Source organism: Cynocephalus volans, chromosome 2 (genome assembly GCF_027409185.1).
Source record: "Cynocephalus volans isolate mCynVol1 chromosome 2, mCynVol1.pri, whole genome shotgun sequence".
Taxonomy (NCBI): Eukaryota; Metazoa; Chordata; class Mammalia; order Dermoptera; family Cynocephalidae; genus Cynocephalus; species Cynocephalus volans.
This window is the reverse complement of record NC_084461.1, coordinates 160204128-160348306: the sequence shown is the minus strand read 5'-3', so window position 1 is coordinate 160348306 and position 144179 is coordinate 160204128. Positions and strand designations below refer to the sequence as shown.

Here is a 144179-nt window from a genome sequence, read left to right as displayed (position 1 = left end):
CAGGGACCCAGGCCACCAGGACATTCCTGCCTGTGGGGGGCTTCTGGGGCTTCAGGTTGGGGGGTCTGAGAGCAGGGTAAAGGCTCTGGTGTCAGCACTTCTGCCCTCTGCCTTGGGAAAGTAGCATGGCCACCGGACAGAGACAGGCCTGGGCTCAGCCAGACCTGGGCTCCTGCACAATCACTGGGCCACCTGCTGCTGTGTGGCCTTGAAGCCTCAGTTTCCTCATTTATTGACTGGACTCATGATCCTCCCTCCCTCCCTCCCAGGCTGTTGTGAGGATCAAATAAGGCAGTGACGGCCAGGCCAGCTGCCCACTGCCCGGCCTGTGGACAGCACCTAACCTACAGGACTTCCCTCCCCACCCCTCCCATCCCTCGCCGAAGGGTGCTGGCACTGCCCCAGGGGAGTCTGCAAGACCCCCATGTGCTGCTCCAACAGTCCACCTTGCCAGTGGCTGACACCATTATCCCCATGCCCCAAGGCCAGAGGGTGTCTGGGGCTGCTGACAGCACAGAAGAGGAGGTGTGCACTCTGGCCTCACTGACCTCGGCCCAGCGCCTGCCCCAAGCGCTGTGCTGCAGGCTGGGGGGCCAGGGCCATGCCGGCCAGGGGAAGGAAAAAGCCAGTTCCTGGACCAGGAACAGGAAGGCAGGGGGAGCGCAGCAGAGGCCAGAATGACAGCGCTTCCTGCTGCGGGAAGGGAAGGACAGCAGAGACAGACAACAGCCGGGCAGGAAGGATGCACCTTCTTCAGGGCTGCAGGTGGGGGCTGGGCAGTCATGCAACCTGTGGACGTGGCAGCCTTCAGTCCTGAATCCGCCCAACTGCTGAGCAGTCTGGGATTCACAGTCACTGGGGAGCTTCTCCTTTTTTAAAAGTAGAAGCATCTTTTCAAAAGGAACGAAAGGATCTGACACAGTTCCAACCCAAAGGAAGACCCAGCGGTTTCATCCATCCATCCATCCATTCATCCATCCATCCATCCGTTTATCCATCCTTCCATTCATCCATTCACCCACCCATCCATCCATCCATTTATCTATCCTTCCATCCATCTGCCAATCCATCCAACTATTCTTCCATCCATCCACCCATTCGTCCATTCATTCATCCTTCCTTCTGCCCATCTGTCTGTTTACCCATCCTACCTTCCATCTGTCCTCCCATCCAACCATCCTTCCATTCACCCATCCATTTATTTATTCAACAAGTATTTATTGAGTCTTAACTCCCAAGTGCTGAGCTGGGCATGAAGTGGGAACTATCTTGGTCCTCGCCCCATTGAAACTTTTGGATAAACATTCATACATACATACATAAAAATAATTACAGATGTGACAAGAAGAATGAAGTAAGAAACCAGGAGGCCAAGATGCAGCATAAAGGAGGACTAGGTTTTGTAAGGGATGAGATGATCATGTCTAGGCTGAGGCCTGAAGGTGAGAAGCAGCCATGCAGAACATAGGAAAGAAGCATATCAGGAAGAGAGGTGTCTGCAAAGGCCCAGGGTAGGAAGGAGCGTGGCATGTTGCGGAACAGTCTGGAGGCTGTGGTGGCCGAAGAATGTGAACAAGAGGTGAGAGTGGACCGAGAGGGTGTGGAGAGATGGGCAGGGGCTGGGGCTGGGCCTGGTTTAAGAGTCTGGATTTTCCTGGAAGTGCAGTGGGAAGTCATTGATGGGATTTAAGCATGAGCGTGACATGGCCTCTTTGTGTTTTTAAAATGTCACTAACAACTACAAGGACGAGACCTGGAGGAGGGCAGATGCAGGTCCAAGAGACTACTTTGGGGCATGTGCAGCTGTGCAGGCCCCCAGCAGGAGAACAGGCTGCCTCTGAGATGCATCCACCTGGCAGGTTTCGGTCTTGGATGGATGGGCTGGGGAGGGAGAAGCAGCCGTCCACAGCCACTCCCATCTGGGGAGATAGGAGCTATCAAGAGAGGAGCTTTTGGCAGGGCTGGAGGAGATGTGAGTCTGGAGTCTAGCATTGGAAACAGAGAACTTGGAGTGTCTGTGGGGTGTCCAAGTCCAGTGGGAAGTTGGATACTTCAGGCTGAAGTTGGTAGGAATGCTCTGGGCTGGAGACAGAGACTTTGGAGGCATCTGAACACTTACTAGAGAGAACGATGGAGGAGAGAGAGAGGAGCAGCAGCATTTAGTGTTGGGCAGAGGGAAAGGAGGAAGATGAGGGTGAGAGGCAAGGACAGCTGTGCTCCCAGCCCTGGAGTGCCCATGGGGTCTGTAGTGTGGAGATCATGGGAGGCCTAGCCAGTCCTGACTCCATGAAGTGGGGCTGCACCCCAGTGGGTGAACAAGTGTATACGGGGAGGAGGGCAGTGAGTGGAGCTTTGCCTATGAAGGCAGATAGGAAAAGGGGCAGGGGCTGGAAGGGGGACCAAGGAATTGTTTTGTTTTGTTTTGTCTCAAAGATGGGAGATGATTCCACAGGGAAAGATTGGTGATCAGAAGAGATAGAAATTATCTGCAGGAATCAGGTCTGGGTGGGTTGGGATCCTGGGCACAATGGAGGGCTGGATCAGAAGGCTTCTAAGGTGGGTGTGGAGTTTGGATGTGGGAAGATGAGGTGTCTCCATCTGAGGGCCTTGCTTTGTGAGTGCTGAGAGAGAGGGCTGAGGAGTGCTCTGCACAGCGTTCATGAGGGCCCATGGAAAGTCTGCAGACAGGAGACTAACAGAACACAGCCAGTAGGGGGGCTTTGTGCTGTACTGTTGAGCTGCTTGGGACGTGGTGGTGGTGCAGGGTTGGAATAGAGGGCAAGGGAGCAACAGAGCGATGGGCCGTGGACTCCCCTGCACCAGGACAGGGCAGCAGCAGGGGGACGTTGATGGATGGGGAGGAAGCAGCGGGGGCTTTTGATGAGGCTGAAGGATTTAGCAGTGGTGGAACAAGAACATCTGAGCAAGGAGAGGAGGAGGGGAAGAGAGAAACGCAAGAAGACAGGCATTGAGTGATGGTGCAGCTTCTGGTGATGACCAGGTCCAGGGCGTGCTCACAGAAGTGAGTGGCTGATGGGGAGAGGAGGGGAGCCTAGCCTCAAAGTCTAGGGAGCTGGTGAGTCATCTGGGTGGATGTTGAAGTCATGGAGAATGGCAGGAGTTGGGGTGGGCAGGGGAGCGGGGAGCCAGGAGCTATGATCAGCAGAGAATGAGGGGAAGTGACCAGGAGACTAGCTGATGACAGCTTTAGTGGGGGAGAGTATGGTGCCATCAAAGAGTTTGAGCCTCAAGGGGGTTGCTGTGGGGAGGGGAGGTGGCCACAAGGACTTCTTCCCTCAGGAATGTGGGGTGGGATGTGGGGTTCCACTGACCTCCCAGGAACAGTGGTGTCTTCTCAAAGCCAAGTTTCAGATAGAGTAAGAGGGAACATTCAGAGGAGACATTGAGGTCTGCAGACAAGTTTGCTGATCACGCAGGGCCTAGAGGAAGGATAGCGAAAGGAGAGGGATAGTGGGGTAAGTCAGGGCATGTGGTGACAAAGGAGAGCTTGCACAGTTGGGTAAAAGGGGTTGGCAAGAACAACGTCTAGTTCTGTTTAGCACAATGATTCAGATGCCTCTTTTAGTGGTATGCTGCCTCTAGTGAGGAAGCTCCTACAGGCTGCATTGCCCCATTCATCCACCCACCCACTCACCCATCCATCCATCTATCCATCCATCCATCTACCCACCCACTCACTCACCCATCCATTCACCTCCCTACCCACCCCATCCAGCAAGCCACCCACCCACCACCCAGTCATCCCTCATTTGTCCACCCATCCACATCCACCCACCCTCCCAACCTCCCACCCATCCACTTATTCATTTGATGATCCGTCATTCAGCTATCCTTTTTCCATTCATCATCCATCCAAACATTCTTATATCCATCCCCTGAATCTTTGTTGCACATCTCCTCTGTTCTGTGCTTAGGAAGATGAATAAAATACAGCCTCTGTTCAGGTGTGACCAGAAAACCACAATTCAGTCTGATAAGCATTCTAACAGCAAGAGCCCGGAGGAGGACAAGGCCGTTGCTGCCTGAGTAATAATGACTGCTCCACAGAGAAGGGACATGTGAAGTAGACCCTAAAGAGGGAGTTCCGTGGAAGGGAGAGAAGTAGGGATGTTCCAGGCAAATGGACAAGTAAAACAAAGGCTTCATGTTGTGAAAAAACCTGGCACTTTGGGACAACGGTGACATGCCTGTCCGAAGTTGAAGCTGGAGAGACAGGGAGCAGTCAGAAGGTGGAAGCCCTGAGTGCCCTGCTTTATCTTGAAAGCAAAAGGGAGCCACCAAAGGAAGGTGGCCTGACAACCGCCACAGCTCCATAGCTGGCAATTGGCAGGGGTGTGCCTTGGATGTGCACTCCAGAGTACGGGAGGCACGCATTCCCCAGGACCCCAGTGCAATACCCCAGACCTCACTGTGGGGCTGTTCTGTCTACAACAGCAAGTGTAGGCATGGGGCTGGGGCAGGTGGGTGCTGGCCATGCAGCTTTTCTCTTCTGCCCACACACCAGCCTCAGGCCTGATCTCAACTGGGTCCCTCAGGAATGCACAGTTCTTTCAGCCCCACAAGTCCAGACCCACACTCATCATCTCCCCGTCTTCTGTAGCTCAGAGGACAGACCACCATCCACTCAGTTGTGCACTCATCTGCCCAGCTGTCTGCCAGGCATTGGCCTTATTTGCTTTTCACTGCCACTTCTCCGTCAAAGCCCAGCTCAAAGGTGCCGTCCCAGGGATTCCTTCCTGGCCCTTCACTGCCCTGAGGGGAGCCTCCTCTCTGGGGAGCTCCTCCAGCCCCTGGCCCTCTCCCTAGCAGCCTAAGGGCTGCAGGATAGGGGGGTGCTGAGTGCCAAGGCCTTGCTGATGTGCACAAGAGAGCTGGATACCTGCCTCAGGGGAGGAGGCTGAAGAGCCCAGGGCCACCTCTCACCTCAGGGCCCAGAGCAGGGCCAACCCCAGACAGGCAGCTGGCCTGTGTGCAAGGAGGAGGCCTCTGGGTTCAGAATCAAGGACTTCACAGCAGTCACAGCAGCCAGCCAGGTGAGGGACTGACTTCTGATGGCAACAGCACAGTCTGGCTGAAGGGCCTCAGTTTCCCTGTCTATACAAAGGGACTAGAAGCGTGGTAAGAGCCTTCTAGCTCTGACCCATGGTACAGTGATGCCTAGAAGGGGTTGGCCAGGAGGGAGGGAGGAATAGAAAAGGGAGAGGCCAGTGGGCGATGACTGCTGTCTGTGTCGTCCGCATGATGCTGAAATGAGACTTTTGCGTGTGGAGCGTGCCATCCTGGTGCTGCTTCCTAGGGTGACTTGGGGTCAGGGTGGTATAGATCCAACGACGGTGGGGGGCCCCCACCTCCATTAGCTGCAGGGTGGGGCCCCGGAACTTAGGGAGCTGGGTGGGGAGAGTAGAGGAGCCAGACTTCTGCTGCCTCAAACCCTGCAGGCCTGTGGGACTGGAAGGGCTGCGGGTTAGAGAGTGGGCCGTGCCCCCCCAGGAGGACAGGGACTTGCAGGGAGGGACAGGACGCAGTGTTGGGCTTCTGGCCACACAGTCCTCCCTTCCTGTTGTCTCAGGATGATCCTGGCAGGATGCATCTGCCAAAGTTCCAGACCCAGACCTCCCCTGAGGCCTGCTCCTACCCCCACCGGGATCCCAACACACACACACATGCATGCACATGCTAACATGTCAGGGATGCACAAACATACATGCTTGCACACACAAATCCACACATGCCACTCAGACATAGACCCACATAGACTCACACACAAATGCACACAGACTCATACACCTAGGCTCACAGATACAGATAGACACAGACCCACACCTGTCAACACGCACATGCACACATACACAGACTTGCATGCACGCACACGCACACACCCCATCCCTCTGGGAAGAGGGTGGTGGGCAAGGAGCTGTGTGGCAGCAGGCTGGGGTCCTACAGGGCAGAGGGTCCCGGCCCCAATCAGCCTACAGTCATTTAGGGCCAAGGATGGGTTTTCGACTGGGGAGGCAGGTTTACTTACGTGCCTAAGGAAGAGCCCTGTGGGAAGAACGAGGGTGGGGGGAGGCCAGGCAGGGAGAGCCCAGAAGAGGCTGGGGTAGCCAGTGGGGCCTGTGGGGGTGGAGAGAAGCTTATGGAGCTGAAGGACGCTTGCAAGGTAGACTCCACAGACCTGAGAGAGGGCAAGGTCACGGGCAGAAAGCAGGCAGGGAGGCCAGGCCTGAGTGTGTCTGGGATGTGCAGGACCCCCTCCAACAGGTATAGGTCTGGAGTTTAGGAGGGTGGGGGTCTTTAGGCAGAGCTTTGGGGGTCACAGTGCCAATGGGCAATGAGCCTGTGGTCTCCCCCTTCATGCCAGTAGTTCAGCTCATTCAGGGCCAGAGGTTGGAGTTCAGTCCCGGCTGCAATCAGGGCTCACTTGGGGCAGGGCTCTGTCAGGGATAGGTGACCCAGGGGCAGAGGCAGGAGTCAGCCTGTGATGGAAGTTACCAGTTGTCTTGGAGCCTTTGGGTTGGTGCTGCTCAGGACACTCATGGTGAGACCAAGCCGTGCCATGCCAGCTGAGAGCCTGACTGCCCTACCCTGGGCCAGGGTCTGCTCCCAGAGGCAGAGAAGGCCTGACAGCACCTGATCAACGTGGTCCTGTGAACTTTTGGCCTCACTAACCCTGTCTCCCACCTCAGGTCTGGCCAGCAGCTACTCCATGACTCCCCCAACCCTGAATATCACAGAGGAGGCGTATGTCATTGATACCCGTGACAGCCTGTCCATCTCCTGCAGGTACTGGGCCCCTCCCACATGGCAGGCCAAGAAGGCTACAGAAAGCTGAGGAGGCAGGAGGTGGTCGCTGAGGACCCCAAAGGCAGTCCCTTCCCAGAGGAGTGGCCTCAAGACTCAGTGGGGCTCCCAGGGTATGGGTGCCTGGAGGCCCTGCAGATGTAGGCACCCTGCACTCACCTGACCTCACCCGTACCTACCCCTCATCATTTTACATGGAACACGGATCACCCTGCACCCTGCCCTCTCACCCCACACTGACCCCAGGTCACCCCACACTTACTCCAGGCCACCTCACATTCACCTCCAGGTCACCCTGCAAGGATCTCCGGTCACCTGCACCCACTTCCAGCCACCCTTCACTAGCCCCAAGCCCACCCACTCAGGCCCCAGAGATGGTATGGTCTCTGCAACCCAGCTATGATCTCTGCTGGCCAGCATCCCCCAGAGCCAGGCAGAGGCCCCAGGCGTGCTCAACGAGTGCCCTGCCCCGGTCTGCATCTATGGTGTGTGCCCTAACCCTGGGCTGTCCTGTCCCCCAGTGAGACAAGTGATGGGTAAGGCTCAGCCTTGAGGGAGGCTTCTCAGGGACTGTCCCCTTGGGCCCCTCCTGACTCTTGCATCCTCTGCCAGGGGGCAGCACCCCCTTGAGTGGGCCTGGCCAGGGGCCCAGGAGGTACCAGCCACGGGGGAGAAGGATGGTGAGGACACAGGGGTTGTGCGAGACTGCGAGGGCACAGACGCCAGGCCCTACTGCAAGGTGCTGCTGCTGCACGAGGCTTATGCCAACAACACAGGCAACTACCGCTGCTACTACAAGTACATCAAGGCCCGCATCGAGGGCACCACAGCCGCCAGCACCTACGTGTTCGTGAGAGGTGCGGCTGCTGGGCCAAGTGGGGCAGGACAGGCTTGGGCAGGGTCCTAGAGGGGGCAGCTTGCACCTGCACTCCCACCCCCAGCCTGCTGTTGTTGGGCTGGCAGGAGAAGAGAAGGGGACCTCACCCCATTCTAGTGGAACAGCGCCACCCAGCCCCACGGGGCTGCCCCGCCACCCCCACCTGAGGCAGAGACTTGCTGAGTCCCAGTTCCCCCCTGCAATGCTTGCCCCCTCTCCTCAGACTTCGAGCAGCCATTCATCAACAAGCCTGACACACTCCTAGTCAACAGGAAGGACTCTATGTGGGTGCCCTGCTTGGTGTCCATCCCTGGCCTCAATGTCACACTGCGCTCGGTACGACCCCCACCCCCAACCCTAGAATCCGGCCCTCCTGTCCCATCCCTGGATCTGACTGGGAGAAAGGTGGCATCCAGGCACTGATGGTCATCATATTCCCACAGCAAAGCTTGGTGCTGTGGCCCGACGGGCAGGAGGTGGTGTGGGATGACCAGCGGGGCATGCGGGTGCCCACGCCGCTGCTGCGTGATGCCCTGTATCTGCAGTGTGAGACCACCTGGGGCGGCCAGGACTTCCTTTCCAACCCCTTCGTTGTGCACATCACAGGTATGGACCATCCCTGGCCCCTCTCTCAGTAACCACTCCCTGTGTGCCAGGAGGAGGACAGAGAAAACCCCCCTCCCCAATTCCCAATGATGGTGCTGTTAGTGCAGTGGCTGGTCTCAGTGGGCGTCCTGTGCCCTGCACTCTGTGTGCAGTGTGTCCCTGTGTGCATTGTCCTGTGAGGGGCATGAGATTCACTGTGCATTTCTCACCAGGCAATGAGCTCTATGACATCCAGCTGTTCCCCAAGAAGTCACTGGAGCTGTTGGTCGGGGAGAAGCTGGTCCTGAACTGCACCGTGTGGGCCGAGTTCAACTCAGGGGTCACCTTTGACTGGGACTATCCAGGGAAGCAGGTGAGATCAGCAGCCCCACCAGAGTACCTTTGTCTTGCCATGCCTGCCCTGTCCCCAGCAGCCCCTCTTACTGCCCACACCCACCTGTGCTCAGCACAGAGCCAGCCCTGCCCCAGGAGCCCTGATGTGATGGAGAAATTTTCCACCCCAAGGAATACTCTGGGTCTGGGTCCAAGGCTTCCAGAGCCACCACTGGCTGAGCTGGGGTGTGTGCCTTCCTTCAGTGGGTCAGTTCTACCAGAGCCCACCTGCTGACCCTGGGCTTCCCCTGGGTGCGGGCAGGCAGAGCGGGGTAAGTGGGTGCCCGAGCGGCGCTCCCAGCAGACTCACACAGAGCTCTCCAGCATCCTGACCATCCACAACGTCAGCCAGCAAGACCTGGGCCCATATGAGTGCGAGGCCAACAATGGTGTCCAGCGATTCCGGGAGAGCACCGAGGTCATTGTGCACGGTATGGCCTAGGGTCAGGGTCATTGTGCCCAGCATGGCCTGGGGTGGGTCAGGCATCATCAAGCCTGGGGAGCAAGGGTCCTTGTGCAGTGTAGGTGCAGGGTCAGAGATCATGGTGCACCTGAGCAGTAGGGAGTCCAGCCAGATGGAAGAGAGGACCATGAGCAGAAGGTCTGCCCAGCTTCTGCACCCTGGATGGCATGGCGAGCCCCAGTCTGCAGGCATCTGGCTGCTGGGGCTGCAGAGGCCATGGCTGGGAATCCCTGATCAGTGATGGGTCAGCCCTGGATTTACACTGATGCCTCTCATCTGGCAGAAAAGCCCTTCATCAGTGTCGAGTGGCTCAAGGGACCCGTCCTAGAGGCCACAGCAGGAGATGAACTGGTGAAGCTGCCCGTGAAGCTGGCAGCCTACCCACCGCCGGAGTTCCAATGGTAATAGCCCTGGCCCTCCTCCCCTTGCAATCCTGCCAGACCCAGCTCCAGGACGGACCAAGGGGCCAGAAGGGCAGTGTCCTTCCCCATCAGGACCTGCACCCTGAGGCCTGGGTGGCACTCTCTCTGAGGAGACCCCCCTAAGGGGCATGCATATAATGTAATATTTCAGCTAGAAGGAAGGCTGGCCTGAGTCTTGGCCAAACCGTGAAAGGTTTAAATAGCAGCCTTCTGTTATGGTGAGTGTGGTGGGCACAGCGTGGGGCTTTATCTGACTGCTTCCTGCATCCCCACAACATCTCTGAGGCCCTGCCAGCTCTGAGTAAACTCCAGGGCCTGCCCCACAGCAAGGGTTTCAGATTCCCTAGGCCTCTTTCCAACTAGGTTGCCTCTCCCAGGAACCTCATATCCAGAAATTTGGCGATGCCACAGGGGTTTGACAAATTGTTATGGAGCCCAGCCCTGGCCTGGTTTCTGAGCTGAGAGGGTGAGGCTTCCCCTGTAGGGTATGCCAGGTGTCAGTGAGGAGACCTCCTCAGTGGTGGCTCCACCTTCACTCAGTGCTCCCTGCAGAGGGAGAACATAGCACCTCCCCCCATGTACCCCTGGGCCATCTGGGCCATTCACGTGGCCCCACCATGGTAGGTTACACTCTGGCCTGAGCCCCAGTTCTACAGTTGAGACCATAGAAGCTGAAAAAGGGGAAGAGAATTCCTATTTGAGCCCCAAGCCTCCTGGGGACAGGGAATCCCTGCTCTGTCCTTTCCCATCTAACCAGAGGAGCCTCACCCTTCCCAGCCTGGAGCCCCTCTCTCCTTACAAGGTTACTTTTTCCGGTGCTGGACAAGGCGAAGCCTCGGGTGTCCTCAGGCACAATCTCGCTGCACTGGCCACAGGCTGGAAGCAACCTTCTCCTGGGAGAGCCCAAGGGTGCCCTTGGCCTGGGCCTGGTGTGACCCTCCCTCTGAGGTCACAGGTTTTGGGGTCCATCGGGGGCACCTTGCCCAGTATCGGGGCCCATGGGGCAGGGTCCTGAGGGCACTGGTGCAGCCTGGAGCCTCACTCACAGTGTGGCTCCTGGAGACCCCCAGGAGCCCATGCTTTGCCCTCCAAGGCCAGCAGGACTGAGCCTGCTATAGGCAGGTGGCCAGCTCTGCTGCAGCCGAGGTCCAGCCTGATTCTCAGGCAGCTGGCTGCCTCTCAGCACTACATTCCCACCAGATCTGCCCCTTCTCTTCTCTTTTGGCCAACACCTGCCTCCAAGGAGTACTCAGCTGGCCTACTGTCCACCTGAGACAGCCACCCCAGGGTACTAGTGGTCAGCACAGCCCCACAGGTGCCCAATCTTCATGTGGCATCATCATGTGAGGACTGTGAGTCAGTGAGTGGATGGAAGTTCTGTGGACAGACAGACAGAAAAACATACTGGTCCTCGGCTCTTGAAGCGCCCACAGCATGACCAGCATGGCGCTGATACCATCACAGTTAGACCTCACACCTCCTGCAAGGTGCATTTCATTTCCCCAGTTTTCAGATGAGGACACTGAGGTTTGGGGTGGTGAAGGGGTTTGCTAGGGTCACAGGTCTGTCAAGTGGCAGACTCAGGATTCTAGCCCTCTGCACAGGGCCAGGAAGACAGTATGGGCTTGGTTCTGCCCCTGCTCTGCCTCGCCTTATGACCCCAGCCCAGCCACATCCCTCTCTGAGTCCCTGCTGTGGTGTCACAGTTGAGAGCGGTGCCCCTGTATCCCCCTCACTATTGGTCTCTGCCTGAGGGATGTGCCTCTATCAGGCCACACTGCAGCATCTCTTTGGCTTAGCACACCCTTCTCGGCGGCAGGGGGGCTGGGGGGACACTGGCATCTGCCTGAGGAAGGACTGTCATGGGAGCTCAGTCCCATGAGCTGTATGCCCAGACCTGTGAAGCGAGGAGGGAGCCATGCAGATTCCCATCTACAGGACTGATCATCCAAGCAAGGGGGGGCAGAGAGTGCCAGGCCCAAGGAAGGGGGGAACAGCAAGAAGGCAACAGGTCTGGAGAGCTCAAGGAAAGGCAGAGCCAAGGGTCAGAGAGTGAGCCCCACATGGTCAGGAGCTGGACTGCACCTGCACTGCTTCACAGGCCTGTGAGAAAGAGGACAGGCCCACTGAGGCACTGCAGCTGTCTCAGAAGCCCAAGCCCCGCTGGGGTGGAGGAGCTGGAGGAGACTAAGAAGGTGGGCAGGACCTTCCTGGGCTGGGCCAGGTGAGCCTGGCTGTGGAAGACTGGCCACAGCCACAAGCAGGGTGGAGGGAAAGCAGGTGCCCCAAGCAGTAACATGGTCTCCTCACTGCCTGTGGGAAGAACTCGGAGGTGCTGCCACAGACATCAGCCTGACAGGGTTGTAAGAGCTGGCAGATGGGGTGTGGAGACATCTCCAGAGCCTTTGGGCCATCTGCTCCCCAGACCAGAGTCTGCTGCTCCACCCCACACTTCTGCCAGCCCTTCCCAGTCTGGTCCAGGAAGCCCGTTAGGACATAGTACCGGCCTCTCTTCCCGCCTCCCAACATATATTCTGGTTGGAGGGAATGGGAGTGCCAGGACAGGGTCTACATGGCCCCTGAACTCCCTTCCTGGACCAGGTACAAGGACAGAAAGGCAGTGTCTGGGCGCCACAGTCCACACGCCCTGGTGCTCAAAGATGTGACGGAGGCCAGTGCAGGCACCTACACCCTGGCCCTGTGGAACTCTGCGGCCGGACTAAGGCACAACATCAGCCTGGAGCTGGTGGTGAACGGTAGGGAATGGGAGAATGGGTGGGATGGAAGAGGGGTCAGATGGGCGTGGCATTTGGGGTTCGGCTGACCAGTGGTCTGCCCCTGCCCCCAGTGCCCCCCCACATCCATGAGAAGGAGGCTTCCTCCCCCAGCATCTACTCCCGCCACAGTCACCAGGCCCTCACCTGCACGGCCTATGGGGTGCCCCCGCCTCTCCGTGTTCAGTGGCACTGGCGGCCCTGGACGCCCTGCAAGACATTTGCCCAGCGCAGCCTGTGAGTGTTGCTCCTCTACTCCACAGCCCCATCCCCACCTCCACCTTTGATGGATCCATTCCCAGTCCCACTGGCCACCTGGGCCTCACCGGTACCCCTCCCCTGATCCCTGCTCTAAATTAGAACCCTCTAACCATTTCACCTGTAGCCAATCTCTGGCCTCACCTTGCCTGAGCAAGGCTCAGACCCTTTCCCCCCTCCCACCCAACCCCCACCTCCGCCCCTTGGATGCAAAGCCCCCTGGACACCTAATTGCATCATCTGGAGAGGACCAAAGGAGGTGCCGGACCTGGGTAGTGCTTACACAGCTCAGCTCATCTGTACAGCACTCACAGTCACTCCCTGAGAGATGAGGCAAAAGGGTCAGAGAAGGGAGGCAACTTTCCCGAGGTCACAGCTGTAAGCAACAGAGCCTGCCCAACTGCTGAGCTATGCTCCCCTACACTGAGCTGAACGTCACCAAGACAGACAGGCTGACAGAACACTCAGGACAGAGACAACTAGACAAGACGGGAGAGGAGGGTGCTGAGGTGGGCAGGGATCTTGATGGCACTAAGGAGCCAGTGAAGGGCATTGAGGAGAGAAGTGACAGGTCAGGTTTGCCATTTAGCAAGAGATCCTTGTGTCATAGGTTGGGGAGGGACAGAAGCAGGGAACCCAGGCAGGAGACCAAGGCAGCCCCACCAGCCAAGGGGTTGCAGCCCCAGCATGGTCAGTGGGGAAGGCTCAGGTGGCCTGTGGGCTTGAACCAGTCCAAAATGTCCAGGGCTCATAAGGGAGTTTTCTAGACCACATGGCCTGCAGCTCACTGCCAGCACCTCCAGATGGAGCCCTGGGGGCCCCTTTCTACTCCTCTGCTAGGGGCAGACAAGAGCCTCTCTTTGGGCCCTGAGATCCCCCATCCCAGAGGGAGGCCAAAGTGCCGGGGGTGCATACCCTGCCTAGAGGGAGGCTGCATCTTCTAAAAGGGGAAGAGAGGGAGGGAGGCAGGGCAGAGAGGGCTTCCTGGGGCAGAGTGGTGACCTGGGCAAGCTGGGTGGGCAGATCCAAAGTGGACTTTGCAAGAAGGGGCACAGCAGAAGGGGAGGGGGATACAGTATTGCCTGTGTGAGCATAGGAAGGCCGTGTCTGGCAGCCTGCGAAGTATGGGTTGCAGGAGCTCTGAGCATAAAGAATGTTCCAGAAACAAAGCCTCCATCCCCTTTGCTTTCCTGTGCCAGCCTTACCCACCATGATGTGAAATGATTCTGAGGATGACAAAGGCTTGACCCCTACCCCCCAGTGTGGGCCCTCCCTGCCCATATCCATGATCTGCCCTTGACCCTCCTGGTCTCTGGCAGCCGGCGGCAGCAGCGAGACCGCATGCCACAGTGTCAGGACTGGAGGGAGGTGACCATGCAGGATGCCGTGAACCCCATTGAAAGCCTGGACACCTGGACCGAGTTCGTGGAGGGGAAGAATAAGGTACAGACCAGCTGTACCCCTCAGGGGGGAGGGAGAGGAAGGGAAGTGGAGAGGCCCTCTCCTGCCTTCTCCCAGTTTCCAGGTTTCCACAAGGCCTGCAGAGCTTAGGGGACAGCAGCTGAGAGCCAGATGACCTTTCTGCCATCACTGGGCCTCAGTCCTTTGATGCATGTAGATGGAGGGCCTCCCCTCCAGCTGTTTCCAAGATGTGGAAGCTGAAATCCAAGGCCATGGGCCCCAGGGCTGGGAGGGGACGGGTCTAGGAGCTGACCAGGTCTCCACAGAAGGCTGCTGAGCCACTGGACCAGCCTGGGGGCAATGCCAAGAAGAGGCCAGGCGGGGGAGGGGGCCTGAACAAAGGCACCCACTTCCTACAGTCACTTCCTGTTTTCCTACACACCTCCAGAGCCTCTTCCTGTTCCAGGCCTGGCCAGGAAGTGCCCGGCTTGGGGTGGGGGTGGGGGTCTTCAGATGGTAGGCAGGGCCTAAGGCCCTCTCTCCTCCCCTGCTTCTCAAGCTTCCTACTCCCAAAGTCCAGAGTTCTTCTGAAATCCTGGGACCCACCCCCTTCCCTGAGACTACCCTGGACACTGGGAGGAGTGTTGTGGACAGCCCTGGGGCTAATGCAGGCACATCACAGGATCTCACACAATGGCCAGCTACTGGCCTTGGGCCACAGCCTGACCCCACTCCAGAAGTAGCTGGCCCCTTGATGTGACCGTAGCCTGAATCCTAACTCTAGCTTGGACTGACCCAGTTGCCAGGCTGGCTCCCGGCCTCACCTCAACATGGCTACAGAAAGCCCAGTCACAGCTAGAGGTCTCTCTGGTCCTACCAAATGCCACCCTCTGACCTCAGCCACATCCTAGGCCAGTTGTCCATACGCTGTTTCTTGACTTTTCTGGGGAGCCACCTCTGCTACCCAAGGGCCTCTCCTCATCCCTGCCTCACCATTGCTGGTCCTGTTTCTGACCTTTGGTCATCTCCAGCCCAAAGCCTCAATTTACCCCCTACAGAAAGGGAGGGTTCAAGTTGGGAGAACTCGGGCAGGGAATGGACCCTCATGCCTATGCTCTAAACAGACGGTGAGCAAGCTGGTGATCCAGGACGCCAATGTGTCTGCCATGTACAAGTGCGTGGTCTTCAACAAGGTGGGCCAGGATGAGCGGCTCATCTACTTCTATGTGACCAGTGAGTGACCAGACCACCAACCAGGGCAGACCACTTCCCTAGGGCAGGCTTGCATGCAGGGTCAGGAAGCAAGATTGGGCTCATTGAGTTTCTGGTGACCATGGGGTACTCAAGAGAAAGATCCAGGGCCCTCTGGGCCCCTGGGCCAGGGTGGGAGGGACAGATTGGGGGTCATCAGCATGTGGACTGGGTGCTGATGCGATGGGATGGAATGGCACCCTCTGCCCTGGAGGCACCTTTCCCAGGGACTCCCCCATGCTCCTGGCAGCTCCACCTAGCGCTACCTCCCTCCCACCCCCTTCCCATGCCCCAGAGCCCTGCAGCTCATGTGTGCATTTTGCCCTGGGAGAAAGTCCATAATTTACTCAGATTTTCAAATATGTTTGTGACCTCGGGAAAGTTAAGAAGCCCAGGAGTGAGCAGTCGCTGGGCCTAGGGGTGTAGGTGAGGGCACCTTCAGGGAGATGAAGCCAGAGACAACACCTGGGTAGGGGGGAGAAGGAGCCCACAAGAGCCTTACAAGAAGTGTCTGGAGAGACAAGGAGATCAAGAGCACGGTGCTGGCAAAAGCGAATGAAGAAATTGTTTCAAGGACAAGGAGAAGAGAGTTGTGGGGGCGTGGTCAGCAGTGAGAGGGAATGAGGACTCAGGTCCACACTGAGTCTAGTGACAAGGAACTCATTAGTGATCTGAGCTCCTGAGAGAGGTGAAGGCAGCAACCCAGTTAGGGCTTGTCCAGGACAGAGGGACAGAGGAAGGCAAGGCAGGAGGAGATCCTGTGAGGCTGACTTCAGAGAGCTGGCCCCGTTGGTCAGTGAGGCAGAAAAAAAGGGGAGGAAGAGGGCTCTGGGATGGTGTCCCCAGCCCCTGTACAGTGATGCACACTCTTGATTGACACCTAAGTGAGTTTAAAGGCCGATGGGGTAGCCAGCACGGTGGATAGGTGGGCAGACACCAGGGCCAGTGTCACAGGATTCCTCCTCCCTCCCCAGCCATCCCCCTCGGCTTCAGCATCGAATCGGAGCCATCCGAAGAGCCCCTGGAAGGCCAGGCCGTGCGCCTGAGCTGCAAAGCGGACAACTACACATACGAGCATCTGCGTTGGTATCGCCTCAACCTGTCTACGCTGCACGATGCACACGGGAACCCCCTGCTGCTCGACTGCAAGAACGTGCACCTATTCGCCACGCCGCTGGCTGCCAGCCTGGAGGAGGCAGCGCCCGGGGCACGCCACGCCACACTCAGCCTAAGCATCCCCCGCGTGGCGCCCGAGCACGAGGGCGACTACGTGTGTGAGGTACAGGACCGGCGCAGCCACGACAAGCACTGCCACAAGAAGTACTTGTCAGTGCAAGGTGAGGCGGGTCGGACTGTGGGGGAGGGCGGGGCCGCGCTTCCCATCTAGCGGTCACTGCTTCTGCCTTCACTCCCAGCCTTGCAAGCGCCTGGGTGGTCCAGTCACAAGCCCAGGCCTGCATGAGCGTCCCCTCCCCAACACCACCACGAAGGTGTGCAGCCCTCCTACCCCGCGCTCAAACTCAGAACCTTTCTTCAGCTTCCAGCAGTCCTCCTCCCTCTGCTCCTAGTCCGGGGGGACCCACCCCGAGGTGCACCCCTGTTTACCTCCCTCTTGACCCCCGCCCCCAGCCCTGGAAGCCCCTCGGCTCACGCAGAACTTGACCGATCTCCTGGTGAATGTGAGCGACTCTCTGGAGATGCGGTGCCCAGTGGCCGGGACACACGTGCCCAGCATCGTGTGGTACAAAGACGAAAGGCTGCTGGAGGAAGAGTCTGGTAGGGAGCGCAGTCCCGGGCGAAGGGCGAGATCCAGAGGCCCGCGAGGCCAGCGCTCCCAGACCCACCTGAACTCAGAACCCCTGTCCACCCCTGCAGGAATTGACTTGGCAGACTCGAACCAGAAGCTGAGCATCCAGCGGGTGCGCGAGGAGGACGCGGGCCGCTATCTGTGCAGCGTGTGCAACGCCAAGGGCTGCGTCAACTCCTCCGCCAGCGTGGCCGTGGAAGGTCCAGCCTCCGCCTTGCCCCCTCGACCCAGTTCCCGGCCCCAATCGATGCCTTCTTATGGCCACCTTACGCAAGTCGTGCCCACCAGAAGGGGCACTTCCCGCAGGGTGCACCCTCTACCCACCCCGTCCCCCGCCACACACACACACTAGCTCCTTTCTGCCCACTCAGGCTCAGAGAATAAAGGCAGCATGGAGATCGCCATCCTCATCGGCACCGGGGTCATCGCAGTCTTCTTCTGGGTCCTCCTCCTCCTCATCTTCTGTAACATGAGAAGGGTGAGGGCTCCTCCCCCTGCTGAGCCAATCCTCAGCTCCTAATGGGGTCTCTCTTGCGTCCTCCCCCACCTTGTTCCCACCCTGGCCTTAAAATAAAGAGTAAGATCCCCATCCTGGTTCACCTGGCAGCCTTCCCTTCTGGGAAACTTGCCCATCCCTCTAGGCTGGGTTATAATGCGAGCAGAGGTTGTCTATTAGTCTCTCCCCTCCTTGACTGAGAACCCCAAGGAAAATGCCATCTGTCGTGAAGAAAGTTTCTTTAAAGGATCTTAACCCTTGACTCGGTGTTGTCAGCACCACACTCTCCCAAGTGAGCTAACCGGCCATCCCTATATAGGGATCCGAACCCTTGACTTGATGTTATCAGCACCAAGTGAGCCATGGGCCGGCCCATGTGGACAAAGTTTTGCCAAGCCACAGTGATTGGCCACATCAATGAGCTGTCCCCACCCCCATCCCCAGCCGGCCCACGCAGACATCAAGACGGGCTACCTGTCCATCATCATGGACCCCGGGGAGGTGCCTCTGGAGGAGCAGTGTGAATACCTGTCCTATGACGCCAGCCAGTGGGAGTTCCCCCGGGAACGGCTGCAGCTCGGTGAGGCCAGCACCCAGCCTGCCCCACCCACCACCCCTGCCTAGCAGAAGCAGCTTCAGCTGCTGCAGAGTTGGGCAGAATGGAGTGCCAGCAATCCCTCCAGTCTCAGAACTTATGCCAGGCAGGCCTGCCTGGCTCCCACCTGGCCTGACCTGTCCATCTGGGTGGGCGGGTGTCCCCAGAACTGTGGCCAGGGCTACCAGTTCCCAGGCCCCCAGTGTCACTTTCTGCTGCTCTGAGCAGGGTGGGCCTATCACACCTGCCAGGAGAGGATGCGATGTCTTCCTGTTGCTGCTCCTTTCCCTCTTCCCGCTCCTGCTCCGCATGCTCTTCCTGTTTGGCAGAGAGGCTCCCCTTGTTCCTCTTGCTCCGAAGACTGGCTTCCTGGGCCTTAGGACAGGTCACCCCTGCTGCCCACCCATCTCCACCCTAACCCCCATACAGCTCACTTGGAACGGGCTCTCTGCCTCCACAGGAAGAGTCCTCGGCCACGGAGCCTTTGGGAAGGTGGTGGAAGCGTCAGCTTTTGGCATCAACAAGGGCAGCAGCTGTGACACTGTGGCTGTGAAAATGCTGAAAGGTGGGGGCTCAGTGGGTGGAAGGGGCAGCTGAGCTGGTGAGGAGCAGCAGCTCTGGGTGGGACGGTGGGGCTGCGGTACAGGAAAAGAAACAGGCTTAGAGCCAGAGTCTCCCCCAGGGTTCTTCAGGGAGGTTGTGGGAGCCAGAGCCAGGCTCTCATTTGAACCTTCTGCCTCAGTGGGGCCAGCGGAATGAGCAGGGGACCCTCCATCCCCTGACCCCTGACCCACAAGACCGCTGACTGTGCCTTAGTGAAACCAGTGACGGAGGAGGAGAGACAGGCAGGGATTCGGGCAGTGTCCAGGGCAGGTCGGACATCATGTGAGGTCCCTGTATCCCTTCCAGAGGGCGCCACAGCCAGTGAGCACCGCGCCCTGATGTCAGAGCTCAAGATCCTAATCCACATCGGTAACCACCTCAACGTGGTCAACCTTCTGGGGGCATGCACCAAGCCCAACGGTACCGAGCTGGGGCACCATGGGGAAAGGGCCAAGCCTTGGGGGTTGCACTGGTGTTTCAGGTGGGAGGAGCCTACCAGACTTGGAATGGATGGGATCAGGGCGGTGCGGAGACTGGGTGCGGGGCAGGGCGCAGGAGGGATGGGGGCAGTGGCAGGTGCCAGGCAGGGGCATTGCTGCAGACCTGGCCCTCCAGCGCGCCCTTGGTCACTAAGTGCCTCGCTCCTGCCCTGCCCTGCCCCAGGCCCCCTCATGGTGATTGTGGAATTCTGCAAGTACGGAAATCTCTCCAACTTCTTGCGCGCCAAGCGGGAGACCTTCAGCCCCTATGCGGTAAGTGGGCACCCCAGCCAGGGGCTCGGAGGTCTGCTGGTGAACCGACGGAGCACCAAGGTGGGTGGAGGGCAGGAGTCGGAGGCTCCTCTGCAGTGGGTGACCAGGCCTCCCTCAGACCCGCTTTGTGCATCTGCAGGAGAAGTCTCTGGAACAGCGAAGGCGCTTCTGCGCCATGGTGGAGGGAGCCAAGGCTGATCGAAGAAGGCCAGGGAGCAACGACAGAGCCCTCCTCACATGGCTCCTGATGGGCAAGGGTGGGGCGAGGCGGGCGTCTCCAGTCCAAGAAGGTAAGAGACTGGCTTCCCCTTGCCCAGTGTCTGGCTGGCACAGTGATAGCTCATGATCAGGCACCCTAGGATAAGCCAGCCTGGGACCGTTGGTGGAGGGGATTCCATGGGAAAGAATGTAATGGCTCTGCCTTAGGAAGGAAAGACACCTCAGGGGCAGGTTTCACAGAGGTGTTTCAGGCATCAAGGATGAGCAGCACAGGTTAAATCCTGGGCATCACAGAATAAATAGGAATTTGCCTTGCAGACAGGGTGGGGGAGCAGTCCAGGGCCAAGTAGGAGGTGCAATGGTATTTACTGTTCTGGGAGTAGTAAGTGGTGTCCCAGAGAGAGTGGAGGCTGAGGGGCAGGAGAGGGCTGACATGCTTGTTAGCTAGTGCCAGGGGCCTCAGGGCCCTGGCCAGGAGGGATGCAGTCAAGGTTGGTGAAACAAAACTCCCTTTGGGGGCTGGGTGGAAGATGGAAGTCAGGGAGGAGCCTTCTGCTAAGCTCACCTCAATCCTTTGTGCAGCCGAGGACCTGTGGCTGAGCCCACTGACCATGGAAGATCTTGTCTGCTACAGCTTCCAGGTGGCCCGAGGGATGGAGTTCCTGGCCTCCCGCAAGGTGAGCTCACCCTTGGCAGTCCCTTCAGAGGGAGATGGGCATAAACCCACCAGTGTACTAAGGTGTGCCCAGTCCTAATTTCAACCCACAATGGCCTTGTGGTCAGTTAGCATCTGTCCCATTCTGCAGAGGAAGAAACTGAGCCCAAAGCATGGAAATGACTTCCCAATGTGTCTTGGCTCATCACTGGCAGAACTGGATGTGGAATCAGAGTCTGTCTGATTCTAAAACTTTCTCTGCTTTTCCCACAATTCCATGAACTCTTTGTGATGAGTCCTGAGGCACACAGAAATCTTTCCCTTGAAAGAGCAGGGCTCAGGCAGGGCCCCACTGCCTGGGGCACCCTGGAACTCCAGGCATGGGTGTCACCCCAGAGGTCTACACTGACGACCCCCCCCACCTCCCTGCACCCCCAGTGCATCCACAGAGACCTGGCTGCCCGGAATATCTTGCTGTCAGAAAGTGACGTGGTAAAGATCTGTGACTTTGGCCTTGCCCGAGACATCTACAAAGACCCTGACTATGTCCGCAAAGGCAGTGTGAGTGCAGGCTATTGAGAGGAGGGGAGATGGGGGCCAGATAGTTGTGGGGGGCCATGGACCGACCTCCTGTCCAGGAGTGGGGGGAGGGGTGCTGGCACAGGGTGACATGGACTTCTTGGCATGCCAGGCCACCAGCTGCCAGGGGACTCACTGCCCCCTAGACCCCACCAAGGTCTGAGGGCCTTACTAACTCCACCCACTGAGGCAACCTGGGACAAGGGAGTTTAGAGACAGAAGTTGACAAGGAGCGCTCCAACTGGAGCTTGTGTTTTGCCCAGTGCCTTGGTCCTTTTGGTGGACACTGACACCCGACACCTGCCCTGAGGGGGCCTGGGTGTATAGAGGCATCCACATGGTGTCTGTCATGGAAATGGGCCGGCCTGATGTAGGAGACATCACAGAAAAGTACATCTGTGTTCAGGCATTCGTGGTGCCCAAATGAGCATCCAAAGCTGATGAGGGGTTTGCCCCGGGGAGAGGAGAGAAGAGGGCTGGAGGGAGGGAATCAAGCAGGGTGGATCTGGGGTATGGTGGGATAGGGCTCCCAGGGAGAGGCCACGAGAGGGAGAGAGACAGACGATGGGCAAGGGGAGGGGTTCTCAGGGATGGCCTAGCTTCTAGTGTGGGACAAAGTGGGTGGATGGAGCGTGTGTGTCCAGGGAGATGGTGAGCATGTGCAGGGACATGTTTCCTCAGGAGGCTGGGCCCAGGGTCTGGAGCTGGAGGAGGGCACGCAAGCACTCCCCAAGAGAGCTCAGGGGAAGAAAGGGGCCCCCACAGACCCAGGAGAATGGCAGCAGGAAGAAGCCTTCTGTCTAGGCAGAAAGGACCCGCTGGTGTCTGGCCTCAGCCCTCTCTTCTCTCCCTCTATGGGATTCTTCCCTCCGCCTCCCCCAGGCCCGGCTGCCCCTGAAGTGGATGGCCCCTGAGAGCATCTTTGACAAGGTGTACACCACACAGAGTGACGTGTGGTCCTTTGGGGTGCTGCTCTGGGAGATCTTCTCTCTGGGTGAGTGCAGGGCGGGTGCCTGGCTGGGGGGCGCGGAGGAATTACCAGGCTCCAGGTCGCACTGCCAGCCCCTCCAGTGCAAGGGGCTTGGTGGCCCAGAGGTGTGCCCTAAGTCATTCTGAGGCAGGTGACTGTGGGCCATCAGGAGTCCCACACCTCTCCTGGGCATGGCCCAGTCTTGGGGAGGACTTTGCCTCCAATGTCGGCAATGTTGGCACCACCTCTGGAGGGCGGCAGCCCTCAGCTCACCACAAGTCCCGGAGGAAGAGGCCACCTGCGTCCCCCCAGGTCTTCCCCTCTGTAGCTGAGCCCCTCCCTCACCTGCCACTGAGGATGCTTCTGCTTTCATGGGGCTGGGGAGAGGCCTGGAGGAGACGTGGGCCTCATGCATCGAACACACCTACTTATGCAAGTCCTACTTTGAACACGATGAAGTCCCCACGCTAGGGTGGGGAGAGACCATGGACAAATGAAAAAGTTCAAATATCATCAAATGGCAATGATGATCAATGCTATTACTGAAAATAAAAGTGCAGGAAGAGAATAGGAAGCACGGGGCTGCTGTGTGCCATACAGGTGCCCAGAAAGGGCCCCAGCTGTGTGAAGGTTGGGGCTGAGGCAGGTGGGCCTGGGAGGACAGCAGTTCCAGGTGAGGCGGCAGCCACACAGCCTTCCCTGTGTGTTGGAGGTGGTCAGGATACAGGCAGGGCGGGATGTCAGGAGGCGCAGTGAGAGGTAGGAGAGGCTCTGTTGAAATGCTCTACACAGCTCCCCCCGCCTCTGGTGATCTCAGGAACTATGTTTTCGCTAATGTATCTTAAATTCATTGCGGCTCATGGCACCCCTAGCAAACAAGTGGTATCATCCGCTTTCAACAGTTGAAGAATTAGAGCTGGAGCAGGCCAGCAACTTGCCCAGGCCCCCTGATGGACGGCAGCAGGGGAGGAAGAGCTGGGGGAGGGTACAGGATGGGTGATTTTGGGGGCCGATCTGAGCTGCGAGTGGTCTGCTCCCCACCCACCCCTGACATTCCCACTGTCAGGGGCCTCCCCGTACCCTGGAGTGCAGATCAACGAAGAGTTCTGCCAGCGGCTGAAGGACGGCACCCGGATGAGGGCCCCAGAACTGGCCACTCCTGCCATGTGAGTCTCCATGCTGGCCATGCAGGTGCTGGGGGCAGGAGGTGACACATGGAGAGGGGCATGTTACCACAGGAATGGGGCATGTAGGCACAAGCAGGGGCACACTCCACTCCTGCTGTGTGCTGACCCCAGGGAGGCCAGAGCCCATAGAATAGGCCTGGCCTCTGCCCTCCTGGGTACACACACAGATGATCATATAACCATAACTATGATGGGCAAGAGCAGAGCTGGCCTGGGCACTGAGAACACCCACAGGAGCCAGAGTCATGCTGTTCAGGGAAAGTGAGAGGCAGCTGGAGAAGGGTAGGGGAAGGGCTGGTGGAGGAGGGGCACAGTCCAGGCCATAGTCCAGCAGCCTGCTTTATGCCACAGACGCCGTATCATGCTGAGCTGCTGGTCTGGAGACCCCAAAGCGAGGCCTGCATTCTCGGAGCTGGTGGAGATCTTGGGGGACCTGCTCCAGGGAAGGGACCAGCAGGTGAGCTCTCTCTCTGCCCTGTCCTGCTGCACCATCTGGCCCCTGCCCTGGGTCCCTGCCCTGGCTGCCCCTCTAAGCTCTGCCCACTTCTCAGCTACTAGGCAAGGGTTGTGCATGCTCCTAGGCCTGCCCTCCCGTGCCCGCTGCCCACTTCTCAGCTACTAGGCAAGGGTTGTGCATGCTCCTAGGCCTGCCCTCCCGTGCCCACTGCCCACATCCCTGTCTCCACACCCTGGCCACTTGAGGTGGACACACAGGCATCTTTCTATTGAGTATACATCCATTGTTGCCTGCTCCAGCCTCCATGATGATGGTCTGAGTCTGTCCCTGACCATGGGGAGCCCAGGTTTATCCTCACTGGGCCTGCAAGGCAGCTCCATCTCCCAGCATAGCAGTGATGCATTCCTTCACCTCATGCCCCCTCTGCCCCTTGCACCCACCAAGCACACGGGCATTGGCTTGTGTGTCCTGGCATCTCTCCCTCCCCATGCTGCCGGGGGGTGGGGAACAGAGCCAGTTCAGGACTTAGCTCAGGGCAGTCACATCATGCTCAGGGACCCAGAGGAGTGATGGGGGAGCGGCCTGCTGCCTGAGCCTTAGGGGCTGGGACAGGAGCTTTGGGTCTGATTCTGCCTCAAGAAGAAGGTGGGAAATGCTCACACTGGTTCCGAGGATGCAGGAGCAGCCAGGGGCCTGGAGTGAGGGCACTCGCCCACCCCACCTGCCTCATCTGTAAATGGAGCATCTGGGAGGGCTGTTGGGAGATTACAGCAAGGCTGGCATGGCAAACGGTCAACCACTTTGACACCTCTCCTGCCCCAAGAGCTGAAGTGTGCCGGTCACAAACTCATTTAATCCTCAGAGCACTTGCTCGCTTGCTTGTATGATCCCATTTCAGGACTCAGGCACCCGAGCAGTCCTGAGAGCAGGGATGGGGCAGAGGGAGAAAACACAGTGTAGTCTCTGACCCTGGCACCTCCTTCATTCCTGCCAGGAGGAGGAAGAGGACTGCATGGCCCCATGTAGCTCTCAGAGCTCAGATGAGGGCAGCTTTTTGCAGGCGTCCACCACGGCGCTGCACGTTGCCGAGACCAACGCCGAGGGCAGCCCACCAAGCTTGCAGCGCCACAGCCTGGCTGCCAGGTCAGCCGCCCTCCTGGGTACAAGAATGGGGGGTCCGTTTGGACTGGGTATATTTTATCCTCACGAATCATACAGGAAAAGCAAGGTACAGTGACTTGAGAGGCTGTTGTACACTAACTGAAAGAGCAGAGTGATTTTATTTTATTTTATTATTATTTTTTCTTTCTAAAGGGATGCCATTTGTCTGGCAGGCTCAGTATGCCACTTTAAATTTAATTGGGCAGATTAACAGGTTTTTAGATCTCTGAATGACATAATGGAAGTGGTCGTTTGTGGTGATAAGGACAAGCACAGTATTGGAGACCTGGTGTTGTCAGCACCACGCTCTCCCAAGTGAGCTAACCGGCCATCCCTATATAGGGATCTGAACCCATGGCCTTGGTGTTATCAGCACCACACTCTCCCAAGTGAGCCACGGGCCGGCCCCCAGAGCAGAGTGATTTTAAATGGCAGCGCTGGGGTTGGTGATGCCCTGGTGGGCCTGGTCAGCCATGGGGGCCCCTCCAAGGCATGTGGTCTGGTGGCTGTGCTTTTCTCTGTGCCTTCTCAGTCCTTTTCTTTGCTTGCCGGTGTCCTCCTCTTCTCTGCACTCCTGGCGCCCAGGAGTCCCTCACTGCAGTTTTGATGGAGCATCTATCTTGAGCACATTTTCTTAAAGGAAGAGAAAGTGCAGTGGGCTGGGTTTGGGCCAAGAATCCTCCCAGGGTCTAATCATTTACTAGTCTGGGGGTAAGTTCCAGGGGCCACTGGCAGGGACCCTGGGAGCAGGGGAGGCCACTGACTAACTCATATTCAGGAGTTAGAACTTAGCCTAAGTCCCCAAAATTCTGGATCAGAGGTCTCTTATCCATGGCAGTTTGCACCCCAGGGAGGTTGTACTGTCCACATTTCCACCAGCATTGCTGAGATACATACAGGCTTTGAGAGTCCTGCCCCATCTGCCCCAGCATAGGGCAGGGCCAGGCCTGGGGGATAAGAACAGTAAGCTGGTTCTTGCCAGGCTCCTTCCACTACCCCCTGGCCGCCAGACTCACACACGCATACACACACATAACACGTGCGCACCACAGGTGGGCCAGTCAGTGGCTTGCAGCACCAGTACTGCCTGCCTTGCATAGGGTGGCTCATCCTGGGGAGAAAGCTGCACCCTACACTCACCAGTTTCATGGCACACCTGGACTGGGTCCAGCAGTGGACCTGGGAGGTTTTATCCCTCTTGTATAGGAGATGGGAACAGCTCAGGTGGGGGAGGGACATGCCTAGGGCTGCTTGGCTGGGTCTGCATGCTGGACATCTGAGGCGGGGCCCAGGGAGGAGCCTGGACCCAGGCCCCATCCATACTCATGCCCCAGGCTTGGGGACCTTCCGGGGAGGAAAGAGGGTGGAAGGAGAGGTGGAGAGAGCTTTCAGGAGGGTTGCTGGGATGCGTTTCTTCAGCAGTTTCTGTCTTCTCCCCACAGATATTACAACTGTGTGTCCTTTCCCGGGTGCCTGGCAAGAGGGACTCAGACCCTGGGTTCCTCCAGGATGAAGACATTTGAGGAATTCCCCATGACCCCGACGACCTACAAAGCCTCCGTGGTAGGTGAAGGCAGGGGGGATGCTGTGCGCCTCAGATCAGGGCAAAAGTAACCTCAGGGGGAGACAGGTCTCAGGAACTCTTGGGGCAAGTGGCAGAAACCAACTTAGATGTTTTTAAACAGAAAAGATTGTCCCTTGAAAATGTCAGGTCCAGAGCCTCAGGCATGTTTGTGTCTGGGCCTCCATGTGATGTCACCACTTCTCAGCTGCTCTCTTTCCCCTGTGTCCTCATCACTGTCACACAGGGCCTCCCTCCCCAGCAGCACAGAAATCCCAATGGAAAGACAGCTCCTCCTCCGGGTGGACTGTGTTGGATCCTCCTGAGTCACAGGCCCCGTCTTTGGTGGTGGTCAGCACCTCCAAGCCACATGGCCTGAGACTTGGGGATGGTGTCACTAGAAGAGGAAGATGGGATATGGGGCACAGAGAAACCACAGGTGTCCACTCAGGTGGTGACACCTGTGTCCTCAGAGGCATGTCAAGCATAGTCGAACACAAACAGCTCTAAGAGGCTGGAGCTTTGAGAACACTGAGCCCCTAGACCTGAGTTCTGGTGGCACACAGCCAGGCGTCAAGCCCAGGCCTTGCAGTCCCAGCCCTGGTCCAGATGGGGGGGCAGTGGTCCTGGGCCCGGGGAGCCCAGGCAGCAGCGGCGGCAGGGGAGCCCTCAGCCAGACCACACAGACCCTGGCCCATGTCTCCAGGGCCAGATGAAGACCTTGGGGGTCCCAAGCTCTGAAAAGAGTGCAGTCCCCGTCCCGTGTGATTTGAAATGGAAACTACGCCACACCACAGCTGAAGGGTAACAAAGCCCTGCTCACCGCAGGATGTGGCTCCATGATGATCATCTTTTTAGACTATGAGCTGCCAGATCTCTTTGAATGCTCTGTCCACTTCTCCTGGTGCCTATGCCCTACCTGCACCTGGAGCACCAGGCACGGCCCCCCAGACCTCAGATTCTCCTGTGATAGGGACATGTGACCCCCACCTGCACACTCTGGTGATGGAACAATGCCCTGTGTCTGGTTCAGTTCCACGGGATGGATGTTAGCTCAGCAGCGGCGCAGATTCATGCCGGCCCATCCTGGTTGGGGGAGGAGGGGAGTGGCTGCCTGCAGGGGGCCTCAGGTGTGGCCCACAGCCATGGCTTGTTCTCTCCACACAGGATAACCAGACAGACAGTGGGATGGTGCTGGCCTCGGAGGAGTTTGAGCAGATAGAGAGCACGCATAGACAAGAAGGCAGGGTCAGGTAAGGGCTTCTGGAGCCTCCTCCCCTGCAAGGGTGAGCATTGCTCTCCTTGGGGGCTTCAGCAGGGGCCCACTGAGGGAGGCTGGGGCCCAGAGGTGCCTTGTTACTCCCACCTCAAGCCTTTCATGGTTTCCTATTACCATTTTGTGTGTTCAAGGCAAGCTGCTCTGAGACTCAAAGTCTTTGGCCACCCAGTCCCCTGCCCCCATCACCATCCTGACCCAGCAGCAACTGAGTACTGGTCCCGACATCTCTCTTCCATTTGACAGACGCTGCATCTTTGTGAAACCGTGTGTGATCCACCATGCTCAGTGCACATACACACCCCTCCCCCATCCCTGAACCCCCAGCATTTAGCCTAATGGCCACAGAAGCCAGGTTACCTGAACTGACTGGTGTCATATTTTGATAACAGAGAAATAGTCATGTATGCCTGTACAGAGGGTGACCTGGATAGAAAGTGATCTCCATGTGCCCGACCAGATAGCCAGGAGAAAAATTTTGGCCAACATGAATATTTAAACTTTTAGTAATATAGATAAAAGAGTTAAATGTCTACTTAAAATATTCACTTCTTTAGTCTACTTACCCATACCTGTTTAAATGACAGGACCTACAATATTTTATAAAACATTGGTCTTTCCCACTTTCTTCAGACCATTTTATCCAGATCATTCATTTACACCTTTGGTGTCAGTGTTTTTGTCAAGAACCCCTTTTTGGGTTGTCTGACACCAGTCACCAGAGCAAATCCTTCACTTCTTCCTATGCTGTTTTTGAATCAATATATGATATTATCACTGAATATTTTACCCTAAACTGCAAGTATGTGTTTGTATAACATTAGTATAATTGATGTCATTTTTAATCCTTCTTTTAGGTATATTTACGAACTATAACTTAACCAACCACTTGGTTATTTTTTTTCCACCAGCCTGCAAAGGTCACGTTTACAGCACTACTAACGGACAGTTGTGGGTCATGCTCAGGAATAATTACTGCATCTGAATTGTGCATCTTTGTCTTTTTTTAATTATTAATTCTATCAGCTGACATGTGTTAGAAACCTGGTTTTGGAAAACTTATGATAGTCGCATTTACAGAAATAGTTTTTGGCTAATGTTTCTTTACCAAACAGCACTTTGTCATTCAAAACAAGTAATTAAGTCAAAGGGTAAGCCAGAGGGTGATCATCATTTAAATTCAAATCTCCACACGTCTTCCTAAAAACAACACAGTTCCTGAAAGAGATCAGATAAGGCCACTCAGCCCATGCCTGTGACATAACCAGGAGAGAGTCCTGATGGACATGAGTCAGCCCTGATGGACCGACAGAGCCAGCCTGAGCTACAGCTGAAGGAGAGTCAGATGGGGACTGTCCTGTGAGAGGAGTGTGTGACAAGGTCCTTTGGATGGTGGCCCCACTGGGAGAGAATGGAGGAGAGCAGAGCTCCTGGCACGAGTCTGAGGCACCAGGCGCAGCCGTTGTGGGAGGCCGCTGCTCCTGAAAGGGCAGGGAGCAGGAAGGGAGCGCTGCACCCCAGACACTTGGTGGTGAAAGTTCCAGAAGATAACAGTCCTCTGGAAGCAGAGAGTATCCAGAGTTCAGAAGACAGACACACACAAGGAATGCATTCATTACGGAAACTGCACCTTACCCTAGTGGCAGCAGAGGGCACTGTTTGTCTTGGAATCACGTCATGATGCGCCATGAAGAGATGCAGCAGATCACTGGGCAGGTGCACTCACTTGGCATTTGAACATTCTCTGAACAGGTACAAGGACAGAATGTGCCTTGGTGGGGTCTATGGGGAGAAGAAAGGGGGAATTTACCTGCCTAGGTCTTTCCTGTCTCCTGTTAACCCTTGGTCAGCACTCACCCATGAGGTATCACTTTTCCTCACTTCCAGATTTCATCACTGGGCCTTTCAGTGGCCACTAAGGATGCCAGATCCCATGTCCTGCAGCATGGCATTTCATCCAAGTCTACAGGAGAAAGGAGATCTGGAAATTCTGGGCTTGTGCCGCAAGGCAGCAGCCATGAGAGGGCCCAGCACTCCCTGGGTGGGTGACCATTTGGCCCCTGGTGGCACTATGATGAGAAGGAAAGAAGGATGCCTCAAAGGAATTCAAGGTTCTACCAGAGATGTGGGTCTGATACAGCACTTCTGGATGAAGAAACCTAGCCCCTTCCACAGGATAACCTGCTATCTCTGGCGTAGGAAATTCCAACATAAATAAACATGAACAGAAAAAATAAGCACTATCCATACTAAGTTATTATAAGAATAAAACAGAAAACTAGAATTAAAACTTTTCAGTAGAAATTTTTTAAAAAATGAAACAGAGGAAAACTGCAACACAACACTCCAACATGAGTTAAATATATAATTGTCTGAAGATGGACTAAAGGCAAAATGCCCACCAAACTGAGAAGGTATCTTGAGACCAAAATCAAAATAGGCAATTCCATGTGGTAAAGCAAAGAATTTTATTAGGATAACTGACATACACAATGATGGATCTGGTGGGCAGCGACCCAGAGGTGTATGCAAGGTTTTTCCATCCCACTTCCTGGTCAAGCCCAAGTTTATATAGACAGTTCACACAAAGCAGTGGGAAAAACCAAGAAGCAACTACTAGGTAAGAAACAAGCTAACCTCACAAACTCCAAATGTCTTATGACAGTGATTACTCTCTTTGGTGGTCTTGTGAGGCAAGTAACCAGACCAGCTGTTTCTACCTATTGTTTTAACTATCTTACTGCTAGTTTTGGATAACTTTTGTGGGCAGGGTTCACACAAAAGACATAGCAAGTGGTAAGGGTGTCAAAATAGAGTAAGTTATGCTAACTGTCCTTACAATAGTGAAACAAGCATTTGCAGCATTAATCAGAAATTCAAAATTTTAGAATAGAAATAGGCAAATGATGTGAAGATGTAAAAAGAGAGTTGATTAAACTCAAGAAAGAAAGTGAAGTAAAAGATAAATTCTCTCAAAAATGAGAACCAGAGAACCAAGGGACAATATATATGACCAAACTTACAGGGGATAACATAGAGGACAGACATGAATAGAGTCAAGAAAATAAAACTGAAATAAATGAAGAGGTAAACAAGATCTAAAAGTGACAGAGAAGATAAGTAGAAAAGATACAGTACATGTAAAAGTGGACTTCCTGAGTAAGGAAATGCAAACAGTGGAATAAAACTAATATTTTTACTTTATAACTCAAGATCACTTTCTTAAATAAATAAAAGAAGACCTGAGTCTATATATTGAAGGGTACTTGGGGAAATTGGCCCAGAATTGTAAACTCTGAGCCATAACCTAGTAGAATTATTTGACTTTAAAGATAAACATTCTGGGGTCTGGCCAGTTAGCTCAGTTGGTTAGAGCATGGGATTATAACACCAAAGTCAAGGGTTCGGATCCCCATGCTGGCCAGCCACCAAAAAAAAAAAAAAATAGATAAACATTCTGGGACTTCAGACAAAAAGACCAAGTCATTTACAGAGGAAAAAAAAGAGATTGACATCAGGCTTTTCAATAACACCATGCAAAGCAAAACGACAGTCAATGATCATTTTCAAAAAACTCAAAATGAGAGCTAAGAATAGGAGCAGGATGCGGAGGTCAGAGAGGCAGGCAGGGGCTGGAACTGCAAGGCCTCCTGGGCCATGGTGAGAAGCTTGGATTTCATTCTAAGAGCAATGGGAAGCCATTGAGGTTCTGTTGGGAGGAGAAGGACACATCTATCTTAAAGAATCTCTCTGAAGATTGGACCACAGGGAGGCAAGAGTGGAAGCAGAGAGCTCTGCCAGGAGGATATCGCAGAGCCGCAGCGATGGCAGCTTGCTCTAAAGTAGGGACAGGGGGTGGAGAGATGGGCATGGGTGCATTTTGAAGGTAGAATGGACAGAACTTCTGGATGGATTAGATGTGAGGGATGAGAAAAAGGGAAGAAACAAGGACCACACCAGGTGCGTGGCTTGAGTGACTGAGTGAGCACTGGTGCCATTTACCAAGATGGGCGAGGCGGGGAGGGAAGCAGGTTTAGGGGGTGGAGTCGGCATTTTCTGTGGTCTCCTGTCCAGGCTTGGGACACAGAAGTTTCCGGTGAGTGTTTGCCAGATCATATTGGTCTGGTTTGCTATTAAAGTCCAATCTGTGTGTGCTTCCCATAGTCTTTGAGCTTGCTTAGTGCTCCAGTTATGTCTTTGGTGATCCCAATCAGGCCCTGACCTGGGTCCAGTTCCCTCTCTCTCCTTTTCTTACTTACACCACCTTCCCTGTCTTGGCAGCTATAAAGGACCTGGCCGGAATGTGGATGCGACCAGGGCACACCCAGATCCCCACGGGAGGCAACAGCGGCCTGACCAGGGAGCACAAGGAGGCCAGGTGTTTTATAACAGCGAGTATGGGGATCTGTCGCAGCCATGCGAGGAAAGCCGCTGCTCCCCGACTGCTTGTGTGCCCTTCATCACAGACAGTAGCTTCGAAGGCCCCTGCCCTTACTGACCCTGGGCTCCAACAGTTGTGGGGTGGCGGAGGCGGGGGGCATATTGGGTGGGCAAGCCGAGGGCTGGAGGCCCAGGTTGGAAACTCATCTTGTTTAGCTCTGACCCAATAGGAATTTCCTCTTCCTCCTCTATAGCCTCCCTAGCTAGGAAGAGCAAAACTCCAAGCTCAAGGGCTCCTCTGAAGTCTGTCATCATGTCTGTCCAAGCCACCCTTCAGCCACCCTGGCCCCTTCTCCCCCTCAGATTCAGATGCCATTTGGCTCAGCATCACAGGTGCTGGCCCCTGGGCTAGGCACTCCTGTGGAGAATGACTCTTTGATTGCCTCTTTTCATCACAGTGGTTGGGTGGCATGATCCCCATTTTCTGATGAGGTATATGTGGATCTGAGAGTCACACAGGGATTGAGGTAGAGTTAGGCTCGAGCCGCAGCCTGCCAGGCCCTGTCCAAAACACGTCCCGTCCACACGCAGCCTTCCCTTCAGTGGGGAATGGCTTTCTTCACCTTCCTCTCAAAGGCTGAAGAGAGGGTGCCATGTGTCCATCTCAAAGCCATGAATGAGGAATTTGGGGAGTCCTCTCCTGATCCCAGCTGAACAGCTCACTATCTCGTGGGGCAGCCGTGTGCTCATGATGAACCAGTGACAGAGGAAAGCAGTACCCGACCTTGAATGTTGAGAACTATTCAACAGATTTTTTTTTCATTACTTCAGAGACTGTTTTAGCTGCTGTGAAGAGTTCACTTTTCAAAACTTCCATCTGAAGGAAGCCCCGGGACAGTCTTATTGAATTTAGATGATTCTGGCTTCTGACCCCAATTCAGGGTTGTCACAGCAGATACTGCAGTCACCACATCTCTCTCTCGAAGGCCCCCAGTCCCATCCGCCTGGCCCAGCATCTGGAGAACCAACTGATGGTGGTCTAGAGCTGCCCGATCTGGTTCTTCCCTTCGGGGCCTGGATCTGCCACCCGGTGGGCCTCCCAAGCCGTGAAGGTCCTTGTGAGAGACGAACACCATGGGTTCCACTGAGGAAGGCTTTGGGACTGGCCCAGAGGACCCACCCAGCATTTCCCTGTGCCACTCAGCAACCAGTGGATGTTCCTGTGGCCCTGGGAGGACCCTGCCTTCTGCCTTCCCTTGCCTGTGCCTGGTGTCACCATGCTGGCAGGGCAAGCCTCTGCCATCACAGGGGAGCAGCCAAGAGACCCCTGAAGGCCTGGAGCCATGCTGCCCAGGATCCCATCTCAGCTCACACTTCCCAACAACCCCCACTCTATCAGGAGAAAGACCCTCCTTCTAGCTAGTACCCTGGAGACCGACCCCCACCCCCAGCCCCATCCCACTAAGACGCTTGCAGGACAGGCGGCCATGCTGCGAGCAGGGGCTTGCTCGGCAGACCCTCCCCAGAGTGTATTGTTACTTTATGATAAGTTGAATGCATGTATGACTGTAATCCTCGTCGTCCCCTGTGGACCTCCTTCCACCTTCCTCTGCACATCACCTGACTGTGGGACTTGCATCCGAGGCTTACCCAGTGAAAGTCAGAGGCTATTCTCTCTGAGGACCGAAACATGCGATTCGGGTACAGAGGTCCCGAGCCCCTCCCCATGTACGTACCACCTGTTTGTGTCACCTCTCCACATGTCACATAACTGCGCACACAAAAATGTACTGGGGAAGAAAACCTACTACGCCTTTGTAGACAAGCGTTCTCGGAAAAGATCCAAAATATTTAACAAAAGATAATAATAAATTTGATGCCAGTCTTTGAGTTACTATGAATGGATTCTAAGTTAAAATTTTGATTTTAACATTCCTCGCCGGCAAAGAGGCGTGGTTTCCCTCGAGTGGGCCGCTGAGCCAGGATCCCGGGCTCCCCCCAAGTCGGCTGTGGAGTCCCCCGGGTCACCAGCAGAGGGCGCCGGGGAGGCAGCAGGACGCCCCTCTGTTCCCAGCTGCCGGCATCAGGGGCGCTCGCCCAGCCTGGCTTCCCGAGCTTGGTACACACGCATCCCCCTAATACCTCCCTTATCTGTAAAGTAAAAGGGCACTTTGTCCCCGCCTGCTAGAGCTACATGCTGCCCCAAGCCTTGAGCACCGGTGGTCTGTGAGCCTGAGGATCGCCAACTCCCCATGTCTCACTCCGAGCTGGCCGCCCCTGCGCAGATGCCTGCGACCACCCCCATGTGCACACAGTGAATCAGGCTGGAGGGGTGGAGGACGCTTCCAAGGCCACCCCGCTGGCTTAGTGCTCGTCTGCACTCTGAGGTCAGGGAGGCTGCTCTGGGACCCAGCTGCAGTAGCCGCCATGGTCGGTGAGCTCCCGCCAGGGCTGTGCAGGGCTTAGCGAGCGGCTCGGCCCTCTAGGGCCCTGCCGCAACGTTTGTGAGGCTGCCCGTCACAACTGAGTGGCTGTTACAGTGGTGGCAGCAGAGTGGGCATGACACTGGCCATCTGGACATGGCCTCTGCAGGCTTTCCGGGACGGGCTGACCCAGCAGCAGCCTCAGGGGCTCGGGAGGCAAAGTCAGCAGTGACCACTGGGCGGCAGCAGCCCTGCCATGCCAGCTGGAGCTGGCTGCAGCTGAACCCAGGCATGTATGGGCCAGGCAAGGATGCCAGCACAGTACGATGGGGCCCCTCACCCAGGAGAGCAGAAGAGACCCCAGCAAAGGGCAGGAGCCAGGGTTCATTGCCCCAGTGGGCAGGCTGAGCTCCCAGGCCAGCTACCGGCTGGAGCTGCCCAGCCTGGCTTCTTCCCACTCCCCTGGGCGTGGGGCCAGCCTGCCTGCTCCATTCCTACTATAGTGACACCTGCTGTCTTCACCTCTCTGGCGGGAAGAGCCCCGTCCCACAGAAGCAACTGTTGGTGGTGGGTTATTTTTGTCTTTGTTGTGGTTTTTGCTTCTATTATAAATCTAAATCAGAATGCAGAAAAGACCCCACATTGGGTTTGGACATTTTAACTTTTCAATTAAATTGCTTGAATTTAACCACTGACCCTGGACGAATGCCTCAACCCAGGTGTCAGACAACAAAATGTCCCCATATGCCCAGGCCTGGTCTGGTCACCAAGCCCAAAGTGCATTCATATATGGTGGGAACTGGCCGCCTTCTCTGCTCAGGTTTCCAGATGGGGCTGCACTCACATTTCTGAGCTCCTCTGAGCCTGCCTGGGCTGGACTCAAGTGTCCCCCCAGGTCCCAGCCCTGCCTTCACTCCCTGGAGCACCATAGACTCCAGGCTGCATGTTGGGACTCGGCTGGCAAGGTGAACAGTATCGGGGAGACATACCAAGCAACAGTGTGCTCCCAGCTGGAAGGTCCCTCGGCCCCTCCCACCTCTGAAGAACCTTCTCATCTTCGCTCAGCCCCAGCCCTCCACTAGGTGCCCACTGCCCCACTTGTCCTTCCACCGTCTCCTCCCCAGCCCCTCATTCCTATTCATTTCTACCAGAGAGCCCTTAGTCACCTCTTTTTGGAGAGGCATGGGGCCCTAGGCATGCTGAGTGTCCCTCAATGCCATCGATTTGTCCTGCTTCACCACTGCCCCTTTGGCATGGGACACTGCTTGGGCAAAGGGGTCCACACCTGGGGGTCAGTGTTCCTAGTCCCTGTTCTGAGCCACACATCATCCTAGGCCCTAAGACACGGAGCTCACAGGCCAGAGCCCTGATATGAGGAGTGTCAGCTAAGCAGAAGAACAGGGGGGAAGGCTGGTGGCCAAGGTCCTGGGATCAGAGGAAGGATGGGGCGAGAGGGGACGGCAGGAGGTGAGACAGAGAGGCTGGCAGGGGACAATCTCACAGAGCCTGGAATCCCAAAGTCAAGAGTCTGTTTCTTATTTTAAGGCTAGAAGGGAGTTCTGAGAACAGGATGATGTTTTCTGACTGACATTTATGCTCTAGAAGAAGGGATCTTGAAGAAGCCTGGAGAGGAGGCGGGGCGAGGTCTGGCGGTGAGAGCCTGAGCTGCACCCAGCCGGCTCTGAGGGTGGCGCGAGGATGGTGTCGGAAGACACGCGGAAAGAGAAGCTCCACTGTTAGTTGGGTCCTTGGCTCCTGAACCCATTGCAGAATCCTACAGATATCCAGGTTGGATATGTGGAAAAAAATCCTTTTCCTAAGTGGTCTTCTACAACAGCAGGCCTTAGGACCTGCTCCACACACATTACCTGAGGCTCTGGGTGTTCTCAGCTGACGAGGGTTGAGCCAAAGTGCCAGGGCCAGGCTGAGAGGAAGGACAAGTGCGGGATGGGGACAGAGAGCCTGACTCACAGCTGGGGGTCCTTTTCTTCTCAGGCCTGGGAAGGTGCCAAAGTCATGATGGGAGAAGGTAGAGTCTAAAAAGAGAGGGGAAAGTGCACATGAGAAGCAGCCAGCTGCAGGGTGGGGCAGGAGTGCTTGTGTCTTAGGGAATCAGAGGGACCCGCAGAGGCGGAAGGACAGGACTTGAGGCCATCAGCACCCTCAGACCTACCCTGCCCTTGATGCTCTTGCCCCTGATGCTCACTGTGTGCAGGAGGAGGGAAATCAGGAAGCAAGTCCCAGCACAAACACTGCTCCCCCTCCCTCCATGCCCTCACGCCCAGTCCACTCCCCACCAGCAGGCCCAGGTGGACTCTTAAAGCTAGTCCTCAGCCCACATCATCAGCCACGGTGTCCAAGGTGCTGACTCATGCCCAAGACCCTGAGACTGCCCTGTCAGATCTCTGCATGCAGATTCAGGTAGGGGACCACAGCATCACTGAGAAGGGGGCCTGCCATCGGGGCCACTGAGTGAGACCTGGGTCTCCTAGCCACTGGGCAGAGAGCCTGGGACAGGCTAGGCTCTGGGGCTATACGGGGCTGAGTGGAGGAGATGGGTGACCAGATGTGGCACCCTGAGGCCAGTGACCCTGAGCCCCTTAGTTCACCACAAGCCTCAGTTTCTCATCTGTGACTTGCCACCTTGCAGATAACAGTGGCACTGGGAAGGACCACACCCAGGAGGAAGCCCCTGCTTCCACCAAGTCACGTCAGCAGTGGCATCTGACCTCCCCCATTGACTCGCCCACTCTTGCACCGGCTAACACATGCTCCACCGTCCCCCAGATACCCATCTGCAGTGGACTGAATATGCATGTAGCAGACTGAATTATGTCCCCCCAAAACTCACTGAAGCTTGAATTGTATCCCCCACGTTTTATGTATTAGAAACCTAGCCCACCACTGTGACAGTTAAGAGGGTGGGAAATCCTGTTATGGTAATTGAAAGGTGGGGCCTTGCAGAGGTGATTGGATTGTAGGACCATGCAGTAGTGAATGGATTAATAATGGTGGTCAGGAGCGTGGTTCTGAGGGCTTTAAAAGAAGAGGAGAGTCTGTCTTTCTCTCTCTCTGCTCTCTCTGCTTCCACCATCTTGCAATGTGAGACCCCTGGATCACTGTCACCACCACCAGATGGACTTTGGACTTCTCAGCCTCAGAAACTGTAAGCAATAAATTTCGTTTTTCTTTATAAATCACCCAGTTCCATGTATTCTGTTATAAGCAACACAAACAGACTAATACAGTGCATATCCCCCCAAAATTCACATGTTGAAACCCTAGTCCTAAGGTGATGGTATTATGTGCTGAGGCCTTTGGGAGGTGATTAGGTCACAAGGGCGGAGTCCTCATGAATGGCATTAGTGCCCTTATAAGAAGAGGCCACACAACACCCTCACCTTCTTTCTGACATTTGGGAATACAATGAGAAACCAGACATCAGACCTGCCAGTGCTTTGAGCTTGAACTTCCCAGCATCCAGGACTGTGAGAAATAAATGCATGGTGTTTAAGCCACCTGGTCTATGGTAATTTGTTATAGCAGCTCAAATTAACTTTCACAGGGATTAGGCTCCAACATGAGCTTGGAGGCACATTCAGACCATAGCGTGTCTGAGGTCATAAGCATCCTCCGTGGTTCTGCTCTGCAGTCATTTAGGAGTAACTGGCTGCAGCCACCACTGCAGGGAGAGTGAATCATTTCCCTGTTCTAGGCCAAATGGGATACACCACTTTCCCTTCAGATCCACATTCACAGAGAGAGGTGGAAACCCCTTAGCCAGGGTGGCAATGTTGGCCATAAACCAGGTGGTGGGGACAGTATATTGAAGTGGGGACTAAACTGAGGCTTTGGGAGGAACTCAGAAAGACTATGGGCAGAGACAATTAAGGGATCTGGAACATATCTGGGACCAGTATCCCTGACAGCCTTGGCCATCCCTTTGTGGGAAAAGGGGTCAGTTAGCCAGGTAGGTCTGGCTCCCAGGGGACCTGTCTCTGGGCTGCCCTCGGCGCTGCAGGAAGCCCCATCAGAGCTGATGTGTGTGCAGCTGAGCAGTCAGGTATGGCCCTCCCCTAGAAGGAGGCAGCCCCCCCTTCCCAAGAAGGGGAGGACCTGGACTCCCTTGGAGACAACCAGGTAGCTGGAATTCATGCATCCAATACCCTCCGTGTCCTCTGAGAGATGGGAGTAACAGAAGGGACTGCTAGTAAGCTCCTGGGCTTTAAGCTGTTGAATCAGCTTAGAAGGGGTCTTGCTTCAGGATGGCAGTGAGGACATCTCTAATGTGGGTGGGACCCTGGTCTGGAGCGTTGGCTGGGATCTCCCTCGGGGTCTGACCCACAAATTCATACACCATGTCTGGCAGGTGTCTGCTCCTAGCCCCCATGCTTGGAAGCAGCACAGGGTGCTGGTCAATGGGGGACCTTCCAGTTCTGTGGGGGTACTAGGCATGGGAAGAGTGTGGCCTGGGCACTGTGCAGACCCACCTCTGTCCAGGGGACCTCAGGCAGGTCACTGATGTTCTCTGAGTGATGTTTCTTCTGAATCATGAGGCCAATAAAGTCCACCCTACCTCTCCCTACCCCCAATACCATACCATTAGGGAACCACTGTGGCCCCACCTTCAGTCCATGGACTTGGTGGGGCTCCACCCTGGCCCAGGCTGAAACAGGTAAACTGGACCTAATTATATACCCTGTTTCTTTTGCCAAGACTACGGGGGTCAGCACAGCCTCTTAGAGCAGTGGAAAACTAATAAAACCTCATGGGAGGACCCTGGGGACAGCAGCAGGACTTGTACCCCTGAACCTGAATCAATGTCTTAGCCTTGCCACTGTTGGCTGCTGGCTTGTCACCCCAGGCAAGACAACTATCAAAAACCAGAGCCAAGAGATGGCAGAGCCAAGAACAAGGTCCCGGTGATATCATGTTAGCCTGGATCAAGCTTTGCCTGAAGGCAGACTCACCCCTGGAATTTCAGTCATTGCTTAAGCCACATCGGTCAGATTTTCTGTCACTTTCACCAATGCCCTGAGCCCACGCACCAAGAACACTGTCGATGGCATCTGCCCACTCTCCCCACTACAGAGCCCTATGGGAGGGGAGCTTTGGACAGGGAAGGGACAAAGGAAGTGCTTGAGAGAGCCAGATCAACACTGACCCGAGTGAAGGCACCCGCAGGGGCCGGAACAGGATGTGTTCGTGACACTGCTCAGCACGCCAGGGCCCAGATGACCAAGCTATGAGGAAGAAGGAAGGAGGTTGAGGAGGGAGTGCTGGCAGGGATTCATGGGGTGACCCCTAGGCAGGATATCGCACCTCTGTGTGCCTGGCAAGTGAACCAGCCCAGCAGCCCTCCCTGCTCTTGCCCTGCCCATGGCCTGGCTTCACCAGACCCCTGCCTGCTCCTCTTCCAGACACCTCCAACTGGTGCAAGAGAAAGACCGGAGGCCCTGCTGGGAAGGCCTCATCTCAGCTCCCAGCAGAGCCCCAACATGCCCACCTGTCCCTGTGGTGGCTACGCAGGACAGGAAATAGGGAGGGATCTGTCTGTTGGCTGGGGCAGTGGTCCTGGCCCAGAAGGAGTTCTTCAGGAGGGAACAGGGTGGCCATGCTGGGTGGAGAGCTTCTGAGACCAGGCTATGGCAGAGAGCCTCAGTGGGACATCAGGGGAGGGACCCCACAGGGTGCTGGCTGGGACCCCACAGGGTTGCCCCTCCATTCCCATTTTCCGGTGGGAAAGGAACTCGGAAGGAATGAGGAAGGGCCCCACGGGGCCTGCTTTCAGCTTGGGCATACATTGGCATGAGAGAGAGAAATAGGAGCGGTTTATATTTGAACAGCATCACAGACACATCCTAAAGCACAAAACCATTACACCACTTAGGGATAACCTAAGTAGCCCCAAACTCAAGTGGCAACAGTGACACTACACGACAGTGAGCTATCATAGAAAAAGCAGAAGGATGAGGACCCTGCAAGACAACTCCGATGATGAACAGTAACCAACATGCCTGGTTCGCGGGGCGGGAAAGCTGAGCCCACTTGCCAGGGGGCCGTACTCCTCATGGGGAGATGTGGTTGGTGTCCACAGTATGCTCCAGGGTGCTTAGTCATTTATGTAGCCCAGGTATCAGAGAGGGGATCAGAGGGTCCTGGGTCACAAGTCCCCAAAACGGAGATGTTGATATGACAAAAAGGAAAGGAGAAAAGAATAAGGGGGAGCTCCTGGGACCCCCAGGGTGTTAGGGGTGCTGTGCAGGGTGGCCCCAGCAGGCATGTCTAAGCTCCATCTCCACATGCCCACAGCAGCCACACTTTGGGCCCAGGGTGAGCACACCATGGTGGAGGAGACCTGGGATGGGTCACATGGGCCCTGGCTACATGCTAGGGACCAGGAGCAAGGGCAGGAATCTGAGCACGGCCTGGAGGCTGATGGGATCTGAGTGGGCATCTGCACATAGGGAGGCCGGGTGGTGGGTCCACTGTGGTTGACCAAGGCCGTGTCTGGCCTCTGCGTGGTAGCGTGTGCCTCTGTGACAGGAGTGCCTGCTGGCTTTGCTGCCTGTGTCACAACACACAGAACACTCAGGCCTGGACAGCCTGCCACAGGTGTCCGTCGAAGCCACTAGCCATGATGGAGGCCTGGATGGAGGCAGCTGGCACATTCCCCTCAGCTCTCTGGCAGAAGCATCCATGGGCTGAGTGCCTGGGTCCAAGGCCCTTGTGGTTCTAAATTGGGTATTTGGCCCCAGTCCCAGGGCCATCAAGGTCTTTTTTATCCTCCAGCACTTCCTGAATTCTCAGAGTAGCAGGTGAGGTGTGAATGTTTGTTTTGGCTCAAAGGATGTCCTGCAAACATTGCCCAGGACAGGCCAACCATGTCATCTGCAGAAGGTGCCCAGCATTTCCTGGGTGGCATGCCAGCCCTCTGCCAGCAGTAGGCAGGTATGCAGAAGTCAGGTCAGGGAGGCTCAGGCTGGGTGCTGACAGCGCTGCCCATCCCTGCACCCTCTCCCCAGGCCAGACAAACCCTGACTCACACTCTGGAGCCCCTCAACTGGCCTAGAGCTCAGAGGGTGTTGTGGGCCCACAAAATTGTCCAACTCCTAATTCCTGAAACCTTCAAATGTTACTTTCTATGAAAAAAGCGTCTTGGTAGTGTGATATTAATTATTTTGTGATGAGAAGATTGTCCTGGATTAATGAGGTGAGCCCTAAATGCTGTGACATGTAATCTTATAAAAGGGAGGCAGAGAGATTTCACACACACACACACACACACACACACACACACACACACACACACACACACACACACACACACACACACACACACACACACACACACACACACACACACACAAGGCAATGCGACCACAGAGGCAGAGATTGGAGTTGCAGCCACAAGCCGGGGAAGGTCGCCAGCCAGAAGAAGCTGGAAGAGGTGTATATCTTATAAAAGGGTGTATATCTTATAAAAGGGAGGCAGAGAGATTTCACACACACACACACACACACACACACACACACACACACACACACAAGGCAATGCGACCACAGAGGCAGAGATTGGAGTTGCAGCCACAAGCCGGGGAAGGTCGCCAGCCAGAAGAAGCTGGAAGAGGTGTATATCTTATAAAAGGGTGTATATCTTATAAAAGGGAGGCAGAGAGATTTCACACACACACACACACACACACACACACACACACACACACACACACACACACACACACACACACACACACACACACAAGGCAATGCGACCACAGAGGCAGAGATTGGAGTTGCAGCCACAAGCCGGGGAAGGTCGCCAGCCAGAAGAAGCTGGAAGAGGTGAGGAAGGGTTAATCCATAGAGTGTGGAAGGAGTGACGCACTGTCAACACCTTGCTTCAGCCCAGGTGATATTGGACTTCTGGCCTCCAGAACTGTTAAGCGAATAAATATGTGTTGTTTTCAGCCACCAAGTATGTGTGATTTGTTACAGCAGCCTTAGGAAACTAATACAGAGGCATCCCCTAGCCCAGCCCCACAGGCATCCCCGCTGCCCACCGCTGCAGGTGGTTCTCGAGGGGCAGCCAGTGTGGGGTGAAGGGCTGGATCTCCTGCAGTAAGTCCCAGCCTTGACTGTTACAACTCGGGGGACTGGGGCAAGTGCCTGGGCCTCCCCAGTGGTGAAATGAAGACACAGTTACACACTGCTGGGGAGCTGTGGGGATATATGTTTGGAATTAAAAATCTTGGGGTGCCTGTGAACGAGGCCTGTTGTCACTCTGCAGGCTCACAGAAAGCCAGGAATAGATCTACTCAAACCACCACAAGCCAGAAAGGTGGCAGGAGGTTATTTTAAAGATAAAGAATGCCAGGAAGGGGACGCAAGGAGGCCACTGGTGTGACACCAAGAGCCTGGTGCTGTTGGGAAACAACAGGTTGCGGCCTCCACCTCCTCTTGGCCTCCCCCATCTTTCCCTGCAGTGGAGTCTCTCTGGTCTTCAGCCTGTGTGGTGGAAGCTCATCTCCAGGTCAGCTCCCAAGATCTATGCACTCTGATCACCTGTGCCAAGGCCACCAGAATCCTGCTGGAGGAGAATAGTCAGTGCAGGTGAGCTTGTAGAGAAATTGGAACCCTTGTGCACTGCTGGTGGGAAAGCAAAAAGGTGCAGCTGCTGTGGAAAATAACGTGGCATTCCTCAAAAATTATAGATAGTATTACCATATGATCCAGCAATTCCACTTTGGGGTATATATACAGAAAAATTAAAAGCAGAGTCTCAAAGAGATATTTGCACACCTGTGTTCATAGCAGCATTATTCACAACAGCCAAGAGGCTGAAGCAACCCAGGTATCCATCAAGGGATAAATGGATAAATGAAATGTGGTATGTCTATACAATGGAAAATTATCCAGCCTGAAAAAGGAAAGAAATTCTGACACATGCTACAACATGGATGAACCCTGAGTGTATTATGCTAAGTGAGATAAGCCAGGTGCAGAAGGACAAACACCATATGATTCCACTTATATGAGGTACCTAGTGTGGTCAAATTCATAGAGACAAAGAGTGGTTGCCAGGGCCTGGGGAGGGAGAATGGAGAGTTGGTGTTTAATGTGTACAGAGTTTCAGTTTTGCAAGATGAAAAGAGTTCTGGAGATGGATGATGGTGATGGTTGCACAACATTATGAACCGTACACTTGCAAATGTAAATGGTAAATTTTATATTATGTGTATTTCGTCACAATAAAGAAATGGACAAAAAAAAAAAAAAAAAAAGAACCCTGCTGGATGGAGGGGTCCTCATCTGGGTCAGGGCTAATTCCCTCTATTCAAATGGGGCAGGCTTGGTCACCTTGTAGGGATGCGTAGCTGCCTCTGTAAGGATGTGGACTTGAGGCAGGGAGGCAGACAAAGGGCAGGACCTCCCCTCTTCTGGGCAGGACCCCCTCTCTATGAGACAGTGGGCCAGCCTTGATAAAAATCCTGAAACCTTGATTGGGCGTCAGTTGCAGGGCTGGGCTTTGAATCCCCCCCACCTCCCACTTCATGCTAAGCACAGAGGCCGGGTGACCTGGCCGCATGTGCTCAGCGGTGCCCGGCGGGCAGGTGGGATGCTGAGAGGAGCAGGTCATCATCCCCAGACACACAGTCCTAGCCCCAGTCCAGGTTTGGAAGTTTTCCTGTCTCATTTTTGACAGTGGCACCAGAAAGAGGGCTCACAGCTTCTGTGACAACGCACTAGATCGCCGCAGTTCCTCGCTCTCAGGACTGTCTTCTCCATCAAGTCACAGAGGCCTGGGACCCAGGGCTGGTGATACGCTTAACATTCATGAAAGATTTTCTTTTTATTTTCTCATCAAGTCAAAAGAAAAATTAGTGTAATAGCAATGAATATATTATAACGGATCCAGCCTGGATCATATTCATCTTTATGCCAATGCGGTCATAAAATACGTTTTTCATAATTTTTTATGAAGGAAGACACCCACCCAAAAAGGCGAAAGTGACCAGGGCCCAGAAATGTCACAATACAGGCCTGCTTTCTCTTATGAATAACTGTCATGACCATTCTCATAATGCATTTTTGTTTGTATGTCTGGTTATATCCATAGAACTAATTTCTAGAATTAGATTTGCACAGAGGGAGACTAATGAGACTGGAAGTTGAGTTCAAGCCAAAAAGGATTTCTGTTGTCTATAGATCTTGTGAACGCTGGCGGGTTTTCCCCCAAAGTCTTCTCTAGTCTTCTATCAATAAATAACAGAAAAAATACAAAACAATTTTAGCAATTACTTGTTTGGGAAAATATGGGGCTTGCTTTCTTTGTGTTTGACTTGACAATAATCATTAGAAGTTTAACATTTGCTCCCATCAGTGAGAGAATAAGAGAGTAAAGCTGGTAGGAAGACACCAAAGACCTTTTGAAATTGGGTCTTGTGATTTCCCATTAAACATAGTAAATTTGACACATGTATTTACTGTCTCCCAAATTTCTACTAAAAGTGGAATTTAGTGATAATTTTTTTATTGTGAACCCACAAGGACAAAGAAAACTGGAGAGGAAACAACAGTGACAAAACATGGCAACAAATTTTTTTTTTTTTTTTTAAAAGATGACCAGTAAGGGGATCTTAACCCTTGGCTTGGTGTTGTCAGCACCACGCTCAGCCAGTGAGCTAACCGGCCATCCCTATATGGGATCCGAACCCAGGACCTTGGTGTTATCAGCACCGCACTCTCCCGAGTGAGCCACGGGCTGGCCCCATGGCAACAAATTTTTGAAAGATGAAACATGGATGGAAGTCTCATCAACAAATGATGCTGGAACAATTTTGGATATTCATGTGTTAAGAAATGAAGGTAGAGCCCTACCTCACACCACACACAAAAACTACCTCAAAATCAATCGACAACCTAAATATGGGGGAAACTATAAAAGTCTTAGGAAAAAAAAGGTGAATCTTCATGACCTTGAGTTTGATGACAGATCCTTAGATATGACACCAAAAGCACAAGCAACAAAAGAAAAAAATAGATAAACTGGAATTTATCAAAATGAAAAGCTTTTATATATCAAAGGAAGCTATCAAGAAAGTGAAAAGACATCCTACAGAATGGGAGAAAATATTTGCAAACCATATATCTGATAAGGGTCTGGTATCCAGAATATATATAAAGAACTCTTACAACACACAACAAAAGGACAAACAACCTACTTTAAAAATGGGTAAGGGTCTTCATTTCGCCAAAGAAGATATACAAATAGACAATAAACACTTGATAGAGTGACCAATGTCACTAGTCATTAGGTAAATGCAAAAACCACAATAAGGTACCACTTCACATCTACTAGGATGGCCGTAATAATAACAATAATAATAATAAAAAAAACCCAGAAAATAGCAAGAGTTAGTGAGGATGTAAAAAATTAGAACCCTCACACATTGCTGGTGGGAATGAATGTAAAATGATGCGGCCACCATGGAAAATAATTTTGTGGTTCCTCAATAAGTTAAACATAGAATTACCTATGACCCAGCCATTCCACTTTTAGGTATATACACAAAAGAAGTGAAAACAGGTATTCAAACACAGACAGGTACATACAAGTTCAAAGCAGCACTAGTCACAATAGCTGAAAAGAGGTAAGAGCCCAAATGTTCGTCAGTGGATGAATGGATAAACAAGTTGTGGTACATACATGTCATATGACATTATTCAGCCATAAAAAGAAAGTAGTGAAACATGCTACAACATGGATGAACTTTGAAAATATTATGCTGAGTGAAAGAGGCCAGACACAAAAGGTGACATATTGTATAATTCCGTTTGTATGAAATATCTGGAATCGGCAAATCCATAGAGACATAACACAGACTCCCAGGGGCTGCAGGGGGAGACAGGAATGGGGAAGCACAGCTTAAGGGGTACAGGGTCTCCTTTTGGAGTGATGGAAATGTTTTGGAGCTAGGTATAGGCGGTAGTTGGACAACATTGTAATTGTACTAAACGCCACTTAATTGTTTTGAAATGGTTAATTTTATGTTGTATTAATCTCAACTCAACAATAAATTGTTAAAACTTTATTAGATAAACCAAAAAAAATCATTTCCAAGGGAGGGGTAGGGGAAGGGATGGAGGGATTGGCAGAGCTGAGAAAGCAGAATCCCAGAAAACAGCCAGTGCTAGCCCCTCACAGGGCTGGGGTGCAGAGGACAGGAGGGCCTGGCATGGGACAAAAACTGACTACAGGGTGGGAGTCCTATGAGAAGGAGCAGTGAAACCCAGGTCCTCTTCAATCTCACACAGCCAGGTTTGCCCCTGTCCTACCCCATTCTAACTGGAACCTGAGGTACACCCTCTGTGCATGTGAGAAAATGGGACACACTCAAGCCAACAGGAGCCCAAGGGGAATCCCAGGTTGGGGCAGCCACTAGGCCTCCCTTGCCAAAAATTGGAGCAGAAGACTTGATAAGGGTGTCTCCCTAAAAATCCACACCCTATAGATGCTCCCTGTTGGGGAGTTTGGGAAGAATCTGCAAATAGCAGCAGGCAAAACTTACCACTTGTGTTTAATATCAGAAAAAAACAGCTTACAAACCAGAAAATAATTTTAAAAGCTTAATTTCATTAAATACTGCTTATTGTTTGCTCTTATCTCAAATGTAACCAAAATGTGTGGGGATGTTTAGCCTGGCCATCAGAAGCAAAGTTGAGAGCCAAGTTGGGGACACAGTGACAGTGGTCTGGATCTGGCAGGGAAGGTCATGGACATTCGGATCCCAATGCACCCTGGCTCTGTAATGACAGATCAGCCCTTTTAACCATCTCCTCTGGTTGTGTCCTGGCCCTCACTGAATGCATTTGATTAAGGTCAGAAAAAGCACTAGGGAAAGCAATCTGCCCCTATTAGAGCTGATGTTGGGATTAGGGTGCCCACCATTAGATAGATTTTTGCCAAGATGCCAGGGATGCCCAAGGAATTGTGCCTGGATTCACCCATCCCTTTCGGACCTCAATGGCCAAGAACAGCAAAAGATCACAGTATTTTGTGCCCCAAATCCATCGAGATCTGACACATTGGACTGGAGCCCAGAGTCTCAGTTATAGGAAGCCCTGAGGGGCGGCTTCTCTGGCGCAGTACTGGAGGGAGAGGGAAGAGCCAACGGGAGAAGACCAGCTCTGGACTGAACGACAGCCAGAGGTGGCCTGTCACTGCAGCCACTTGGACAAAAGAGGAAGAGCAAGTGTACCTGCCTGTGAGCAAGACCCACCCTTTAACCATCCACGGCTTGTAACTGGCCAGCAGGAGCAATCCCAGCTGGGGTGGGGGGCGAGCAGAGAGGCCTGGAATTCCTCCCCTCTTGGGGTGCCTTGCTTCCATCCTTTTCTTTCTTCTGTAAACACAGTCTGTTTAACAGCTCTTATAGTTTCAGAGGCTAGGAAGTCCAAAGTCCAGGGAATGCATCTGGTGAGGGTCTTTCTTGGTGGCAGCTTCAGCAACACGGGGTATCACATTGCAAGACGGCAGAAGCAGAGAGAGAGAGACTAACCATCTCATTCACTCTCTTTTCTTTTTTTTTTCAAGAGATGACCGGTAAGGGGATCTTAACCCTTGACTTGGTGTTGTCAGCACCACACTCACCCAGTGAGCTAACCGGCCATCCCTATATGGGATCCAAACCTGCGGCCTTGGTGTTATCGCCACACTCTCCCGAGTGAACCACGGGCTGGCCCCTCATTCTCTTTAAAGCCATCAGAACTATCCTCAATATTCTCAGAATGGATCAATCCACTCACAAGAGTGCAGTTCTCACAATCCAATCCCCTCTCCAAAGCCCCACCTTCAACTAATACAATAGGATTTCTCACCCTCTTAACAATGTCACAGTGGGGACCAAGCCTTCAATACATTAAAGTTTTGGGGGGACACAATTCAATTCATAACAACAGCTAAGAATGTGGTCAAGAGAGCATGGGGTATGTCAGGGACTCCTGGCCCTGCCATCTGTGACAGAGCTGTGGTTCTTTTCACAGCCACCCAAGGAATGCTCCTGAGTTGCTGCCCCAGAACCGTGAAATGGGTCAGTTATTAAGACAACTCTAAGGACACACCCATCAAGAGTCCTGCCCTGTTCCAGCTCACATTGGAAAGATGCTCAGTTGTGTTGTCCACAGTAGCAGGGCTGCTCTCTGGCTACTACCTGACAATGGGGTGGGGGGAGGTTTCGGGTGAACCCAACACCACAAAAACGTGCAATATTTGAACAATAGGACTGAACGCAGAATGTGGTATCAGCGACAATTAAGAATAGTAAATTAAGTCCCCACAGAAAAAATGCAGTCAGTCTTTAACCCTCATCTGTCTTCTTATTTGGCTCCACCTCAACTACAGAGAGAATCCCCCCTGCCCACCACCTGCAAGCCCGAGAGGTGTCCAGGGTCCTGCAGCTGCTGCTGTACCTGAGCAGTCCGGCCTGTGCACTGCTAAGTCCGGCGTCCCCATCTCTAAGCCCTGCTCTTGTGAGAACATGTCCCCAAGCCTCAAATGAACAGGAGCGCATGTGAGAACACTCCAGCACCAGCGCGCGTGCGCGCACACACACACACACACACACACACACACACACACACACACACACACACACACACACACACACTTAGAAAACTTTACTAGACAATTCTCAGTGCCTACTGCAGCTTTTCATCAATGCACATCCCCATCCCAAGCAGATGCTGTGTTCCCAGTACATGTGAGACCCACAGCCCTGGGGTCTGCCTGAAAAAACCTCAGAAACTCAGTGGGCATGAGGAAGCAGAGTGTACAGGGGAAAGGGAAGAGAGAAAGGAACAAAATCTCCTTGTTTTTTTTTTTAAATTAATGAATAAAAATTGTATATAGTTATAGGGTACAATGTGATGTTTTTATATACGTATGCACTGTGGAATGATTAAATCAAGCTAATTAACATATCCATCACCTCACATACTTATTTTTTTGTGGTGAGCACATTTAAAATTTACTCTTAGCGGGCCAGCCCCGTGGCGCACTCGGGAGAGTGCAGCGCTTGGGAGCGCAGCGGCGCTCCCACCGCAGGTTCAGATCCTATATAGGACTTGCCATTGCGCTCACTGGCTGAGCGCGGTGCTGGCGACACCAAGCCAAGGGTTGCAATCCCCTTACTGGTCACAAAAAGACAAAAAAATAAAATAAAATAAAATTTACTCTTAGTGATTTTGAAATATGCATTACATAATTATTAACTATACATATCATGCTGGGTAATAGATCTCAAAAACTTATTCCTGAGATGGTAGGATTGGAGACATGTTGCTCAAAGGATACAAAGTTTCAGTTAGGAGGAATAAGTCCAGGAGATCTCTTGTATATCGTGGTGACTATAATTAACCATGTATTGTATACTTGAAAATCACTGAGAGTAGATTTTAAGTGTTCTCACCACACACAAAAAATGCTAAGTATGTGAGGTAATGCATATGCTAATTAGCTCAATTTGGACACTCCACAATGTATCCATATTTCAAAACATCATATTGAATTGGGAGGAGGGTTCTGGTCAAGATGGCAGAATAGACAGTCCACAGCGTCACTCTCTCCCACAAATCAACCAAATTTACAACTATAAAAATGTAACATCAGCCAAGCTGGGGCCGCTGGAGCTCAGGGGAAGAAAAGGAGAGACCTACGGAGTTCATGAAGGTGGGAGAAACTACGATGAGAGAAAGAAAAAGCTGCTCTGAGCATTTCGGGCTGTGGCTGCTTTAAGGCTGGAGCTGCTGAGCACATGGAGCAGGAACCAGCAGAAGCTGCAGCTGTGCCCTTCAGATGGAGTTACTTGGAGGTGGCAGGAGAGAAGAGTACTTTGGTGGCCCCCAGGACAGCAAGACCACTGATAGGGTTCCCATGGACCCACGCAGGAGCAAAGAGCCAGAACAACTGAAAAAAGGGAGCCATTCAGAGGCTGGTGAGCACAGGGCCCGTCCCATGGGAAGTGTTTGGAGTGTGGACGGTGGGTGAGATGGGAACACCGGGAGAACACTGGAGCACAGCAAGGACAGCTGACCTGCCCCCCAATCAGCACAGGACCACTCAGAGGAGACTGATCAGGAATACAGAATTGCATGGGGTGCAGTTTGATGAAAAAACTCAGACCCAGATCAGAGATTCCACAGAACACAGACCCACCGGGTCTCTGGAGAGCCAGAAGTACCTATTAAGGTCAACCATTAAACCCTGAGCTGCACAAAAAGCCTTCCCTAGGGAAACAGCCGCAAAGTAGCAATTTAAACAACTACACATTCAAGTACTGGTTCCACAGGAAGTTCCCCCATGTTAGAAGCAAAGGACAAAAAATTAGTTCCGGGCCAGGCACACCACTAGTGCCTTGGGGCCTGCCTGGGAACTGGAGGCTTGAATCTGGGGACCGGACCCTACTCCCACTTCCAGGCAAACTGTGCCAGCGCCTCGGGGCCAGCACGGGGACCCGAGGAAAGGAGAAGGGGACTGGACCTTTCTCCCACAACCAGGCACACCATGCCAGCACCTTGGAGCCCACCCAGGGACCCAAGGCATGGAGAAGGGGACCGGACCTCTCTCCCACAACCAGGCACACCAAGCCAGCTCCTTAGGTCTCACCTGGTGATCGAGGCATAGAGAAGGGGACTGGACACATCTCCCACAACCTGGCACATGGCACCAGCGACTTGGGGCCTGCCCAGGGACCAGAGACATGGAGAAGGGGACCAGACACACCCCACAACCAGGCATACCACCAGTGCCAAGGAGCATACCAGAAACAGCACCTCCATGTAGGTGGCCCACTGTAGCCTCCATAATAACCATGGCTGCTGCAAAAGCGACTAGACACCACAAGCACCATGCAGATGGTCCGCCAACCACTGGAGTGCGTTCACACAAGGAGAGTCACCAGCAGAAGCAAAGAAAAGAAGAGGATGTCTCTTTCCGCAAAGCCCATTTCAGACTGACAGAAGCAGCATCTGTTCTATGATAATATTGGGGGACCCGATCACATCTCTCAGCATTGGACGGATCATCTAGGCAACAATTAACAGAGTAACCATGATTCTTTCAGAAGGAGAGAAGAAATCTAGGGTAATTGGGGAGGAGGGGGGAGGGAATGGGGGAAGGGGAGAGATTGGACAAGGGGCATAAAGAATAATTATGATTTGTAACAATACATATGCTAGTAATATTGATTTGATCAACATATCTCAATGTTCAACCCCCAAAATATGTATAATCGATTTTGATTCAATAAATAAAATAAATTTTAAAAAAATCATATTGTACACCTAAATACATACAATTTTTGTCAATTAAAAACAATAAACATTACAAAATAAAAATAAAGATAAATAATATTCTCCTTGTCTGACTGAAACTTTGTACCCTTTGACCAACATCTCCCAGTCTCCCTTCTCCCAGCCCAGTAACCACCACTCTACTCTATGCTTCTAGGAGTTTGACTTTTTCAGATTCCACACATTAGTGAGATCATGCAGTATTTGTCTTCTGTGCCTGGCTCACCTCATTGGTTTTATATATTTATTTATTTGTTTATTTTTAATTTTTATTTTTTAAAAGATGACTGGTAAGGGGATCTTAACCCTTGACATGGTGTTGTCAGCACCACACTCTCCCAAGTGAGCCATGGGCTGGCCTCACCTCATTGGTTTTAAACTGGGAGAAATTTCTCCACTCTGTCCACAGTTTCCTTCTGACCTTCCTTCTGGCCCTCTCTCAAAAAATGGCCTCCATTCTGGGGAGACCTCAGGCTTCGTGTGGTCATAGAAAGCCCACCCTGCTCTTGCCACCCTCTCCAAAGCTCTCTGTCTATGGCCTGGCCGGAGGTGGTCATTGGACCTGCTGGCCCAGCCTTTCCAGTAGAGTGGCTGGCCATTTGGTAAATGATCCCTTGAGAGGACGAGGCTCGGGCACGCTGGTTGTAGCCACAGGGACTGCTGTGTCCATAGTAACACAGATGGCCTTGCCTCCTCAGCAGCATTCCTTCCAGAAAATCCCTTGGAAGGTGGAGAATGTTCACAAGTTGAAAATGTAATTCCTATTGAAATTGCTTCCACAATGACCAACAAAAACATACATTACCAAACTCCAGGTTTATAATACAAAAATTTCCCAAACAAAAGTCAAAGAAAAGTATAAGAAACGAGCAGAAACCATGTGAATGTGTGCACACCAGTCACAACTTTTAACAAGCCACAAGGGCTGCAGGCGGGATTTGGTCACAGCGTGGGTCTTCAGTTATGGCCATGGCAGCTTGAGGGGGCTGGAGACCCTCCCAGGCCACAAAGTTCAAGCCATGCTTGCCAGTCATGGTAGAGGAATTCCAAGTCTGGCCCTCCTTTCAACGCGCCTGTTTCAGTGGTATAAATATGTTTTCCTCTTCATCTGTCATACTCGTGTAAACTCAGGAATATGCCAGGGCCGTCCACCAGCATGGAGAGTGATTTCAAAGACAGAAAAATGTCCCAGGTCCTTCTGTTCTCATTAGTGCTTGCCTGTGGTCCAACCAGGGAAGGGGCCAGGAGTAAGACCTGATCACTCCGGGGGACTACATGGAGTTTCCTCTCTCTGTTACCTCAACCAACCTGGCTTCCCCAGGACTGGAAGAAGCCAGGAGGACCCCCATTGAGTGACATTTCCATGGTCTGAGGTTGGGGACCCCCACCTCAATCTGGGGTCACAGACATGCTGATTCATAGCTGGCTCTGCAGTCTCCAGTCCTGGGACCTGCGCACATCACCTAGCCCCTCCTAGTATATTGTAATAACCCATGTGGGGAGCCTCTTCCTGACTTGGGCCTGCGTCCCAGACCTGCTGGCTCACCAGCCCACTGCACTGCTGAGAGGGCCAGCAGGGGTCAGACCGCAAAGCAAAGGTACAGGCCTGGGTGGGCCTCGTGGGGACAAAGCACAGCCTCTGTTCCCACTCTCAGGAGAAGGGCTCAGCTCTCTGGCCCAGGAGACCCTGCCAAGAGGAAGTCCCCAAGATCTGAGCAGGGTAAGGGGGCACGGGCTTCCCAGGGCCCACTGTCCAGAGCAGGAAGTTGGCTGGGGCTCTGCCTATTAGCTGAGCAAACAATACAGTTCTCAGGAAGATGGACTGTGGCCCCAGCCCTGGAGAGGGGTGAGGACAGGGTATATGAAGCCCTTGGGGCTGGGCTCTGGGAAGGTTGGTTTGGATCTCAGGAGTGTCCCCTTAGCCCCACTCCACCATGAAGCTCGCTGCCGCCCTCCTGGTGCTCTGCGTGGTCCTGCTCAGTGACTCGAGTGAGTGCCCTGGGGGCCTCGGCTCCCAGCCCCTGCATTGTGGGAAACTGGAGAGTCAGCACCTGTTCTTCCCAGGCCCCTACTCCAGCCAGTCCCAATCCTGCTGCCTCCACCTCCTGGGTGCCAGTCTGGTCCTTCCAGGCTCGTCTCTGGTGGTCCCCTGCTTACCACATCACAGGGCTCTCTGGCCTTCACCATCCTGTGGTCCTTGAGGTCGTTTGGGGTCTGCCCCACCTGAGCCCTATAGCCACCTCTCATGCCCCCACCCACATCGGGTTTCTCTTCCTCACCTGCCGACATCAGGCTAGTGCAAGTGCTGGCCCTGGTCTGGGGACACCCCTCTGTTCTCTGCCTCTGACATTCTGGTGAATGTCCCCTCATCCTTTGAGGCACAGTGCAAGTGTCCCCTCCTCTGGAAAGCCTGCCTCAGAGGCTACACAGAGTTCATCTGTCCTTCCTCCACCCTCAGGTCACCTCCAGTGTCCCTCTCTGCAGCGATCTCCTCACTGGGCCATGGCTGTCTGTTTACATGGCCGCTTCTCCCAACCAGCTGGGAGTGCTGCAGAGCTGGGGCTGGGCAGACTCATCTTTGTGTCCCCTGGGGTCGGCACAGGGCAGCCATCAGCCAGGAATGAGCGGCGGTCAGAGATGTTGGGCGGGATGCAGAGGTTCCCTTGGGAACCTCCTGGAGCAGACAGGTCCTCAGCAGTCCTCTTGGGGACCACCCACTCCAGGTGAGTGATTCTTCCCTGCTATGTGTTTGCAGCTGCTGCTTTCCTGGTGGACTCAGTGGCCAAGCCTGTGGCCCAACCTGCAGCTGCACTGGAGTCTGCCGTGGGGGCCATGGCCAACCCCCTTTTCAACCAGCTCAATCCCCTGAAGTTCATGCTGACTAGCCTGGGGATCCCCGTAGAGCACCTCATAGAGGGCTCCAGGAAGTGTGTGACTGATCTGGGCCCTGAGGCCATGGGGGCCATGAAGAGTCTCCTGGTAACACAGGCACCCTGGGCACCCTCCCTCCCGAACTAGGCATCCTGGCCCCATATCAGGGAAACCTTGCTCCCATCTTGCTCCACCAAGATCTGCCCCTGGGAGAAGCTCGGAGTCCTGGGGTGTGGAACCAGTTGACCATATCTGAACTGTGGGGGGGCTGCAGAGGGCCCAAGGGGTCACCTCTCATGGGGAGGCTGCCAGTGGGCTGTGGCATTTTGTTCCAGCGCCCACTCCCAATCCACCACATGGGAACCCTCCCCAGAGCCAACAGCTGCACCTTCCTTCCCACCTGAGCTCCATTGGGTGTCCAGGGCCTGGCCTCAGCTCTCCTCAGTGGCAGAGTGGAGGCACACGCTCAAGCTTGGCTTTTCCTTTCCAGGAGGCCCTGACACTCTTTGGCTGAGCTAAGGTTGGAGTAGCCTTACCTGAGGACAAGAGGCTGCCCACCCACAGGGGCTGGAAACCCTGCTGCCCAGTCCTGAACGTCCATTCTTTTCCCCATCTCTCTCAATAAATGTGATTAAAAGCACATTTGGGGTTGATGTTTACTGACTGACTGCTAATCACCATAGGAGTCCGAGAGCACCGTGCCCCAGGTTATGTGAGGAGTGTGGGAGAGAGAAAGAGAGAGAGAGAGAGGCTGTTGACATTTGGCAGGTGGCATAGAGCCAACAATTAAAGGTGACAAAGATCAGCAAGTATCAGCATTAAAATGAATTTGGAAACTGAATTGGGAATTTCCCTGTTATGCTCTGTAATTGCTTATGAAGTATGGAAATTATCTAAATCCTTGAAGATTGGCGAGAACGCACCAAAGAAACAAAGCCATTTGTGGCTAATATTTGAAAGTTTTTATTTTTTCTCCCTTGACACATAGATCTCTTCCTTGAAATGGGACAGGGTTGAGGGCTACAGAGAATCTGCTGATGTGTTTGCTCTCCCTGAGCTTTCTGGTGGTTTTATTCAAATAACCTAGAGGCTTTGATTCCTTCTGTTCTACCACAGGGACCTCCATTTCTGGACACGTCCCCAATATTGGTGGGAAAGTGCCCATAGAACCCAGACATTGATGCCCATTCAGGGGAAGCTTTGTCAAAGCATGTATAACTCTGCTTCATGCTGCCTGGGAAAGGTTTCTCCCTGCATTGATCATCCACACGTTATGAACAAACTGAATCCATTTTCACCTACTTTACATTAAAACATGGGTCTGGCCTTTTTTGTTCCTATTTTGACAAGAACATTCAGAGATTTAAACTTCTTTAGAGGAGGAGGCATTTTGATGAGTTCACAGTTGAACTAAAACAGGAAGCCACCTGGATCCAGATTAAATTTAAATCTCATTATCAACACATTGCCCTCAAGATTGTCAAGGTTATGCATCTTCGTGGAAGGCTCTGGTTTGGACAATAATGAACCAATAATGAGATGAATCATTATGCATCTCTGGTCAGGAAGGTAGCAGGGACACAGACCTTGATGTGGTCCCAGGCCAACCTCTTTCAAAATTACATGTCCAGGCTCTTTTCAGGTTGTTTGGTAACAATTCCTTAATTAATTAACTGGATTAAATTAACCAAGTAAATTGCTGGGGAACACTGTTACAGAAGCATGTTGGAACTGATGGTAGGTGGGATTGTGGTGCTAGGACCCCGTCCTGAGATGGCTCTGCTACCCTGCACCTGTGGAATCTCCCTAGGAAAACAATGGAGGAGGAATCAAAATGCTTAGTAGAAGAGGGAGACCATGAGTATCTTTTGAAGTTTCACACCAGCTGCAATGGCTAGGTTCCTTCCTCCTGTAGAGTCCTGGGGAAAGAGACCAAAATCATCCTGGAGAAGCTGGTACTCAAACATATTATATGAAAAAAGTGGAAATAAACAGTGCAAAGTGGTGGACTGTAGTGGATGAAATAGCAAACTGTCCTATTTCCCCTTCAGGAGCAGGCACGTACTCTCACCACTCTTGGGATTGTTAGTAGCTGATAGCAATAAGCTGAGTTGCTTTCTGGGAATTACCCTCAAAGAAGTCCACCTTGCCCAAGGTCCCACTCCCAGCCCAGAGGCACTCTGCCTCTAATGAGCCGTTGGTGTAGTTTATAAAGGCCTGGCCTCCTTGCCTCAAGGTGAGACAAATCTAAGGGCCTTTACAGCACCAGAGCTCCCCATGGGATCATCTTAGATCTCTATGACTGCATCACTGTCCAACCTCTCCCTTTGCCCGATATTCCTTCATTTCTCCACACTGTTATGTAGTGACTTTTGATTTAGGGTTTGTAATGTGTGCTGGAGGATGGCTCCCTATTTGCACAGGGTATTGTTCCCAAGCCAGTGCCTCAGTTGCATCTTTAAGAGGTTACTCCATTGCTCTATCTTCTTCGATAAAATTCCTGCTCACAAATCTGTCTCAGAGAATGCTTCCAGGCAACCCAGTTTAAGATAGTAGTACATTACTGTTCAGAGGTCTGTGTGTGTGTAAAAAACAATGGTAGGATAAAATGTTTAAAAATGGTTACTTATTGGGGAGAGAGGGAATAGGGTGGAAAGCTAGAGTTCTTTATCTTATTTTGCCAATTTGACTTCATACCATGTGTTTTATGTTACTATTAAAGATCAAATAATTTTTTTTTTTAAAAAGCAACCTCTAAAAATTGAAATAAAAATAAATAAATAAACTTAACTTTGTTTCTAGTGGTGGCATAACCACCAGAGAGGAACAATTCCAAGGAACTTGAAAAATAATAATTTAACTTTACATCCTGGCGGGTTAGGGGGATATACCCCAAGGACAAGAACAACTGCAAAAATAGTTTTAAACTTTTTTCGTTGGTGATGTTGCTATACCGAGGCCATTCTCTGCATATTCTGTGGTAAGTCAAATGAATAATTATGTTAGTCTCATTGAAACCAGAGATTTCTGGCAAAGTTAAAAGGAGATGCTGATATAAGATCATTAAGGTTAAGTAAAAACCTAAGGGCTGAAGATTAGAATTGGAAGTATAAATGCCCGATGTGTCTTATCTTTAGGGGAAAAAAATCTCTTATCTCTCTCCCCTGAAATTACCTAGAAACTGACTCACCCAGTAGCAGTAAGAAAGAATCCTTGCATCCAGATAGTGGTCTCTAGATACCATTTCCTAGTAAGGAAACCAGGGATCTTTGGAGAAATGGCTGATTCCGGATATGGAGCAGGAACAAAAGATGAGCCTGGAACATCTTTTCATACCAGAATAGAAGGAAGCTACCAAAGACTATCAGGGTTATGCCAAGAAGACAAAGGGGCCAATTTGAATAAAGTTCCTATGAGCCAAAGATGAGGTAATTTTGAACATCAGTAATGGTAATAGCTCCATACTTGATATGAAACTTACCAAGGTATGTTTAAATCCATACATTCTTGACACAAGGGGAAAATAGCCTGTTTAGTAACCCTTGGAGGACATAAGGAAAGTAACTTATAATTTTGAAAACTGGTAAGGAAATAATCAAGAATGTATCCTGCCTTTTCTATAAAATCTGTACCATAGAGTAACCAAGAGTTGATGGAGATGTCTTTGCAAAAGGTAAGCAAAGGAATGATAGAATTAGGTTGCCATCATTTTGCAACCTGTAATGAAAGAATGGATGTAGGAATGTTGATCGATGGCTGCTACTATCACAAAAAGACAATCAGACAACATACACCTAATGGAAGCATATAATACCACCTTTGAAGCAGTTTTGTCTTCCACCCTTAAAATCAAACTTGAATTTAACCAAGATTCTAGATCCACTAATCAAATGATAGGAAATATGGAGAATAGTGGAGCATGTTAAATATCACAATGAGGATGAAACCAACAAAATTCAAACTTAGGTAAACCGTATAGGGCAAGCAACTCAATTTCTTTAACCAAAAAGAGAGTGTTAAAAAACTTTTCAATGAATCGCAATATATGAATTTGAATTGGATCTTGGTTCAGACATAATGTAAATTTATAAAAAGACAACAGGAATTGTGAACACTGAGTTGGTATTTGATGATGTGTGTATTTTAGGTGGGATAATAGTATCATGCTTTTATTTATTTATTTATTTTTTAAAGATGACCGGTAAGGGGATCTTAACCCTTGACTTGGTGTTGTCAGCACCACGCTCACCCAGTGAGCAAACCGGCCATCCCTATATGGGATCCGAACCCGTGGCCTTGGTGTTATCAGCACCGCACTCTCCCAAGTGAGCCACAGGCCGGCCCCAATGCTTTTATTTCTTTTAAAAAATGCTTTTCACTTTGAAATGGATAGTGAAATATTTACAGATAAAATGATATGATGTTTAGACTTTGCCTCAAAACAACCCAGGATGTGCATGATAGGTGGGGGTTTAGTCAAAACAAGATTGGCCATGCAATGAATATTGAAGCTTGGAGATGGGTGGCTAGAGGTGATTAAGTATATGTTAGAAACATTTCAAAATACAAAGGTAAAAAATAGATTGAGACAACTGAAAGAATATATGCAACACACGTGACTGATAAAGGATAACTACCCTGCATATTTAAAGAACTATGAATCAAGAAAAGGACAAAATCCCCAATACACATAATATCATAAAAGGAACCTAAAATAGCAAAGAGTATGCCTGTTATTAACAGGGAAAAAATAAATTGAAACCACAGTGAAATACACTTTCATATTCACCATGTTGTTAAACATTAAAAGTCTGTCAAAAACAAGCATTAGCAAAGTTGTGAAATAATGAAAAAAAAAAAAAAGGTTCATAAACTGCTGGTGGAAGAAGAAAAAAACATTTTGGAAAGGATTTAGGACTTCTAGTAAAGTCAAACATGTGTATGCTCTACAACCTAGCAATTCCAACCCTGTGGTTTATACTCCAGAGAAGATCTTACATACCTGCATCTACCAGAATGTTCAGAGAAGAATGTTTTCTGAGTGTTGGAGGGAGGGGGAAGGGGAATAGAAACAACTCAAAGATACTTCAGAGAAAAGTAGATTCATATTTTGAGATATTCATACAATGCATTTTATCACAGTATAGTGAAAATTAGTAAACTACAGGTATTACAGCTACACACATTAACATGAACAAAATCTCAAAAATATATTAGGCAAATAAAATAAGTCCCAGAAGATATCATACAAAATGATTTCATTTACATTTTTGATATCATATACCCTAAAATTTACCCTTTTAAAGTGTACAATTCAGAGGTTTTCAGTATATTCACAGCATTGTACAATCATCCCTACTAATTTCAGAACATTTTCATCACCCCTAAAAGAAATCTCATACCTATTATCAGTCATTCTTCTTTGGAGAAATATCTACTTCAAATCCTTTGCCCATTTTTAAAATGGGGTTGTTATTCATTGTCGACTTGGAGGAATTCCTTATATATTCTGGAGACTAGACTCATCAGATACATGATTTGCAAATATTTTGTACCACTCTATGGGTTGTCATTTTACTTTCTTTTCCTTTGAAGGACCAACACTTTAAGTTTGGATTAAGTCCAATTTATCTATTTTTTTCGTTGGTTGCTTGGGCTTTAAGGTGTCATATCTAAGAAACTATTGCCTAATCCAGGGCCACAAAGATTCATTATCTATATTTTTTCCTGAAGATTTTACAGTTTTTCGTTCTTACTTTTTATTATTACTAATTTTGAGTTAACTTTTGTATATGGTGTGAGGTAAAGGTCCAACTTTTTTTTTCTTGTGAATATTCAGTTGTCCCAGCACCATTTGTTGAAGAGACTGTTCTTCCCCCGATTCAGGTGTTTTGGAACCCTGTCACAAACTGATTGACCATAAATATAAGGGTTTATTTCTGGCTTCTTAATTCCATTGATCTGTATATGCTATCCTTATGATAGTACCACACTCTAGAATACTGTAGCTTTGTAATAAGTTTTAAAATCAGGAAGTTTGAATCCTCCAACTTTGATCTTTTTCCAGATTGTTTGGCTACTGTGAGTCCTTTGGATTCCCACATGAATTTTAAAATCAGCTTGTCAACTTCTGCAAAAAACAAAAAGCCAAATGGGATGTTGATAGGGATTGCATTGAATCTGTAGATCAATTTGGGGAGTATTGTCATCTTAAATCTTTCAACCCATGAACATGAAATATCTTTCCATTAATTTAGGTCTTCTTTCATTTCTTTCAATGATGTTTTGTAGTTTTCAGTGTGCAAGTCTTAAGTTTCTTTCATAAAATTTATTCCCAAGTATTGTTTGATACTATTATAAATGAAATTTTCTTAATTTCATTTTTTGATTATTCATTGCCAGCGAGTAGAAATTCAATTGATTTTTGTATAAGGATGTTGTATACTACAACCTTTCTGAACTCATTTATTAGCTCTCATGTTTTTTGTCTTTTGGTGTGGATCACTTAGAATTTTCTATGTATAAGATCATGTCATCTGCAAATATAGTTTTACTTCTTCCTCTCCAATCCGGATGTCTTTTAGCTCATTTTCTTGTCTAATTTCCTTGGCTTGAACTTCCAGGACAATGTTGAATACAAGTCACAAGAGTAGACATCTTGTCTTTTTTCTAGTCTTAGGGGTAAAGCTGTCAGTCTTTTACCGTTAAGTATGTTAACTGTGGGTTCTTCATAAATGCCCTTAATCAGATTGAAGTTCTCTTCCATTCCTTTTTATTTTTTATAAAGGGACATAAAATTTTGTCAAATGATTCTGTGTTTTTGTCCTTTATTCTACTGATATAATGTATTACACTAATTGGAGATATTAAACCAACCTTGGATTCCTGGGATAAATCTTACTTGATCATGGTATATAGTCCTTTCTTTTCTTTTCTTTTTTTTTTTTCTTATTCTCTTTTTATCATCAAACCAAATAGCACTTATCCCTAGAAACATTGTGCTCTAAACCAAAACCACTGACAATCCCTCATCCCAGCCCCTGAGTTGCAGATTTTCCTGAAAACTAGTTTCTAGGCCATTTAGGTCTTGATGAAATTGTCCCTTCACAACTCAGCTCCCATCCCCCTCCTGGTCAGTCCTAGTAGAACCAGACTTTTCTCCTCCCTCAAGGAAGGCACTCCAGGAAGATGGGGAATTCCCAGCGCCTGCCCAGCAAATTCTGTCCTACTCACTGAACTTTGCTCAGCATGAACTAGTCACTCTGGCTAAGTTCCCCGAAACTCTCTCTCTACTTGTGTCTTTAAGATAAACCAACTTCACTGGGTAAGGCTCTCTATTTATAATGAATTATTTTAATTATTCTTACCATTCAAAAGAAACTTCTGCATCAAAGCCTACTCCTGCCCAGCCATCAGCCCTGAAATGCTGAGAGGGTGGGGATGAGGGCAAAACCCAATTAACATCAGGGATTCTGGTCACTGGGGTCGCACTTGAGCATGACTTTCATGCCCAATCCCTTTTGGGATGTTTCAAAACCCTCCAGAGCTTTCTCCAGAGGAAACCTATGGGTGACTAAGGGCTTTACGTTCACAGACTTGGATGCAAGCATTGAAACTGCCACCGGCCACGTGTTGCAGTATTGAAACACATCCTTGATATCTACCTCCCAGATGGCTGTGTGCACTAGGGGTACTGTGGTCATCTCAGAGCCCAGCCCCACAAGCACCAGGGTCCCACCACAGTGAGTGGCGTAGAAGCCAGCATGGATGGCAGCCTCTGCCCCCGTGCACTCAATGGTGACTTCAGGCTTGCACCCCAGCAGACCTTCCACTTTACTGGCAATTTCCTGAGGGCTCTCCTTGGAGATCTGGAGGACGAAATCAGCCCCAATTTCCTTGGCTTTGGACAACCGGGAGGCAGACAGATCAGTCACCACTACTTGAGGGGCTCCCATTGCCTTGGCCACAAGCAAACTGACCAACCCGATTGGCCCAGCTCCACACACAACGACCCTGTTCCCCAGGGTGACCCCACCTCGCTGTCAGGCATGGATAACCACAGAGAGTGGCTCAATCAGGGCTCCTTCCTCAAAGGCGACACTGTCAGGAAGCTTGTAGCAGAAATTTGCGTTGTGCTTATAGAACCGACAGAGATTCCCGTCGTCGGGTGGTGTGGCACAGAAGAAGATGGACGGCGACAGGTTGTATTGGCCAATCTTGCAGAATTCATCGGTTTCTCGGGGAGCACCAGGCTCAATGGCAACACGATCACCTGGTTTTAGGTTCTTTACCAGTGATCCCACTTTTACGACTGTTCCTGAAGCTTCATGCCCCAGCACCATTGGCTTTTTCACAATAAAATCACCAATTCGACCATGCTGCCAGTAGTGGACATCTGAGCCACAGATTCCAACAGAATGCATTTTCAGCAGCACCTTATTTGGGCCTGGTTCAGGCACAGGATAGTTCTCCAGGCGCAGGTCCCCGGGGCCGTGCACCACCAGAGAGAGGTTCTCAGGCTTGGCGGTGGCTGCCATGTCGCTCCCTCGCTCCCGGGTGGAAACTGGAGTCCGCAGGACGTGTGGTCGCTCTATAGTCCTTTCTTATACATTGCTAGATTCGATTTTGCTAGTATGTTTTCAGGATTTTTGAATTTATGTCCATAAGTAATATTGGTACAGAGCTTTCCTTGAGATATCTTTGGTTTTGATATCAGGTAATATTGGCCTCATAGAATGAGTTAAGAAGTGTTCCCTCTTCTATTTTTTGAACTTAGTGAACAGAATTGATATCAATTCTTACATATCTGGTGAAATTCACCAGTAAGGACATCCAGGCCTGGGCTTTTCTTCTCATATAGGTTTTTGTTTTGTTTTGTCACTTTTCTCTCACTACTAATTCAATCTCTTTGTTATACATCTATTCAGATTTTTTATTTCTTGAGTCAGTTTTAGTAGTCTGTGTCTTTCTAGGAATTTGTCCATTTCACCTACATTATGTAATTCATTGGCATACAATTGTCCATAGTATTCCATAACAGTCCTTTTTATTGTTTAAGGTTGGTAGTAATATCCTTTTTATATCTGATTTTAATAATTTGAGTGTTCTTTTTCTGTTCAGTCCACTTAATTTTTTTTTTTTTTTTTTTTTTAATTTTATTTTGTCGATATACATTGTGGTTGATTGTTGCCCCTTACCAAAACCTCCCTCCCTCCTCCCACTCCTCCCTCCCCCACAACAATGTCCTTTCTGTTTGCTTGTCTTATCAACTTCCCCCGTTTTTTTGTGTGTGTGTCTGTGTGTGCGAATTTATATATTAATTTTTAGCTCCCACCAATAAGTGAGAACATGTGGTATTTCTCTTTCTCTGCCTGACTCGTTTCACTTAATATAATTCTCTCAAGGTCCATCCATGTTGTTGCAAATGGCAGTATTTCATTCGTTTTTATAGCTGAGTAGTATTCCATTGTGTAGATGTACCACATTTTCCGTATCCACTCATCTGATGATGGACATTTGGGCTGGTTCCAACTCTTGGCTATTGTAAAGAGTGCTGCGATGAACATTGGGGAACAGGTACACCTTTGACTTGATGATTTCCATTCCTCTGGGTATATCCCAGCAGTGGGATAGCTGGGTCATATGGTAGATCTATCTGCAGTTGTTTGAGGAACCTCCATACCATTTTCCATAGAGGCTGCACCATTTTGCAGTCCCACCAACAATGTATGAGAGTTCCTTTTTCTCCGCAACCTCACCAGCATTTATTGTTCAGAGTCTTTTGGATTTTAGCCATCCTAACTGGGGTTAGGTGGTACCTCAGTGTGGTTTTGATTTGCATTTCCCGGATGCTGAGTGATGTTGAGCATTTTTTCATATGTCTGTTGGCCATTTGTATATCTTCCTTAGAGAAATGCCTACTTAGCTCTTTTGCCCATTTTTTAATTGCGTTGCTTGTTTTTTTGTTGTAAAGTTGTTTGAGTTCCTTATATATTCTGGATATTAATCCTTTGTCAGATGTATATTTTGCAAATATTTTCTCCCACTCTGTTGGTTGTCTTTTAACTCTGTTAATTGTTTCTTTTGCTGTGCAGAAGCTTTTTAGTTTGATATAATCCCATTTGTTTATTTTTCCTTTGGTTGCCCATGCTTTTGGGGTCGTATTCATGAAATCTGTGTCCAGTCCTATTTCCTGAAGTGTTTCTATGTTTTCTTTAAGAAGTTTTATTGTTTCAGGGTGTATATTTAAATCCTTAATCCATTTTGAGTTGATTTTAGTATATGGTGAAAGGTACGGGTCTAATTTCATTGTCCTGCATATGGATATCCAGTTATCCCAGCACCATTTGCTGAAGAGGCAGTCCCTTCCCCAGTGAATAGGCTTGGTGCCTTTGTCAAAGATCAGATGGCAGTAAGTGTGTGGGTTGATTTCTGGATTCTCTATTCTATTCCATTGATCGGTGTGTCTGTTTTTATGCCAGTACCATACTGTTTTGGTTATTATAGCTTTGCAGTATAGCTTAAAGTCGGGTACTGTTATGCCTCCAGCTTTATTTTTTTTGCTCAGCATTGCTTTGGCTACGTGTGGCCTTTTATTATTCCATATAAATGTCTGGATAGTTCTTTCCATTTCTGAGAAAAACGTCTTTGGAATTTTGATGGGGATTGCACTGAATTTGTATATCACTTTGGGTAGTATGGACATTTTCACTATGTTGATTCTTCCAATCCAAGAGCATGGGATATCTTTCCATCTTCTTGTATCCTCTCTAATTTCTCTCAGCAGTGGTTTGTAGTTCTCATAATAGAGATTTTTCACATCCTTGGTTAACTCAATTCCTAAGTATTTTATTTTTTTGGTGGCTACTGTTAATGGGCAGGCTTTCTTGATTTCTTGTTCTGCATGTTCACTTTTGGAGAAAAGAAATGCTACTAATTTTTGTGTGTTGATTTTGTATCCTGCTACTGTGCTGAAATCATTTATCAATTCCAACAGTTTTTTTGTAGAGGTTTTAGGCTGTTCGATATATAGGATCATGTCATCTGCAAACAGGGACAGTTTAACTTCATCTTTTCCAATCTGGATGCCCTTTATTTCCTTCTCTTCTCTGATTGCTCTGGCTAGTACTTCCAACACTATGTTGAATAGGAGTGGTGAGAGTGGGCATCCTTGTCTAGTTCCTGTTCTTAAAGGAAAAGCTTTCAGCTTTTCCCCATTCAGGATGATATCAGCAGTGGGTTTGTCATATATGGCTTTATGTTGAGATACTTTCCCTCTATACCTAACTTATAGAGGTCTTTGTCATGAATGAGTGCTTAACTTTATCAAATGCTTTTTCAGCATCTATAGAGATGATCATATGGTCCTTGTGTTTGAGTTTATTAATATGGTGTTTCACATTTATTGATTTGCGTATGTTGAACCAACCTTGCATCCCTGGGATGAATCCCACTTGATCGTGATGAATAATTTTACATATGTGTTGCTGTATTCTGTTTGCTAGTATTTTAGTGAGGATTTTTGCATCTATATTCATCAAGGATATCGGCCTGTAGTTTTCTTTTTTGGTTATATCTTTACCTAGTTTTGGTATCAGGATGATGTTTGCTTCATAGAATGAGTTTGGGATATTTGCGTCCGTTTCAATCTTTTGGAATAGTTTGTAAAGAATCGGTGTCAATTCCTCTTTGAATGTTTGGTAAAATTCTGCTGTGAATCCATCTGGTCCTGGGCTTTTCTTTGTTGGGAGCCTTCTGATAACAGCTTCAATCTCCTTTATTGTTATTGGTCTGTTCAAATTTTCTATGTTTTCATGGTTCAGTTTTGGGAGCTTGTGTGTGTCCAGAAATTCATCCATTTCCTCCAGATTTTCAAATTTGTTGGAGTATAGTTGTTTATAGTAGCCTCGAATGATTCCTTGTATTTCAGATGAATCAGTTGTAATATCACCTTTTTCATTTCTAATTTTTATTTGAGTCTTCTCTCTTCTTTTTTTTTGTTAGCCATGTTAATGGTTTGTCAATTTTATTTATCTTTTCAAAAAACCAACTTATTGATTCATTGATCTTTTGTATTGTTTTTTGGGTTTCAATTTCATTCAGGTCTGCAGTCCACTTAAAATCTCATAAACTTTGCTGATCTTTCCAAAGGACTTTTGGTTTTGATTTTTTTCTACTGGTTTTCTACTCTACAAGTACATTTCATGATTTTCTGCTCTAATCCTTATTATTTCCTTCCTTCCTTCTGCTTGCTTTTCTGTTTTCCAGTGTGTTAAGGTGGAAGGTTAGGTTATTGATTTGAAATCCTTTTTCTTTTTTAATATGTTTAGAACTACAAATTACCCCTTAAGCATTGCTTTCACTGTGTCCCATGTTTTGGCAAGTTGACTTTTCATTTACTTCAAACTATTTTTTAACTTGTTTTGATTTTTCTTTGACCCATTAGTTATTTAGGAGCATGTTGTTTAGCTTCCACAACCCCCCCCCCCAAAAAGCAATGGCACTTTTAATAAGAAACCTTTGTGATAACAGAATAAAGATATGTTCAAATGTACACATAGCACTTTGAACAGGACTGGAGTCTACTCTCTTATATCCTACAACCTTAAGATTTTTTTTAAATCTTCACTCTATAGAAATGCTTGCCAACATACAACAGATTCCACATAATCCTGAATTTCCCAACTCTATTTTTTTCTTTTTCGTGACCGGTAAGAGGATCGCAACCCTTGGCTTGGTGTCATCTGAACCGCGCTCAGCCAGGGAGCGCACCGGCCATTCCTATATAGGATCCAAACCCGCAGCAGGAGCATCGCTGCGCTCCCAGCGCCACACTCTCCCAAGTGCACCATGGGGTCGGCCCCCAACTCTATTTTTAATTTCACTTCATTGACTAGAGAATATACTTTGTATGCTTTCAATCCTTTTAAACTTATTGAGGCTTGTTTTATTGTGTAGCATATGATCTATCTTGCAGAATATTCCATGTACACTTGAGAAAAATGTGTATCCTGGTATTGTTAGCTGGAGCCTTGGTGGTAGCCATAGATGTTGAGTCAGAGGTAAGCAATGAGTGACTGAACAAAACTCCTTTACCTATCTTTTCACCTACACGTGAGGCAGGAATTGAGGTTCTTATTAATTCTAAAATTCCCCTCCCTTTCTATTCTTACTGCTCTGCAAGCCTTCCTCAACTTATTATCTCTCAACTAGAGCACACCAAAAGCCAGCTAAGTAGTCTGACACCAATTCATCTTATTCTTTTCATGCATCCTCCACAGTACTGCTACTCCCATTTAAAAGCCTTGTATAGATTTTACACCACCTACAGGATGAAGTTCAAACTTTAGCAGGTGGTTCAAGTTCCAAAGGCATCAACTTCACCCTTCACATTCCAGACACTCCAGTAGCACACTCCCCACTCACAGACCCACATCATGTTCTAAATCCATTCTGTTCATAGCTACGTGTTTCATATAGGTTTTTAATATAGTTCCTGTTCTTCCTCATAGAAAGAAGTTCTTGCTGTTTCAAAATCCAGCTCAAAAGTCATCTCTGAAAGATTTTATAGACCCATGTAGACAGAGTTGCTCCCTCCACATCTGGTATATCTTTAGCACTTACTGCACTAGATTATAATGATCAAAAAGCAACTTGAAGTCAGAGATCATGCCTATAAATCTCTACTAAGAATAGCACCTGACAATTCTGAATGTCTTATTTCTAATTGAGTATTAATCAGTATGGTGACAAAGAAAAGTGGTTTAACAACTATAAATAATTCACCAAAATGGACTGAGGCACCCACACTTACCCAGCTATGTCCAGCCCAGCTATGGCCATTAGACATCCATGCTGTGCCACGCTATGCTGTAACCAAGACCCCCACCCAGATGTCACGCAGCCCCACCTTCTCTCACCCTGTGGTTACCACAGACTGCTAAAACAGAATTTTTCAGCATGTACTTTTCCGTCCTGAGACAGAGTCATAACCACATAAGATTATAAGATCACTGCTCTTGCTCAGTTACAAAACCCCAGAAATGCTTTGATATAAAAATAACTGCCCCCCTGCAATGGGGTGCTCAAAATTTTGGACATGAGCCCTTTTGAGCCAAATGCCGGCATTTCAATAAACTCTGCTTTCCTGTTTTAACCCTCAGTGTTTCCTGCCTCTCCCTGCAAGTTCACAGTAACCCACTGCAACAGGACCAACTACATGTAGTCCTTCTACCCATCAGGTCTATTCAAAAGCTTAGACAGCTTACTAGTGGTAACTTTATAAGCCTGGCAGCATAGACTCATTTTGCTAGTAAGCCTGCAAAATATTCATCAACAAGAGATCTTGAAGCCCACCTCAGGCCATTCTGACAGAGTAAGCAAAATTTCTCTTGAGAGGCCCAAAATTATTTTATAGCTATTGGGTAGATTAGAGTGAGTTTAAGTTTACAGTTCAAAGAAAATGAGGAAACTGACATCTTATTCATTTGATTTAAAATGTTATATGTGTTAAAAAGAAACTATAGATACTGGTTTTCAAGCTACCTGGTATTTCCCAATTCCTAGCTATAGACTAGTTGGTTAGACTCATTTGAGGAAATTTACTCATGTAAGTATTTCTCAAATTCTCCTAAAATTCTAGTAAAAATATTTCTTCTATGAGATTCTTCTAATATATAACTTATTATCTTAAAGTTGTCTTTATAATATTTGTAAAAACTTATAATCAATTTAAATTTTAATACCTAAATAACAGTCCAAAAAGGGAATTCCCAGTATATATAACATTGGTACCTAAAAGCTAAAAACTTTATTCTAAATATACTGCAGTTCATGTTTCTCTAGGAAAGTTCTTCTAAAGGACAGTAACTAGAATTTACAAAGTAACACGGCATACATTATTAACTTTTTTTTTTTTTGGCAGCTGGTCAGTACAGGGCTCGAATCCTGGACTTCAGTGCTATCAGCAACACGCTCTAACTAACTTCATTAACTTTTTTTACATTTATTTTGTGACAATTATATGGAGAACAAGACTTATTATAGGTAGAGGTAAAATTATATATTAAAGATTAGATAGAACATGCCTACTTTAAAAACTGGACATGTCAGCAAACATTCATCTGATCTAAATTATCTTCTGCTTTTTCTTTCCAGTATCTACATAAAATTTTACATTTGTTTATTACATTAGTAGTTTCTAAAAAGTAAATGAAATTTAATGTTTTTTTCTCAAGTGTAAGTCAACATCTGAAGACTTGGGAAGTTACACATCTTCAAAGTTTATATATTCAACAAAATATACACGTAACAAATAAAACATTTAATGAATTAGTAGAACCCCAACACAATGTTTGCTACTGTATTTAAAAGCATTTATTTAAAATGTCAGCCCCTTCCAAAAGACGGAAGACACATGAGCCCATTTCTTTTATTATGAGGTATATGGTAACAAAAACAACAAAAATCCTAAATGCAAAAGGACCATCAGTGGCCTAAAGATAAAACTGACCTTTGGCAAAGATATGAGTGTTATAGAGAATAACACAGCCATTAAGGAAATACATTAGTTTACATCATTTCCCATATTATGGCCCTGTACCCATTCACTCTTCCTTTTGAAAGGGCGAGTTATAACCCTGTCCAAGATGACTCGGAATTTTAAACATGTGATCTGCGGATTAACATTTATTTTTCTCAAACCTCGGTACTACAACTATACAAATTACACTTTTAAAATATTTGAAACAGATACTGAATTTATTGGTTGGCTATGAGTAGGAAAATACATCGGTAAAGAAAAGAGACCCTGTATATAAATATAATACTAGCTAGTTACAATTTGACCAAGAAGTTTCCACTGAAAAGAACAGTAAAAGCCCTTGTTACCACCAGTCCATACGGTATATAGTCGGTTTCCCATTACCTTTATCAAAGAGCTGCCGAGGCAAATGTGACATTCTTTGAGCTTAGTGCAGATAACGTGCTGGGTTTTGTTACATGAATGGTAAACAAGAGTTAGTCCAGTGCATTACACAACATAATGTACTGTGAATAAAGACTAGGTAATATTTTAGACAACTACTTCAAAATATCAGTTACTAAAATTTATGTAATCAAAAAGAAGAGCAAAGTGAACATCTTAAAATACTGTTTATGAGTGGAGGAGAAACACTTGCTAAAAGGTGTTCTTTGAGTTATCGGCAACAATTATACTGGATATTTTGATTAGTTCATTTAAAGAACAAACTGCTGTAACTGTTTTGCCTAAGTTAGCTTTTGTCCTTATATGACATAACCCTAAAACCTTAAAAGTCACTATGGAAAAATTCCATAAATTTAAATAGTAAAAAGTGAAACTGAAACTTGAATGTTATTACTGAAAACCTGAATCACTGAAGAGCTTTGAAATTTTAATTTCAACATTTAGAAGTGCATTCCATCCAATTTAATGATGTCCTTAGGTTTCAAAGTGCTAATCTAAAATAAGTTTTCCTGGTTCTCACCAAATTAAATAAAAATAAAAAAAACACACATGCCTTGGAGATATTCTTCACCTGTCTTCGGGGATTATTAAAGTTGCAATCAACAATTTATTTCTACAACTTTAGTCTTAATTATGCCATAAATAAATTTTGATGAACATTATTTAAATTCTCAAAGCATAAATACTCACCACTAATATGGTAAATTGCATTTCAAGAGATTTACAACAAGAAACTGAGTGCCTCCAAATTTCTGACCTTTAAAACATACCCCCAATTTTCTGTAAAACATTCCTAAAATGGATTTATCCAACAAGAATACTGAAATTACAATATGGCAACAAATTAAATATTTTTGTTACAGAACTTCTGAAAAATAACCTACACTGTGAAAACACTAGTTTTTATTGCATTTAGGGAGTATGAATTATTAGAAATTATTGAGGACACAGAAAATATTCAAAACACAAAAGTTTGCTTAACAAAAGCATCATAGTCTATTTTGGTGTGACCATTTATTCCCTACAGACCCAAAATATTCCTTTCTCTTTTGAAGGTTACAGTTGTGAATCTACACTCTTGGTTCAATTTATTACTATCTAAATACGATGGAGAAGCTGTTCAAACTGACCCACAGAATGCAGTATGCCTGGAAGAGGCAAAAACAAGTTATTTTCAAGACATAACAGGCGATTATATCTTAGTATACTGCTGCCCCCCAATCAAAATATATTGTAGACAACAACAAATACAGATGAAAACATTTTGTGTAAAGCTCAAACCTTTAGCATCTAACAAGTGCACTCTAGTTCCAGCATCTATGAAAAAAATACATCCTCCATTGACAAATTCAAAATGAGTAAGTGCTCTCCCTTCCATAAAGCTCTCTGGATCTGTGATTACATGTGATTACATAATGCAGATCCTAGGAAAAGCGGCTTCCTCGCTCTCATCAGTCCAACCAGCTCCAGCTCACCCTGACTGGAAATTGTCATGATGAATGTTACCAACACAGTGTTTAGGAAAAATGAGTAGACACACCTTTTATTCACACCTTACAAAAAAACAAAAACAAAACTCAAAAACCCCATAAAAAGTTATGCACTGGTTCTACATCAATAATACCAGCTTTCCAATGTACTGGACATGTTTGGTGTCAGCACAACTTAAACAAAAAGTGGAAAAAAAAAAAAAATCACACAAAATCTTTTTAAAAACCTCAAAGGAAAAACCAGGTCCAAGACAAAGATTCAAGATCAAAACTTTTGAAGAATTTTTTAAAAAGAAAAATAAAATCATTTATTTAAACAGTATGTAATTTCATTTTCTCTTAAAAACAGAATAAGCACACTTAAGTGCTAAGCATTTTTCATAAAATTTAAGTCATTATCCAAAATGACTCATTCTCTGTATAAAAATTGTTAATGTTCAACAATTTTTTCTTCTTAACACTCACATGTCCTTTTGCTCCCCACCTGCTTGCAGTTGAAACAAAAGCAGTTAGACCAAGCTCCCTCTGAATTTATTTGATTTTTGAGAGAAAAATGAATGAATGAGAACAGAATATATATGATTTAACTTGCAAAGTTAAGCTGGCTTTAATCTTTAATCTAATAGCACTATGGGCAAAATACAATATAACTTTTATCTTTGTTCACATATTAATATGACTTAGTCATCACTTTAAAAATGATCTGAAGAACTGTCTTAGGGACCTGTTTTGAAAATGCATCTAATTTATACTGCTTCATAAACGGAAAATTACTTTTTCTTTAAAAAGGAATGATTTTCTTTGAAAAATAGAGACTAAGGAATACATGAGTAACAAAAAGAATTCACATGATAGTAGTATTCTGGGTGACAAACAGCACTGTGCAATGACACTAAGAAGCAGTGCTTGGGTCTGGTGAGCAAAGACCCAGGGACCCACCCTATGAATATGTTCCAAAATGTGATATTTAATGCTTCACTACGGGAAAAAAGCCACAGCTCAGACAAAAGCATTTTCATAATATTCTCACAAACGCTAAACGGTATTTTAAAAATATAAAAGAGGATGCACAGATTTTCTCTGCATGCACAGGCAGTGCTTGGTGAGAACAAATTTAGGCAGGCACTGTGGAGATAGGACAGGAAGTGTCTTAAAAAGGAGTTAAAAAGCTGTACCTAAGCAGCTATAATTTTTTAACTTAAAGAAGTTAAAGATTTAAAAATATCAGAATGTACATATATAACTATTACATTCGGTCCATAAATGCCTACAGATCATTCAATGTTCAGCTTATCTGTCCTGGTAGATAGCTTTCATAAAAATTCAGAAATTCATGAATAAGTTGCCTCTGGTTCCAAGAAAATGTCCTAAGGTTTAAGCAGATTTAGATTTAAAGAGCAATGTTCTCAGTTTTTAAAAAAAGTAGTATAAAAGGGCTAACAAAACCCTAACAGTGCAAATCATTAGCAGAGAAAGTCTGTTGCAACTTCTTTTACAAGCTGGCCTTTATAACACATGAAACAGGTTTAAAAAAAAAATTAGCCTTAGTTTACAATACAATCATCATTTCCAAATCTGATTTTTTTAGTACAAAATTTCATAAATCAGGTCTTCTATGGATCATATACAATCATAAAGGCTAAATTCAAATTCTATATTTTACAAACAAGTCTGAAAAAGGAGGGAGTAAAGTATGGAAGAATGGTCTCTGGATGTTACTACTGGCCTCAAAAAAATAGTGCTACAGATTTCTGTGCAAAGAGAATATGCTGTTCAAACATTTTCCTATTTCAAGGCATGAAAATATTATATTGGATAGAAGAAACAGGAAAAATACTTGTAACAAATTAAAGATAGGTGCAAATACACCAATCCCTGTCTAGCAATATATAAAGCATATTGGGCTCAGAATTTGTCTGTTGCTAGCACCTGGCTTTCATATTATATCCTTATCAAATAATCAGATTGAAAATTCAAATCATCATTAAGAAAAAAAAATCCCTAGTGGCCATACCTCACTCCCCTATATTCAGATTTTCACGAGTTTAAAGTAAAATTGAGGTGGTCGTCTGAAGGTACTTGACTACCTCCTGCCAGGAAGGTGAATGCCGTTAACTTGGGGCAGGAAAGGCAGTAAGAGCTCCAGTTGTGCAAAAAGTGAGAAGTGGTCGGAGGGGATGAGTGGATGTGGGCAGCCGCTGATATTATTCTCAACTAGCCAATGGTGGTCCAGAGGTCCCAGGATGCCTAAAGTGTTCAGCTGAGGTTTAGAATAGAAGATGTAGTCAATTATACCCTAAAAAAGAAGGAAAAGAAAAACAAGGCCCCACATAAGATAACACTGAAATACTGACTGCTTTCAAGACACCCTTACAATCATGTTAAACAAAACAAAACAAAGGAAACCTTTAAGGTGCCAAGCTCTTTCTTGCCCCAGGGCCTGCACACATGCTGTTCCTTCTACCTGGAAAATTTTCTTCTATTTGTCATCTGGTTAATTCTTTCTCAATCTTCAAATGCCAGGTTTCATCACTTTTCTTTCTGAATCCTGCTCCCAACCTACTTAATGCCTCCTACCACCAATTCTTGTCCTTTGCTAATGCCCATCCCAAGGTGTAATTACATACTCATTAGCGTGGCTGAGACCTGCCTCTCACACCAGACCACAGCTGCACAAGGGCAGGGCTGTCTCTACCTGCCCTTCATATCCTCAGCAGCAACTAGGCAGGGCATCTAGCTCATAGTTGCGGATCTTCTGGTTTTACCCTCTTCTGCTGTAATTTAAGCCTCTCCTCCACATGCTCTTGGCCTAAAGGCCTGAAGCATGTTCAAGTGTCTTCTTCGTCTTCCTGTCTCTATATCAGCAACAGGAACAAAAGGAAAAAACCCCTGTCTTCTCACCCTTTGGTTATCACCCTTGCCTCCTTTTCCAACAGTCTGCTTAAGAATCTAAAAGGAAAGGAGGGCTGGCTGGTTAGCTCAGTTGGTTAGACAGCAGCCTTATAACACCAAGTCCACAGGTTTTGATCCCTGTACTGGCCAGCCACCAAAAAAAAAGAAAAGAATCTAAAAGGAAAGGGCACTTAAGGACAAACAGGTCATAATTTCTATGCTCTAAGGTACAAGAGCTCCTGAGATTTTACCTAAGTTCTTATTTATACTCTAACACACAATCTAATCTGACTGATTATTTTTCCAGCAGGTCAGAAATAGAAAACTGGGATTTAAGAGATCAGAAAAACAAAAAGTGGCTAAAAAGGACAGCTAAACACAAGAAAGTGACATAGCCCTAAACAATCACTGATACTAAAAATATAAACCACATTTTGGCACTCAAAGTAGTAATTTCAATTAAATTAAAATATGAGAGAAGGAACACCTCACCTCAAGTGACTCCAAATTAGATACTTTAGTACTGCATATCTAGCTGTCAGTAATGAGCACAATGCCCCCAAAATGTAAAAGTTAGTTTAGGAATTAATTTATGACTATTACTTCATCTGACTTCTTATCCTGGAAAATATTCTAACGGGTATTTATAAAGTAAAGATGTGACACCAATCACACAGGACTCTACAGAGGAGTAATAAAAGAATATGCTGTCAACGAGTTCAAGATTGTTTAATTCCAGTCTGAACAAATACCACTATTTAAAACATAATGAAGTTCCAAGACTCGCTAGGAAAATGGAGGTTTTAAAAGCTTATCAATCTCAAGACACACCTTGAAATCAAATGTGTAATTTGTGTAAGGCATCAGGCCACTCTCATAGGCACTCTTTAACTTGAAACCATGCGTGATCCTTCCATTGGTTGTTCCATTCTTCCCATTACAGCTGAAGTTTGTAAGACTTTCATTATATCTCAGTTCTTTAAAGTCTTTATGATTTGTTTCTACTCCACCAGTGCTCAAATATTCTACAACACCTATAATGAAGAGAAATGTATTTTTTCATTGTTAAGTATAATATACAGTATATAAAACTGTACAGTGTAACTAAAAATAAATTATGCAACAGTAAATAGTTTTAAACCACACATATTCCCACTTTCTAAAATGTCTTTTTTTTCACATTTGCCAGAACTTATACAAATCTATTTTTTACATAGTTGTAACCACAGCATACTGAATATTTTATACTTTGCTTCAAAAGCATTTAATACTGTATCACATGAACATATGTCTTCCCAATTATCTTTCTTTAATGACTGCATAATACAACTAGACTGGTGTATAATATAAGGGTACTTCAAAAAGTCCCTGTAAAGATTTCCATTATCTTTTAATTGTTTTTCCCACAGACTTTAGAAGTACGCTTGTATTTGCTAAACTAGTTGCTTATATTTTACAATCCAGGGCTCCACTTTTTAAAAAGAATTAAAAATAACACCACAATCAATATCTTAGTATGTATGTTTCTGTTTACGCTACTTGATACAAAATATATTTGATATAAAATCCTAAAATTAGGACTGAATGTGCCATTTTATAATATTGCTAACTATGGAAAAAAATGTCACCAGTTAGTTACAGAGCAACTTCATCCCTGGACACTAATTTTCCAATTTCCTAAGTGTAAGATGGGCTCTGCAAATATATTTTAATTTTCATTTAATTAGTTAGCAAGGTTGGACATTTTCCCATGTGTTTGCTATTAAAATACTATTATTTTCCAACACGGAAATGGGTCTTAGATGTGTATAATTTGACTAGATTCTCTCCTTGCTCCTCAGATACTCTGTAGCTATACAGAAGGCGGAAAGCATGCAGAGAAATTGCCAGAGAATAACCCTCAAATGCTTCAGTAGCAGTAATCCCCAGACGGCTTGATGAGACAGACTGAAGAAATCCAGATACCTTTATTTAGATACTTTTATTGTTCTCTGAAAACAAATTTTAGCAGTTTCTTTTTAATGCCTCTTATCTATTGTGATGGCAACAATGTGCTACCAAATTTATCTACTCCAAACACCTGTATGTATACAAGGAAAAGTATTTGTGTGTGTTTGAGAGTATAAACAAGGAACTGAAAAGGATACAAAAAGGAAGAAATATTTAGTTTGGCATCACATGGGCTATGGTTTATTCTCTGTACTATCTATGGAAAAGTATTCAGGATATGGCTTTCTGTATTCTTCTACTTTGTGACAAAAAAATAAGATCCTTGCTCTTTTTTGTGTGTGAAATTCACTTGACTAATTTGTGTAAATAAAGGTTCTCAATTTCCATCTGAGGTGTATTTTTCTAATCAAGTCACCAAAAGAAACAAAATTTGAGATCCTGTAATATATGCAATAAACTGTGATTATATTAGCATATGCTGGAATCCCAAAGGGTTTGGATTATGCAAGGGCACTTCAGAAAATCTGTGGAAAATAGAATTAAAAGATAATACAAATCTTTCCATGAACTTTTGAAGAACTTTTCGTATAAGACTTAGGGCTAATAAAATACAAACTATATGTTCTTCAAAAAATTATTTCAAGTCATCACCTACGTGTTTACCAAAGATGATTAATATCCTTCCTCTTTAGGCTCCACAACACCATTTCATTTTCAAAATGCCCTCCTACCCCACACAAAAAAATTGTATGGCTGCCACTACAAACTGAATTTTCATTTTGATTGAACTTGAAATTATCAGGAACAATATATTACAAAAACATTTTAAGCCAAAAATTATTCTATATAAAATAATAGTCTTTTCTTACCAGAGTCTGGCAAAGAATTAAGATCTGCACATAACACAAGTGGAATAGTTCCAAATTCTCCCAATACACCAGATTTGAGGCTTCGAGAGGCTTTATCAATAATGTTCTTCACTTCTGAGAGGAACATCATAGTTTGTACCAACTTCACATCAGAATACTCAGGGTCCCAATGCATATGAGCATTAGCAACAAGAATAAGTTGTTTTTCTGCTCCAAGATGTGGCTTTCCAGCTACATTATATCAAAAGAAAAAAACAAATAGACAAAACCCACCCATCAGCCCATATGTTTTTATAAAGTCTGAAAACAAGGGATATCTTAAAGTCTCAGAATTGTAAAGAACCCTGAAATTTACATAACAATTTCCCACCTGATGACTAAATATGTCCTATAACAAACCTGAGAGATAGACATCTAAACCTCTGTTTGATAATTCCAGCACATGGTATTCTCTACCTGTACAAAGACAGCCCATTTTATTTTAAACAGCTTGATTTTAAAATAGTTCTGTCCCTTTGAAAACTTTTGGTCTTACAGATTTCCTAAATCAAGCCTCACGAAATTAAATCTGAATCCTCCTTCTTAGATATATTTAAGATAGTCATTAAGTTCTATCTTTCATTTTTCCCATCCTAGACATTAAATATCCCCAGTTCCAACTGCTCTTCAAGTGATAAAAGTTTCAGTCTCAGCATGATGGTCACTGTAAATATACTTTTATTTGAAATAAGTGGTCAATTTATCCAAAACTCAAGATCTTTAAAATAATTATTGTAAGTAGGTCGGGAAGAGAAATTAGCTTATAGAATATCCTTGCTGTCAAGAAATTATGAAAGTGTATGGAGTTCTTATTCCTGAAGTTATTTTAATGAATATTTACTTCAACATTTATTCTTGAGAGCAAAAATATTTTTTGCTTTATGCCTTTCAAGGTTTGTAATTCCTTTCTGGGCAATGCATTCTCATCTTAAGCTTTGTGGTAGAGAAAAAGAGAGATGATATTTTAGAAAAGACAAAATCTCACTGAGTTTCTTCAGGTGTTAGACAAGACTATGAATACATAATGAAATTTGTTTTCTGCTCTTTTTTAAGATGGCTAGTCAGAACTATTAAATTTTAGAGGTCAATTGTACAGGAAATGAAAGGGTCACTCACATGACATTTCAATCAATTCCTTTCGAAGTTCTAGCAGTACTGCAACTCCAATGTTATCTTTTGTCATGACTCTGTTCAGCATAGCTTCAGACCCTTCTGAATTTGCCATTGCTAGCTGATTAAATTCAACAGTGTGTTTCTGAACCAATGTAAATCTAAAACAAAAACAAAAACACACACACAAAAACAGAATTGGGAATACCAAGATATTAGCTTTGTGGGAAACATAGTTTTCCCAGATTTCTTTAACAGATACAATGGCACTTAAATCACATAATGGAAAATCTTCCACACTTAGCACCAAGCTTCCCACATCCATTTAAAGTTTTTCTCAGTCTGTTACTGATAGAAACAACATCTTAAAATACCTTTACAATATAAGATAATGTAGTAATCTTCTGCTTAGGTTTCATGTTGAAATATTTCATCTTGGAATATTTACACAATTCTTTTCCAAAGTATAGGTTTAAGAATCCTCCCATCCTAGAGGGAACTTTAACAACACGGTGTTTCAATTAATAATTGGAATTAAACTCTAGAAAACACCTGAAGAAACAGCAGCACTTTAAGCATGTCTCCAAAACAAGATTATTTCTGATCATTAAAAACAAATTTAAATTGTATCATTTTCTTAACTAATAATATAGTGCCTCATTCTCTTATTTGCCAATTAATTTTCACACTCGTGGTCCCCGCCCTGCAAATATTGAATAAATTTTCTTTTTTAAAAAGAGATAACTTACTTTTCTGTCTTGAAGAATATTGCACAGCCATCAACATGTTTTCTTTCTTGTTCTGACATTGTCCTAGCTCTAGACTTAGGACTAAAGAACCCATTATAGCCACGCTCTTTCAGTTCTACCAGAAAAAAACTGTAATACTGTTCCGTTTCAACCTCCTGAAAAATTGAAAATGGCAAAGTTACTTCATAAGACAAAAATCAGTCCTATGCATTAACTATGTATGCATAGTTTGAAAGCTTGAAATAATTTCAAAGGTGTGATCTGTAGATTAAAGAACGTAACATCTTTTCGATGTAATTTATCTGAAACCACTCAGAACAACTACTTGTCAATTTAAAGGTACCAGTTGCCAAGGTCAATTCTTTGTTGCTTGAGAATAATGAATGGAAAAACAAATATCCTTACATGTATATTTCCTTATGTCTTAGAACTAATGTGGAATAAGAATCAAAGTAGAAGGAACAACACAGATCATAATTTCAGACCCACAGGCAGAAAGTGACTTGCCTAAGATCATGTAAATTATTATGGGAGTTGGACTGAGAACGCAAAGTTACTGTCTAACCAGGTTCAATCCTCTTTCCACTATGCCCTAATTATTCTCATACCATTGGTGGTAAAGTAAAATTATACCTTAGCAATGCCACAATTTCAGTAACTTCACCATCCAATTCAAAAATATTGTGCAGGGACAATGGAAGAAGGAAGAACATTTAGCTGTCATAGAAATGCTTAAAACCCATCTTAACTCATTTGATTTATTTGGCAGCACAGTGCTACAAAACAGGTAGTGCTCCCAAGATTTTTAAACAGAGAAACCCAGTATTTTAACAACTGCTAAAGCTGAGACTTCAAATATGTCAGTGTAATGCATTCTTAGTTTGCTCTTTGCTCTATCAGTGCTGGGGGATTTATACATTTTAAACACTGTTCTGTATGACTTACCTGAAGACTTATGATATCAGCATTGCAGCTCAAGATTTCTTGAATAATGGCCTTTTTCCTGTAGTCCCAATTTAGTGCCCATGATGGACAGTAGCCGTATAACTGCCGGGTCGCATATTTATCACAAAGAACATTATAGCACATGACAGAAAACAAGGCTGTAGGAAAGATAACTTTACTTATTCACACACACGGCAGAAAAAAAAAATAATTTCGGTAATAGTTTTCACTTAAATGTTAAGTTTGACTTTACTCATTCATTCTATATTCACTGAAAAGCTCCTATATGCCAGACATGGGGGCTAGAAAAAGATGATAATAAAAGGAGGATAGATACATGAACAAGTTAGAACACAATGTATACGGGCTGAGCCCGTGGCGCCCTCGGGAGAGTGCGGCGCTGGGAGCACAGCGACGCTCCCGCCGCGGGTTCGGATCCTAAATAGGATTGGCTGGTGTACTCGCTGGCTGAGTGCTGGTCACGAAAAAGACAAAAAAAAAAAAAAAAAAGAACACAATGTATTACCTGCTACAGAAGTATGCAGGGGTTTGGAAGCTAAAAGACTAAGAACTTGAGCTTTTCAGACTCTAAGACCACGGTTCCTCATTTCTATACTCCCTCCACTACACCACCAATGGTTAGTGTAGGATGTGGAAATATGACAAGTAGTTTCCTTAATAGGCATGTCTAGTTTTCTTCTATAGAGAACCTATTGTTAATTCATGCAAAAGGAAAGGGGTATCCTAGACCAAATCCTGGTACGCATGCCACAGAAGCTCCCAAATTATTTTCATAGAATTTAGGTTAAAAGGAGATTAAAGGTCATTAGTTCAATTGCTCTCTTAAGTAAGGGTTTTGGCTGTGTTATGAAAGCTCCCGAACTATTTTCACAGCATTTGGGTTAAAAGGAGATTAGAGGTCATTAGTTCAATTTTTCTCTCAAGTAAGGGTTTTAGCTATCTTACAATTTTGTAGTGTGAAACACATTTGCAACATGCTAAGAACTGGAAACTTTACTGACATTTTGGGTGGGTTAATTCTTTGTTGTAAGGCTGTGCACTTAAGGATTTTGAGCAGCATCCCTGTCCTCTACCTGCTAGATGCCAGTAGCACTTCACAATCAAAATTGCTTCCAGACATTGCCAAATGTCCTCTGGGAGATAAAATTGCCCCCATTTGAGAAGCACTGCTTTATAGCATACTTTCTATAGCACAGTAAACATAGAGGCCAGGTGAGCAAGAATTAAGTCTTTATTATGACCTCTCAAACCAATCAATCTTAAGCATTCCACCTTAATGCTGTCCATAATCTAAACCATGCCAACAACACTGTTAGGCTTACAGAGACCAAGTAAAAATAAGAGTTAAAAAATAAGGTTACCAACCAGTTGGCCTTGTTCTATCTGGTTCTTGTAACATAATCCAAGATCTTGGGGGTGGTTGTTCTGTTGAAACTAGTTGAATAGAAAACACAGAATTAAGCAATATTCTTACACTTCTTCCTAATAAAAAGGTTTAAACAAATGACCACTTACTTCTTTTTGCAGTACCTGACAAATTATCAAGCAAATAGTTCAGTAGCCTTCTTGTTCCATCTGGTTCCTGATAGAGGTTCAATATATCCTGGGTAAGTGGATTTCCTGGAAATATTTTTAAAATAGATAAAATGAAACCAAGACAAGTACCAAAATATTTCAAAATTGAAAAATGTGTCAAAATTATCAGATCTATAACAATGTTATAGTTACTAGTAACATACCAAACTACAGAAAACATTATTTTTTCAGTTTTTGATGTGAAGAGTAAAAATGATTACTACTATGTTCTATAGAGGTAACCAAAAAATTATAATGAATGGACTGATGTCAACCTAGAAGTGTTGTAGTAGTGCTCGGTATCTGACCCTGCCTCACCAACAATTTCAATAACATACGTGGTTATAATGATCAAAAGTGAGTGAAACTGGATTGGTGGTGGTGGGAAGAGGGATTAGAGAAGGGAAAGATGACAGCAGTATAATATAATGACTCAGAGAATGAAAATTTAAGAATGCCAAAAAGCTAACAAGAAAACATCCTAATGACAAATACAAAATAAAGTAAAGAGATGGGGCATATTTGGTTTAAGAGATAACTCACTAAGGAAAGGGGAAAAATCCCATGGCCATGAGCTATTTGTAAATTCAATAACTGTTTTCTAAGTGCCAAAAATGAAAGCAAATACAATGATTTACATGTATCTATGAGAGTTTCAAATCCTCTCAGGAAGATTTCTTATATACATATGAGAAATAACAGTACAATGCAGTGCTTCAAAAGCAAAGTTCCTATTCATGCTACACAAGTGGTGTGTATTATTCTGGATGCCACAGCTCTACTTTAAGAAAGACCTGATAAACTCTATAGATTGAAAAAGGCAGATAAAACAGTGAAAGATTTTAACCATACCAAATGAAGAAAAACGAAAGGATATGATATAAAAGAATGATCACAGCCCAAAGAAAAAAGTGTTTACCCCATATTCTTGTGAAAGACTATACTCAAAAGGCAGAATGAGGACTAGGTGATAGGATCTAAAAGGAAAGGCAAACTCAGAATAGAAGAAGTTGGTAAATACTAGAACTATTTAATACCCTAGTAGTCTAAGAATTATAAAGGTAAAAAATGTGCTGCTGTAAGTACAAAATATGTTTTTGCAGGAAGACAAGTTATAAGAGTATCATTCCCTTATAAAAGCACAGACCTTTCATATTTTCATTTAGTCACAATCCTGTGAGACAGGTGCAGTCACAACCCAAAAGTTACCAGCACCCTTTATTAAGCATATCTTGAGAAAATGAAGTCAACCAAAAACTTCTTAGTACTCGGTAAGCTGCTCATTCTAATCAGGCCAACACCGACACTGTCTTTTTACTATTTTCTAGCACAAAAAATATTTAGAGGTGACCATAACTATATGATCCTCCCCTCTAAGATCTTTTTTTAAAAATTAAAAACCATCCCCAAACACAAACATCCATTTATGACTAATAAAATTCATATGAAGCCCAATTGTGTATTTCCCCGAGTGTCTGCTTGCTTTTTGGAATTCCTTTAAATTTAAAATTAATTTGCTCTTCATTGCCTGGAAAAAGAATATAATATACATAAAGTTAACAAAAACAACAACAAAATTCTGGAATTAAAACATGTTACTGAATCTTCAGAAATAATAAACAAAAGTAAACGAGAGAAGTTGTTTCTGCACAGATGGAATTAACATGCTTTACCCCACTGCTCCCACTAAGTACAACTAAAAACCCTGTATATTATGTGTAAAACAAACATAAGATTCTGAAACGTGGAGAGAAGGCAGAATGATTAGAGACCTCAGGATCTGAGAAATGACACAGTGGTGAGTTCCCTGGGTTTACTTTTTGCCTACTTCCCAGATGTGGAGATGACAAAGCCAGTAACGTGGAAACACCAGTGGGTATAGACCAGAAAAATCCCAACAAAGCCAAAGGACCAGAAAAGGGCTGCCTAGAAAGACAAAAGTTTTAGATAAGAACCACTCTATTCTAGCTAAACACCAAAGAAAAAAAAAAAAAAGCTTTATCTCCACTCTCTCCAGCAAAGACCAAGTGGGGAGCCTAGACTTCCACCCTCCCGAGGAAGAAAGAAGGCATTCCAACATCCCTGCTGGAGTAATGTCAGAGCTGGAACTTTCATACCCTCCAGGTAATAATGGATCCTCCTCCTCCATCAACAAGGAGGCTTTCTTCTACCTCCCTTCTGGGGATGATGTCAGAGGAGGCCAAGTAGAGTCAAGACTATCACCATCTCCCAGCAATTAATAATGCCACATCAATACAGTGTCTGGAGACCACATGGAGAGCCAAAACTGCCACTTCAACTGAACAGTAATGTCAACAGAGGCTAAGTGAAACCTGAAGTTCTTCCTTCTCTGGCAGTGAGGAGACAGTGCCCCTGCTTCCCTGGCCCGAGCAGTGATAGAGAAAGCCAGCTAAACCAAAAAGTTTAAGTAAGATCCAGAGTCTCATTACATAGTGTGATAAGTCCAGTTTCAACTGAAAAACATTCATCACACCAAGAACTAGGAAGATTTCAAATGAAAAAAGATAAACAATAGATTCCAACAGTGAGCTGACAAAAATATTAGAATTATCTGACCAAAATAAAACAGTCATGATATAAATGCTCCAATGAAAAATTACAAACATGCTTAAAACAAATGAAAAAAACAGGAAGATGCAGCAAAGAAAAAGAAAACTCCAGCAAATAAAACATTAAAAAAAAAAAAAAAAAAAGGAAATATGAGAATTGAAAAACAGAATAAATGAAATGAAAAGCTCAGTGGATGGGCTCAACACTAGAAGAACAGGGGAAAGAATCAGTGAACTGGAAGACAGAACAGAAATCAGAAATGACTCAATTTAAACAACGAAAAGAAATCAGACCAAAAAAAGAAAAAAGAACAGAGTCTTCAGGACTTGTGGAACTATAACAGAAGATTTAACATTCATGTCGTCAAGGTCTTGGAAGCAGATGAGAAAGAGGACAGAGCTGAAAAAGTATTCAAAGAGATAATGATTGAAAACATTCCAAATTTGGCAAGAAACATAAACCACGGAATCAAGAATCTGAGCAAACTCCCAAAAAGAACAAACCAAAAGGAATCCACACCAACACACATCATAGCTAAACCTCTGAAAACTGAAAAGAAACCTTGAAAGCTGCCAGAGAAAAAACACCACCTTACCTGTAAGGAGAAAAAAATTTGAATGACAGAGGATTTCACAGTGACCAGAAATAAGTGGCACAATATTTTTCAAGTGCTTAAGGTGAAAATAATTCTTAAGAATGAAGGAGAAATACTTTCTCAGATGATGAAAAACTAAGAGAATGTGTTGCCAGCATACCTAACCAAACGGAACCACTAAAGGAAGTTCTCTAAAGAGAAAGGAAATGATAAAAGAAGAAACCTTGGAACATCAGGTAAAAAAAGAGAATACAGTAAACAAAGGATATGGGGAAATATGTGCTTTCCTTCTCCTACATTTTCTAAATCGTGTATGGCAGTTAAAAAATTTTTCTAACAATGGATGTTGTAATGGGAGCCGTTCTGGTCGTTTTATTTTCTGTGCCCCGGAAGACCTCCCTTAATTTTCGTTTTTGGTCCTCTTTGCTAAGAAGAGCTGTTGAAAAGGTCATAATACTGCAGTTCAGAAGAAAGGAACTGAGATAAGTAATCAAGAAAATTCCTCCTCTTAAAACGGATGCAGCGCTGTAAATAGAAGCTATAGAAAGGTTTAGGAATTGTATAACAAGGGAGTTTAACAAACTATCCCCATGGAGTTGAGTTATAGAGAGGATACAAGCTGGATTGTCCACAAAATCAAATTACTGAAGTAAATGCAAAACAAGTGAAGTCTCACAGAATGCAGAGAAAAAGGGAAAAGAAATCAAGATAAGAAAAGAGGAGAAAAAGACCTAGCGGGCTGGTCCAGGAAATATAATCTACGCATAATAGGAATACCTGAAACAGAGGACAGAGTAAATGGAGCTGAAACAGTAATTAAGGAGCTAACTGAAGAAAATTTTCCAAAGTTGAACACACTAGATCTACAAATGGAAAAGGTCCACAGGGTACCTTTAAAATTCAATGAAAAGAAAGCAACACCTAGACATATTCTGGTGACATTTTTAAATTTCAAGGATAAAGAAAAAATTCTACAAGTATCCAGACAGAGAAAGCAAGTTATCTATAAAGGGGCAAAAGTCAGGCTGAGCTCAGATTTTTCTCTTGCAACTCTAAATGCCAGAGGACAACGGAACAATACCTACATAGTTTTAAGGGAAAATAACTTTGAGCCAAGAATTATATACCCTGCCAAGTTATCATTTCTGTACAAGGGCAACTGGAAGACATTCTCAAATATGCAGAGGTTGAGAGAGTATGTCAACCAAGAACATTCCCTGAAAAGTTTGCTGAATGATTTACTGCAGCAAACAGAGAACATAAACTGAAGTAACTCAAGAGCAGATGCAATTGCATGAAAGAATTAATGGTAAGCATTATAACTAGTTAAGGAGCATTTAAGTTTAAATTGTTGTAGATAGAATAATAAAAATAAATACAAAAATAGATTTGTAAACTGGGTTTAAAATTTCAGTTATATAGTTTTAAACTGTGAAAGAGCATGCCACATGTTCAATATATTGGGCAAATAAGTACTGTTTTCTTTTTAGTATGTAGTATTATAGATAAAGATACGTGTACTCTTAAACTAAAATAAAAAGGCTTTGTCACTGTGGAAGGAGAAGTAAAGATATTCTAAACGTTAATTTGTCAAAACTGGAAAACAGTAGTACAATTTTACTTTATAAATAAAATTTACTTACTGTATTTAAAGGAAAAAAGTAGTAAGTTTATCTATAATGTAAACACTGATAGTGTAAGAAGAAAATTTCCAAATCACTGGTTGGGGAGGGGAGTGGATAGTAAACTTCTTTTATGTAAATGTCACATGGGGGAAAACAATAGTTACTGCATGATACAGTAGTTCATACTGTCGAAGTAAACAGGACTGAAGCCATGCTGGGACCTAAAACCACATGGGCTCTAAAAGATTTTAAAAGACAGTTTTTTTGTCAGCATGCATTTTTCTGTGTTCCCTCCTTTCCCATAGTTATTTGATATTTTGAAACTTGGCTACAGGGTAAGATGGTATTATTTCCATAAATGTAAAGCTGTTTTTCAGCTAGCCTGGAACTGCAAACTTGCCACAAGACACAAAATATCCAGATCCCAGGAAACCAAAGAAGATATCAATAAAGCTGTACAGATTCCACCCTGAAGCTCATCAAAATCCAGCAGGACCCTAAGATAACATCAAGGATGGGAACAGAAACCAGATTGAACCTTGGCGAGACCCTGCATCTGGCTCCTTGCTCAGAGCCCTCAAAGCTCACATCCCCCTCCCTCCTTTTCACTTCCCACATTCCATTCCCTCAACCACCTCTTTAAAAACCCTCAGTAAATCTGAGTCTTTGAGGTTTTAGTCTGGCCATTCTCCCTCAGGTTTACTGGAAAGATGGATTTGCCTAACATCTCTCCTCAGGTTACTGGTATTCCTGAGTAAAAGCTGACTTCCTCCACCATTAATTTGACTTTCAGGTTGTTTGTTTTTCATTTGGGACAGGCAACTGGAGTTAGATTCAGTAGCAGATTTTGGCAAACCTAAGCCAATAGCTGAAAGCCCTTGGGTAACAGATTTTGGCAAGCCAAGCCAAACCAAAGTTTTAGTATAGGGCAGGCAGCCAGACTTGGGTTCGGTAACAATATAAGTAAATTTGATATTGAGATAAGTGTTGCAGACAAAAACAAAACATATACATTCCAATACTTTGGATTGTATAAGCAAAAGAAAAACAGCAAGTTAGGTCACGAGTTCAGATCCTCATACTGGCCAGCCACCAAAAAAAACCAAAAAGCAAGGAAACATTAAAATTAGCATAAAATAAATTGACAGAAGTACAGATGAATTATCATACCCATAAACTGGTTAAGTATTCTTACTACAAAGATTCATATTGGGTCAAAAATCAGTTTCCACCTTGTAATTTATTTGTGCAAAACAAAGGATAAAAGGGCTTAAAGATACTAGAGTACTTCAAAAAGTTCGTGGAAAAATAGAATTGATAATATGAATCTAATGGAAATTATAACTCAGAAACAGAGCAACATTTTTATTAGACAGAATCCAAGCATATAACAAGATAGTTTATATTTACAAAACATACAATGACAGGATGTAACTTTTAAGAGATCTATGTGATAAATAACATGGCATTCATACGTAAATTAAATTTTTTATGTTGATGTGGGTGATAGTTTTATTAATGTTAAACCAACATACTCATATTTTGAAAACCCTGTATGTTTAAAATTAGTGTATTTTATGTACTTAAAGTTCATTAAGAAATCCTCCAATTAAAGAGAATACATATAGCAAAAAAAAAATTTTCTAACACTGATGTGATTCTAAATGTATATAGAGAAAATATTTTAAACAACTATATTATAAATGGAGGTTAACAAAAGAATGTAAAGAAAGTTAAGGTTTCTATATGTCACTTGAACTGGTAAAATGATAAATCAGTAGAGTGTGGTAAGTTATACATACACCATGTAATACCTGGAACAACCACTAAAAAAGATATACAAACAGACACACTCAAAACACTACAGATAAATAAAAATGGATTATCTAAAGACTTTTCACATAACCCACAGGAAGGCAGAAAAAAGAAAAGAAACAAAAAAGTAGAACTAATAGAAAACAGAAAATAAAACAGCAGACTTGAGCACTAACTAATCGATAAATACATGTAGGTTGAAGGGAAAAGGATGAAACAAAATACATGTCATGCAAAAATTAATCAAAGGAAAGCAGGAGTGACTATATTAATATCAGATAAAGGGGACTTCAAATGATAAAGGATCAATCCCCCATGAAGACATAGCAATTCTAAATGTATTCCCACCAAATACAGAACCACAAAATACTTAAGCAAAAACTGACAGACCTAAAAGGGAAATATATAAATGTGTAATTACAGTTGGAGACTTCAACACCCCTCTGTCAACAAACAAAAGGCCAAAAAACTCAACAACACCATCAACCTAAAAGACATTAGGTTAAAATATAGAACTGAATCCACATTTTTTCCCCAGTGCCCAAGAAATATATACCAAGATAGACCATATCCAGGGCCCTAAAATAAGCTTTGACAAATTGAAATCATACAGAACGCATAAGGGTACCTTGAAAAGTCCATGGAAAGATTCATATTATCTTTTAATTTTATTTTTCCACAAACTTTTTGAAGTGTCTTTGTATTCTCTGACTACAATGTAATCACATTAAAAATCAGTAACTGAAAGACAACAGGAAAATCTCCAAACGCTTGGAAAATTCTAAATAATCCATGTCAAAGAGGAAGTCTCTCAGGAAATTTAAAAATGCAATGACCTAGTGAAAATGAAAAGATAACATATTAAAATCTGTGGCTGGCCACAGTTAAGCAGGGCTGAGAGGAAAAGTTATAGATTACATGTGTACACATTAGAAAAGAGGAAAAAGTCTCAATTCAATAATCTTAGTCCCACTTCATAAAGAACATAGAGAAAAAGAACAAAATAAACCCAAAGCAAGAAGAAGCTACTGAAGAGCAGAAACCAATGAAATGAAAAACAGAAAAAATTTTAAAAGCTGTTTCTTTGAGAAGATCAATAACATCAACAAACCTCTAACAAGACTGACAAAGAAAAAGAGAGAAGAAAAAATTATCAATATCAGGACTGAAATGGAGTAGCACTATAGACCCTGCAGGCATCAAAAGGATAAGGGAATACTATAAACCCTACATAGACAAATTTAATAACATAGATGAAATGCACCATCTTCCTCAGAAAACACAAACTACCACAACTCACATATTATGAAATATAATTTGAATAGCCCTACAGCTATTAAGTAAATGAATCTGTAATTTAAAAGCTACCAAAAAATAAGTCTCCAGGCCCAGATGTTTTCACTGAAAAATTATTCAAAACATCTAAAAACAAATTAACATCTATTCTACAGAATCTCTTCCAGAAAACAGAAAATGAGGGAACACTTTCAATTTCATTATATGAAGCTAATATTACCCTGATACAAAAAGCAAAGAGTGAAAATATAAAACAAATAAAACAAAACTAAAAATATCCCTCATGAATACAGAGGCAAAAATCCTTAAGAAAATATTAGCAAACAATGAACAATAAATAAAAGAATTACACACCATGGCCAAGTGGTGTTTATTCCAGGAATGCAAGGCTACTTCAATATTTGAAAATCAATCAATGTAATCCAACATATTACCAGGCTAAAGAAGAAAAATTACATGATCATATCAACTGATGCAAACTAAGCGTCTGACAAAATTAAACACCCATTCATGATTTAAAATTCTCAGAAAAATAGGAAAAGGGGGAAACTTCTTCAAATTGATAAAGAACAGGCTGGCCAGTTAGCTCACTTGGTTAGAGCATGTTGCTCATAACACCAAGATCAAGGGTTCAGATCCCCTTACTGGCCAGTAGCCTAAAAATAAAAAATAAAAAAATTAAAATCTGCCAAGATAAAGATCATGTACAAAATATCTACTGCTAACATTATACTTAATAGTAAAAGACTGAATACTTTTCAAGATTGAGAACAAGGAGAGATGTCTGGTCTCTTCAACACAGTGCTAAAAGTTCTAGTCAGTGCAATAAGGCAAGAAACAGAAAGGCATACATATTGGAAAGAAAGAAATAAAACTCTATTTGCTGATGACATGATTTTTTACATAGAAAATCCCAAGAAAGTTTACAAAAACAAAAACTCCTAGAAGTGAGTTCAACAAGATGGCAGAATACCAGATAAACATTTAAAAAAAAACCCATTGTATTTCTATATACCTGGAATGAACACATGAACAGCAAAATTTTAAATATAGTACTGTTTATAAACACTTAAAACAAAAGACTGAGGTATAAATCTAACAAAATACGTACAAGACTTGCATACCCAAAACTATACAACACTGATGAGAAAAGTCAAAGGTGATCTCAATAAATGGAGACATATGGCATGCTCATGGATTGGAAGATCCAACACAGTAAACGTGTCAATTCTCTCCAATGTGATATACAGGTTTAAAACAATTCCAATCAAAATCCCAGCAATATGTTTTGTAACTACAAACAAGACTACTCTAAAATTTATATGGAAAAGCAAAGTAACTAGAAGAGCTGAAACAATTTTGAAAAAGACTAAAGTCTTCTAATAACCTTCTAGTAGTCTAACAGTCTACCCCATTTCAATACTTATCACAGAGCTACAGTTACACTGTGTGTCTAGAGAAAGACAAACACACAAATCAATGAAACAGAAGAGAATCCAGAAGTAGACTCACACAGATATGCCCAACTGAACTTTGACAAAGGTGCAAAAGCAATTCAATGGAGGTTAGACGGTCTTTCAAAAGATGGTGTTGGAGCATTCGGACATCCATAGGCAAAAAAATAATAAAATAAAAAAACACTGTAACTAATCCTTACATCTGTTAACTCAATTTTAAACTAAAATGAATCACAGACTTAAATGTAAAACATGACCCCATTAAACTTTTAGAACAAAATACAGGAGAAAAATCTTTGGGATCTAGAGCTATTCAAAGAGTTCTCAGACTTGACACCAGAAGAAAGATCCACAAAAGAAAATTGATAAATTGGACTTCGTCAAGATTAAAAACTTCTGTTATGCAAAAGACCCTGTTAAGAGGTTCAAAAGACAAGCTACACAGTGGGAGAAAATACATGCAAACCACATACCCAGCCAAGGACTAATATCTAGAATATACAAGGAACTCCCCAAATATAACAGTAAAAAAGCAAATAATCCAATTAGAACACGGGCAAAGAAGAGATTTTCACAGATGAAATATAGATGACAAATAAGCACACCCAAAGGTGTTCAACATCTTTAGCCACTGGGGAAATGCCTATTAAAACCACAAAATATAACTACACATCTACCAGATTGCTAAAATAAAAATAGTGACAACACCAAATGCTGGATGCAGAGAAACTAGATCATCCATACACCACTGGTGAGAATGTAAAACAGTACTGCCACTCTAAAAAAGTTTCTTAAACAACTCAACATGCAACTTCTTAAAAGACTAAACACGCAACTTCCAAATGACCCAGCAATTGCACTCCTGGCTATTTATCCTAGAAAAATGAAGACTTATGCTCACACAATAACCTATACATAAAACGTTCATAGCAGCTTTACTCGTAATGGCCCAACCTGGAAGCAACCCACATGTCCTTCAACAGGTGGATGGTTAAACCAACCATGAGACATTCATACCACGGAATCAATATAAAGGAACAAACTATCAATACATGCAGCAACCTAAATGAATAGAATTAACCTGAGTAAAGAAAGCCAAACTCTGGGCCGGCCCGTGGCTCACTCGGGAGAGTGTGGTGCTGAGAACACCAAGGCCCCGGGTTCGGATCCCATATACGGATGGCCGGTTCGCTCACTGGCTGAGCGTGGTGCTCACAACACCAAGTCAAGGGTTAAGATCCCCTTACCAGTCATCTTTTAAAAAAAAAAAAAAAAAAAAAAAAAAGAAAGCCAAACTCAAAAGCTTACATACGGTATGATACCATTTATGTAATATTCTTGAAACAGCAAAATTATAGAAGCGGAAGAAATCAATGGTTGTCAGAAGTTAAGGAGTGAGTTGGGGCAGGAAGAAATTTATATGGAAAGGGAAAGTAACTAGAAGAGCTAAAACAATTTTGAAAAAGACTAAATTCTTCTAGTAACCAGAGGTGGTGGCTATAAAAAGACAATATGAGAAATCCTTTGGTGATGGAAATGTTCTGTATCTTTTTTTAAACTGACAAAATGTATACATTTATGGGGTGTGATGTTTCAATACATGCATACGTTGTGGAATGATCAAATCAGGCCAATTAACTTATCTATCACTTCAAACACTTATCACTTCTTTGTGGTGAGAACATTTTTAATCCATTCCTCTAGCTATTTTGAAATATACAATATGTTACTGTTAACTTTAGTCACCATACTGTGCAACAGATCATCAGAACCTATTCCTCCCATCTAACTAAAATGAGGGTAACATCTCCCCTCGCCCCCTCGCCTCTGGTAACCACCATTTCTACTCTCTCTGAGTTCCACTTTTTTAGATTCATCATGTAAGTGAGATCATGTGGTATTCGTCTCTCTGTGCCTGACTTATTTCACAAAATGTTCCATATCTTGACTGTTTTGCTTGTGATACTGTACTACAATTTTGAAAGATGCTGCTATCACTGTGGGAAATTGACTAAAGGGTACAAGGACAATTCTGCATTATTTCTTACCAGTGCATGTGAATCTACAAGTATCTCAAAATAAAAAGTTTAAAAGTAAAAAAAGTAAACCAGCACCTACGGGTCACAGTCCTTCCTTTTACTGTAGCACAATTCTGAAGAACATGGAAAACAAGTGAAGCACGCTAGTCCTATGAAGTCAACTTTTAAAAAACGGTATGAACTGATTTATGAAGTAGAAATATTTTGGCTCTGTATGATTTAACTAATAGACATGACTCTGATGTAATACATGTAATATATTTTCTCTCTTCCAAATTATGTTGCCATGAGAAATCAATTATAGAAACTTTCTGAGAAAGCAAGGATGAAGTAATTGCTTTAAGAAGTAGCTGGCACCAAATTAGAATTAAAGTGTATGCTGCAAAAGCTTGGAAAAAGAACAAGATTTGTCTTAAACAGGTGAAATCACTGAAAAGATTGCTATTACAGACAGATGTGTAACACTGTCCAACAGGATATCTGAGATGAACAAATGTCTGTGAAACCATACTTGCAAGGAAGAAACATAAAAGTCTAGACGTAAAAGAGTAAAAGATCTTTTTGAAGAGGTGGGTATTTAAAAGAAAAGAAAAAAATCTTTTTGAAATGGGAGAGCAAAGAATCATCAAAAACAAAGGTGCCATAAATACTGCCCTATACCTCCCCACACATTTATACTCTGAGTCTTTTACGCACATTAAATCAGTATAAAGATTTGTGACTGATGACCCTACCTTCAAATAAAGTTTGTGAATCCTTGATGAATACAAATTATGGTTTGTAAAATATATACTGTAAGATTATAAAACCTTGAACTGGAAGAACATGTGTCAGTAGCTCCCTCTGCCATGAGAATGACTGAACAAGGAACAAAGAGAGCCTCAACATTCTGTAATGTCTTATTTCTTCTGCATTAAAAAAATCAAACCGAAAGTGACAAAATATTGTTAATTCTGGTGGTCAGTATATGCCTACACTTTGTTTGCTACATTTAGTGCTTTTCTGTTCTTCAAATTTAAAAACAGAAAATAAAGTAAAAGAGCTAGACTGGGAGACATAACAGAAAAAGGCATCCTCAGCTTACGTATCACTGGCCTTTATTTTAAGAAGTCTCAGCCAGTCTGGCCCACGTAGAAAAACACTTTCCAAACAACCATTTATAATGCTGATGTTTTTTGGATATGATTTTACACACTTGTGAACATACATTTGTGGGTTTTTGAATACTGTTATTTCATGATAATATAAAAAGAGTTTCTAGGAATAAAACCTCATTTATAACTGTATTTTTAAGAAATAAGAATGCAATTCTTTAAGACTTCATTCAGTGACTTTTGTTTCAGAAGCAGTTGTACAGTATGCTGGACACACTTACCCAAGACTGGTGAAGAATCACTTAATGTGATAAATTTACAGGTATTGACATATTGTTAACATATGACTTAATCTTGCTGGCTTAAAAAAACATATGCCCTAATAGTTCTTAATGGATCAATTATATCTCCCATTTCTAACATATTAAATAAGTCCTCATAAATCAAGTTTTAAAAATTATGTTCAAATCCTCATCTTTATTAGCAGGTCCAAATGGATCAAAATTTTCTACTTACTATTTTCTGTATTTTATGAGAGTCTCCATTTTTTCAGATTTGAACATAAGAAAAAAATCTGCATAACATGATGAAATAAGGTGTGGCCTCCTGAGTGTATTACCAGAACACACAGTTGATTAAAACAGAGGCTAGAAAAAGCAAGGCTGGGCTAGGAGCGAAAAAGAATACAAAGACTAGTAGACAGCCTATAGCTGAACAGACAAGAGAGAAAACCATTGATGTTTCTAAGAAACTGATAGTTTGGGGAAAAGTAAGCCTGCAAAAAAATCCCTTGGAGAAAGGATTCTCTCTCACGGCTTCCTGTGATTCAAAGACATACACAGAAACTAAAAAGAGCACAAATGTGGACGTCGTACCTTTCAGGCCTAATGTCTGCAACTGAAACAGTTTTCCCAGCTCAAAAGGTAGAACTCGTAACTGGTTGTTATTTAAATGGAGCTCCCTGTTGATGTAAAAATTCCAGTAAGTCAGAAGACACATTAACCTTTAACTAATAGTTAAAGTCAACAATATAATTTCTAGAAACATAAGCACCTAATATAAAAATTTTATATTATATTCCAATGTCTACTATAGTGCTTCTCACACTATATGTGGTTAAGAAAAACTGCCACAGATCAATCAATACTTTTGTAAAATACAAGAAAAAATAAATTACTAGCAAAATGAAACAAGGAAAATAAAGGACAAAAAACAAGCCCTAATTTTTTACAATTATTAAATTCAACAGAGATATATAAAATTATTCATTTATCTCAATGCAGATTGGTAACACACAGTTGCAAACTGACACCAGTCCACAGACCACACTGAGTTGCACTGGTCTAGCACACATGGGATATACTATACATATTTAAGAATGCAGAATTAATAAAACAGCCTGACATGAATTGTTAAAAGAGAACTAAAATGATCATGTAGCACCAACTCAGAAGAACTTATAATAGACACACAATTAAGTTTATGATTACTATCTCTCCAAATTTACTAAAGTTTCACTTTAGAAATAAAGGCAGCTGTATTAACTACTAATGATTATTTTAATGATTTGTTTTGTGTAGATAATCATACGAGGGTACTGCAAAAAGTTCATGGAAAGGCTCGTATTTTCTTTTAATTCTATTTTTCCACTAATGTTTTGAAGTACCCTCGTAACATAAATATCAAAGGAATCTTCAGTAGGGAAAAAAGAGCAACCAGAGATCCAACACTGAGATACTGGCAATTTCCACATTAAGTTTTATTTATCAGTTTTTAAGTGTGAAAGAGAACTATTTCTATAATCTTTGGTTCTTGAAATTTAAATGAATCATGGTTGCTACTGAGCAAAGCAGAGGTCTGTAAGGACATAAAATCAAGAAAAACTAGTTCTAAATAATTGGTTCCTATTTAGTTCCAAATATATTATATGAGAAAGGAGATCCTTTAAGTAAATTAGTTTTAATTTAAAATGGTCATAGTATATACTCAATAATTAAGCCTAGGAAAACATCAAAAGACTGGACTGGGAGCAATATAGACAATAAAACTTTCATGAGGTGCTTATTCCTCCTTACGACTGGGCTAATGGTAGAAAGCAGCAGAAAAGCCAGTGGAACCACAGAGAAAAGGCAAGTGATATGAAATGGGGCAAGATATTCCATTGGGATTACCACAACAGCTGGAATTTGGTTTTATATTTATCTTGGGTATATCTTGTCTACCTTATAAAACAGAGGTAATTAAAAAAAAAAAAAAAAACAGCAATTACCATTTGTTAAAACACAACATGCGCCAGGTATGGTGCTAGCAGCCTTTACTCCTTATTTCAAACATCCCTAATCTCATGTTAAGAAGCTTGTCCTAGATCACACAACTTATAAATGGCAAAGTCAGGATTTCAACTTGAACTTTGTGCGACTCCAAATCCTACATACCGAGGTATTCACTACAATCCTCCAAATTCAATAATAAATTCTAGCTTCTTTCAAGTCCATACATACGTGCCCTGGGATGGCAAAAAAGATTTCACCAGTTGGCAATGGTTCCCTGGACTCAGCGTTAAGGATACTATGATACCCCAACCAGCTGTCATAGGTGAATACGTGGTATAACACAAGTGCCTCACAGTTGTTTACCACCATGTTGCCCAAAAACTTTGGTTCAAGAATAAAGTACATTACACAAAACATAGCAGTAAAAAAAAAAAAATTTCAGGCAATGGACCTACCTAATTTATTATTTATAGTTGACATTAAATTTTCCCAAAGAACTTTTCATAAAGGTTATAGTTATGTTTACTTTTATTCAAAAACCATTAAATGCACCAAGATCAAGAGTTTGGATCCTTGTACTGGCCACCCCTCTCAAAAAACAAAAACAAATACCATTAAATGGATAGTGTTGTTTCCTAACAAAACAAATACTACATATTTTTTGGATGGTAGTATACAGTTAGTATTTACTAAGTTGAATCTGCATACCTGAGTGATACCATGTTTCCGAGTTCTGCCGGTAAACTACGGATTTTATTAGAGGACAGGTCCAGATACACCAGATTGTGAAGCTTAGCAATATCTGAAGGAATGCGGGACAGGGAATTGTCACTCAGATGCAAAGCTGTCAAGTGAGTTAGTGACCACAAAGATGAGCTTAAGCTTCTTACTTTTCCTGTAAGAGAAGAAAAAACAGGGGAAAGATTATATAGTGTTCTCTACAATTTGGTCCATGAATTAAATAAGATTTAGCTGTTTTGATAAGTAAATTATCATCAAAAATATTGTGGAATGAGGTTAAGACGGGGAAATCTTATCTATTCTAGAATAATTCACTGCTATAATTAACTTATAAACTCTCCACTTAGCAAATTAAAACAAAATTTAAGGCAATATATCAATACTTAGATTGCATCTTTATTTTTAAGAGTACAATGGAATGGAATTTATCCCTTAAAATGACCTCAGATAAGGTATGAGAGAATAAGTATGAATAACATAGTAATGATAAATCCAGTATTTGAACATCATATGACTGGTCGGGACTGAGGCAAAACACTCTAGTAAAAAATTCAAAAAATTCTAGTATCTCAGAGGCTGTTCATATCTGTACTCCAGAAAACAAGAATCTGTACTCCTAAAAACAAAAAGGAGAACAAGATATTCTAAGTTTAATTGAGTTTTAAGACCAGAGTAACCAAGTGATCATTACATCAACAACCATGTAACTAAATAAAATCTATTCTGTATTAAGTACAAATAAAAATACCTGCCCAGAAACATTTCAGATATTTTGTTATAACTACATATTCAAACAGTAGTAGACTGGATTCACTGACTAAGAACAGAATGACAATCTTTCAATGCTCTATTATACTTATTATATAAGTGTAAAATCTATACTTTGGCACTTCTTGAAAAGATGCCAATGCTTTCTACAGTCCATCTAAGAACTTACCCCATAATCCCCTTAATGGTTCAGGATCTAATCTGACAGAGAATGAAACAAACAGATGGAAATACACTAGTCTTTGAGAACTGATTAATTTTCTACTAGCTGAAAAAGCAACCTTGAGACTTCTATTTCTAATCAAGATGGAATAATAAGAACTAAATTTACCATCCCACCTGCAACAACTACAATATCAGATAATACACATGAATCAACAAATTTCGGAGATCAGACACCAACCACTACAGGAAAGTGATCCCTGAAGGATGGGAAACACATAAGATGGGTCCTACAATTGTTTCAGCTTATTTCCTGAACAGCATTTGCAGGAGGCAGCACAGGGAGGAGGATCCCAGGTTGAGCACAGTGATTTCCTCTGTGTTCTGAAACAGAAGCCCAAGAAAGCCAAGATGACTAGAATTCAAGAAGGCAGAGCATAAGAGAGGAGATAAATGAACAGACAGAGAGGTCTGGAGATCTGAAGACAGTCTCCCTCAAATTTTCAACTGAGTATTGAACAACACATGAAGGTGAGAAACTGCCTGAGCCAGAGGAAAAAAACACCCAAAAGGATTACTGAGGCAACAACTCCCCGGTTCACACAGAACCGAGGGCAGATTTTTCCCACCTGCCAGAGGGAAAAATCTCATGACTCACAAGACACTGGGCTTTATTAGTGATACACAATTAGCCCTAGACTAAAGGTTATTCTGGTCTCACCTAAGAAAGTTTAAGATCAAGCCTCAACAGAATCAAGCTGTTTCCAAGTAATAATGCTCAAGACTAGTTGTAGGAATATAAAAATATACATCAACCAAGAAGGTAAAATTCACAGTATCTGGTACCCAATTTAAAAAAAATTACCAGGCAATTAAACAAAAAGGAAATAAAATCCATAATGAAGAGAAAAATTAACCTAGTCCAGAAGAGATAATGATGATAAAATTAGTAGACAGACATTAAAAGTATCAAGAAGCTAGAAAACTAACCATTTGAAGTAGAGATAGAAATAATAGCACAGACATCCAAATTGAACTTCTAAAGTTGAACCCAATGTCTAAAATGAAAAACAGGAAGGGATTAATAGTGGATTGGAAACTACAGATTAGTGAACTTGAATACATAGAACATAAGCTATCCAAAATGAAACAAAGAGAAGACACACTGAAAAAAATGAAACAATACATCAGTGAAGCCTGGAACAATTTCAATAGTTTAATATATACAGTTGACACTTGAACAACATAGTGGGGAGGGGTTTTTAGGGGCACCAACCGCCCCATACAATTAAAAATCTGCATATAACTTTTGACTCTCCCAAAACTCAACTAATAACCTACTGTAGACCTGAAGCCTTACCAATAACATGGTCAATTAACACACATTTTGCATGTCATATGTATTACACACTGAATTCCTACAATAAAGTAAGCTAGAGAAAAGAAAATATTAAGAAAATCATAAGAAAGTGAAAATACATTTATAGCATTGTATTATATTTACTGAAAAAAATCCACATAAGTGGACCCGTGTTGCTCAAGGTCAAAACCATGTTGTTCAAGGGTCAACTGTACAGAACCGGAGTCCCCAAAACTGGGCTAGAGTGGGGAGAGAAAAAAAAAAAATCTTAAGAATTAAACACAAGGAACAACTGGATATCCACACGCAAAAGAATGAAGTTAGACCCTTACCTCACACCATATACAAAAATTAACTCAAAAACTCTTAAAAGAAAACATACACATAAATCTTCATAGGCAATCGTTTGTTAGATATAACACTAATGGTACAAGCAACAAAAGAAAAATTAGATAAATTGTACTCCATCAAATTAAAGTCCTGGGCTGGCTGGTTAGCTCAGCTGGTTAGAACTCGGTCTTATAACAACAAGGTCAAGGGTTTAGATCCCCATACTAGCCAGCTGACCCACACACACACAAAAAAATTAAAACCTTTTGTGCTTCAAAGGACATCATCAATAAAGTGAAAAGAAAATCCACAGAATGGGAGAAAATATTTGCAAATCTTAAGCCTGATAAGACACATGCATCCAGAATATGTAAAAAACTCTTACAACTCAGTAAGAAAAAGACAAACAATCCAATTTAAAAATGGGCAAAAGATCTAAACGCACATTTCTCCAAACATACAGAAATGGTTAACAAATACATGAAAGGATGCTCAATATCATCAGCCATCAGGGAAATACAATCAAAATCACAATGATACATCACTTCATCCCTACTAGGATAACTAAAATCAAAAAGACAGGTGATAAGTATCGGTGAGGAATGGAGAAACTGGAATCCTCATGCTCTGCTAGTGGAAATGTAAAATGATGCAGCCACTTTAGATAACAGTATGGCAGTTCCTCAAAAAAGGTTAATTTAAACAGAGAGTTAACAGATGAGTCAGCAGTTCTCTCTTAGGTATATACCCAAGAGAAATGAAAACATATGTCCACACAAAAACTTATACACAAATGTTCAAAGAAGAACTGTTTGTAAGAGCCAAAAAGTAGAATCAATTCAAATGACTATCAGCTGATGAACAGATAAATAAATTAACCATTGCTGAGGGCTGGGAGCTTAAGGGGAGATGGTGAATGACTGCTAATGGGTACAGGGTTTCTTTTTGAGATAATAAAAACATTCTCAAATTGATTGTTGTCAATGTTGCACGACTGTGTAAATATACAAAAAACACTACAGTGCACTTTAAATGGGTGAATTGTATCTCAAGCTGTTATCCAAAAAAAAGAGAGGGCCAGAAAATTTTCCATATTTGATGAAAACTATAAACCCACAGACACCACAAAGCTCAATGAACCCAAGCATACAAAAATTCCGTAATAAGCAAAAAAGAAAACTACAAGAAAACACATCATAATCACATGGCTTAAAATAAATGATAAAGAGAAAATCTAAAAAGCAGCATAGGGGAGGGGGGGAATTACATTCCATGCAGAGAAACAAAGATAAAATGTCAGCAGACTTCTAGTTATAAACAATGCAAGAGAGAAGACAGTGGAAGAAAATCTTCAATGTACTGAAAGAAGAAAAAAAAAAAAACCCTGTCAACTTAGTAATCCAGTATACATATTTTTCAAAAAAGAAGGCATGTTAAATACTTTCTCGATATAGGAAAGATAAAAGAATTCATTGCCAGCTACATGATAAGAAATTAAAGAAAATTCTTCAGGCAGAAGAAAGATAATACCAGATAGAAATCTGTATTAACACAAAAGAATAAAGAGCACCAGAAATACTGAATATGGGGGTAAACGAGAGATACCTTTTTAAAAGCAAAATTAACAATAAAATACTGTGGGGGTTATGACATATGCAGAAGTGACAAAAGAAGCATAAAGGATGTAAGAAGAAATAAAATTGTACTGTCATAAGGTTCTTTATACTATATGTGAAGCAGTATAATATTACTTGAAGGGACACTGTGATAAGTTAAACACTTATACTGTAAGACCTAATCAACTAATGAAACAAAGAGTTACAACAAAAAAAGCCAACAAAGGAAGTAAAATGGAATGATGATAAAAATAAACAAACCTCAATTATTTCAAAACAAGGCAGAAAAGAAAGAAAACAGAGCAAAGAATAAATGGGATAAGTAAGAAACAATATCAAGATGGTGGATTTAAAATCCAACCATTGGAATAATTACATTAAAATTAAACAGTCCAAATACCCCAAATACAATGAATAAATTGTCAATTTGCGTATCAAAAAGACTGAGACCCAATTATAAGCTGCCTACAAGAAATGCACTTCAAATATAAAGACAAATAGGAGAGCATAAAAAAATAAATAAATCATGCTAATAACTAATCAAAAGAAAACGAGTGACTGTATAAATATCAGAGAAAGAAGGTCATTTCATAATGATAAAAAGGTCAATTCACCAAGCAGACATACAATTCTAAATGTTTATGCAACTAATAACAAAGCATCAAAATACTTGAGCAAAACCTGATGGTAGTAGACAAACCCACACTGTCAGAGATTTCAAAACACTTCTCCTAACAAGAAAGCAAATTAGAAAGGCTATAGATGATTTGAACAATGCTACCCACAAGCCTGACCTAGTCAGAACATTCTACCCAATAACTGCATAATACATACCCTTTTCAAGTGTGCAAAGAATATTTACTAAGACAAATCATATGCTGGGCCATAAAACAAGCCTCAATAAATTCGAGGGGATTAAAAAAATAAAAAAATACGTTTTCTGACAAAAATATGTTGGAATTAAATTAGAAATCAATAAAAGATATCTGGAAAATTCCAAAATACTGGAAATTAAATAACTCACTGGTCAGAAGCAATCAAAGGGGCAATTAGAAAATACCTTGAACTGAATGGAGATGAAAACATAACATATGAAACTCTGCAGGGTGCAGCTAAGCAGTACTCAGAAGGAAATTTATAATACGACATACCCATGCTAGAAAAGAAGTAAAGTCTCCAATCAATAACCTTGGCTTCTACCATAACAAAGTAGAAAAGAAGAAATTAAACCCAAAGCAAGCAGAAAAAAAGAGACAAGCCTAAGAGCAAAGGTTAATGAAATACAACAGTGAAAAGCAGACTAATGAATTGAAAGCTGGTTCTTGCAGAGGTATGATAAACCACCAGCCAGACTGATCAGGAGAAAAAGAGAAACAACACGAATTTCTAATATCTGGAATGAAAGATAAAATCACTACATATTCCACAAATATTAAATAGATATGGGTCACAAAAAATCTGTTCACATGTTTACAACTCAAACGTTCTTCAACTAGAAAATGGATGGACACACAGCGACAATGCAGACACTGGAATACTACTTAAGAATGAAACCTACTCATCTGCACAACTTGCTTAAATGCAAAAGGCTATGATACTGTAATATTCCACATATAGGACATTCTTGCAAAGACAAAACTATAGGGACAGAAAAAAAGTCAGTGGCTGTCAGAGCCTGTAGATGGAGTAGTTGACTACAGACACTGGGATTTTGGCGGGACACAGAACTATTCCATATGTTCATTTTAGTGGTGGTGACACAACTGTATGTTTGTCAAAACTTGTAAGTGAACACAAAAAGGTTGAAATTTATTATAGGTAACTTACATCAATATAAAAAGATAATAAAGGAATATTTTAAACAATATTATGACAAATTCAACATACTACATGAAATGTCTTTCAATTTCATAGAAAGACATAAGCTATCAAAACACACTCAAAAGATAACTTGAACAGACTGATATATGAGTACGTCAAAAAGTTCATGAAAAGATTTGTACTAATTCTATTTTTGCACAAACTTTTTGAATTATACTCATATTACAGAAATTGAATTTGTACTTAAAAACCTTCCCACAAAGAAAATTTTAGAACCAGACAGATTCACAGGTGAGTACTACAAAACAGTTAAGGACAAAATAATGCCAATTCCATTCAAACTCATACAGAAAACTGAGGACAAGGATATTCTTCAAATCATTCTGACACCAACATCACCCTGATGCCACCCAGACAAAAACAGTATAAGAAAACTACAAAACTTTCCACATGAACATAAATGCAAAAATTCTCAATGAAATTTCAGCACACCAAATCCAACAATATATTCAAAGGATAATGACCAAGTACGGTTTATGCCAGAATTCAAAGTTTGTTGACTATTCCAACATCAATGTAAATTCACCATCTTAGAGTAAAAAAGACAAATGTTACAATTATCAAAATAGATGCAGTTTAAAAAGCATTTGACAAAATGCCGCATCCACTCCTGATTTAAAAACAAAAACAAAAAACAAAAAAATTCAATAAATGGTAAGGATAAATGGTTTCCCCCTAACATCAGAAACAAAGCAAGAGTGTTCACTCTACAGGAGGTTCTAGCCAGTGCAATAAGGCAAGAAAAATAAACGACTTGGAAGACAGAAAAAAACACTGTTCTTATTTGCAAATGGCATAATCATCTATGTAAAAATCCTATCAACAAAAATGTCACTAATAAATTTTTCCCCACCAAAATAAACTTGTATTAACTTGTTATAAACATGTCTGAAACAGAACCAGTCTGAGGCATCAAGAAGGGTAAAACATCAGTTTGAAAAGAGCTCCTATCAGAACAACATGAATTCTGCCAAAACGGAAGCAAGAACAAACATCGAACTTAAGGATGAAATAATGCCAATTCCACTCAAATTCATCCAGAAAACTAAGGATGTTTGCGAAGCTCGAGTGGAGCAGTGGTGAAATCACTGATGTTTTATGAAAAGCTTATGGGGACAATGCCCCAAAGAAATCAGAAGTTTACAAATGAAAAATTTGTTTTAAAAAGTAATGAGATGATATTGAAGATGAACCCTGCACTGGCAGACCATCCATACCAATTTGTGAGGAAAAACTTAATCTCATTTGTGCCCTAATTGAAGAGGATTGACGATTAACAGCACCAACAATAGCCAACACCACAGATATCTCAATTGGCTCAGCTTACACAATTCTGACTGAAAAACTAAAGTTGAGCAAACTTTCCACTTGATGGGTGCCAAAACTGTTGCAGATCAACCAGAGACAAGCACTTTCAATGGGAATTTTCAACAAGTGGGATGAAGATCCTGAAGCATTTCTCCAAAGAATTGTAACAGGAGATGAAATGTGGCTTCTCCAATTCAAACCCGAAGACAAAGCACAATCAAAGCCATGGCTACTGAGAGGTGGAACTGATCCAGTCAAAGCAAAAGCAGAACCGTCAAGAGCAAAGGTCATGGCAACAGTTTTTTGGGATGTTCAAGGCACTTTTCTTGTTAACTTTCTGGAGGGCCAAAGAACAATAACACCTGAGTGTTTTGAGAAAGCTAGTCAAAGCTTTAGCAGAAAAATGCCCAGGAAAGCTTCAAAGTCCTTCACTACTACAATGCTCCTAACTCATTCCCCTCAAACAAGGGCAATTCTGAGACCGTTTCAATGTGACATCATGATGCATCCACCTTACAGTCCTGATTTGGGTCCTTCTGACTTCTTTTTGTTTCCTAATCTTAACAAATCTTTAAAGGGCACGCATTTTCTGCAGTCAATGATGTAAAAAAATAAAAAAGTCTGAATTGACATGGTTAAATTCCCAGGACCCTCAGTTCTTTAGGGATGAACTAAATAACTGGTATCATTGCTTACAAAAGTGTGTTGAACTTGATGGAGTTTATGTCGAAAAATAAAGTTTATATTTTTTATTTTTATCTTCGAATTCCATTTTTCCACAAACTTTTTGAGGTCCTCTCATACAAGTGTACCTAAGAGAAATGAAAACTTATGTCCACATAAAACCTTGTACATGGATAGTAGCATTATTCTTTAAAGCCAAAAAGTAGAAACAACACAAATGTCCATTGACCAGTGAATGGATAAATAAAATGTGACATATCCATATAACGGAAAATTATTCAGCCATTAAAAGGAAATGAAGTATTGATACATGCTATAACATGGATGAACCTTGAAAATATTATGTTAAGTAAAAGAAGCCAGTCACAAAGACTTCATATTGTATGATTCCTTTTATGTGAAATGTCCAGAATAGGCACATCTACAGATGCAGAAAGTAGATTACTGGTAGTTACAACTTTGTTAATATACTAAACTTGCTGAATTGTACACATTAAATGAGTGAATTTTATGGCAAGGGAGTTATACAGAAAAATATGTTTATAGCATAACAGAACAAAGAACATATATGTTAACATATAGAACATGTTAAGATACAGAAAGCAATAATTTTCATATGTGTGATAATCTGATAAAAGAATAAGGGAAAATAAGATACTACTTGTAATATTAGACTGAGAAATACAAAACAGAACAAATGAAAAGACATAGAAGTCATCCTAATATACAAAATAACATGATCATAATAAAAATGTCAAGGACTAGATAAGTTGAATCTGAATTTCATTATAAATAAAAAAGAAGAGCCAAGTATCATCTGTTAAAACTACAAATGCATATGCCCTTTGACCTATATAATAGAGATACAAAATAATCTATAAGGTTAAATACACTGCAGCACTGCTTGTCACAGACTGTCCATTAATAAGTACCACTTAAATAAATTACAGTGCATGTGTAATGGAAATATTATGGAGCTTACAAAGGACAGGAGAGCTATCTATATAATTATTTAGAAAGCTCTGCAAAATATGTTAAGTGGAAAAAAAGGACAATGTAGAGATATATACACTATTTTTTGTATTAAAAATAATAGGTGTGGAATAAGAATCTATATTTGTATATGCATAGAGGAACTTCAGAGAGACACACATACACAAAAAAAAACAAAAAAAACTAAGCATGCTGGGAAGTGTAACAAGGGATAGGAAACAGACTTTCACGTATGCTGTTTTATTCTATGATGTGTTCCCTCTTCCTGAAATGCCCTTAACCCCACTTTCACTTGGCTAATATCATTATCCTAATAGTGAGCTATTCTAGGATGCCTTGCCTGATCCTGCTAGGCTGGTTAAGAACTTCTTAAATAAAAGATAATAGTTCAAGCATTTCTGTCCTGTATTTATCATGTTTTTGTAAATACCTTCTTGTGGGAGTCTCCTCCTATAGCCTGTGAGATTCTTGAAATCTTTATATCTCATCACCTACCTACCACATCAGAAGCTTCAGAAAAAATGAATGAATGAGTGACACGTAAGTGATCTCCAATAAGTAAAGCATTACTTCAGAACTACCATTCAGTATCTGCTGCCTCCACTTGGGTTTCTCTCCTCTCCCATTCACCTGTCCCCACTTTGAACTTTCATAAAGCAGACACTATGCAGAGAACGGGTACATGCATAAGTTGATGACACAATCAAAGCTACTTGATTCTGGAATTATACACATCAGGACTATCAAAAAGAGCTACAAACAATAATCTCTTTAAAAAAAAAAATCAGAAGACTTTCATCCAGAATCTGAGAGACATGGTTTATTACTCTCCGTGGAAAAAACTGTAAGTCTGAACAGAGCTAACTTTCCCACTAAACTCAAGCCTTCAAAATGCTGGCGAATGTCACAAAGTAGACAAAGGCTAGTATGTGGCCTATAGCCAAGGCACCTGATTCAAATATCATTTACTGACTACCAAGGAGTTCAGACCTAAGTCTCTATTTCCTGGAAGCTCCCCAAGTGTGGTTCTGGTTAGTACATTTCTCCCTGCTCTATACTGCCACTTCAAGGACCTAGAACAAGTACATCTGTTGTGGGCTACAGATGTACCTCAAAAGCAGACCACAGTGTTGCCCCCATAAAATGGAAACAAAACAAAATGAACCTGAGAGTTGTTTGGTATCTTCAGATTTTCAGACAGAATTTTATAAATTTTATACACATCTGATTTCAGTTTCCTGTAACAACAGCTGTTTTTTATTGATCAACCAACCCACTAAGGGAAAAAAAACTAGGTAAAAAAAGAAAAACAACAACAAAAACACAAAAATATGAGTTTGAAAGTCCTGAAGAACTACAAAAGCAGCAAAGACATGACAGACTAACAACCTGGAGAGAAGGGGAGCACAGAAAGGTAATTAGCAGGACACTTCCCACCACTTTACCTCTTAAAGAATATGTGGAATCACAAGCAGCAGTTAAGATGCAAGTATACGAGTGGAAAGCTGGGGCTAAGAGGCTGAGATGTTGAGCAGAACTTTAAGCCCTCTCATACAGCTGGAAAGACAGAACAGGAATTCAGAAACCACCAGGGAAGAAAACTGTTAATCCACCAAGATTTCAAATGGAAGCTACAAATGGAATAGAGTGCCACAGCAATAAGGCAAACCTTACAACCACTAAACACTAGGTTCAAATGAAATGAATCCCTGATTAGATTAAGGTCATCTAACCCTACCACAATTGCCTCGAAAACAGAAAGGTAAATTCACACCCAAGTAAGAGAATACCATCAAATTATTCTACCATTTCATATATAATTTCCAGCATTCAATCAAAATTATCAGACCAAGGGTCAGCTCGTGGCTCACTCAGGAGAGTACGGTGCTGATAACACCAAGGCCATGGGTTCGGATCCCTATATAGGGATGGCTGGTTCGCTCACTGGCTGAGCTTGGTGCTGACAACACCAAGCCAAGGGTTAAGATCCCCTTACCAGTCATCTTTAAAAAAAAAAAAAAAAATCATACCAAAGGACTGAAAACCAGAAGAAAAAGAGAAACAAGGGAACAAACCATCCAGGAGATTCACACATGGAAGTTATCAGACACAGTCTTTTAAGAAACTATGATAGACTTACACTTTCAGCCAAGATAGAGTAACAGGGACTGGATTTACCCTCCCATCTACAACAACTAAAAACCAGGCAAAATATATGAAAAAAGTTATTTTCAGACATTGGACATCAGGCAGCACAGGACAGTTATCAGTGACAGATGGGAAACAAAGTGGGCCTTATCACTGTTTCAGCTTTCTGCCCAGACAGTTTCCTGACAGGAATGAAGAGGGACAGAAAGAAGCCAGATGGGGTCTGGTGGTCTATTTAAGTTGAGAAGATGAAGCTGGGAGTCCAAAAAAGCCAAAGTGGCTACAGTTCATAGGACAGAGTGCCAAAAAAAGAGAGAGCTATACAGATAGAAAGCTGTGGAAATCTGAAGGGGAATCCCCCACATTCACAAGGGGAATCCCCTTGGGTCTTTGGGTGAGTACTGCTCAGCAAATGCATGTGAGGCCAGGGTTGGGGGGGGAGTGTAAACAAACCAAAAAGAGCAGGGAACAATCCTTGGGGATCACAGGGTCAGGAATAGTTGTGTTCCCACCACTAAGACTGAAAAGTCTCCTAACTCACAGGATATTCAGAAAGGTATTACTTAAAAGTAAGCTTCAAGCAAATCCAACTGTTTCCAAGTAACTTAACTGTATCTTAGAACAAAGCTCAAGAGTATTTATTTCTAGGAATACAAAAGTATCCAGCTTCCAAAACAGTAAAATTCACAATATACTGTGTCCAATCAAAAATTACCAGCCATGCAAAGAGAACGAGAGAGAAATGAAATAAAACCAATCTAGAAATGAAAAAGATGATAAAGACACTAAAAGTTATTACACCTGTATTACATATGTTCAAAATGTAAAGGAAAAATAAGTAAGGGCATGGAAGATATAAAAAAAACCCACATTTAACTTCTAGTGATGAAAACATGGTATTACTAGATAGGATTAACAGCAGATTAGATCTTACAAAGAAAAATTTTAGAGAAACTGAAGACATAGCAATAAAAACTGTCCAAAATGAAAAAAATAAAACACAGACAAGGAATAAATTAAATATAGCAATAGCAAGCTACAAGACAACTTCAAGTGGACTAAAATACAAGTGATTGTACTCCCCAAAGGGCCAGGGGGAAGGAGACAGAAAAAATCATTTGGAAAAATAATGCCCTAAACTTTTGCAAATTTGATAAAAACTATAAACTCACCAATCCAAGAAGCTCAACAAAACCTGAGCAGAAGAAAAATAAAAACAAAACAAAAGTACACCAAGGCACATCATAATCACATTACTTAAAACCAGTGACAGACTCCTAAAGTAGCCACAGAAAAAGGATACATAATAGAAACAAGGATAGAAATAACAGAAGACTTTTCATCAGAAACAATGCAAGCGAGAAAACAGTGGAGCAGCATCTTTACAGTACTGAAAGTCGGAAACTGCCATCCTAGAATTCTATGCCCAGCAAAAATATCTTTCAAAAATATGGCAACATAAAGACCTTACAGACATAAAACCTGAAAGAAAAAAAAAAAAAAAATTACCAGCAGATGTCCATACCAAGACTTTCACTTAGAAGGAAAATGAGAGCAGAAATTTACATTCACAAAGGAATGAAAAACTCTATAAATGCTAAATATGTGGGTAAATAAAAAACAATTTTCCCTATTATTTGACTGTTCAAGGGAAAAATGATAATATGAGATTTATAACATTTGTAGAAGTAAAAAGCATACAACTGTAATAGCACAAAGGCCAGGACAGAAGAAATAAAAGTCCAGGTGCTCCTCAACTTACCATAAACCCACTGTAAAGCTGAAAAATCATAGGTTGAACAGTTAAGTCAGGGACTGTCTGCATACTGCTGTAAGACTTATACTATATGTGAAATGGCATAATATTACTTGATAAAAGATTCATACTATAAACCCTGAAACAACCACTTAATAAACAAAGGAAAGAGTTATAGCTTTTCAAAAGGAGATAAAATGGATTCTTTAAAAAATACCCAGTTAATACAAAAGAAGGGGGAAAAAGAGAAAAATGGCAACGAAGAATAGATAGGAGAAATAGTAAGTAAATTGCAAGACAGGAGATTTAAACCTAACCATACCCATAACTGCATTAAATGTAAATGTGTCTAATGGAACTGAAAAGAGGGAAACCAACTGGTATACACTGGAAAGCACCAATTTGAGAACATCATTGCAACTGGGAGGGATTTAGTCTAAGTCAACAACAAGTGAGTACAAAGTGTCCATAGTAAGTCAAAAAAGGGGAACGCTCTGGGCCCCAGGGACTCTTCAAACTAACCAGCCAAGGCTCCACATAGAGAAAAAAAATTCTAAAAATGAAATTAAGATTAGTAAGACGGGAATCAAACAGATAATGGAAAAAGAAGGTCAAGACAAAAATGGGAGAAAGGAACAGAACCAGAGAGCCTCAGAAAGCAAGCTCCCATCACTGTGAACACTCTATAAAAGCAACAGAAAAGGGAGCTCTGAGGTTAGAAAAACTACTGTGAGATACACTTCCTAGTTCAGAAAATACTAAATTCAAATAAAATAAACAGAAAAGTATTAAGGTCAAATCCTATAAAAGGTATTATATATTTTTTCAAGTTATTATAAGAGCATAACGACCAGAATAACTTCCTACAGACAATGAAAGCATGCCACAAACATGCCCAAAAAACTATTACCTCCTATTTCAAAATGAGCTAAAGGATATTAAGAAAATGATAAAAGCAATAAAAGCACCAAAAAAGTTTAGAAAAACTCAGTAAAGGAAAACTAAACTATAAGGAACTTAATGAATAACCACAAAAGAATGGTTTTAGAAAAATAGGAGAAAGGAGGAAAAATTTTAAAATCACAAATAAATGCTATTTGAAGGATCTGAAGTTAAAGGATTTGAACAATCACTTCCTTACATACCAGCAATGAACAAATGGAATTTGAATTTAAAAACACAACACCATTTACATGAGCAACAATAAATAAATAGTTATAAATCTAACAAAATAAACATATACCTAATAATATATAAGGAAAACTACAAAACTCTGATGGAAGAAATCAAAAAACTAAATAAATGAAGAAATATTCCATGTTCATGGATAAAGACTCAATACTGTCAAGATGTCAGTTCTTCCCAGCTTGACCTATAGATTCAATGCAATCCCAATCCAAAATCCCATTTACATTAAAAACATCTGCTCTGTGAAAGACACTGTCAAGAGAATAAGACAAACCACTGACTGTGAGAAAACATTTGCAAAAAGACACATCTGATAAAGAACTGTTATCAAAATTAACAATAAATTCTTAAATCTCAACATTAAAAAAATGGAAAACCTGATTTAAAAATGGGCAAAAGATCTGAACAGATACCTACCTCACCAAAGAGGATATACCAATGGCAAATAAACCTATGAAGAGATGCTCAACATAATATGTCATTAGGGAACTGCAAATTAAAACAACAATGAGATAACACTACACACCTATCAGAATGGCAAAAATCCAAAGCACTGACAACACCAAATCCTAAGGAGGAGGTACAGCAAAAGGAACTCTCATTCATTGCTGGTGGGAATTCAAAATGGTACAAAAAGATACTTCGGCAGTTTCTGGAAAAACCAACCATACTCTTACCATATGATCCAGCAATCATGCCTCTTTGGTACTTACCCAAAAGAGCTGAAAACTTATGTCCAGACTTCTGATCAAGTGGCAGAACAGGTGATACCCAGCATCACCCTCTCCCACAATCAACCAATTTACAACTATAAAAAGTAACAACTGCCAAGCTGGGGCCACTAGAGCTCAGGGGAAGAGGAGGAGAGACCTACAGAATTCATGAAGACAGGAGAAACCACAATGAGAGAAAGAAAGGACCACTCTGACCATTTCAAGCCCCAACCACTTCAAGGCTGGCCCTGGTAAGCACATGGAGCAAGAGGTGGCAAAAGCCACAGCTGTGTCCTTCCTATGAAGTTGCTTGGAAGCTGCAGGAGAGAAGAGGGCCTTGGTGGCACCTAGGCCGGCAAGACCACTACTAACAGGGTTCCCATGGACCACAGAGGAGCGAGGAGCCACAACAACTGAAAAAAAGGAGCCACTCAGAGGATGGTGAGTCATCACAAGGGACCAGAGCATGGCCTGTCTCGTGGGAAGTGTCTGGAGTGCAGGGGTTGGGGGAGACGGGCCCACCAGGGGAACACGGGGGCACAGCATGGAGAACTGACCTGCCCTCCAGTCAGCACAGGACCACTCAGTGGAGACTGGTCAGGAATATAGAACTGCAGGGGGTGCAGACTGCTGAAAAGACTCAGGCCCAGACCAGAGTTTCCACACAACCCAGGTGTATCAGATCTCACAAGACCCAGAAGTGCTTACAAGGTTAACAATTAAAACCCGAGCTGCACAAAAAGCCTTCCCCAAAGAATCAGCCCCAAAGCAGCAATTTAGCTCAACCAGAGGGCTAAAGTGCTGGTTCCCACAGGAAGTTCCCCCATTTTAGAAGTAAGCAAAGGACAACCAATTAGTTCCAGTGCAGAGTTTAAGTGGTGGGAATAGTGAATAATCCAACGCAGAACTGAAACAAAAAACAAAAACCCCACAGATCAAAGTTCTGATATTAACCAGTAAAGGTCTAATACTACCAAAGAACAACTATAAAACCTAGAAGAATCAGAAGCCCCCGCCAGGCTCCCAAGCCAGGGTGGGGGAAGGGCTGAGAGCCTCAGCCGCAACCACCCCCTTCTGCATCCAGCCCAGCAGTGACCATCAAGCCTCCACTGAAAGCGCCCCAGGCTCCCAAGCCGGGGCAGTAGGGGACTGAGGGCCTCAGCCACAGCCTCGCAATATCCGCATCCAACCCAGCCATCCGGCCACGACTGAACTGCCCCCAGAAGCCCCCGGGCTCCCCTGCTGTAATGAGGGGGGTGCCATGGGCCTTCACCATGCCCCCTCCCTCCTTTCTCGTCCTCCCCTTTCCCCTCCCCCCTCCCCTTCAACTGCTCTACAACATCTTAGAATGTACACAAATAATAAAATTTTTTTTTAAGTTTAAAAGGATCTCTTTAAAAAAAAGAAAATTTATGTACACACAAAATCTTGCACACAGATGTTTGTGGCAATTTTACTCAAAACTGCCAAAATTTGGAAGCAATAGGTGAATGGGTAAATTAACTTTGGTACACCCAGACAACGGAATATTATTCAGTGCTTATTAAAAAAAAAAAAAAAAAAAAAGAGCTATCAAGCCATGAAAGAATCTTAAATGCCTATTACAAAGTGAAAGAAAATCTGAAAAGGCTATATACTGTATTACTCCAATTATATAACATTCTAGAAAAGACAAAATTATGGAAACAGTAAAAACATCAGTTGTTGTCAGGGCCTGGGGGGCAAGAGAAATGAATAGGCAGAGCAGAGACTTTTCAGGGCAGGAAAACCAGTCTGCAGGATACTCTAACGGTGGATACATGCCATTATACATTTGTTAAAACCTTTGGAACATACAACACCAAAAGTGAACCCTAATGTAAACTATGGACTTTGGGTGATAATGATGTGTCAGTGTACCTTCATCAATTGTAACAACTGTACCACTCTGGTGTAGAATGCTGATAGTAAGGGAGGCCATGCCTGTGGGGGCACCAGGTATATGGGAACTCTCTGTACTTTCCACTCAATTTTGCTGTAAACCTAAAACTGCTCTAAGAGATAAAGTCTATTTAAAAACAACAAAAACAGAACAGTGGTTGCCAGGATCTGGTAGTGGGGGGATGGTATGATTACAAAGGGGCACAGGGAAACTTTTGGGGGTGATGAAACTGTACCATATATTGTAATTGTGGTGGTGGTTACACAAGCTACACATCTGTAAAAGAACATAAAACAATAAGTGAATTTTACTGTACTTTAATTTTGTTAAATAGAAAAAATTTTTAGAAAGATTAGAGAGTGACAAATAGGCAACAACCAGAAAACAGACCTCTAGAAAACCAAAGCAAGGGATCAGAACAAATCTTTCCTGAATAAAAAAAAAATTCACCACTGAAAGAACACACAACATACCTGAGAATATCAATGTAGAAAAACCAGCACCAAGATGTAGTCTAGTAAAATTATTTATTTTTAGGGAAAAAATATCCTTTGGACACCTGGGCAAAAAATGCAAGTGACTAATAAAAGAAAGAAAATCAGACTGTCATCAGATCTGCAGCAAGGCTTTATTCCATACCAAAAGAAAAAAAATTGGAATAACATATATTTAAGATACTTAAGGAAACAATTTGTGAGCCAAGAATTTTACATTCAGCAATACTGACTTTCAAATACAAAGGACACAAACTGTTATCAACATGAAAGAAACTTAGGGAATACTGTTCCTGTAATCCCTTTATGAGGAATCATCTAGAGAACAAGCTTCCAGACAACCAAAATGGTTACAGATAAATCAACTGGTGGGGGGCAGGTAATATACCTGTAGTGACTTGCAAAACTAAGTCTAAATAGTGGCTTATGCCAGGTAAATGGGAAAGCTACACACTCTGAGGATGTAAATAGTGTATGACTATTTAAAAGGGGCAGGATAGAATAATATGCAAAGTTTTATCTGCTCTCAATGACACCAGTGACGGTATCATTAGTGGTGCTATTCTGAGACTGTTGTGTCACTGTAATATGGGATAAAGCAAATAAGTAATTCAAAAAAGTAATATTTGAATTCTATCATCCCATATCCCTGAGAACCAGGACTGTTAGTATTCAAAGACACAGATGTAATTATAGAAAAGGTTAACTATAGACCCTGCTATCCTGAATCTGAATAGAAAGCATCAGTAAGTTCTCATAAGCCACACTTACATATTTCCAAGATCTGTCCACTGAAAAGACCTAGAAACAATGACCAATCCAGTAGCAATGAACTTTCCTAGCACATAAACTATGGCCTTGAAATAACGTTTCCAATTAAAAAACAGACTTCTTGGGGGAAATGGCTTAGTCCTCGTTTGAGGCAGGAAATATACAAGATGAGCCAAGAAAATCTTGTCATACCATATAGCAAGGAAGCTACCAAAGACAACTAGAGTTGTGTTGAAGAACTCAGAATTAAAGAGTATCCCCCTTAGCCAACAACAGGACATTTTAAGCATCAATGTAGGAAATAAGTGCAACTAACAAAATGTTTGAAACCAAAATGTTTAAATACACTAGTTAATAATGACACTTAAAAAAACCTAACTGGTTACCCTCAAAGGATGATAGTTTATCTTGAAAACCAGTAAATAAAAGGAAAGAAAGTAGCATTCTTTTCTACGTTTCCTATGTAAATTGTACATTAGGTAATCAAAAGGAAAATGAGGGAAAGTGTCTCGATAAATGTATCTCAGCTAATGAAAAAGAAATGATAGCAAATCACTATTTTGCAACCCTCAAAGAATTAATGACTATGCAACAAATAGCAATAGAAAAGAAGGCATTCAAAACTAATGTGCCTCCTGAAGAAAAAGCATAATAGCACCTAATGACACACCTGTAAAATATCACCTTAAGTCCTGCCAAAGGACTTCAAACTAAGTCGTCACCAAGCCTCTTGATCCAGGTGCCCATTTGCACAAAATGCTGAGGATGAACAACATTTTGAATTGCATTATGAGTATGCAATCAGCAAAATACAGACTGTAAGGAAACAGGTCAAATTGCCAAGTTTCAACAGATAAATTGTAAAGAAACGGTAGAGATGGAAGGGGAACGTATAAATTAAAACATACCAAATAAAAAGGGAGAGAAAGGGACTAAACTATGTATACAATGCTTAGGTATACATAATTCTGTGTTAAAACTATAAAGAAACACAAGGAAATACTTAGTATAAAAGTAAGGATGATGGTTACTTTTCGCAGCATGGTGGGGGTTGTGATTGGCTGTGGCATATGAAGGGTTCCAGGGAAAGTGAAAAAGTTCTAATTCTTGACCTGGATAAGGCTTTTGGTCTTGTAATAACTCATTAACATATTGTTTGTGTCGTTTTCTTTATCTGTGTTTCATTTTGATTTTTAAAAAAGGCTTTCTTTTAAAATAAATGATTAACAGAGTTGTCTGGCTTTATTTGGTTACCTCCAAATGGCAAAAGGAACTCACCAATCATCCCTGTGGAACCAGAACCGCACAGGAGCTAACTGTAGGTACAGGGTTCAATGACCTTGGATCCCTAGAACTTTTTTTAATTACAGAATCTTAAGGAACTGATGCTAAATCATTTATGTGAAATAACTGTCTTAGTAAGAAATGAATTCAGCCTATACAATTTCTACATATAGGAGATTATGTATTAAGGACTAAGACAATGAAGTGACCTTCCCATTAGTGGCTTTGTTAATTACAAGGCCCCAAGGACCTATTCCACCAATAGTTTATCCTCCATGAGGATGGTTGGTACAGATATGACCAACTGTTAAGAACACTACTTTAGAGGAATTTCCCCTCTTTCAAAGTTCAGAGTAAGCAAAGAACAGTGACTCAAAACTGCCGAGGAGTTCCTAGAACGAGGTGGAGGGAGGAGAGAGTGAAGGAGACTCCCTTAGCCTCAGAGATAATCTCAGTGACCTAAACTGAGTATTTCCTAGCATACCCTGATATGAGATAGGGGAAACTTCTCTACAAGCCAAGGACTTAGAATTCAAAAACTGTTAATACAGGCCTACAGGCTGAAGGAGGGAGAAATACAGTTAAATACCAATCCTGCAGAAATTAAAAGGGAAAAGTAGGAGTGGTGACTACCTGTGCTTTGAGAGTAACTACTAAACGTGACAGCATATTTCTCTTTGGGCTCTCCTGGCACAAAAAGCCAAATGTGACAGGAGAGGGGAAAGGAGAGAAATTTCTCTCTCCACTGCCACACCTACTTTACTGAACTGAATTTGGTCTAATTAAGTCCAGTACTCTAGAAATCAGAAAAGGGAAAACAGGAGAGACACATGTGGGTACCAATCTCTACTATGGCTGCAGAAGAGGGCATTTAAGTTTACTCAATAGGTTAACCAGGAAGTTTGAGGTGACAAAGGAGAAAAGCTATTATCATTATTTCCTTTTTGCTTCCTGTATAGCACTTTTACACCTAGACTTGGTAGTTATATTTTATTTCAATTATTTATACTTGTGCACTCCCTTCCTCTCACTCCCTGATATACCATAAGCTCCATAAGGACAGGGACTGTGTTTTTATTTATATATCTTCCATAGGACAGCATTAAGTAAAATGTTTTACACATAGCATATGCTCAGTATGTTTGCTGCATTAAATTTTAAACAAATCAAGGACAGTCAAGTGAAAGAAAAAATTTGTTCTGTACTATTTCAGAAAGCAAAAATCAGGACAAACTGGAAGGAAAATTATGTGGAAGCACTTATTAGGCCAACATTAACACAAAACTTTAGCAATGGTTGCCCTGAGAAGTAATTCACCACCTTTGAAATATTTAAAAAGAGGCTGTGTGCCCAGTGGCAGGGAGGCTGGGAAAGTGGGTCTGGGGGCTCATATATTTCTTTGAAAGTATCTAGACTACACTAAAGTAGAAAGAAACTTTGAGATCTGCTTCAAACTCAAGATTTTTTTTTTTCTGAATAAGTTGTCCTCAGAGACTCAAACTGAAAGCAAATCAAGAAAATAAGGAGAAACAAATCTATCCCCAAACCTATACAGAACAGCTATTCCCTACCTCACTGGAAATCTATTATTTGATAATGTAAAAGCTCAATTCTACTTTATCAGAGAATTAAGTATCAGAACAAATCTTTGGGCATTTCCTATGTGTTATTTTCATTTTATCCTTCATATTTTAATCCCCATTTTACAAGAGGACACCAATACTGAGACAATAAGCAATAAATGAGTTTTGAACTTTGATTCAAACCACTTTCTTTCCACTGAACCTTCCTGCTTCACGATAAATTAGCATTTCTAAAATACAATCACTGCTTCTTTTGTGTATTGGCATTAGAAAACTTAATTTTCTAACATATCTTAGTTTCCATACCATAAATTCATGCTTCCATGTCTTACCACTTATTTCAAGTTCTGCCCAATGTGATTTCTTTCCATTCGCTGCTTCCTCAGAGGACATAATTGTGTACATCCTCCGAGGGTCAGGGGGCTCGTATTTTTCTTTGGGCATGCCTGTTGAATTAAGAAAATAAACCAATCAGCACTCTAAAGAATCAAATAAAAACAACAATGCCTTTTTAAAGTAGACACCTATATTATGATCTCTAAATACCACCTCCTACTAAAGGGAACCAGGGAGTTCCTTATAGAAATGAATGATTGCAGGGCCAGCCCCGTGGCTCACTCGGGAGGGTGTGGCGCTGGTAGTGCCAAGGCTGCGAGTTCGGATCCTATATAGGGATGGCCGGTGCGCTCACTGGCTGAGCGTGTGTGCAGACAACACCGTGCCGAGAGTTGTGATCCCCTTACCGGTCAGAAAAAAAAAAAAAAGAAATGAATGATTTCAAGTCCAAGATAGGACAGAAACAAACAAGCCCGAAAGTTCACAGGGGTTGTGGAGGACATGGGAGCCAACTTGAAGAGGCTTCCACTGGCCAAACATAAGACAATCTGAACATCACAAGGATGACTACAACTGAGTCATTATGAACTACATGAATTCCTAATTTCAACTAAAAAAACCCCCAACTTAATCACCTGAAAATTAGAAAATAAAAGAATCAAGCACTTATTCTGCATTTCTGGCAGAAACTAGATGAGTGAAATATTCTTAACAGAATTCCAGCTAATAAATGCAAAATAAAGTACATAATTAGAAAATCATTATTTAACAACTGCTAATGAAGTAATGGATCTAGGCAATGATCATTGTCAATGGTTAATAAAACCATTGTGGGGGGTGAGGGGAGAAATCAATGGAAAAATTTTAAATGGATTCAGATCGGGCTGTACAACCAGAACCCAATGATCATTCTCATCATTAGGACAACCAGACATTATGTGTCTTCTGATGAGATACTAGGAAGCACACAACACTATGTCCTGATTCCCTCACCAAAAAAATTAAAAACCAAACCTGAATCAAATCAAGCCTCTCTAGATCTGGTACCAGTTTACAGCAAGTAAGGGATATAGAGGAACATGTTAAAAATAACATCACAAGACACAACAATGTGAATATATTTACCACAAAACTATATACTTGGTCATGATGGTAAATTTTATGTTATGTATATTTTACCACAATTAAAAAATTTAAGTAATTAAAAAAAATAACACCACAAGAATACAGCCAGTCAGATGCAGAATATGAAAAGTTCCAAATGACAAAAGACCCAATTTCAACAATTTAATAGTATGAAAAAGGAGAGTGAGAGGAAACTAATATGGAATAAACAAATCACAAGTACAAAAATATTTGAGAATCAGAGAAATCTGAAGGACTGAATTATTGTTAACTTGCTTGTGGTTATTTTTTTTTTTTTTTTAAATCCTTATATGTTAAAGATACATTCTGAAATATTTAGACGGAAGGAAATATCACTCCCGTGCATATTCCCTCAAATCCCTTGTCCTTCTCTCACTTTATCTTATTCTTTTGGATAAACTATAGCCCTGGTTTAACCAACTCTCCACCTACTCTACATACCTATACAGCTAAACAAAGCTGGAGAAAAAGCTATGCCCACATAAATTTTTAACTTTTGTTTTAATTGAAACATAATTGACTGTACACATTTTTGTGGGATACAGAGTTAAATATCAATACCTATGTATATGTGATGATCAAATCAGGATTAGTATATTCACTATTAAAAAACGTAATCATTTTTTACCCTTTACAATTTCTCACTAATCTCCCCTTCCCCCTTTGCCACCTCTAGTAACCACAGTTCTGTTCTCTCCTTTTGAAAGTTCAATGTATTATTGTGATTGTTGCATCTTTCTTTCTTTCTTTGTTTTTTAACTCCCACTTATAAGTGAGGACATGTGGTATTTCTCTTTCTCTGCCTGGGTAATATCACTTAATATAATTTTCTCTAAGGTCATCCATGTTGCTGTGAATGGCAGAATTTCATTCTTTTTTATGGCTGTGTAGTATTCCATTGTGTATATATACCACATTTTCCTTATCCAGTCATCCATCAGCAGACGTTTAGGTTGGTTCCAATTTTTGGCTACTGTAAATAGAAAGACCTGTGATAAACATGGGAGTGGCAAGTTTACCTTTGACATGATAATTTCCATTCCTTTGGGTATATACCCAGAAGTGGGATTGCTGAATCGTATGGCAGCTCTTATCTGTAGTTGCTTGAGAAACCTCCATACTATTTTCCATAACAGCTGCACTAATTTACAGTCCCACCAACAGTAGTAGGATTCCCCTTTTTCTGTATCCTCGTCAGCATTTGTTATTCTCAGTCTTTTGGATAATAGTCAGTCTAACTGGGGTGAGATGATATCTCAGAGTGGTTTTGATTTGCATTTCCCTGCTGCTGAGTGATGCTGAGCATTTTTTCATGTGTCTGACAGCCATTTGTATGTTCTCCTTTGAAAAATGTCTACTTAGCTCCTTTGCCCATTCTTTATTTGAGTTATTTTTTCACTGCTAAGTTGTTTGAGTTCCCTGTATATTCTGGATATTAATCCCTTGTCAGATGCATAGGTTTACAAATATTTTCTCCCATTCTGCAAGTTATCTTTTCACTCTGTTGATTGTTTCCAGTGCCGTACAGAAGCTTTTTAGTTTGGTATAATTCCACTGTTTATTTTTTCTTTTGTTGCTTGTGCTCTTGAGGTCGTCTTCATAAGGTCTTTGCCCAGTCCTACATCCTGAAGTGTTTCCCGTATGTTTTCTTTAAAGTGAGCCCGTCAGCAATCACCTCAAATGGACTCTTTATGCTGCCCAAAAATTATACCGCAAATTCCTAGTCTATCTCTTTCTCCTAAATGATTTCTCTCTTCAAACCTCTAACATATATTCCTCCATCTTCCCTCTTGGCTGATGACCTTACTTCTATTTTCTCAATGAAATAGAAAGCTAGAAGAGCCTTTTCTATGAACTCGTATCTATGTCCATCTACGCTCTCTTTTATTATGAACAAACCACCTGCCCTCTTAGTACTTAATCTACTTGTGCATTTAAACCAACCCCATCATCCTGCCTTTTCAAGGACATTACTCCAGCAATTCTCTCCTTCTTCTCATCACATTATCCCTCCCTACTGCATCTTTACCTTCAGCACACGTATACATGGTATTATTTCCTCTATTAAAAAAAAAAATTCTGGGGCTGGCCCGTGGCTCACTTGGGAGAGTGCGGTGCTGATAACACCAAGGCCCCGGGTTCGGATCCCATATACGGATGGCCGGTTCGCTCACTGGCTGAGCATGGTGCTGACAACACCAAGTCAAGGGTTAAGATCCCCTTACCGATCATCCTTTAAAAAAAAAAAAAAAAAAAAAAAATTCTTTGGCCAGCCACCAAAAATGTCTTGAACCCATTTCTCACTCAAGCTACTATCCTTCTCTCATCCTCTCTATAACAAAAAATCCTCAAGAACTGTATATGCTGCTGTCTCCTATTTTCCCAACTAAACCCATTCAAATTAGTGTTTTCAACACTCCACCAAAAACTGTCAAGAAGAAACCCAGTGACCTTACATTCTTACATCCAATGGTCACTTCTGAGACCTCTTAACTTGTCTTATGATCAGCATTTGGTGTAGATGACCAATCCCTCCTAGAAACACTTATTTCGCTTGGCTTCCAGGACATCTTTTTTCTTTGTTTTCCTCCTATCTCTCTAGATTTAGCCTTTTGCTAGATCTTCCTGCAGAGTTGGAATTATGCCTATTTTACCAAAAGAAAACTAAAGCCATAAAAGGTTTAGGCAATTAGCCCAGTGTTGGAGGCTGGAAAGCAGCAGAATCAGGCTTTGAATGTGTCTGATTAACAGTTGGAGCTACTTTAATTATGCTATGCTGCCTCCCTATTGATGGGAAGTAGAACTATTTTTCAAACACAGAAATGGGCTTGACTGTTTAGTCAAAGCACAGAAGATGGTAAGTAAATCTAAAAAACTTCTTGAAATAATATAAATGGTGAGAATAATCATTTGCATGAGAAATGCCACATCTACAACACAGTTTTGTTAAATATTATTGATAAAACTTTTATGTGTTAATTTCTTCAGTATAGAAATACAGTAACTGAAGTTTTTAGACTGATACAAAATACCCAATATAGAAACCTATCCAGTAAAGAACTGTTCATTCTGTCCAGATAACAATCTGGTGACATAAGTGCCCTTTATGAATTATATGAAATATATCAGTAATAACTTAGAAAATATAAAATGCTATGTAAGGCTACCTACCAGAGCTTAATGACAACATCCCTTAAGATCACCCAAATGCCATTGTTCTCATGATTCTACTTACGAAACCATCTGATCCTCGTTTGCTTTTCAAAATAGAATTTAATAGTGGTAAGAAATGGCTCTCACCAGATGAGATTAGTATGTTCATCCTATTAATCACTTGACTTCTTGGTGATTCAGAAATCTGATTTACCAATTTCATGTAAGCTTAGTATGAATCAATGCCCATAGTTTGATCACACTTCAGAGAAGTGTTACTGAACTAAGAAACCTGAAAACCATGCCCTGGACCTGTGGTCATTCCATCAGAGTCGTGATTTTTACCCAGGCAGCCAACCACCCACTCTCTTGGTTTTTCATAATGTAAGGTAGGCTGTGTTAAAGCGTAAGTGACACTCACTGCTCTAAACTCCAAAGTAGTGAAGAGACTTCTATTTTCCAAATCCCTGAGATTGGGGATTAGGAAGTGGGGGGAAAAAAAGAATAAAACACATCTACCCACTGAACAACGTACCCACTTTTCTGAGAGTCCGACAAAGTATAGCATTGGAGACCAGGCAGAAAAAAGGATAAAGGAATATATACAATTTAGGATTTTTTCCAAGGCTCTGAAATAAACAGGTAGATCTTGCTTTTTAAAAATTACAGTATGTCACTGAATATTACTAACTAAAAATAATAAAAATCTTCCAAAAAAATTTTGGAAACTGTCAAAGAGAATTACAAAAGAACATTTTTAAAAATAGCTAGCCAGAGTCAACAGATAGATAGCATCTGACTAGTTAATCTCCTACTCCACCAATCTAATGCCAGACATCGCTACTGATCCTGGCAGCATTAAAGCTGTCCAAGTTCTAGACCTCAGAATAACAGTTTTTCAATATCTTAGAATAATTATTTCACTTAAAGAAACAAGGCATTACTAATCATATTTATTAGAAAGGTTTTCATAAACATTTTAAGAAATGGCTTAAAAATATAGGACTATAACCATTCTGGGAAAGTTAGTGGTGCCAAGCAGAATTACACACTGAATAAAACTTAACACAATGAATAAAAGACAAGACTATCCTGGCGCATTTAAACTAAGGGTGGCCTAACTGCATACCATTAACTTTGAATAATTGCCAACTAGAGAGGGAAAACAACTTCAGGAATCCACAGCCTCTACCCCATACTTCAAGAAATGCTATGTGTTTGTGTCTGTGTATGGTGCAATGAGAGGGCTGGGGGTAAGGAATCACAGGGAGAGGTTATAAAAGACTTATCAGAATCTAGGGTAAGGAAGAAAGACAAGAAAAACTAAGGAAGCAGACTATAATGAAGATACCCACAAAGGTCAAGTATAAAAAGTAACATCCCTCTACCCTTTGCCCTAATAGTTTCCTAGTTAAACCCTTAAATTAAATATATTTTAAACTCCTCTGGTGAGGAGGGAAGTGAAAAGAAATAGCTGCGGAAAACAAGGACATAAGAAAAGGCATTAACAGCCTCTGCTCTATTTTTCTGTCAGGAATCAAACTTATGCTCAACCAAAATTGGGGACAACAGAATAACTGCATGCTCACCATGAGAAAAGGACTTGTAATTACAGAAGTATTTTTTATTTTAACATTTACTTGTACATATTTGTAGGGTACAGTGTGTTGTTTCAATACATGCATATACTGCACAATGGTTCACTTAGGGTAGATAGCATAGCCAGAGCTGAAACCCACCAATCATAACTGTCCCTAGCCAACAGGTATGCCACAGCCCTCCTTCTCTCTAACTCCTATAAGCACAAGAAAAGATATCTATATTTAACCTTCAAAATGAATCTCTAAGGGGAAAACAACAAAAGGCCAAAGAATCCACTACAAAGGAAAAACCAAACTTTTTTCCTCTCTACTCACACTTAACACAAAACACTTCTGTGACCATATGTGTGAAGAAATAATTCTCCAGTGGACACCAACTGGATTTTCTAAAATTCAATTCAATCTTGACACTATCTACCTGGAGTTAGAGTCAGATCCAACAGTTTAAGGGCTGTAATCACTAGGTCTTTCTGGTGAACGGACCCATCCTGAGGCTATCTAGGGACCCCATCCTAGGTCACTTCATTAGCATAAACTAAGGTGTGAACAAAAGGGGCTCATTATAAACAACAGAAGATATTCCTATCACTCAGGAAATTCCAAAGGCGCTCTGTGACAGGAACCCAGGACAAAGACCAAATACCTGTACATTTCATATCATACCACATCTGAATAAAAAGCAAGTCAACATAGAGTGGCCAGTGTCAAACACAATAAATTTAAAACATACACTGCACAATGACTATACAAAATCACCACTGCAAAAAGCTAATGAGAAATTCACGGACCGACCCCTGGCGCACTCAGGAGAGTGCGGTGCTGGGAGCGCGGCAGTGCTCCCGCCGCGGGTTCGTATCCTATATAAGGATGGCCGGTGCGCTCACTGGCTGAGCGCGGTGCGGCTGGTCACAAAACGACAAAAAAAAAAAAAAAAAAAAGAAATTCACTTTGGGAAAGGAAAAGAAATACTACAGAAATAGAAAATATTCTCACACTTTAAAAAGTTAAAGAGAGCATGAAACTTAAAAACTACAAATAGTGAAGTATGGGACAAGACAAATAGAGATACAATGGGAGAGTGCAGACTGAGTGGAAAAAAATAAGTATTTGAATATTAGAATTTCTAAAACAAGGTTGGGGCAAAAAGGCAAGTAACAATATACAAACATATTCACAGTAATACAAAAGGCAAAATTTAACATATGTTTTATAGTAAAAACAAAAGAAAAGCAAGAAAATTATTAATATCCGAGATGGTAACGACCACCTTTTTAACTCAGCATATCTATCCTTAGATATTTACCCAAAAGAAATAAAAATATGTCCACAAGAAGATATGTATATAAATGTTCATAAAGACTTTATTTATAATTGCCCAAAACTGAAAACAACCCAAATTGTTATGCTTTGAATGTGCCCCCCAAATTCATACACTGAAAACTTAATCCCCAATGTAACAGTGTTGTGAGGTGGGACCTAATAAGAGATGACTGGGTCATAAGGGCAGAGTCCTCATGAATGGATTAATGTACTTATCACAGCAGTGGGTCAGTTATTGTGAGAGCAGGTCATTATAAAAAGCGAGCCCAGCCCCTTTAGTGCGTTCTTCTGTTAAGTGTGCCTGTTTGCCCTTCCGCCATGCTGTGATGCAGCAAGAAGTCCCTCACCAGATGCTGGCAGCATGCTCTTGGACTTCCCAGCCTCCGGAGCTATGAGAAATAAGTGTATTTTCTTTATAAATTACCCATCACCTGGCCGGTTGGCTCAGTTGGTTACAGTATGGTGTTACCATACTAAGGTCAAAAAAAAAAAAAAAAAAAAAATTTACCCAGTCTGTGGTATTCTGTCATAGAAGCAGAAAATCGAGTAAGACACAAATGTTCATGAATAGTGAATGGATAATCTAATTTTAATTTAGCCATAAAATTGAATACTACTGATCAATAAAAAATGAACTATTGATACATATACAAATATGGATGAATCTCAAACACTGATTGAATGAAAGAGACCCAAAAGAGATTCCGTTTGTATGAATTTGTAGTGATAAAAATCACAACGGTGGTTTTCTCTCTATAAGGAAAGTTATGGAAATAAGTGACATCTTAGTTGAAATGTGGTTTATTTGGGTATACACATTTATCAAAACTCAAATTGTCCATTTAAGGTCTACACATTTCATTTAACATAAATTTTACCTCAACTAAAAAATATTCTATACTTAAACACTGGGTCAAGCATGAGGACAAACAAAAGGACTTTTTCAGACAACCAATTACTAAAAAAACATACAACCCATGTACTTTTTCTAAATAAGTACTCATTACAACAGCATTGTTTATGACAGAAAAAAATGTGAACCTAAATGGCCACCAATAAGAACATACGGTTAAATAAGTTATTATTCAGCCGTACTATGGACAATCATGCAGCTATGAAAAGAATGATCTTAAGTAGGCTATTGATATTATATTAAATATTTACTTCATAGTGTAGGATTAAGCAAATAATAATTTATGTTAATGATGTTAGGAACCAAGATTTTTAGGGTAAGAGAACGTTTATAAATCAAGGAAACTAAATAAAAACACTAACACTAAAATTGACTTGAGAGTATCAACATAAACTCATGACTTAATTCTAACTATCCACTGAAGTGTTCTAGAAGCAAGGTTACCTCTGGAATAATATCACTCCTGATCCTCAGTTTTGATCTCTATACCAAGAAAGCGAAGTTCTTTGTAAAATGGACAATTATAAGTCTCGGACAGGAAATGTATAAAATGAGCCTGGGACATCTTTCAGTTCCAAAAAGCCAAGTCTAATGGAGTCATCATATCAACATGATACAAAAGCCAGCTAGAAGGGATCCTCACTGTCCAAAGTTGTGACTTTGAGCAAAAAGAATAATTACAATGAAATAAAGCACACAATCAATAAAAATCTACAAATACCTCAAAAAAAGAAAGCCAAACAAAAGAGGATCCTATCTGTGCTGCACAAAGAACTGGCGGTGATGTAAAACATGAATTAGTAGCAGAGGAAACTACAGTTATCAAGCCAAGAAGCAGAAAGGGGAGAACACACACAGCATGCAAGCCAGCCACTATTGGAGACAGCCACTAACCTATAAAAATCAGTAACTAAAGAGAAAGATTTAAATGGTTATCCCTTCAGTAGATACTGTATTCAGAGTAATCAAACAGTCCCAGCTGAAGGAAAGCCCTACTTTGCAACAAAATGATAGCTAATAAATGAAGCATGAAAGAATTTTTTTTAAAAGCAACATTTTGTAATTCCTAATCAACATTAAGGCGAAGATTATAAACTGTATTAAAACCATCAGATAAATCAATGGCACTGATGTAATGCTAAGGTAACACCACCACACAGATTACTTTCTAATCATAATGTAGAAAATGTTCAACAGAGGAAGAAATTGTTACCCCCCTTCATCAATCTTAGCAACACTAATAATGGTAGGAGAACCAGATACTGGGTCTCTTGATGTGATTGAGTATGAAATACACATCAATAATGTTTACCTTGATTAAAAATTAGAGGAATCGGCCAGATGACACCAAAGAAGTGATTGGACAAAATGAGAATATGGGACCTTCTTCTGCAGGTAAATTGGTCTGCTGCCTTCAACAAGCTGGTGTCAGGGCTATTCTAAATTTGAAGAGAATTAAGAAATATAATCAGATGCAATAAACGGTCCCTACACTGGATGCACAAATCAGCAATAAAGGATATTTTATGGACAATTAGAGAAAACACTTAATACCTACTTCATATTTATAATATCAATGAATTAATTATGTGATAATGTTATTTTGGCCATGTACAAAAAATGTGTTTTTTGTTAAAAGGTTCTCTGAAGTTAAATATTTTTAATTGGCCAGATTTTCTACAAGGAAAATGAGGCTGAGTTACAGCCAATCTCAATTGACAAGATAAAAAAAATGCTGAGTTTGACATTTTTCTTTTACATACTTTTCACATTTCCTCCTTCTCCATTCTTTGTGCTTTTTTTCCCAATCATAAAGAAGAAAAGAAGAAGAAAAGCAGAGGAAAGTAAAGAAGTAGAAAGAAAGAAACTCACGTGCAGAAAGACCTTTTCATTTAACTGATCAGATTCCTCTCAGAGTTACCACTAGTTATGACATATCTGAAAAGGTAGTAACACTAACCTTGGTGCCAATTTATTTCTTCCAATCTAATTTTTCACTAAATTCTACTGATTTTTACCTCCTCAGGATCTCTTAACCTCTAAAGGTCTCCTCCATTTTCACTACTACTGAAATTAATGTACACCTTCCTCAAATCTAAGAAGGCCCTTCCCGCCTACCTAAAGTGCAAACTTCAAAGTCCTTTACAATATAGACTCAGCTAACTATCTTCTCACTCATCTGCAGCCACTTCCACACATGCTACCCTATATAGTCCTAAATTAATTAGGGCAAACCTACTTCTAAGACATAAGTCTTTTAATACATGCTAATCCCTTTTACCAAAGACAACCTTCACCATAAATTATTCTCCCTTCACAGAAACGAATCACATGTTAATAGCCTCTGTAAGCCCTTCCCAACAAAGGCACAAGTTCAGTACTCCCTCCTCTGCACACTATACTTTACTACAGCATCTATCACCCCAAACAGTTTGTATCTCCCAGTGTCTTGTTTAATGCCTAGGATATTATGCTAGTGTAGCTGGTCTTATTCATTCCTTTACGACCCAGAATCAGGTTTTCACAGAAGAAAAACCTAAAAGCAATTCAATATGGCAGAACCATGATTTCTTAAGGGTGCTTTCTTTACAGAATCATTCATTCAACAAATATTTACTGAACACCTTCTATGTGCCAAGCCCTCTGGCAGGTGCTAGGAATAAAGAACAAATAAAGAATACATGATCTCAGAGTTTAATCGACTGCGGAAGCAAACAAACTCTCACAACCATGTAATCATACTACAACCCTTTCTTATTTTTACTGCCACCACTTTAATTTAGGACTTTATTTCCCATTTCTTCAGCTATTATAATGGCCTCTAATAATCTGGTATTTATGCTTTTAAGATTACAACTAACCTACATACCACTCTCAAATTATTCTTCTTAAAGCTAAGTTCTAATTATACCACGAATTTCAGTAAAAAGAGCCATCCTTTACAGAGCAGACTTCTGACTATAAAATTGGAAGGTTTAACTGGAATGACTTCTGGTTCTACATCAGCTTTAAAATGAAGATTCTATGGCATCTCCGTTCTCCTCCCCTTTAAGATCTCTATTCCTTAGAAAACAAATCTAAACTCCATAGTCTAGAATTCAAAACACCCTACTTTCCAAACCTTTGTCCCAATACTTTTCTCTGTATATTTTGATGCAACTGGCCGATAAACTGCCATCCATCAGATATGTTCCACACTTCCCTATCTCCAAGCCATTAGTTAAACCATTTTCACACTGAAATTCTATCCATACTTTAAGGTTAAATCCAAGTATTATCTCCCTCCTTCCTATCCCAGCTTCCACAGTGGATCATAAATTGTTCACAAACTGTTTTCCCATAACACTGGAACCATGAATCCCTTCCACAAAGAAAGATTAGACAAAACAATAGACAGTTTTGTTAAGTGTCCGTCAAAGACCATTCAGAAATCCACAGCTTCTAGGAGTAGACTAAAATACAATACTTGTATAACTCATGTTTCCGGCCTGCCCGTGGCTCACTCGGGAGAGTGTGGTGCTGATAACACCAAGGCCCCAGGTTCAGATCCCATATAGGGATGGCTGGTTAGCTCACTGGGTGAGTGTGGTGCTGACAACACTGAGTCAAGGGTTAAGATCCCCTTACCAGTCATCTTTAAAAAAAAAACAACTCACGTTTCCAATAACTCTATGCCAAATTTATTACAGCCCATTATTTTTATACCTTACAATAAGAGCTCAATGAAAAAACGTAGAAATGAGTTCCAAGCCATAATTTTGATGAAAAGGAAAGTAAGAAAATGGTGAATATTTTAAATTAGAAATCAAAATATTTAAAGAAAGGAAATAAAATTACAAGCATAAAGCAAAAAAATAACCTTCCTATTTTCCATTATTACAAAAAAAACCCCACACCAAGCCACTACTGTAAAGCCCCACCAAAAAAAATCAGTCATTCCCTTTTTGACTACAGTCCAAATGAAATAAAATTCATTCACAGGTACATTAAAAAATTTGGGGTTATAACCAACACTAATTTACTATATTCTATCAAAACATGTAAGACATTTGAAATGTTACATAAACACAATAATTTGACAAACACTATTTTTTTAATGGAAATATTCTGGAATTTTAAAGTAAAATTATGGCTAGGATGGCACACCTTCCACTCCCTTTAAAATATTTACCTTCTGTTTTTGCCAAGTGTTTTATTAGTTGAATTCTATAAATTAAAAATATGATGTGACTCTAGTGTAAATAAAACCACGTGGCTCCCTTGGACAACAGTCCTAAAGCTTTTTCATAGCCTCAGTTCAGCTAAAGCACTTCTACTCTCACTGTGAACCCAAATCATCCTGTCCCTCAATGTCATCACACGTTTCCTTCTCTTTCTAGACAGGTTTCTAGACATATTGGCCAGTTCAAAGTTTACACAGATAAACCTCATCAGGAGCTGTCCTTAATGGCAAAATGTCTATAACTAATTCCCTTGTGGGAAACAAAAACAAAAGAAAACAAACAAAAAAAAACTTCTGCAAAAGATGATTACTCTTGCATAAAGAGCAAAACTTAAATCCTAACTGTGGATTTTGAGGCTACTGTTATAAATAGTTGATATCTTATAACCCATGATAGTATCCCATGGGCAGATATCTTATAATCCATGATTTTTTTCTCAGAGCAAAATACAGTTGACCACTGAACTACATGGGGATTAGGAGCACATCAAACCCCTGAACAGTTGAAAATCCATGTACAGCCTTTGACTCCTCAAAAACTTTACTAATATCCTCCTGTTGACCTTACTGATAACATAAAGTTGATTAACACATATTTGTAAGTTATATGTATTATATACTATATTCTTACAATAAAATAAGCTAGAGAAAAGAAATGTTATTAAGAAAATCATAAGGAAGGAAAAAAACACATTTGCAGTACTGTATGTATATTTATTGAAAAAAATCCTCATAAGTGGATCCGTGCAGTTCAAACCCATGTTGTTGAAGGGTCCACTGTATTTGAATTGCACAGGAGAAATAGAATAAAAAGAACCTAGTGAAAGAAACAAGGTAGTAAAAAGATATTACTAAAAAATGAAATTACCATCTTGGTCTTCAAACCTGCCCTACGATCCCCACCCTGTTTTCCAAGCCAAAAATGAATATTATACTTGATTCTTTCCTATCTAATCACAGTCTCTAATTTCCCATCTAATCTAGTCTCCAATTCTAGGTCTTTTTATCTCGTAAGTCTTTCTCTGATCCACTTCACCTTAATTCCTTGGGCTCTTATCTGAGCTATTCCAACTGTCTCAGACACGTTCTTTCTTCTACCCTCCCCCACTCTAATCCATCCTAGTTACTGTCCAAAGTGATCATCCTAAAATCACAAGTACTTACCTCATGGTCCTAAAACTATATCTCGTTCATCTTAATATCTTTGGAATCTGGCACTGCACCTAATACAAGAGGCTCAAATATGTTGAACTAACTAAACACAGGAAACCCAGGCTCACTTACAAAACAAATAAGGTGTAATAACACCTGTCCACTGTGTGCCTCTCTAGTCTCATCGTAGGTTTCCCCGATTCTCACTCACCTCTCACAAAATCTATGCCTTAGCATATGCTATTGCTTCCACCTTAAACGCCCCAGATACTGAAAGGTCCCTAGTCACCCTTCAAATGCCAACTCAAAAATACAACTTCAAAAAAGCCATTATAACATTCTTCCCTATCCCTCCCAAACACAGGAGTTTACTGATCCCTGCTCTGAGCTATTCTGAACCTTGAAAATATGTCTACTATTGTACGCATTAACTTGACTTTAACTTTTTTTTAACATATTCCATTCATCCACTGTAATATAGGTTCCCTGCAATTATATTTTAAATGTTTTTATATCTCCAGAGCCTGGCACATTGTAAGTACTCAGTGAATATTTACATGAATTCAAGGGGAGAAGCTATGATGATAAAAAAGCAAACATTCTGTAAGACTGCCAAAAGAAGTAGCAGAAGCAGTGCCCGTCTTACCAGGGATGAGAAAAACTAATACCTAGGCTTCTAATCTTGAAGGCAAAATCTAGAGAAATCAAACAGAAAAGACCTTAGTATCCAATGGAACTGAGAATACTGGTTCCAGGATAGACTGAGATAAGAAACAAGAGGACAAACTTAAAGGTTAAACTGTGTAAACTTAATCTTAGTGACATGCTATGATAAAATAAGAGCAAACATCAAACAGATGGGAGTAATGACAAAAATGTGTTCAGCAACTATCATCTGCCATGCAATGCACTAGGGATATAATAGTAACATTTTTTTGAGCACTCACTACCTGTCAGGCCTATCAGACACTTTACATACATTATCTCATTTAACCCTCAATACTCTTGTAAGCAGAGACTATTATTTTCCTAATATAAAGAAAGGAAGGTCCAGAGAATAAGGAACTTGACTGAGGTCACAGAAATACTAAGTGGCACAACTGTTATTTTAACCCAAGTCTGACGCAAGTCTGTGCTTTCAACTACTATGCAATAATTTACCTGTATTGTCTCAACTTAACTCTAACGGCAACCCATGAGGTAGATGCTATTCTCATTTTATACATAGTTAACTGAGACCCAGAGTAAATAATTTGCCCACGGTCGCACACTCTTAGTAAGTACTAGAGCTGGGATTCAAACTTGGGACAATCTAGCTCCAAAGCCCTTTTCTTTCTATTCTATCACTATGTCCCATACGCTAGAATTCTATCGCTGACAAGACCAAGATCTCATGTTTATTTTCCAAATATTACATTGCTGAGACCATGAGCCCCTAGTTTACATTTCAGATGTACCATCTTTCCCAAGTTAACCTCACCTGTACTCTCTGCTCACAAACCCTCCCTAGTATACTAAGACAGCATATCTCAAACACTATCATCTCAGGACCCTTTTACATACTCTTAAAAATTAACCAATACCTCAAAGAGCTTTTGTTTACGTGGGTTACAGCTATTAGTAACCAATCAAATTAGAACTGAGAAATTTTAAAATATTTATGAACTCAAAAAAAAAAAAAAACCTAGCATATGTTAACAAATGACATTTTTATGAAAAGTAACTAAAATAACAAAGTAAAATTTAGTGAGAAGAGAAACATTGTCTACATTTTTGCAAATCTATTTAACATCTGCCCACTAATATGCAGGGTACTAAGTTAAAACCATAACTTGTGTGGTAAAATCTCACCAAGATTAAAAAGGTAAGTAGAGGGAGGCCATCAATCCTAATCTGTTTCCTTATGAGACAAGCAACAGCCATCTAGTTGATAGCTTCAGCACCAAATGACAGCTACCAACATAAACCTTTTTAATTTCCCTCTCTTACCACTTGCCAGAGTTTTCAAATTCTGTTCACTTCCCCTTCTCTTACAATGAATCATAATATTCTAGTTACCAATATCCAGCGGGAAATTTGGCCTTTTGATGCAGTCAATATTTATTCTAGCTGCTATTCATGCATACAATCATTTGGGAGGTTCTAATACACTAGCAATCAGTTTTGATCCACTAGCTTTTTTCCCCCTAAACTAAAAAAGAAACTTATTCATGAAATGATGACCTTACAAAGCATCAAGAAGACTTTAACAACACTAGAATCTTACTCTAAAGCCACCGATGTTTCAGAAAATCTGAACAGAAATCTAAAGCACCTGTGTTCAAATGGAGTTCTGCTATCCACTGCTTTCTGACTGCAGATGTATTAAGTGACTACCTTTTCCAAAATAGTGAAATGCTTTAAAACTGGATTTTTGACCAACATGAAGAGTATTCTTATGTGGACTCTAATGAGGCTTCTGAACCATAACCAAAAAGAGAATCATAAATATTAAGAAAAATTCTGCCAATTAGCTCTACTATGTCAACATGATCAGTTACTAGTGTAAGGGGTTAAAAATCTAGGGCAACAATTGGGTCTCTCTATATAATCAAATCTACATCAAAGGTCCATTCCAAGCCATACCATCATGAGTGTGTGTTAAGAGGAAAGAGGGAGGATTGGAGCAGTGTCAATAAGAATACAAACTAGAGTCAGACAGACCTATATCAAGTCTTGGCTCTGTAACACTGTGTTTACATTCATCTTTAAAGTTTAAGTTTCCTCACTTATATGGTGATATCTACCTCATATTTTGGTGTGAGGATTAATTGAGATAACGTACATAAAAGCACAGTACCCATCACATCATCAGCACTCAATAAATACTTCATGGCAGTTAGCTTCATCAGACATTGCTTTATGATGCTGCAGTGTTTACTTGTAACTAGATACAATCTTATGGAAGAAAAAATTTTGCCTCCCAAAAAGCTGAGTACAAATAATTTTTGATTTAATTTAATTTAATTTAATTAATTAATTAATTTTTTTTTTTTTTTAAAGATGACCGGTAAGGGGATCTTAACTGTTGTCAGCACCAAGTCATCCCTATATGGGATCCGAACCCGTGGCCTTGGTGTTATCAGCACCACACTCTCCCGAGTGAGCCATGGGCTGGCCCTGATTTAATTTTAGTAAATCATGTTTTCACTTCTGTTTGGTCTTTAATTAGCAGGGACTACTAATGCATCTATCTGACCACACTCAAAATATGCCTAGTAAAAATCTATATACAGCCAATGCACCTAGAGAATCACCCATAATACTCTCTTTGGATACACAGACCCACTGCTTAATTTTTGTTCAGTCTTCAAATGTTTGTAGCAAATAACTTTGAAAGAAAATAACTATGTCTAATGATTCCCTCCTTGCTACTTTTCTACATTTAAAACTGCATCAAATATTTATCTGAACTTTGTGCTATGGAGCACAGGATAAGTACAAACCTAGCACAGGGAATATAAAAAACAAATCTTAATAACTGAAGACTGAAAGTTGTAATAATATGATTGTATATCAGATAATCTCTACCTCCAATGAGGAAAATTTTTTCTTTACTGTTTATAAAATAACATAAAATTCCACAAACAATTTTATGTGACCAAATAAAAATTCAAATCATTTCAAGCCAATATATCAGAGAAAAGTTTGAAATATATGTATGTAATATGTTAGAAATTTATTTCTAAAGTTTTGTACTTAAGGAAACAGAAAGCTGGCAACTATCATAGGTGCCTACTTTCTCTCAACCCTGTCTCCTCTTTATTACCTTCTTTCTTTCTCTTCTAGTTTGAATTTTTCCAAACAGTGGTCTATAACCTTCTTCATCTTAACTTCCCATTTGCTCTCCAGCCAATCTTCAATCTGACTCCTACGTCCCTGGTCCTATAAAAATTTGCTCTGCTTATATTCATCTACCCCCCAAATCCTATTTACCCATTTTCAGACCTCATCCTACCCTAAACCTGGGCACCATTTATCACCATTGAAAACTCCCTTTTTCTTGGAGCTCTCACCTCTCCCTAGCATCTGTAATGTTGCTATCACCTGTTCTCCTACCTCCCTAACCACTTTACTTTGATCTTGCCCAAAATGGAATGTTGGCTGTTCCTTAGGGTTCCCTCGATTCTCTCCTCTTCCTATTCTACATTAATCTATGGTCCATGAGTAAGTTTCACACTTGTGTATGTGCATACTTTCATTCTCTTCAGCAGTGTCCATAAATCTCAACTGATTCTCAAATGAGAACCTTACCTCTCCCAAAAAAGGTGAAAAACACTTGTTCATACACTCTTCCTGAGTGATCTCCTAACTTCCAGTGTCAACTATATAGTGACCAAATCCACTGAATCCCCCTACATACTAGACATATCCACTTAAACATCCAAAGAGGTACATCAGAATCAAAAATCAAACTGTTCCACTTTCATTGCTCAAATCTACTCTTCTTCCTCTAGTTCCAAGTTAAAATCATACCAACAGTTCCCCAAGCTAAACAACATCTGAATCATACTCAACTCTCCTATTTTTCATAACTCTGAAAGGTATCACAACTAGCTATCATATGCTTTTCTATCCTCTATGCTGATGTACTTGATCTCTCACAAGGACTTAAATGAACTCTCCAACTCCAGTATCTTGACCCCTTCAATTCAGCCTCCACATTTTTACTATGTGCCTGCTGAAAAAGTATGTCACCCATACCATCTCCCCAACCCTATTCACTTAAAGTCTCAACGGACCCCCATCATACACAAGTAGAAGTCCCAACACCGTAAGAAAAAGCCTACCCACAAGCTGTTTCTGACAACTCTTCTTATCCCTCTCATCCCTGCATCCTATGCTTCATAGCCCAAGTTGTACATAACTTGACTTTAGACATGCTGTTCCTTCTCCCTGAAATGTCCTACTCAGCCTGACAAATCTCTACTCATCCTTCAAAATTCAGCTTAAAGACCTCAGAGATGATTGTTTCTCCTTCCTTAGCATGCCTCAAATGCTTCATATATTCTTAATTACTGCATAAGCCAATGAGTGCTTTATTGGTTCTTTTGTCTTTCTCTCTACATCACTATAAACTCCCTACGGACAAAAGACCATAAACTCCACTAGGATAGCAAGTCTATACACAGTGCCTGCCACATAGGTTGTTCAAATATTTTTGGAACTGAATTTTAGTGTTATTTTAAAATGCTATATTCAAATATAGTCAGCTCTGCTGTAACACTTGTTTTGAAAATGTGAATTTGTTCCAACATGATATATTAGGGAACAACATGAGTATAAACAAATTTCCCATTTGCTTATGTGCTATTTTGTCTGAGAAAAACACTAGATGAAGGTGGAAAACTGCAGCCAACTGAACTGAGCTGTATAGAAATACACAAAACACACACACTTCAAACACCTATCAACTAGGCCAATTCACCATGTGTGTTAAGAGCCACACCCATTCACTTCTGGTGTTACAACTTTCCATTTGATTTCAGGTAACACTCCTTCCACCACTTCACAGTAAGTCACAAGCAGCAACCCTACTAATATCCATTTTCACAAGCAAACCAGGTCTTTTTCAGGGTAAAGTGCCATATTTATTGCAGTATTTATGTATTTCTAAACCATTTAACACGTGTAAAACTGTGCTACCATTTTTATCAGGTTCCCTTTTTAAATTTTTTTAATTGAAATATGATTATACAAATTCATTGGGTACAGAGTTGACTATCAGTATTTGTTACAGTACTTGATGAACAAATTAATAATATTAGCATGCTCATCATTACAAATCATAATTATTCTTTGTGTCCCTTACCCAATTACTCCCTAATCTCTCTTCCCCCTTCCCACCTCTAGTAACTATAGGCCTGTTCTCTCCTCCGAAAAGTTCAAAATTTCCCCTGGTCTTACTTGCTTGCTTTCTTAGCTCCCACTCACGAGTGAGGACATGCGGTATTTCTCTTCCTATGCCTGGCTTATTTCACTTAACATAATTTTCTCCAAGCTAATCCATATTGTTGCAAATGGCAGATTCTCATTCCTTTTCATGGCTGAGTAGTAGTCCACTGTGTGTATATACACCACATTTTTCTTATCCAGTTGTCCATCGATGGACATTTAGGTTGGTTCAGTAAATGATACTGGGAAAAATGGATATCCAGGTGTAGAAGAATGAAACTAGATCCATAACTCCCACCATACACCAAAATCAACACAAAATGGATTAAAGACTTAAGTGTAAGAGCTGAAACTATAAAACTCCTAGAAGAAAACATAGGGGAAACACTTCAGGATGTAGGACTGGGCAAAGACTTTATGAATAAAACCTCAAAAGCAAAGGCAACAAAATAAAAAATAAACAAATGAGATTGTATCAAACTAAAAAGCTTCTGAACAACAAAGGAACCAATCAACAGAGTGAAAAGACAACATAGAGAATGGAAGAAAATATCTGCAAACTATATATCTGACAAAGCATGAATATCCAGGATATACAAGGAACCCAAACAACTTCACAGTAAAAAAATAAATAAATAAAATAAAATCCAATTAAGAAACGAGCAAAGGAGATGAATATTTTGCAAAGGAAGACATACAAATGGCCAACAGGTACATGAAAAATTGCTCAACATCACTAATAATCAGGTAAAATACAAATCAAAACCACATTGAGATATCTCACCCCAGTTAGACTGGCTATTATCAAGAAGACTGAGAATAGCAAATGCTAGCAAGGATGTGGAGAAAAGAGAACTCTTCTACATTGTTGGTAGGGCTGTAAGTTAGTACAGCCATTATGGAAAACAGTATGGAAGTTTCACAAACTACAGATTGAACTACTATATGATCCAGCAATTCCACTTCTGGGTATATACCCAAAGGAATGGAAACATCATGTCAAAGGGATACCTGCACTCTCGTGTTCATTGCAACTCCATTTACAATAGCCAAGATAAGGTTTCTTTTCTTTTAATGTATTACTGACAAAGCTGAGTGTTGTACCCCAATCCCATTTTTCCATAAGACCTGTAGTTTCTAAACTGTTCGATTCTGCATAGTGTGGTGATTTTTAGGAACCTATATGTTGCTGTACAGCGGAACTAACTATATACATTAACAACTGTATGAGGAGTTCTTACTCTTAAGTTTCAATATTCCAATTCCAATAATTTACTGGAGAGAAAACTGCCTTCCCCCCAAATTTCTCAAAGTTTATACAGCCCATATCCTAACAGCTCATCCATGAGGATACCCATAACCTTTAAATTTGGTGACTTTTACTTCTGGTGAGCACAGTATTGATTTTTCCAGCTTAAGCTCTATAATCTTAAGCTAACTCAGAAGACAAGTTCTCAACATCTGAACTTTCATGTGTACCATTTTATGGCTTTCATTGTTTTGACTGCTTTTAACCTCTGCCAAAACTTATTGACATTTTTACTTTATTTATTTATTGGCAGCTGTCTGGTGCAGGGATCTGAACCTTTAACTGACATTTTGATTTTAAATGACCCTGTATTACAGAGCAACAGAGCAGAGCCCTCAAGCCCACTACAAATGGGATTACAGATATGAGACAACACATCCAAGTTAAACATAGATTTAGAGTCACTAGCTCCATGTTGTCTCAAATGTGACTTGATTTGCACATGTAGGGCCTCCACTCTATTCTCCACACTGACGCCAAGTGATCTCTAAATCACCTTGCTCCCCTAATAAAAATATTTTGGCTCCCTCCTTTGCTATAGAATAAAATATGTATAAACTTCACTTTTAGCTTAGCAAGCACAGTCCATTAAAATCTAGACCCGACACCCCTTCTCAGGCTCATCTCAAGTCACTCCCACTGTTCCAGTAACACCTTACCACTGGCCTTACCCCAACACTTGGCAACTCAACACACCCACTGTTCCTTCTATTTGAAATGATACCCTCTCCCCAGTTTGGCAAACTCCTATTCAGTGTTACTTTCCATAAACTGCTCCTATACCCTTCACAAGTTTAATCATTCATTCCCTCTCCTATTCTCCCACAACACTTTGTGTACCTATTAACCCTATACACTACGAAGGAAGAAACTGAGTACTACCCATCTTTGAATTCTCAGTGTCCAACACTGTGGCCAGCATATGCTATTCCTTGACAGTAACTTAAGTTATCAAGTAAATATAAATGGATAAGGGAGAGGTAAAGCCCAGAGAAGGGTAAAGTTACGAACAAAGGTAAGTCCCTACCTTGAATCCAAACAACCCTCCTTCTCTTTAATTAGTTGTTCAAATACCAAAATATGGTGCATTCCACTGTGCTCGAATGAACACAGGCTATGCATACAGTATTTTTACATTTTAATTTATTCAGCATTTCTGAATTTCACATACATGGTGTTTTACTAATCACACTTTGTTGTAAGATGGCTACCTTCCTAAAGTGAGTAGTGGATGAAGTTAAAGAAAAAAGTGCATCAGTAAAAGATTTTGTAGAAGCTAGGGAATTTGAAGATTAAAATTGGAACTTTCTTTTCTCGATAATACATTAAGTTCCAATCACAACAAAAGTATATATGGCCATTGCATACCTACAAACCCAAATCTTTTCTCCAGTAAAATATATGTTCTCAGCTGAACCTATTTAGACTTTTCCAAAGTGATAAATGCTTTGAAGCAGAGCTTCTCAACCAGTGGCCCTTGGATATGGGAATGCATTACAAAAATAATAGCTACTGACCCCTCACCAAAGACTACAATTGAGAGCAGCCTTAACTACTTATTCCAGTGTGCCTTATCCTTTTTTTTTTTACACTGTAATAATAATTTTTTAAAAAGGCTTATGCTTTAAAGAACATAAGGAGGCTAATATGGTTTAGTGGGATATCTAAGCATTAACCAAAATGCATATTTATAAACTACAGGTACAGTGGGCAAATTCCTACAATGCCTGTACTTGTAGCCAGTACCAAGTTCTGTAAACCAACCTCACGCTTGTTCAAAAGAAAACAGTCTGAAATTTCCCAGTAATTGGAGTTTCACTTTGCCAACAAGATTTAGGAAACCTGAAAACACCTAAAAATGGAATAGGCATTCAAAAGGAGCTTGTTCAGCTGCAAGGTTCAACTTTCAAAGAGAAATCTTCAGTCTCCCAAGAAAATTTATGTCTCTTATCACATTCTCTTTTTGGGTCATTTCATTAAGCATCTTCTTCACCTACTGAGAACTGACCAAATTCAACTACCTTAAATAACTTCTATCCATTAAAACACCCCCTACCCTCCCAAAACAACAAAACCTCTAGCAATTACATCATACTCTGATGCACTCTCACATGCACACAAAACCTGGTCTTTTCCCTCAGAACAGTAGTGTCTTGAGCAAGTCACTTTTAACCTTTCTAGGTCTCAGTTTCCTCATCAGCAGCTGTTCAAATATTTTGTTTAAAGCAAAATGGCTGAAGTAGATCACTGGTCTAAATATACTAAGTAATTTCTACTCTAAATTTTATTCTAAAAGTCATCACATCCTACAGACTGTGATAACTGTCTTAACAGCAATTACAAAAAAAAGTCTTCAAAACTTTTTGATCAATAGCCACATCATCTCCTACAGACTACAAAACTATTTTGAAGTGGTAAATTCCAGTGTATTGCAAAAAGTACAAAGTGCTATTACACACCATTTTATTTTTCACTTATTCGTATTCACTCTCTTCCTCTCCAATGTTAATTCCCAGACACAAGTAGGCAAGAAGATTCAGCACAAGCAATAATGAGACTATCCATCTGGAAAACAGGTAAGTATAGGAACTCAAATTCTGGCAGATTAAAGATCCTCAGTTTAACACAGTAACAACAAATTCCACGATGACCATTCAGATTGTTGTCATTTGCAATAACAGTTAAAGAGAAAAAGGTTACAGATGTGGGTTAGCACGCTCTTCGGGGAAGGTAAAGGAAGAGTCAAAGGAAAGAAGTTTCCAAAGAAAATAACTGACTGGTGTCGAAAAATAAAAAGAAGATAAGTGATTCGGATTACTGGAGAAAAGTGCTTCAAGTAATTTGCACTACCTCCGAGTCCTTAGCAAATTACCATAAAATAAATCTCTTCATCTGGTGCTAAATGCTTCTTTAACCGTGTAATCCAGCCGTCCCCCACCCCCACCCGCGTCAAACTTAATTTTAAATATATTTGCAGGGAGGGGGTAAACAGTTGGTTTCCCGCTTGGAGGTAACTGCGGTCACGGAGTGCGAAGTGCCACACTCCACAGCGCACAATCCCACAGAACCACTCCTCAAAAGTTGCCACCCAGCCTGGCCTCGAATCCCGGGACACCGACTCATGTCCTTCAGGTCCGAGAGCTGAGGCGCCAGCCCCTCTACGCGCCACCACCCCCGCCGTCAATCAACGCCCCCAGCCCCCGGACTCGGCGTGGGGGCGCGGCCCAGGGAGTGGGCGGGACCGCGACCGCTGCGCGTCCAGTGGGGCCCCCGACAGCTGCCAGCTCAGCCAAGCAGCGGGGCCGCCACCACAAAAAAAAAGTTGCCTGCGACGGAGCCCGGCGCGTTCCGGATCCCGGGAACACGACCGACTGGGAGTTCGTGTGCGGCCAGTGCGGGAGCAGTGCTCCGGCCTGGCCTCGGTCCCGTCGCGCTCACCTCTCGGGGTGCGCCGCTTTCCCCCGCCGTTGCCGCCGCCTCCTCCTCCCAGTGAGTGCAGCGGGGTCTGACCTGTGGAACCACCATACCAGTCCCGCCCGCCGCTGCAGCGCCGCCGCCGTTCCTCCGCTTCCTCAGCCGCCGCTCTTTGTTCCCCGTCCGAGCGCCACCTCTTCAGCCGCCCGCCTCAGCAGCCCCGACGGGCCGCCACTATGCCCTCCCGCCCTCTCGGCCCCCGGCCGCGCCCCCCTCGCTGCGCCCACCACCGCCTTCCCCTCCGCGCCGCCGACGCCGCCGCCACCGACGACGACGCCTCCTCCTCCGCGCCCCCCTCGTTTTCATTGAAAGCAAACAAGCATCATGGCGACGACCGCCGTCCCCCAGCCAGCGAGCGCCCCGACCGCCGCCGCCACTCGAACATCCTGGCCGCCCATTGGCCGCCGCCGCCGGATGCGACCATCCGGTGTCCGGCGGGGGGGTTGTTCCCCGTTGCCTCAGGCCCCGCCCTCTCTCCCCCGCACTGGAGAGCGTTGGGCCGGCCCGAAGCGCTCCGGGGCCTGCCCGCCCTCCCACTCCTCCCGCTCTCCTTGTTCCTTTCCTGCCCCAACGCTTCTATTTTCTCTTCCTAACGCTCCTCAGTCTTTCATCTAGCTTTTTTTTCGTGACGGGTTGTTCACTTTTATCTCTTCTCTTTTTTCTTAATCATTCTCTCCATCGTTTCTTCTCTTCGTTTACCTTAGGCCTTCTGTCAATCACGTGGTAACAGACTAGCTCTGATTTTTGACCTTAGCTAGTATCTTAATCTCCCTAAAGACAAGGCATTCAGTCATGAACGGTCACATAATTTTTCCCACCTCAATTATGCAGAAAAAAATTAACTACTGGCCCATTTTAGTCCACTGATGGTAATTTTTTTTTTTTTTTTAAAGATGACTGGTAAGGGGATCTCAACCCTTAACTTGGTGTTGTCTGCACCA

General features: G+C 43.1%; 4 protein-coding genes across 6 annotated transcripts; 2 read left to right on the top strand and 2 right to left on the bottom strand.

The window, feature by feature from the left end:
* The first annotated feature begins 1528 nt into the window (after positions 1–1528).
* Positions 1529–32062, top strand: FLT4 (fms related receptor tyrosine kinase 4). Its single transcript, XM_063087692.1, has 30 exons — positions 1529–1598; positions 6708–6804; positions 7435–7679; positions 7923–8035; positions 8143–8305; positions 8518–8657; positions 8940–9108; positions 9424–9541; positions 12164–12318; positions 12411–12573; positions 13914–14037; positions 15120–15228; positions 16221–16583; positions 16876–17022; positions 17122–17253; positions 17425–17531; positions 17994–18129; positions 18605–18709; positions 19054–19167; positions 19411–19499; positions 19639–19789; positions 20301–20395; positions 20812–20934; positions 21835–21946; positions 22989–23088; positions 23461–23566; positions 24561–24709; positions 26170–26290; positions 27456–27541; positions 31846–32062. Exons 1-30 carry the CDS (start codon positions 1529–1531, stop codon positions 32060–32062), a joined length of 4119 nt encoding a protein of 1372 aa, XP_062943762.1.
* Positions 32063–53650: 21588 nt separating this feature from the next.
* Positions 53651–55101, top strand: SCGB3A1 (secretoglobin family 3A member 1). Its single transcript, XM_063087691.1, has 3 exons — positions 53651–53705; positions 54472–54695; positions 55078–55101. Exons 1-3 carry the CDS (start codon positions 53651–53653, stop codon positions 55099–55101), a joined length of 303 nt encoding a protein of 100 aa, XP_062943761.1.
* Positions 55102–62050: 6949 nt separating this feature from the next.
* LOC134371226 (sorbitol dehydrogenase-like) lies at positions 62051–63124 on the bottom strand. The gene is given in 1 exon segment (XM_063088255.1): positions 62051–63124. A coding segment is annotated over 1 exon segment (1074 nt).
* A 9309-nt stretch (positions 63125–72433) lies between these two features.
* Positions 72434–143369, bottom strand: CNOT6 (CCR4-NOT transcription complex subunit 6). Of its 3 annotated transcripts, none has more exons than XM_063086116.1 (12): positions 143203–143369; positions 119011–119124; positions 97686–97872; positions 95580–95665; positions 82153–82257; positions 82003–82071; positions 80617–80774; positions 79672–79826; positions 78929–79083; positions 77774–78004; positions 75786–75988; positions 72434–74358 (listed from the first exon to the last, which is right to left on the bottom strand). In XM_063086116.1, exons 2-12 carry the CDS (start codon positions 119120–119122, stop codon positions 74146–74148), a joined length of 1674 nt encoding a protein of 557 aa, XP_062942186.1. In that variant the 5' UTR covers positions 119123–119124; positions 143203–143369; the 3' UTR covers positions 72434–74145. The 3 variants fall into 3 exon arrangements, with proteins under 3 accessions (XP_062942186.1, XP_062942187.1, XP_062942188.1); XM_063086117.1 differs by having other exon boundaries at positions 82168–82257; XM_063086118.1 differs by lacking the exons at positions 95580–95665; positions 97686–97872.
* Between the last annotated feature and the right edge of the window lie 810 nt (positions 143370–144179).

Bases quoted from the DNA above. Each gene is read 5' to 3' on its own strand.
- FLT4 (XM_063087692.1), top strand. From the start codon at position 1,529: ATGTTGCGGAACAGTCTGGAGGCTGTGGTGGCCGAAGAATGTGAACAA. The intron at 17,254-17,424 runs GTCCAGCCTCCG...CTGCCCACTCAG, and splicing joins CGCCAGCGTGGCCGTGGAAG to GCTCAGAGAATAAAGGCAGC. The intron at 26,291-27,455 runs GTAGGTGAAGGC...CTCTCCACACAG, and splicing joins CGACCTACAAAGCCTCCGTG to GATAACCAGACAGACAGTGG.
- CNOT6 (XM_063086116.1), bottom strand. From the start codon at position 119,122: ATGCCCAAAGAAAAATACGAGCCCCCTGACCCTCGGAGGATGTACACA. The intron at 79,084-79,671 runs GTAAGTTATCTC...TTTTTGTTTTAG, and splicing joins ATATTCTTCAAGACAGAAAA to ATTTACATTGGTTCAGAAAC. The intron at 78,005-78,928 runs GTGAGTGACCCT...GATATAATGTAG, and splicing joins GGAATTGATTGAAATGTCAT to CTGGAAAGCCACATCTTGGA.
- SCGB3A1 (XM_063087691.1), top strand. From the start codon at position 53,651: ATGAAGCTCGCTGCCGCCCTCCTGGTGCTCTGCGTGGTCCTGCTCAGT. The intron at 53,706-54,471 runs GTGAGTGCCCTG...ATGTGTTTGCAG, and splicing joins GGTCCTGCTCAGTGACTCGA to CTGCTGCTTTCCTGGTGGAC. The intron at 54,696-55,077 runs GTAACACAGGCA...TTTCCTTTCCAG, and splicing joins GGGCCATGAAGAGTCTCCTG to GAGGCCCTGACACTCTTTGG.